Genomic DNA, 144,179 nt, shown 5'->3' with positions numbered 1-144,179 from the left:
CGACGTGTGTGCAGATCGGTGTGAATAAGCAGAAACATCTTTCACTTCCATTTATGCATTGTGCATAATGTTATTTAATATTGCAGCTGACTTGCTCTAGCTGGTTCCCTGAAGGAAGGGAAACGTGTTTGCCTTAATTGTATTCTTGGAGTTGTATAATTGGATGCAGCATGTAATATTGGAAACCTTCCACTGTCTTCTGTAAGCAAACCCGATGAACTCGCTAAAGTATCTACAGGGAATGAAATTGTTGAGGTTATCAGCCGGCATGAACCATAAATCCTGTAAAAAACATTCTTCATTTTTCGAGAGGAACTCCAAATCCAAAAGCGATATTATAGGATGAGCTCCTCATTGGCTGCATTTATAAATGATTCTGTAGGTACTGCTGGCTTCTACAACATGCCCACTAACACAGCTATTGTTACCAGGTGTTATTAGGCCAATCAGTCACTCAGAGGCACCAGGAGAAGTTACACAGGTCACTGGCTTTAAGTGCTAACCAGCTGGAGAAACACTTTTGCCCCGAAAGACACTTATGGGTTAAATCAGGGAAGAGACATGGATTTCAATGAGTTATTCTTTATGTCCCAGCAGTTTGTTGCCATTTTTACTGTATATTTGCTCAGCTCAGATAGACACCCTGGAGCTGTTCTATGCAAAGTGTCTGCTGCTGCTACCCGAGGACTTTGAAGGATTGTACCACTATGTTCATGTAGTTTGTCCCTCGCTGTTCTTATTATTGTTATTTGGTCACAAGGGGAATTTAATAATAATATCCCATAGTTGAGTGTTACACTACCCTCCCCAGGATTATAGAAACACAATATAACTAAATGTAAAATATTCAGCCTTAAACCTATTCTAATCGCAGCCTAACCCTAGCCGCAGCCTAGCCCTAATCACAACCTAACCTTAACTCTGACAGCAGCCTTATCCTAACTACAGCCTAACGTTAACTGCAACAATACCCTAACCACAGCCTAACCCTCACTGCAGCAAACAATAATCACAGCCTAACCCTAGCCGCAGCCTAGCCCTAATCACAACCTAACCTTAACTCTAACAGCAGCCTTATCCTAACTGCAGCCTAACCTTAACTGCAACCAAACCCTAACTGCAGCCTAACTCTAACTACAGCCTAACGTTAACTGCAACAATACCCTAACCACAGCCTAACCCTCACTGCAGCAAACAATAATCACAGCCTAACCCTAGCCGCAGCCTAGCCCTAATCACAACCTAAACTTAACTCTAACAGCAGCCTTACCCTAACTAAAGCCTAACGTTAACTGCAACAATACCCTAACCACAGCCTAACCCTCACTGCAGCAAACAATAATCACAGCCTAACCTTAGCCGCAGCCTAGCCCTAATCACAACCTAACCTTAACTCTAACAGCAGCCTTATCCTAACTGCAGCCTAACCTTAACTGCAACCAAACCCTAACTGCAGCCTAACTCTAACTACAGCCTAACCTTGACTGCAACAATACCCTAACCACAGCCTAACCCTAGTCGCAGCCTAACCTTAATCACTAACCCTAACTCTAACAGCAACCAAACCCTAACTGCAGCCTAACCTTAACCGCAACCAAACCCTAATCGCAGCCTAACCTTAATCACTATCTAACCCTAACTCTAACAGCAGCCTTACCCTAACTACAACCTAACCTTAACTGCAACCAAACCCTAACTGCAGCCTAACTTTAACTACAGCCTAACCTTAACCACAACCAAACCCTAATCGCAGCCTAACCCTAGTCGCAGCCTAACATTAATCACTATCTAACCCTAACTCTAACAGCAGCCTTACCCTAACTGCAACCTAACCTTAACTGCAACCAAACCCTAACTGCAGCCTAACTCTAACTACAGCCTAATCTTAACCACAATCAAACCATAATGGTAGACTAACCCTATTTGCAGCCGCGGAAATGGCGTTGTAACGCACAGACAAGTCTGCGATCGCACCACCGCACCCGTTACCATTGACCACCCGTCACCACCCACAAATTTCACATCCTGTCACTCATGCACGCGGAGCGTCTTTTTACTGGGCTGGACTGGTACGCGCATGTGCACTGCGTCTTATAAGCATGCGTAGATTGCAAACATCAGCAGGCTACATGCGAACGCAGCCTAGCGACCGGGTCTGAATCAGGACCCAAGAGCGATCTCAAACAACATATTGATGTTATCGGGCAGGATGCCAGGATAGGAGGTGTATCTCTGCTAAGTGCAATATACAGCCTAGCAGTATATTTCTGTATGGTACTTACCACCTACCGTATGGCCCATACACGTTTGCATAAATGACTCGGCGTGCCTTGGCCTCAGGCACAGGTTCAGACCTTTTTACAGAGTCTTGATAATCTTAAATTGGACCCTGCTTATATTTGTTTGTCTACATTGGATGCACAGAGCTTATTCACATATATACGCCGTGCAGATGTAATGACGTAGTTAGATCACTATATATCCACCTGTGGTTTCCTGTCTACCTGACTGTGTAGATGTGGCATTGGGTAAGGATTACAGTATATCAGATACGGTGATGCCTTTTACCTTCGGATACAAGGTCAGGTTACGGGATCAGCAATTGCATAATCGCTCACAAAAATGTTGATGTATTCCTGAGAGTGTAAGTTATTTGCATGGAATGAAGAGATACTTTGCACATATTAGGCTACATTTGTTTTAGTGGATGACATATATTATAGGGAAATGACCTATACATATTCTTACCAAGATGGTTCACGAACCTAATTTTCAAAACACCCTACTATTAAATCCATTAGTGAGGAATCCAGCTGTTAATTACCATTATGTCAGAGTTCCTTTATCTGAACTGTGTCAGTAACCAGCAGAACGTAATAATATTTGGAGCATAAATAATTTCCCCTGTACCCTGATTATCTGCTGTATGCTGACAGGTCAGTTTATGAGGGTCTGTAGAATCCTCAGGGGTCCATGTTCTATCAGTGCCTAAATGGTCAGGGTCAAATGTCAAATGTGTACATAGAAACAGGATTGCCGACATTCTGGCTGCCCATTCCGGGAGTGAGCAAACAGATCGGCATAGCAAGTGGGCATGGCCGGCATACAGCTTACCCAGCACTTGTGGGCGTGGTGAGATTACCGGCATTGTGAAGCAGAGTGCGTGGCCAAAATGACACGATTCAGCATGAATTGCGTAATCGCCCGCTGCAGGGGTTTCCATTGTAACCATGTGTGGGTGGGGGGGGGGGGCGGCGGACACCGGGAGGGGTCGGAAGTGGCACTCGATTTACGGGAGGCTCCTGGCCCCGAATCGGGAGGGTAGACAAGTATGCATAGAAAGCTATGTCTGACAATACACTTTTATACACTTTTATGCCATTATGCATTTTTACCTTGTGGAATACCTAACACCCCTTTGCTGAACTTTGGGGAGGGGGGCAGATTTAACATGTGCAGGGTGATTTATATCCTGGCTCAAATCTAAATTGCAGTGTAAGAATAAAGCTGTCCAGCTTTTGTGGGCTACATGCAGAATCAGCCAGTATTTACCCTGCATGCATAAAGAATCAATGCATTTTCCCCCCCTTTGTTTTTCAACATATAGTAATATGTCCAGGTGCAGAGTTACTTTTTTTTTTTTGCTATGCTCCCAACTCAGAAACAGACCCTAAGGCCACACATGCACTATTACAGATATGATTGGTTCTGTATTGTTGCCAATTTTGTTATTGTAACAATCAGTTGGTGATATTATAGCTCTATGTTGCTACATTCTGATCACTAGGTAGTTTTTTTGTAGCAGGTTTCAGTGATTTTGAAACAAAACGCACAATATTTGTTGCAGCTAATTAATATACAGTGCACCCAGAAAGTATTCACAACACTTCACTTTTTCCACATTTTGTTATGTTACAGCCTTATTCCAAAATGGAATAAATTCATTTTTGTCCTCAAAATTCTACACACAATACCCCATAATGACAATGTGTACAAAACTTTTTTGAGATTTTTGCAAATTTAATGAAAAAAAAACAACTAAGAAATCACATGTACATAAGTATTCACAAAATTTAGCTCAGTTAAATCCTGTTTCCACTGATCATCCTTGAGATGTTCCTACAGCTTAATTGGAGTCCACCTGTGCTAAATTCAGTTGATTGGACATGATGTTGAAAGGCATACACCTGTCTATAAACTCTATATAAGGTCCCACACTTGACAGTGCATGTCAGAGCACAAAACAAGCATGATGTCCAATGAATTGTCTGTAGACCTCCGAGACAGGATTGTCTCAAGGCACAAATCTGGGGAAGGGCACAGAAAAATATCTGCTGCTATGAAGGTCCCAATGAGCACAGTGGCCTCCATCATTCGTAAATGGAAGAAGTTTGGAACCACCAGGACTCTTCCTAGAGTTGGCTGGCTGTCTAAACTGAGCGATCGGGGGAGAAGGGCCCTAGTTAGGGAGGTGACCTAGAACACGATGGTCACTCTGTCAGAGCTACAGCATTCCTCTGTGGAGAGAGGAGAACCTTCCAGAAGGACAACCATCTCTGCAGCAATCCACCAATCAGGCCTGTATGGTAGAGTGGCCATAAGGAAGACTGGAGTTTGCCAAAATGCACCTGAAGAACTGTCAGACCATGAGAAACAAATTCTCTGGTCTGATGAGACAAAGATTGAACTCTTTGGCGTGAATGTCAGGCGTTATGTTTGGAGGAAACCAGGCACCGCTCATCACCAGGCCAATACCATCCCTACAGTGAAGCATGGTGGAGGCAGCATCATGCTGTGGGGATATTTTCAGCGGCAGGAACTGAGAGACTAGTCAGGATAGATGGAAAGATGAATGCAGCAATGTACAGAGACATCCTGGATAAAAACCTGCTCCAGAGTGCTCTTGACCTGAAGCTGGGGTGATGGTTCATCTTTCAGCAGGACAACAACCCTAAGCACACAGCCAAGATACCAAAGGAGTGGCTTCCGGACAACTCTGTGAAAGTCCATGAGTGGCCCAGCCAGAGCCCAGACTTGAATCCGATTGAACATCTCTGGAGAGATCTGAAAATGGCTGTGCACCGACGCTTCCCATCCAACCTGATGGAGCTTCAGAGGTGCTGCATAGAGGAATGGGCGAAACTGGCCAAAGATAGGCGTGCCAAGCTTGTGGCATCATATTTGAAAATACTTGAGGCTGTAATTGCTGCCAAAGGTGCATCAACAAAGTATTGAGCAAAGGCTGTGAATACTTATGTACGTGTGATATCTTTTTTTTTAAATTTGCAAAAATCTCAAAAAAAGTTTTTAAATGTTGTCATTATGGGGTATTGTGTGTAGAATATTGAGGACAAAAATTAATTTATTCCATTTTGGAATAAAGTGTGGAAAAAGTGAACCGCTGTGAATACTTTCCGGGTGCACTGTACATGTCTTGCAGCTTAATGATGACTCCTTGATCGACCTGGGCATGTTTTAGTTATAGGTGTAGCTAGGTTATCAATTCTGTGCACATATTTTATCCCTCAAAGTGCCTAATATAATATCCATAAACACGAAGCTTCTGTGGGCATCTGTAAATATTTAGCCACATCTGACTCCTTGCAAAATACAGAGACAAGGAAAATTACAAAAAAAACTGTACAAAAACAAAATATTAGGTGAAATAATAAATATAATACATTTCTGAATCATTATTTCTCCCAAACACACACAGAATTGCTTGAATTTTACAGCTTACAATATAAAACTTTAATTATGGTGATTACTTCTAAATAACAGAATCTACCTTTCTGATGTAATGAGCCACTTAGTTAACGAAAATAAAATGCTCATAAGCCTAATAACATTAGGCATCTTAAAGTATGTATCGCACATTCTGCTGTTTATAATGGGACTGACTGTGTGAATATGAAACTCGAGTGTTTCCCTTAGGCTAGGAGAGGACCGGCTATTATTCAGTTCCTGTGTCTTTATCTGAGGTTCATTTTCTTCTCGGTTCTCCAGTATTTTGGGTGATCTCCAAAGCATGTTTTCATCTTTTCTACAATCAGGGTGTAGAATCTTATAACACATCTGTAGTGAGAGAATAACTTCTATTTAATCTGAAAGATCTATTAAAAAAAGTAATAATAATAGCAACAACAACAATAGTAGGAGTAGTAAGAGTAATAGTAATAATAATAATAATAATAATAATAATAATAATAATAATAATAATAAATATATTATTGATAATAACAAAACCAATAATAGTATTATTATTATTATTATTATTAATAATAATAATAATAATAATAATAATAATAACAACAACAACAACTATAATATTGATAATAACAATACCAATAATAGAAGTAGTAGTAGTAATAATAATAATAATAACAATAATAATAGCAAAAATAATAAATGTAGTAGTAATAATAATATAATATTATTATTATTATTATTATTATTATTATTATTATTATTAACAATTGCTGAGTAGTATAGTATTATGTTTTTAGGATAAGGGTTTGCATTTGGAACATAAATCACTGCAGGTATCTCTTATATTTGCTATGCATTATAGTTTGAATTGTTAAACTAAGGTTTGCATTGTGCAACAGCAAACGCTGCTTTTATTGAGAATTGCTGTATATCATAGTAATGTAGTAGACTATGGGTCAGATTCAGGGCCTGATTCAGACCCGGACGCTATTTGCGGACGGTCATTCCAAAAAATGGGCCAGCTATTTAAATTGAGCGCTCGCTCATTGCGGTTTGTTGACGCCTCTATATCTGAGCAAGCGAACGAAAAATGCGCTCGCTATTTTGTAACGACGCCCTTTTCCCGTTCGCATCACACGTCATCTCCGGTATTTATTTGATTAATCGGGTGCATCGAAAGGCATCTGAACTGCTCGCAGTGCTTGTGGCAGGTTTATCCTACTGCTATCACTGCGAGCAGTTCAGGCTAAAAGACAACTAAGTGACGTGGTCGATGACGCTCCTTTACTAATTATGCACTCCCATTAAACGCCCTTTTGACCGTTTGGCACGCCTGCGTTCGGATCTCCACTCCCCCGTTTTCAAGCACCTTCCCCTGTTACCACCTACAAACGGTACATTCTGTCAATCATATTAGCAGCCCCTCACTGTTTTGCGAGTGCTCGATTTCCGACTGCAATGACTGGTTTGCGCATTCGCATTACGACCCATACGCATGCGCAGTTGTGCGAACATTGCTCATAGCGAAGGAGCGTCCGCTTACGTATATGATAAGGTACATGCAGGCATTGTTGTGAGCAGGTATATGGGTATAGGTGTGGCATATATATATATATATATATATATGTATGTTGTAGGTGTGGCATATGTAGGCATGTGTATATGTGTATGGAGGTATATATATATAATATGTATACATGTTGGATATGTTAATTTATACATAGAATTATGGGTCAAGGTATTTTGGAGTAGGGGCATATAAGTGTATGGGTATTTATTTACATGTTGAATGACATGTATGTGTAGGTAGGTACATTGTAATTGGATATATGAGTGTATATATACATTTATATATTAGTTAGATGGGAATATATATGTGTGTGTGCGTGGGCACATATGTCCGGATCTAGAGGTATGTAAGGTTATGCTTACGGATATATATATATATATGTTCATGTAAGAAGCTGTATGTACATAGATATAGAAATGTACACATACAGTATAGATAGATAGAAGTTAGGCATTTAGGTATGTGTATACATGGGTATACTTATATTATAGTTAGGTGTGGGTAAATACAATAGGTGTCAGTTTATGCAGGAAGACTGGTGCTCTCCAAACGCTAATCTTTCTGCCTCCTCAGGTGGGGTGCAGGACAATGTACAGGAGCAGCTTAGCCTCGGATGACTCAAGAACAGAGACCCGGAATCGGGGTAGTAGCCGGTCCTCAATCCTGGCAGCTCATGGAGGCACATGCACAGGCAGTGTATTTCCCATTCTAGATTGTGAGTACGATCATGTGCAAATTTTGGATTATTACGTATTGCCCGGGTATAAAAGCTCTGGTAACTCAACTCGGTCTACCAACTACCTACGAAAGCTCTTGCGCTTTGTGTTCCGCAGAGTGCAGAACGGGGGACAAAGCGCGCGTACAGTTTCGATGGTAGGGGGTAGATATTGGGGCAGAACGAAGAATGTCAGAGCAAGCAGACCTCATCCCTATATAGCACTTAATCTCACTTAGCTCCTCACCCCTCTGCTTTTCTTTGGTGGTCAATCTTCATATTTAGTTTAGCCACGGTGCTTATCCACTGACTCCCCACTTACAGGCCGCTGCAGGCTGGAGGATTATCCCCATCATTAAGTGGGGGCATTGTTCTCATTGGGTATGTTAAAACCCCCTCGCTAAATTATTGGGGGTAATTTGAGTCATCACGGGACCCATGAACTCCTCATATAGTCCCCAGCTAACATGTCACCCCCTGTTCTCATTCGAGCTCAGCCCTTCATTCTCGGTAATAAGATATGAATCAGGTTTTTCTATAATCTGATTCTCACAGCTTTGCTGACACTGACATTCTTACAAAGCATATTGCGGCACTCAGACAGAAGTGTAAAGTAGGTGGTACGGTCTGTCTGGTAGTGCCTATGCTCAAATATAATAGAATGGGGATTAACCATAGGTTACAGTATACCAAGCTAAAATAAAAGGCAGTCACAACAAAGGCAGTCACAACTGCGGTGATGTGTTTTATGGTAGAAATAATCTGACAATACCCTTTGCAGCCCACAGTTCAAACTGTGCAATCTGTGAGGCAGCAAATATGAGGCCTTTTTACTCTAATAATTAATGAAACATTCACTATATGTACAAGAAAACATACCAAGCGTCATGGGTATGTATTATGTTGGGTCAGATAGAGGACATGTTTGGAGATTTCAGTGGGAAAGTGTGGGTTCAGTTTCTGGAGGTGAATCTAGGTAAAACCAGAAGTCAGGTTATATTAGATTACATCTGGTAGAATTACATTTCAAGTCATTCAGATGTGTCATAGCAGATATCTCCGGTCCATGAACTTCAGAGGTAAGAAGAATGTTTCTAATCTCAAATGCACTAGAAGGTTAGGGGAGATGCTACCCCATAAAAAAGAGGATATAGTGACCTATTGACCCATAAATGTTAACAAACTTGGTGGGTTCGAGTAGCAGGGTTGCTAGAAACCCCATTGGGGTGCTTTTTTCCAGTGGCTCTATGTGGGTGGCTGTATCAAAAATGATCAGGAATGGGGAATGATTTCCACAGTTCACAGGTCTCAAACAGATCAGGGTATGGCACTGCCATAACATGAGAACAAGAAAATATGCTCACTCCGACCGGCATCCCATTACATAGCTCACACTCATCATTATTTCAGGTGAAGCGAGGGGATCTACCTCTGAGGGGGGTTTTGTTTTCACTCATGTCGCTATAAATTGTAACTTCTCCAATTGACTCTAGACATGAGGTTTTTGTTTTCACCCCCTTCAAGGGTCTTGAACCTCAAGTGAGCACGCATTAGTGGTAGTTAGATCAAAGGAAGAGGGGTTGAAAGTGTTGTGGATTACAATGTTACTGACATGTTTTTTCCAAATTTCAGAGTCGCACAGTGGGGTCAGCGACACCTGGATTGTGAGGCATTCTTTTATCTTCTGGGTAGAGAGATATGTAAGGCAGAATGATTTAGTGCAAACTGCAGAGAGATAGTGGGGTCGGATCAGGTGGTTGGGAAGGAGAGGAATGAAGTGGGAACAACTAGACTCAGTAATCGCTAGAGCAGCTAGGCAATACGGTTATCCAAGGAAGATAATATTACACTTGGGGGAAATGACTTGGGTAAGACAAGTTTCTGGAGCCTGATCAGGGCAATCAAAATAGACATAAGCAAGGTGCACTGATGTTGGCCAGACACACTTCTGGTTTGGTCAAACATAGTTCCTAGAAGGCAGCGGCAGGCAGCATCAGGGCCAGCTACACACAGGACAGGGCAGAAGGTGAATAGGATAATAGGCAAATAGGGTGATTAGGCACCCCCGAATAGTGGCTTCGCTGGAATCACTATACAGAGCGGATGGAGTACATCTGTCAGACTATGGAATGGCCTGGTTGATAGAGGATCTACTAGCAGAGGATGGGGAGTAGACGGTACGTTGGGGGTGGGCTATGCCTAAAGAGACCCTAGCTGTGGCGGGAAATGCAATTGCAAATGAAATCATAATAAAAGTACTATGATAATCATGTGGTGCAAGGATGATATGTCCCCTGGGGGCCGTGTAGTGATTTGGCTCGTCTGCCTAACAACGGGCAGCGGGCACCTATGATAATGTCACACCTATGCCAGTTTTGGCAGCGGTGCTGCAGTTATTGTCACTGCCCCCATTAATTTTGAAAATCGTGAAGGCTCCTCCAAAATCGAAGGATGCTGGTGCATGAGTCTAGATACAGACTTTACACTGCGTAGCGAGGGAGGAGTTTGCTGACTTCACGATCGGTGGGATTGGAAGAACCCATTCCGTGGGTAGGATTACCCCACTTGGTTGACCAAATTTTGAGTAGCACAGTTTGCAGTTGCTTTTCCTAGGCCACCAACTTTATGGAAATGATAAATAAAATTTGAACCTTCCTGCCAGCTATGGCGTGCAGCGTTTTTATTTTATTGGGTAATGATGAAGAAATCTATAGGTGGCTAACAAATTATGCAAACACACAGAGGCCATCATACTTAAGTGGCTTATAACTTATATTTAGTCTGAAAAATCAATTAAAAAAAGTAATAATAATAATAATAATAGCAACAACAACAATAGTAGTAGTAGGAGTAATTATAATAATAATAAATATATTATTGATAATAACAAGACCAATAATAGTATTATTATTATTATTATTATTATTATTATTATTAAAAATAATAATAATATTAATAATAATAATAAATAGAATATTGATAATAACAACACCAATAATAGCAGTAGTAGTAATAATAGCAACAACAATAAATGTAGTAGTAATAATAATAATAATAATTATTATTATTATTATTATTATTATTATTATTATTATTATTATTATAAAAATTGCAATTTTTTTATTTAGGGAGAAAATGAAAGACCCCAAATCCTTGTTTTTTAATTGTTTGTGTAGAGACACTGCACACCATATATAATCACTGAACAAAGCAGACACATCTAGGAAAATACGAAACATAATATATTACAGTGATTCATCACCAATACAAGCATTAAAGCTAGAAGCACAAATAACATGTAAATGCAAAAATAACAAAAAATAGTTCCTAATGTCTTTGATGATAATGAGAAAATTTATTAAAACTTGAGCAGAAATATTTATGCCGAGATATAGTTGAGATATTTCAAACCAATAATAAAAACATATGATACAAAAGATGGTTTTATATGAAGCAGCAATCGCTTTAACGGTGCATAATGACTAAAATTAGGGGAAGGGGGGGGAATAACTCGCCAATATTTGCCAACTGGTACTGAGTATATAAAATGAGTAAAACATGATAATCAAAAAAATAAAAAATTGACAAAATTATGCTGGGGCTCTAATTAAGTTAAATATATAAAATGCAATTATGTTTAACAAGCATGGGAAGTGTTAGTAGAGGAAGGGGATACACATTCAGTTATGTACATAGTAACCTGTGGATCACAGTGGGCCCCCCCTCACATCCACCGACAACACACACAGCCAACATACACATCAACATTTCTTCATCCATGGAAGTCTATCTTGCACTGTTGGTTTTCAGGAGGTCTCTCCCGAATGAACCAGTTATGCCAGTCTGTCTCCTGTACACTGGTCTCTCTAATCTCGTGCCTATTCTTATCATACCCGCCTGAGCCCAAATAGCAGGTTGAGACCTTTGGGCCTGTTAATACGTTACTGGTGCCATGGCACAGAAGAATAAAGAATCTGCTCCTATGCCTGTTTAGCCGGTGGGTGTCTGCTTGCGGGATCAGATGAGAAAGGATCTCTGAGGTGAGACAGTGTATATCCCATGTATCAGTCATGGATGACCATGCTAAAAAGCAACAACTTCAGTTGGCTTAATAATGGCTGCTATGAGCAAAAAGATAAATATTAAAGAACAATGTTAATTTTATTGTCTGGTGTCACCTCTATCGTAGCACAAATGCTGTCAGAAAAATTGGTGTCATTAATTTCAGACAATCATATAGCATTTAACTTGCACCAAGGAAAGACAATATCATTAAATCACCTTTTTGCAATTAATAATGTAATCAATGACAAAATCCAGGACTAGCATGTAAACAAAAATGATGATTTGTGTATAAAGCAATTCAAAGCTAAATTTATCTGCAATAAATGGCAAGTTTTGTTTTTTCTGATTTTGTCACACAATCTTACGCCTACAGAAATCTTTTTTTTTTACTTTGAATTACCATGTTACCGTGCTGGTGTGCTTATCTTTTATTTATTTATTTATTATCAGTTATTTATATAGCGCACACATATTCCGCAGCGCTTTACAGAGAATATTTGGCCATTCACATCAGTCCCTGCCCCAGTGGAGCTTACAATCTATGTTACCTATCACATGCTCACACACATACACACTGGGGTTAATTTGTGTCGGGAGCCAATTAACCTAGCAGTATATTTTTGGAGTGTGGTAGGAAACCCGACCACCCGGAGGAAACCCACGCAAGCACAGGGAGAATATACAAACTCCACACAGGTAGGGCCGTGGTGGGAATTGAACCCATGACCTCAGTGCTGTGAGGCAGTAACGCTAACCATTGCCATTTGCCCATCATTTGTGATGTCAGCTGATGAATACTTGCGGTAGCTTGATGTAAACAGTCAAAGATAGATGCCAAAACAAAGAACTAAAAATATAGAGCAAAGATTAATGAGCATAAGATTTATGGCTTTCCAATGGTCATATGTTTTTATTTCACCAAAAGTTAATTTACCTCTTTTAAATGGACAAACATATCAATCTAAAAAATAAAAAAGATTTGGGTCTATCAAGCTATACAAAGTGCTCTTGGTGACATTAGAGTTATAGGTATATAATTTGATTATAGAAACATTGCAAATAGAAAATGCCAGCTGTGCTTTAAAGGTTACAAAAGCCAGAATAAACCGGATCTATGTAACAGTTTTCCATGGTTGTAAAATATATTTTGGAAACGCAACAAGTAATCAGCAAACTTTGCCTAATATTACAATAAGTTGGTAGTGGAAACTGGTGCAGAGAAATTTCATAATCTGTAGCACACATTTTTCTGTCTCAAGAGCAAATAATAAAATATCTTACACCAGGCTGGACAATATTTCAAATGAGGTCCAGCTTGATTTTAACGGAACAAAGGAGGGCCATAGGAAAGACCGCCCCCTACCTAACTTTTTTATCTACTTATGGGAAATGATAAATAAAAAACTTACCTTGCTCTACTAGGATATTTACTAAAAAAAAAAAAAAAAACTTGACCTCACAAGTTTTTCCAGATATATCAGTCACTTTTCTGAAAAGGTTCAGTTGGCTTGTCACTATCTCATAGCTCCAGTGCATTAGTTGTACCTGCCAGCAGGGGCGGCTTGGGCCGCAGAGACACTGAGCTGGTTCCTGTTGGCCAGTGACCGCCCTCCACTCACCCACACATGCTGCCGCGATCTCAGCTTAGCTCTGATCGGGCAGCTCTACAACTGGAATCGGTATGATTTTCAGCCGTTCAAATCCCAACAGCGGAAGCACGGCAGTGAAGATCCTGACAGGTGAGTATTTTTCTATTTACTAACCTAACCTCTCCCTCTAACCCTCCCTTAGGGGTGCCTAACCCTAACCTCTCCTCCAAGTGCCTAACCCTTACCCCCCTCTAAGTGCCTAAACCTAACCCCCCTTTCTCGACATCCTAGACCCCTAAGTCTCCCGGGGGGTGCCTAACCCTAACCTCCCAGGGGGGTGCCTAGCCCTAAGTACCCCCTGGGAGCTCCTAACCTCCCCCACGTGGCCACGCCTGCCGGCCAGCTTCCCTTCGATCAGTAAGCCGGTTGTCGGGCTCCCGGTGTAGGTCTAATGACAGGCCTCGGGCAGTGCTTGCGGTGGGGTTGGGTCTACCACAAGGGCTGCGAGAGGATGTTACTGATTAATCATTCACTTCCTGAAGATGACGTGTGCTAAGAAAGAAAAGTGTGCATCATTACACTGGCGGCGATCACTCTGCCATCACTTCCTAAGACATAGAGGGTGTCCTTATGCCTGGCCATGCGATCACGGAACTTGCATATCCACCCCCTGATGGCTGCGAGAGAGAGCAGCATAGCGAGCGGGTCTGAATGAGCTCCAGAGTCTCCGTTAAACCCCGCTCCCTATCATGACTTGGCTGAAGTGTTCTCTAAGAAGAAGGCCGATGTTCTACCACCTCATCGGTCCTTCAATTTTGCCATTGATCTTTTACCGGGCACCAGACCCCCCCAAAGGCAGGCTCTACACTTATCTGTTGCTGAGAGTAAAGCTATGCAGGAGTATATCCAGGAGGCCCTGGAAAAGGATTTATTTGGCCATCCAAGTCCCCGGTAGGAGCAGGTTTCTTTTTCGTTCAAAAGAAAGATGGATCACTTTGACCTTGTGTTGACTTTAGGGGATTGAACAAAATAACGCTCAAGAATGCATATCCTCTGCCGCTCATTCCAGTCCTCTTCGATCAACTGCGGGAAGCTTCTATTTTTTTGAAGATTGAACTGCGGGGAGCATACAACCTTATCCGCATCCGGAAAGGAGATGAATGGAAGACAGCATTCAACACCCACCCGGGGCATTTTTTTAATATCTTGTTATGCCGTTCGGTCTCTCCAACACCCCAGCCATCTTCCAAGATTTTATTAATGAGGTATTAAAAGAGTTCCTTGGAGTCTTTGCTGTTGGCTATCTAGATGACATCCTCATCTACTCCAAAACCGCGAAACAGCATCGACAGCACGTGAGACTGGTGCTGCAGAGACTCCTTGATAATGATTTGTATGCCAAGTTGGAGAAATGCGAGTTCAAGGTGGAAGAGGTCTCCTTGGGTTACATTATCTCCTCTCGTGGCTTCTCCATGGATCCTAATAAGGTGAAGGCTATCCTGGATTGTGAACAACCCACATCACTAAAGGCCATTCCGCGGTTCCTTGGGTTTGCAAACTATTACCGCAGGTTCATCAGATCCTTCATTGACTAAGAAAGGGGCCAATGTTGCTAATTGGTCCACCAGCGCCATTCACACGTTTAACTCCCTCAAGATGGCTTTTGTTTTGGCTCCTGTTCTTCGACACCCTAAGCCAAATCTGAGATCAGAGTTGGAGCCATCCTTTCTCAGAAAGATATGGAGAATAACTACACCCGTGCGCCTTCTTCTTCCGGTTTTCCTTTCCTCCCCGATTTTCCTTGAGGCACCCAGTCAGGCCTTCACCGGTGCTCGTTCAAGGTTGACAGGAATTTGTTGTGGAAAAGATCCTTGACTCCAGAATTTCTCGAGGTTGTCTTCAATTCCTGGTCCATTGGTATATGGACTGGTGGAGAGCTCCTGGATTCATGAAAGTTCTTTACATGCTTCCACTCTAAAAAAGAGTTTTTTTGAGAATTTTCCAGGTTTAGGGGTTTCATAACCCCTCATCAAGGGGGGGGGGGTTACTGTCACTAGCTGCCGCAATGTGAAAACGGGCCGAGGCAGATGCCGGGTGGTCATTCATTGAACTCCACCCCATCCAGTGTCCATCATCCCTAGCTTGTTTTGGATTGGATCCTGTGGCTATTTCCTCCTGGTGCGAACACTGCTCCGATGCCGGTGATAGCGTTTCATGTGTTTCCTTTTCTGGCATTGTCTCCTGTAATCCATTCGAGTTCCCAGTGATCCAGTCAACGTTGTTATCTCTGCCGTTTGTGTCATCTAGGCGGCACGGTCCGCATCCCAGCTCTCTGCCGTTTGTGTCATCTTGGCGACATAGACCGCACTCAGTGTCCAGAGTGCGCAACTCAGTGTCCCGAGTACGCAAGCCTGTGTACTGCTGCTAGTGTCATCCTGGCAGCATTTAGCGCACCTCAGTGTCCAGAGTACGCAATCCTATGTACTGCCGCTAGTGTCATCCCGGCGGCACTTAGCGCACCTCTGCGTCCCGAGTACGCAATCCTATGTACTGCTGCTAGTGTCATCCCGGCGGCACTTAGCGCACCTCAGCGTCCAGAGTACGCAATCCTAAGTACTGCCGCTAGTGTCATCCCGGCGGTACTTAGCGCACCTCTGCGTCCCGAGTACGCAATCCTATGTACTGCCGCTAGTGTCATCCCAGCGGTACTTAGCGCACCTCAGCGTCCAGAGTACGCAATCCTATGTACTTGCGCTAGTGTCATCCCGGCGGCACTTAGCGCACCTCAGCGTCCAGAGTACGCAATCCTAAGTACTGCCGCTAGTGTCATCCCGGCGGCACTTAGCGCACCTCTGCGTCCCGAGTACGCAAACCTATGTGCTGCCGCTAGTGTCATCCCGGTGGTACTTAAACAGGAAGTGGCCTTGTCAGATGTCGATTACCTGCTCCTTTATTCTGCCTACCTCCATCAATCGTATCATGCCAATCAATGTATCAATTAGCTTAATTGTTTGTTTTTTTTCAACACAATGCAAGAAACTTTACTCTTGTCCGTGTTTGTGTTTACCCGCAGAATACGTACGGATGAAACATTCGCTTTTATTGTTCAAAAAACATGTGAACCACAATTAAACAATTGTTCTATTGCTGTGGATCCCCGCATATTTCCCTGGGTTCATTTCTTTATTTAAATTTGCTTACGCATGTCACTGCATCAAGCCTATCATAACTCTCCAGAGATTTCTGGCCCTGTCGAACACATGACTCATACACTAACCAATAAAATTGCTCCTGTTAATTTCCAAAATACATTAGCCAATCAGAAAATTTTTACACACTTTATCAAAAATGATTTTTAAGAAAAACACCATTGCCATCATGAGAGCCTCCGCATTCACCAGGCGCGAGCTGCTGGTGCTTACGGAGGTCATGGATCGCCGGATCACCAGCCAGCCTCCACCCATCACCAACCGGCAGAAGCGCTCCGCGTATGCGGAGGCACGGTACCGCCTGCGGTCCTTCGGCTCACGCCGCAACATCGGGCAGCTGGAGCGCAGGTGGTCCGACCTGCAACGGCGAACGCCCCGCTTGCTGGCATGCTTTCGCATGCAGATCGAGGAAAGTAAGTGTTATGTATTGTGGTTTTAATGTTTGTGTTTGTGGGGCAAACTGCGTGTGCATGTTTTCCTGTCTGTCCTATTTATTATTTGTACTCATATCTGCGTGTGCATGTTTTCCCTCTATTTCTGATTTATTCATTCTACTCCTATTTGGCTTATTTTTTGGGTTGTGTTTTTTTTTTAGTTTTGGTCCCCGGATTTGTCCATAAACTAACCGCAATTTCTTTGACATATTTTAGGGGGACAGCCAAGACTCCGCCGTCACCGTCCGTCCAGACGGCGTTCCCGGCCACTATCCCCAACCCCCAGCCAACACTCCACCCCAAATCTTTCCCCTATTCCCCACTCCTCCCCATCCTTCCCAGACCCTCTCCCGGAAATGTCGGGCCTCCTTCCCCTCCGTCCCACTTCCCCCTCTCCTCCACCCACCCCTCTTCCAATTACCCCCTCCCCGGAGTCCATCATAACTCCTCCCCATTCTTTGGGGAATGACGGATCCTCCGAGGAGGATCATGGAGGCATTTCCGGAGCTCCCGTTTTGGCTCCCGGTATGTTTTTATTTTGTTTTTTTTTAAAGCACAAACTGTTTGTATGTAATCATGTGTCGTGCCTTTCTTCGTGTTTTTGTGGCTTGACTTTTGGTGATTTCGCAGTTTGCCTTTACCTCTTCCTGGTGATTTCAACATTCACATATCACACCTGTGGGAATTTGTACATAGGCCTTGTATTTTTGGCAGCACCCCCTTTTTTTATTTTTTTTTAGGTTTAGGAGTGATTTCGTTGTGTTTTTGTTTTTTTAATGTGGATTCCCTATTGTTGTATTAACCCACACACTTTTCTCACCCACAGAGGAACAGAGGCGTCGGCAAGAGGTGGCGGATTGTGTTGGCCAGATGCGCCAACATGTAATTGGCATTCTTGTGGCCCTCGACCTGCTGTCTGGCCTCCTTCGCCAGTAGTTTTTTTTATTTTTGTTAACTTTTCAAAATAAATTTTTTCATACAAATATACGTTCTGGCTCATTTTTTAAATCCAAAACCAAGATAGTTTAGCCTGACATAAGTAGACTGTTCCTGCAAGGATTTCCCTTTTTTAAAAGTTAGATTGTGTTTTGTCTTTGTATGTCAAACAGACACAAGAAACACATAACAGTAACAATGTCATTTCCCTTTTTGGGTGTAGTGTCAATTACATATTTCTACATTTTACAGGTTCCTAGTTGGTGCGCAAGCTGCTTAGGCCAATCTTACAAATCCCAAGGTTGGGCCAGGCTTCCTTTTGGTGTGGGTTGGGAAGCTGAAAACATATTTCAGTTTAGCTCAACTGGCGTCAGTACTGGATTACCCCTTAGTCAAATGTAACTTGTGTTAACCTGGTTACACTTGCTGTTAACGTCCCAAAAAAGGAAGACCATTTCACTCTCCAAACATTTATTCACAACATAACAGAGAAAACAAAGTGGTCACTCCCAAAAAAAGAACACAGTGATAAATTCAAATACAACACATACCAAGAAATAATTAAATAAAAACAAAAAATCAAGAACTGGTTGACAAAGGACCATGCCAACATGATTCCACAAACATGGCGTTGCGATATGGGTTCCAGAATATATGCCCAAAAGGACCAGATCCAGGTTTGGTAAGGGTAGCAGGAAGTAGTGAGCGTTGGAGTGCCAAAGATTATGTGAACAAACAGAAGATGGTGAGAAAAAAAACACAAAATTAGATGTTCGCAAACAAACACAAACACATTAGGTATAAACACTGTAGTTTTGTTACAACTTACCTAAAAAATCTGGCCACAACATCATTGCGTATGGCCCCCCCACATACTGACCTCCGACCAACCTCGGGGGGGCCATCCTCAGGTAAGGCATCCTCTGGCTGCATTGGGACACCACTCCTTATGGCAATGTTGTGAAATATCCCACACAGGACCACAATTTTAGACACCATATCCGGCACATACATGAGCTCGCCACCAGAGCGGTGGAGGCATCTGAATCGGCCTTTTAAAAGGCCGATACAGCGCTCCACCACTTGCCTGGTGGCTCTAAGTGCGGAATTATACGCACTTTGTGGCCCTGGTGTGGGAGCCAAATAAGGAGTGAGCAGCCAGGACATGCAAGGGTATCCACTGTCTCCTGTGAAAAAAAATAGACAACATCAGGAACACTGTGTATCAAGCTTAACATTGTTATGTACTAAAGGTCTCCACTTACCCAGAAGCCACGCATCACCAGCTTGTAGGTTGGTTAATTTCTGCCATATCCCTGATTGCCGGATGACGAAGGAGTCATGAGCACTTCCTGGTAATTTAGCATTCAGGGACAGGATCTGGAGGGAGGCATCACATACCACCATTACATTCAGGGAGTGATAGTGTTTACGGTTTCTAAATATTGCCTCCAGCCGTGCTGGAGGCTGAAGTGGTATGTGAGTACCATCCACAACCCCTATGATGTGTGGGAAGCCAGCTATTTGGTAAAAATTGGCCTTGGCCACACTAAGGGCACCCATATCCAAAGGCATTTTAATAAAATGATGGAGGTGCTTGAAAAGTGCCTCCATCACTGCCCTCAGGATCCGGGAAAAGGAGGATTGGGAGATGCCCGCCACTATTCCCACCGTTGTTTGAAACGATCCTGAGGCACAGAAATGTAACACCGCCATAAATTGCGTCAGTGGTGGTATTGCTGTTGGACTGTCAATTTGCCGCTCAAGATCACTTTCTATTAATGAGAGAGTGTCTATGATGATTTTGGGAGGTAGACGGTAGCGTCTTAAAACCTCATCATCGGGCATTCCAAAAAGGGTGACACGTGTTCGAAATATCTGGGGCCTTGCATGCCTACGATGCCTACGCCTGGGACGAGTTTGAGGTTGGTCGTCTTCCGGGAGCAGGGCCAGAACAATTCGCCCCAGATCTACCTGAAATTCAAAGTTTACAATGTAAGGCTTTTGAGCCACCCCAAAAGTAACATAAAACAACTTAGCTTTATGATACCATCCATAGCTGCTTACATGCCGGGGTATTGTCATGATACGTATAAACTGTAAAAAAGCCAAAAATGAGACATCAAAAATTTAGAGGGTGATTTTATGTTTGTCAAATTGGTGCAAGCCAACACATAAAATAGGCGAAACACACATTTGGCCATCGATGAAAACGACATTGCACACCGTACGTCAAATAGGGGTCAAATGGACCCCAAAAATGGAAAAGGGAAAAGCAAAACTGGTTTACATGATGAATAAGCCTCGAAAAATGCGTTAATTATTTCGCAAATGCAAGTCACTGCACCAACAGTCAAAAATGCGTTAATTAGTTCGCAAATGCAAGTCACTACACCAACAGTCAAAAATGCGTTAATTATTTCGCAAATGCAAGTCACTACACCAACAGTCAAAAATGCGTTAATTATTTCGCAAATGCAAGTCACTACACCAACAGTCAAAAATGCGTTAATTAGTTCGCAAATGCAAGAAAAATAATGGACTTACCAAAATCGAATATATAAGATTTCCCTCAAAAAGGTCTTTGGGTCCGAAAGCCAAAACAAACTAAAATAGATGAAATTAGTGTTAAAAAAAAAATATCAAACAAAAAACCAGAAGTAGACACCAATTGGCCACAAATTAGACTGCACAAAACTTACCAAATCAGGAAACGATGGCAAAAAATAAACCAAAAAAATGCGAACGGAAAACCAAAACAACTGTAGCAAACCAAAAAAAATACAAACACCGCCAAATCCTCCAACCGCAAACAACAAAATCCAACCAACTTAACCGCCAACAATCCAACAACGCAACCTCGACTCCACACACACCAAGCCATAAATAGTGTTTATTTTCCCGCACAAATTAAGGATGAATCATAGGGACGCACAATCAATGATGCGGCCGCAAACTAAGGACGCATGTATAAATACGTCACGAAATCACATTTAATTTCTGGTTGATTTCATTCTGGAAGCAGAGACATGGCTTCAGACCAGGGAAACAATGGCCAAAATTCCGGCGGTAAGGCCTTCATGCATTTTGTCTCAATGATTCTTTTAAAACATAATATTGTGCAAGTTGTGAAGTGGCTAAATCTGCATATTTACCCAAATAGATGAGGAGGATGACATGGAAGAGACTGCTGGCCCCAGTCAACCCGCCAAAGCTGCCAAAAAAAAAAGGCAGCCACATTTCACAAGCAAGGAGATGGAGGTTTTGATCCAGAAGTGCGTTGACATCCTGCCCCAGGCAGCCAGGAATATGAGCCAAAGCCAGAAGTGGAGAATGTGGGAGGAGGTCGCCGTTGCTGTCAATAGGGTGGGTGATTATGTCCGTCTAGCCCGGGATGTCAAACGGCGGTAAGTAAACACTTTCCCATCCTATAAACAAACCCCATTGTAAAAAAAAGGATAATGGTTCCAATTTCATTCCACAGATGGGCAGACTTCAAATATCGTCTCAAGCAAAAACTTGCCGACAGGGCTAGGCATGCAAGGGGGACAGGTGGGGGTCCCACCCCTGTGTCATTGGAGTTGACAGACTTAGAAGAGCTGGCACAGGGGTGTGTGCAGGCTGTGGAGGTGTTTGGCGTGTCCAACATGGATACGGACATGCCAGACTTTGCGGCTCCTCATGTTGGCCAAGGTAAGTCTTGTGATGTCACCAACTCTGAAATGCTATTGTGCCAATATGTAGATTCTAATGTGAGTCTTTTCGCATTTTTCCTAACAGAGACAGAGGCGGATGAGTCTGCTCCAGAGGGGAGCCTTGGCCGCAGAATTTCTGCTGGCTCTGCAGGGGAGGAACCAGTACATCCGGCTGAGGACCCTGCAGAAGCCAGTCCAGGGCGTGCCCCCTCGCAGGCAGTGGGCCTCCTCACAGAACTCAATTTTAAATCGGATTTCCATACGGAGATTCTGCAGAGGATGGACGCCAGTCTGATACGGGTGGCTGAGGCCCTGGAGCAAAATGCTGCGGCCAACGTGACCATTGCTCAGGCCCTGGCGGAAAATACCAGGGCCAACTTCCGCATCGCCGATGCCCTGGAGCAGCTCGTTCGCCAGCACATGGTGGAGCCGACCTCCCTTCCTGCCGGAACATCCGGATCCTCCACCTCTGGCACAACATCAGCCAATCCTCCAAATGTGCCTAGCCCTGTGCCTAGTCCAGAGGCCACAACATCTGCCTCTGGACAGGCCAGCCCGATGGCATCCCGGACCCGGTCTGGCGCCCACCCTCACCCAGCCAAACGGGCGAGAAAACGGTGACAGCAATGGCGACTTTTCCCACACTCCTTCTGTGCTTGGCTCATATTCCTTTCTGGTCAAAACTTCCCTCTCCTTTCTTGTGAAATGTTTTTAATTTTGGTATTTACGTTGATGTTAGCAGTTATGGCTTTTTTTTTTTTTTTTAACAAATATCTTTGCCACAAAAAAAAGGCAACAAAATATTAGGCCAATTTGTTTGTGTTTAAACAATTAATTTAAAACAAAAAACTGACATTGTATTGTGACATTATTGTCCAAATGGGTTACATTTAATCCTGGCCCTAAAGGCAAAAACTGACCCTCTTAAAAAAAAAAAAAGGCCTCTTTAAGGAACGTTTAAAAAATCACATAGCGATGCAAATTCCACAGTAAACCAAAAAAAAGGGGAGCTAATTAAAACATGATGACATTATTGTTACAATAGGCCATAACCAACAAATTGTGGCCAAAATAAAACACCAAAAATGTACGCTAATTGATTGTGTAATCATGACATTAGCAGCTCTGATTTCCACCTGCGTACGCTTTTGTGCTATCCCAATAAACTGCTTTCCAAACACATACCAAGCCGGTTTTCAATCCAACACTAATTACTTTACTGACCAGCCGCGATTAATCGCAGCACCATCGTTGAGTCCCGGGACGGAGGAGAAGGCCATCGCCAATGTGGTCGAGTAATCCTGACCCTAAGCTGTGCGAGCATTTTGAAGGGAAAGCGGATGTTCCAGTGACGTATGAGACGGTCCGAACACATTTGACGTTCGCATCTGCTAATGTATGTACGCCCCAAAAACGCCTCGCCACGCCTGCGTTTTTTCATCTCCACCCCCGTCAACACCCAAAAACGCCCTGTTCTGTCAATCACATTTGACATGTCACTTCCTGTACGCTATTTTAGGAACGAGAGAAAAAAAGCTCGCAATCTGCCGTACGCACATGCGCAGTGTAACACCGACGCATGCGCGGTTAGTCAACATCGGAACGCAACGAGCGTACTGTTGTTAACGTGCGGCTCTGAATGAGGGCCTATATTTGCACATATAATACCCCCCCCCCCAAGCAAAGGCCATAAATTAAATTGGCAAAGTGGAGGGCGAATACTAGACACTGTGATGAAATATTCTAGTTACAGTCCATCATTTCAATTCACAAATAATCATGGACAAATATTGCAAACATAAATTTAGAATATTGACTACATATCTAAAGCACATGACTATAATATATTTTTCCATGATGTGCTGAGCTGACCCCAACATTTTCCTTTTCAATTCCAATAACACAGAATTAAATGTGATATTAGATAAGCAAAAGAAGAGCAAAGTATTCCTATAACGGGACACACTCGGACTAATCAAATTGAAGAAACGGTAATAAATGACCCCAAAAAAAAAAGGAATTGTATGAATAAATTAAAATATAACTTTTATTAATTGCTTATAAAATATTTAGGCGAAAAATAATCTATGTATAAAATTACAAAACATATATTGTTTACCACTAAACCTTAATGTGTCAGAATTATTGGCGTTAGATTACACACTCGTCACTATCCCTTATTATATGTGAGTCGACCTACATTCTATCCACTGTGATACTGGATTGTACTAGTGTGGCTTACGTAAAATAACCTGGTAATCAATCAAGTGCGAACCACCTTATAGTGCATCATATCATGGTATCATTAATACAAGTTAATAGATATATGTACCATGTCCTATGACTAAGCCGATGGGCGAAACGCGAGTTAGGATGTACAGACACGCGATGCATAGCGTGCTCTGTTAATTTTAATCCAATATATATGTTTCCACGTTAAGCTAAAACAGAATCAATGCGAAAATTAAGTGTGATACTAACCGCCGATGTGTTGTGCTAATTGCGGGGCGCATAGCTAAAAGAGTGAATGCATAATAGAGGAATGCCGGTCCCAGCAGAGCAACTTCGGCTGGTATAACAGCAGAGATTAGCAGGGTGATCACATCTCGCTACATAGAACAGTGATACAAGAGAGATTACTCTCATCAGAATAGTGCATTGTTTGGGCAGAGTTACACTGCACATAAGAATAGATGTGGTAATCATGTATGGGGTTTGTTAACCACATAAGAGAGGGCAGACTAATACCATTCATTAACACAGCGGCCCCCGTACTAATCCACTGAGAGTAATAAATCTGTGTGAACATCATGTAACAAATGTGAATCATGGATAAGATTTTTTGGCTGAGGTGACAGAGGTGACTGCTTATTAAAGAGATATTGAACCAGGCAGACTAATGCTGTGAATACTAGTAGGAGAGACTAATGAGGAAGTCGTAATTGATTGCAAGGGTAGTGGAATGAGAGAGAATATCCCTTGACAATAAATGAGCTGTCTTGGCAGAGTTACACTGCCTATGTAGCAACATTGCAGGTGATTTAACAACCATAGAGGGATGAGATAATCACTAACTATTGCATGTGTTACAATATGAGAGATACTTGTATGTCTCTCAATAAGAGTAGGGGATTGCACAATTATATATGTCATTATACACTCTAAGCGCTGTTTGACGTTAGAGTTTTAATAGCAACATTGTCAGCTACTTACATATATAGCTATAATATTTACTTTGAGCGCTGTGCGGCGTCAAAGTGTCAAATGTGACATTGTTTGCTAACTATTTATACAGCTTTAATATTTACGCTGAGCGCTACCTGGCAGCAGAGTATTATTTGTGACATTGCAAACCAGCTATTTTTATAGCCTCAATAACTACTCTGAGCGCTATTTGGCGTCAGATTGCTAATTGTGACATTATAAATTAGTTAATTACATACCTTAATACCTACCCTTTTAAATATGTGGATAATCTATCTAGTTCAATCCTGATGTGGCTCAGTGGTAATCTGTATCCGGATGTATAACATATGAAATGCATATAGTGACATGGTACATATATCTATTAACTTGTATTAATGATACCATGATATGATGAACTATAAGGTGGTTCGCACTTGATTGATTACCAGGTTATTTTACGTAAACCACACTAGTACAATCCAGTATCACAGTGGATAGAATGTAGGTCGACTCACATATAATAAGGGATAGTGACGAGTGTGTAATCTAACGCCAATAATTCTGACACATTAAGGTTTAGTGGTAAACAATATATGTATTGTAATTTTATACATAGATTATTTTTCACCTAAATATTTTATAAGCAATTAATAAAAGTTATATTTTAATTTATTCATACAATTCCTTTTTTTTGGGGGGTCATTTATTACTGTTTCTTCAATTTGATTAGTCCGAGTGTGCTCCGTTATAGGAATACTTTGCTCTTCTTTTGTTTATCTATTGTGATGTTTTATTCCTGGGAGCACCTCCCAATAAATATAAAGATAAGAATGTTAGATATTTAATTTATGATTTGGGAAGGACAATTAAAACAATTAGTCTGTGCGGCTATTTCTCTATTAACATTAAATGTGATATTCCAAGACTTAAGGTTGGTTTCCCACGAGCTATAAACCACAGCATTTAATCTCTGCATTTCATCTCTGAGTCGATCCTTGGTTCCGGCCACTCGCGCTGTATGTCTCAGGCTGACAATATGAGGACATAAGCGGTGAGCAATTCGGAAGTCGTTCTTTATTTGGAAGTACAAAAACACACTGACACATTTGTTCCGATTGATCAAGCACAACAAATAATCTCTGTCGTTTATCTCACAAAATTACACTCTGCAACGAATGACTGGTTTGTTATTCTGCAAATGATGGAAATGTCACAGAGTTCACACAGACAGACAGAGGACACGTACTGTATTATCAATACTGTATACAACTGATATAATACATTACATTTTGATTTTCCAGCTTTTAAAATTCACCAAAGAGAATCATCCATATTTTTTCATTTATTACAGTGTCATCAGAATTCACATCATCATCAACTTGTTATTGTAATATTCATATATTTTGGTCTAAACATCTTATAAATATAAGGGAAATTGTAATGTAATATTTGTCCTCGTACACTATTGCTGCAGTCGTGAAAACTCTTGGTGCCAGTGACGTGCGGTGAGGTTAATGGCTGGGGGCACACATTGAGATGGGTCTGAGTGCTGGGAGCCTACCTACTCACTATAACTCTCAACTCACTGCACTAAGTTTCAGTGTCCATTGGTTCTCCTACCTGCATTACTGTGTCTTTTCTTGCTGCACACTGAGCTCTGATCTCTAAACCCTGCAATGCACTTCCTGGTCCATCAGTGCTCAAGGCACACACCCCCATACTCAGAGGCATGCCTCTATTAGCTATCTTTCTGTGCAGCTTACTGCCCGTGGTATGGCCCCACCCCCAGCCCTGCAAGCAGTGTCTGACTATAAAGAAGCGAGGCAGAGCAGTCCCAGGGAGCTCCAGAAAGCTGGTGAGTGTTAACTATAAAAATTATTACAATAAACATAGAAGATGTTTATAAATTATAAATATCTTCTTTGCAATATTCTAATCATTTTTACAGTATATCAAATCTCAGGAGTATGACAGGGGAGGCAGAGCCTAACTGCACTTCCCTGCTTTGCGCCAGGTCCTATGCAACTGTACTAGCGCTGAGCATCTTTTTTTGTGTCTCTTTCACCCAAAAATGCATCTTAATTGAAAAGCAATGTGACTAGGATGCACCTAGTATATCTGTGTATAGTATACAGTATCTGTAAAAAGAGGCCGGGAAATCTCCAATAACCGACAAAGATCCTGGCCTCATCACTCCACCACAACGGCGGCGTCATACCTTTGTTTTGGGAAACGGATTCATCGCCACCCGCTCCCCTCCTGAAACGGCAGCAGAATGTCAATCTCCTGCAAGTTTTCCTTTTCCCAATAGTCTTCTTAATCACATTTGTGCCAACATGCCCAAACTGTTGTTTGACCATGCTTACATACCCCTCCATCACCCAAGCCTTTTTAAATGCGAGGAGCCAGTTGAAACTGACAGCACATATTTTCACAACAATAAGTAATGCTTTGTACTCATGCGCAGAAGTAAAATAGCTATTGTCGCAGAAAACTGCAATTCTAACTAAACATGATCCCCTTAAATAAAGCATTTTTTGCAACTGCCAAAACACATAGCAGTGGTTAATTTTTACTTATAGTTTAAATAAATACAGTGAGCCACGGAAAAATACCAAAAACTTTCATCCCAGTTACAGTGATATGACTCACACAAGAATGAAATGTAAGTGAATGACTGGTAGAAAACTAATCATAGTTCTAGCTCAGTGTACTGTAATAGTATGATTAATAAAATTGTAAACATGACAGAAGATATTATGAGCGGAAATCACACATTTTTTACATCTTTAAATGCACGTTTGTAACAATTTTTTATTTATCAAATCATTCAGAAATAAATAATTGTCGTCACAGTATGAATATCTGTTAATAAATACATATTGTATGTAGGTGTTTGCAATCAATTTATTAAAATATTCTATATTTATATCTATAATAAACAAAATTTGTATCCAACCTTTTATTAGTCATTAAACGTTTTTATTTTAAAATGACAATATGGATATGCTGTGTTCTGCCCTTATGAATATTAATAAGCCTCTGAAATAAGGTTTTCTTAATCAAGCAATGAATTCACTAAATTCGATAATAATAGAAAAAAAACAATTTTCTCTTTTCTTTTTTTAGCATTAAAATTTAAATATTGGATAGTCCACAAAACAAAATAAATAACTTGGTAAGTTAAAAATATTTTAAGAAGACATTTTTTATTTTTGTTTTCAGAAAACAACATAAGTAAAACAGATATTCCAAATATTAAAAAAATAAACATAAATAAAGGGATATATTTTTAATAAATAGGATGTATTTTTGCTTATAATAGCCCAAGATTGGAAAAGTTATCTTTACTCACAGCAACTGAATTTTATTGTAACTGTCTCCTGTAAAGTAGTTTACTGTTTTGTTTGTTTTGGGGCTTTTATATATAAATGAAGTCTACGAGGGTATAAAACTTTTATGTGTTGAGATTAGAATTTTTATATTAGGTACTGTAAAGACATTTCCATTTTCCAATTCAGTGTTAACTGAGTCTCTGCAAATTTTATAGTGCAATCAGCTGAAAAGTAAACCACATACAACTATTTCCGTATTATTCAGCAAAGTTAACTGATTCTTGAAATGTAAGGTTTTTTTTTTAACAAAATTAACATCTCACTTTTTGTCAACAAATTAAAAAGCATGACAAATAAATGACTATTTTAGTTTTTCTTTTACCCGTACACAAATTGTCCCAAAACAGAACTACAGAAGTATTGCATATCTTGTTATGTCTGTTTCTATGAACTAATAATCTTCTATTCTGTCAAGGTATGGAAAGTTTTATTTATCTGTGAAAAGTATATGATGCCTATTGATATTGGCTGAATAATAAACTTGTATTTTAGGTTGCGTAGTGTTAGGTTTATGAAAGTAAAATGTTGGCAGGCTTATTTCAGTTATCACTGCACATTTTGCAAGGTGGAACTAACTAATTAATCCTGTGTGCTCAGTATAAAGCATGGCTCATAGTTTACTTACTGTACTTTATATTTTGATGTTTATTTATTTATTAACAGTTTATTATATAGCGCAATATGGTGCGTGTTGGGCATGCGTATGCAGCGCAATGCACGTGCGCAGGATAGCATTGTGATCCCACTATGATTATGCACATTACGCACATAGAAGGCCATCGCAGAGTGAGTGAAGTGCCGTCAGCATTTGGGGGTGGTGACGGGGGAGTGGTCGGAGAAACGCAGTCGTGCCAGTCCGTTTGAACGCCATTACATGGCCGTGCATAAATTAACCACTGCGATTGCATACGCAGCTTGTGTACTCACTGCGTGCGACGAGACATAATTTCTGAGACCAGTCAGGGCTGCTGTAATTGTGCGAGAGGGTCCGATGTTAGTCGATGTTCCCGATGTGTACGCAGGACTGCTAGGTATTACGGATGTGAGAAAGCGGTAGTGGGCATCTCTATGCTGGCTGAGCGGTAGCAAACATTAGCGTATTTTCGCAGCAGACTTGAATGCGGTTACGCAGTAATCACAATAGCGATCCGTGCTAAATCAGGCTCATAAGTTACAATCTACAGGGACATAGGCCTTGATACACAAGGATAGGTGCTACATATTGTGAATTAGTCCAGCCTGATTGCAGAGGTTCTTGGTGGGCTGTATGACCCAGTCACACAGGAATGTTGGCCTAGGGTCAGGAGGATGTGAAAGTGAAGAAAGAAAATGTGTGAGGTTATGTGTGAACTATGAGAGGTGATGTGATTAGATTAGATGTTTAGTATGTTTTATATCTGAGTTAATTTTACCCCTTTGGGTTGGGTATGATATACCGACGTGTAGAATGCCGGCTGTCAATACACTGACAGTAGCATCCCGATGGCCACAATCCTGACAGGGGAACAGTAAGTAGTGTTTTCCTGTCCTACTTACCCCCTAACTCTAACCCTCATTTCCGGCACCCTAACACTAACCCTACCTACCCCACACCTTAACCCTCCCGGTAAGTGCCTAAACCTAACCCTCCCGCCTTAGTGCCTAACCCTAACCGATCCCCGGTGGTGCCTAACCCTAACCCTTCCTATCTGGGTAATCCTAACCTCCCCCTACCCACAGCTTAAGCCTAAATCCCACTGGGGCGCCTAAACCTAACCATCCTCCCCAGGGCCGGCGCTTCCATTAGGCAGCTGCCTAAGGGCGCCAGGACCTGAGGGGCGGCTGCTGACGCTGAAAAAAAGAAGGATGTCTGAAAGAGACATCTTTCCTTCAGACGATACATAGTTGCCTACCCTCCGAGTGGGACGGGGGCAGGGGCTATCTCAGAATAACAGTCAGCAGGGAGAGGAAGTGTGGAGAAGAGTGTCCCAGTCAGAAGTACTAGTCACATGCTTGTATGCACACAGTTAAAATTCCTCCCCCGGGTTCCAGTGTGCAGTAAGTCCAGTGCACCTGACACTGCAGAGCTGCTGCTCCCCTCTCAGACCATCCGGCAGCCCCGCCCCCAGCCTCACATGCATGATGCACCTCCAGCTCCAAGCCTTCAACATAAAAGCTGAGAGAACTGGAGCCTGGCAGACCCGTCCGTTTGCTGCACTACACTATCAGGGGAGAGGTAGAGATATGACTGGGGCCAGACACAGGGCTGTGGTGTATGTGTGACAGGAAGGTGGCTGGGGTATAAATGTGTAAGAGGTAGGTGAATGGGGCAGGGCTAGGGTATATAAGTGAGAATAAAGTGGCTGGGGCAGGAGCATATGTACAGTATGTGTGGGATAGGTGGTTGGGGCAGGGCTGGGGTTAATGGGTGAGAGCAGGAGGTGGCTGGGCCAGGGCTGGGGTATATATGGGTGTGAGAGGGAGATGGCTGGGGCAGGGCTGGGGTATATGTGTTAGAGGGAGATAGCTGGGACAGGGCTGGGGTATATATGTGAGAGTGAGGTGACTGGGGCAGGGCAGGGGTATATGTGTGAGAGAAAGGTGGATGGGACAGGGCTGGGGCATATGTGTGAGGTGGCTGGGGCAGGGCTGGGGTATATATGTGAGAGTGAGGTGGCTGGGGCAGGGCTGGGGTATATATGTGAGAGTGAGGTGGCTGGGGCAGGGCTGGGGTATATATATGTGAGAGTGAGGTGGCTGGGGTATATATATGTGAGAGTGAGGTGGCTGGGGCAGGGCTTGGGTAAATATGTGAGAGTGAGGGGGCTGGGGCAGGGCTGGGGTATATATGTGAGAGTGAGGTGGCTGGGGCAGGGCTGGGGTATATATATGTGAGAGTGAGGTTGCAGGGGTATATATGTGAGAGTGAGGTGGCTGGGGTATATATGTGAGAGTGAGGTGGCTGGGGTATATATATGTGAGAGTGAGGTGGCTGGGGCAGGGCTGGGGTAAATATGTGAGTGAGGGGGCAGGGCTGGGTTATATATGTGAAAGTGAGGTGGCTGGGGTATATATATGTGAGAGTGAGGTGGCTGGGGTATACATATGTGAGAGTGAGGAGGCGGGGTATATATATATGTGAGAGTGAGGTTGCTGGGGTATATATGTGAGAGTGAGGTGGCTGGGGCAGGGCTGGGGTATATATGTGAGAGTGGGGGGGCTGGGGTATATATGTGAGAGTGAGGTGGCTGGGGCAGGGCTGGGGTATATATACGTGAGAGTGAGGTTGCTGGAGTTTATATGTGAGAGTGAGGTGGCTGGGGTATATATGTGAGTGAGGTGGCTGGGGCAGGGCTGGGGTATATATGTGAGAGTGGGGTGGCTGGGGTATATATGTGAGAGTGAGGTGGCTGGGGTATATATCTGAGAGTGGGGTGGCTGGGGTATATATGTGAGAGTGAGGTTGCTGGGGTATATATGTGAGAGTGGGGTGGCTGGGGTATATATTTGAGAGTGAGGTTGCTGGGGTATATATATGTGAGAGTGAGGTGGCTGGGGTATATATATATGTGAAAGTGAGGTTGCTGGGGTATATATTTGAGAGTGAGGTTGCTGGGGTATATATGCAAGAGTGAGGTGGCTGGGGTATATATGCGAGAGTGAGGTGGCTGGGGTATATATGTGAGAGTGAGGTGGCTGGGGTATATATGCGAGAGTGAGGTGGCTGGGGTATATATGTGAGAGTGAGGTGGCTGGGGTATATATGCGAGAGTGAGGTGGCTGGGGTATATATGTGAGAGTGAGGTGGCTGGGGTATATATGTGAATGGGAAGTGGCTGGAGCAGGAGCATATATGTGTGAGAGGTAGTTGAATGAGGCTGGGCTGGGGTTAATGTGTGTGAGAGGGAGTTGGCTGGGTGGGTGGGACCCAGACATGACTGTGATCGAGGCCAAGCAGTTGGAGCCGCAAGTCAGGCAGCAGATGTCCGGACTGGTGGAACTGCTTGCCTGGTGCGGAGAGTATGGGCTGCCAGGGCCCTGCACGTGGAACTGGACCAGCTAGCGAGCAGTTCCATGGCACGGCTGTGGGCGGCTTTCGCTTGGATGTTACAGAGAACAGCTGTGCCCGGTCTCAGGGTGAGTGCTGGCACTGCCTCCTGTGGGTATAGGCTGGAATTGTCCCCTCCGTGTATAGGCTGGCACTGTCCCCTGCGTGTATAGGCTGGCACTGCCCTCTTTTTGCCCAAACAGGGAAGATTTTAAAAATATTTTGTCGGAAGACTCATTTTGGTTGAGTCAATCAGTTTCACATACTGGGATTGATTCTGACTTGTACACAGTGTCAGTGATCATGTAATTTAGCAACATTTTGTGACTGCACATGCCCATGCCGTGCCATTACCCACTCCCAGTGTCCCTACAGGTGTGGGGGGGGATTTGGGGCGAAGTAGGCTGAAGTTTTGCCTAGGGTGCTGAGAAACCTTGCACCGGCCCTGCTCCTCCCCCGCGGCTAACAGCTACCCGTCCCCGCTGTATTTATGATCGGGATGTTGACTGTCGGGATTCAAGAGTCGGCATCTCCAGCCATGTCGGGATTCCGTCGCCAGCCTTCCCAAACTGATCGGGATTGCAGCAACGGGATTCCGGCAGTCGGCATCCCGGCCATTGGTCAATTGACCGCATTCCCCCATTCAATACCGGGACTTTATGTTTTGTAATCTGCCAATTTCACTGCAAATAACTTTTTATTCTTTAGTCTAAACAATTGAGCAGTATATAGTATATTGAGCTGTATATAGTGATTTCATATATATATATATATATATATATATTATATATACTTATAAAAAATATTTAAAAACATATACAAGTACATCACATACCTTAAATATCTGTTGGTTCATCCCTCCAGACGCCTCCCACATCGCATGCAGGATTTCCAGAACCTCCCAGTGTAAACCCATATGACCGCTGACGCGATGGTAACCATGGCGACCCGGCATCTGTAGGAGACCAATGACAAAAGACATAAATAAACACCAAGTGAATAAATAAAAACAAACAGTGATTAAGCATCCCTGGTAAACAAAATATGGCGATACAGAAGAAATATATATTTAAATAGAAGATAGACAAGTGATAGTATACCAAAAGTATGAGTGTAGCAATCATGGAGCAATATTCAGAGCTATGTGCCGGAAATATAGCAAATCAAGTATAAAAAAATCAAAGAAAAACACCCAGATTGAGTTGGTAATGTAGTCCCTTGGGTTTGATGGTGTTGGTACAAGGACATAGTTGTTAGGCCCACAGACAAGGGGGGAGATATAGTGGTTTTGGATGTAGGGAACTACTGCAAAGAAATTTATTAGCAATTGTCCAATGAATGTGTTTACCTCACACTTGATGGAGATCCAATAGATTGCTACAAGGTGGAGATAGACAACTTGCTCACTGCACCCTTGAATGGTGGTACCTTAGATAAAGAACTATAGAAAAAAACTGAATACACACATTCAAGAGAACTCACCACGTTCTCAAAATCGATCTAAACTTCAAAATAAATTGAATACCGCACTGGGATTGGCGCTAGACATATACAAAAAAAAGGGAAAATTATATATATAATATATTCAGATCACATGGATTAATTTCAATATCAGTGAGTCTTATATACGAATAAATGAATACAGAGGATAATTTCCTCAACAGCAATATATAGCATATACTTAGTCCTTTGTCAGTCTAATATAAGCAAGTTTTCACAGACTAGATATCTAGTGAAATTCCTCCATTTTTTATTCTTCTGAGTCGTGTTCCTCAAAAATGGATGACCGAAAAAGAAAAGCCAGAAAAAATATTCATAGTGTAGTATGTTCTCCACTTGTTAAAATATAGATTTTCTCTTATCAACACACAGTGAAGAGCGTACCCCAACTCACAGGAATAATCACCACTGAAATCATGTAAAGGTTTCTTTAATCTCCACCTTAAGTTGTGTACCCCTCAAATGGTATACACAGACCTACCACACTTACGAATTAGAGGTACTGGAAACTCCTATAAAGGTATCTTTTTAAAGGGATCTCTGTCGTTCACTTCTTATCCATTCATTCATCACCCAGGGAAAAAACCATGAACCTCAACCAAATATGGAGAAAAATTCTTCTCCTTCCAAAAGGAATTTTTGTTTTTTTGGTAAAAACAGGTTTATTTATGATGAAAGATACACAAACTACATATATAAAAAAATCAGGACTCCAAACAGTGGCGAGTGAAAATACCTGACCTGTGCAAAGATGTTAATGTAGTCCGGACTTCCAGGTCAAGAAACCACTACAGCCACCATAAAAAAGTCCAAAGTAACAGAATAAGTCCTCTCCCACAGACGCATTTCGATACTGCTGTATCTTCCTCAAAGTACCAAAAAAACTAAAATTCCTTTTGGAAGGAGAAGAATTTTGTTCTCTGATACAAGATTTCTCCATATTTGGTTGAGGTTCACGTTTTTTTCCCTGGGTGATGAATGAATCAATGAGTTTCCACGGCACATACCCTGAGTTTATCACTATTGTGATGGCTATGTCCATGTTATAATTCTGAGCAATAGAGTAGGGACTTGCAGTAAAGTGGGGTCCCGTGACGATGGGCTGCAAGCTTAAATGCATTGATCAATTCATAAACCAAAACCACACTGTTTATTGTCATTATTATTAGTTATCATGGTGAGTGCAGAGCCCCTGTGATTTCTATTTAAACAATGTGGTCACATACCATGTTGCACCCCAAAACTAGGAATGGTGAGTGCCATGGATTAGTGCTTTTTGTTTATTATGATTAATTTTTATAATTAATCATTTTTGTGATCACATTTTCTCATGCACCCCTTTTAACTAGTTATCTAACTTGTGTCAGCTGTTTTCCTAGGTGCTTTGCAACAGGTGAGCTTGGTCACATAACTAGTCACATAACATGTTGTACCCCAAAACTAGGAATGGTGAGCGCCGTGGATTAGTGCTATATATATATATATATATATATATATATATATATATATTAGGGGTGTGCACCGGCCACTTTTCGTGTTTTGGTTTTGGATCTGGATCTTTCTTCGTGTTTTGGATCTGGATTGGTTTTGCCAAAACTACCCTTCCGTGTTTTGGGTTCAGGGTTTTGTGTTTTGGATCTGTATTTTTTTTTAAAAAAGCATAAAAACAGCTAAAATCACAGAATTTGTGTGTTTTTCTGCTCCTATGCTATTATTAACCTCAATAACCTTAATTTCCACTCATTTCCAGTCTATTCTGAACACCTCAGACCTCACAATAGTGTTTTTATGTCCAAAAGGTTGCACCGAGGTAGCTGGATGACTATGCTAAGCGACACGAGTGGGCGGCACAAACACATGGCCCATCTAGGAGTGACACTGCAGTGGCAGACAGGATGGCAGTTTGAAAAACTAGGCCCCAAACAGTACATAATGCAAAGAAAAAAAAGAGGTGCAAGATGGAATTGTCCTCCCACCCACCCTTATGTTGTATAAACAGGACATGCACACTTTAACAAACCAAACATTTCAGCGCCAGGGTCTGCCACACGACTGTGGCTGAAATGATTGGTTCGTTTGGGCCCGCACAAAACAAGCTGGCAATTAATCTGTCCCAGCACAAACTGGCTCTACGGAGGCAAGATTTCGTCCTCATCCTCCGATTCCTCACCCTCTTCAGTGTTGTGTACATCCTCATCCTCAGAGTATTAATTCGTCCCCGCTGGAATCCACAACCACAGGTCCCTCTGTATGTTCTGGAGGCTGGTCTCCCTGGAAGAGTTGATAATTCATTTTATGAACATCATCTCCACATTTTGTGGAAGCAACCTCCTACGCCTTTTGCTGACAAGGTTCCCGGCTGCACTAAACACTCTTTCGGAATACACACTGGAGGGGGGGCAACTCAGGTAAAATAGAGCCAGTTTGTACAGGGACCTCCAAATTGCTTCTTTTGCCTGCCAGTATAGGTACGGACTGTCTGACATGCCTACTTGGATGCTGTCACCGATGTAATTTAACAGACAGACGCACGCTTGTCGCTGCTGCTTTAAGGATGCAGGTGCGGCTACAGCCCACACATTTCACAAAGACAGAAAACAAAAGAAGAATATTTTTATTGTTTGTGGAGCGCACTTTGAGGGTATCACCACCCTTTAACAGACAGAAGCACGCTTGTCGCTGCTGCTTTAAGGATGCAGGTGCGGCTACAGCCCACACATTTCACAAAGTCAGAAAAAAAAAAAATAATTTTTTATTGTTTGTGGAGCCCACTTTGAGGGTTACACCACCCTTTAACAGACAGATGCACGCTTGTCGCTGCTGCTTTAAGGATGCAGGTGCGCTACAGCCCACACATTTCACAAAGACAGAAAAAAAAATAAGAATTTTTTAATTGTTTGTGGAGCGCACTTTGAGGGTTACACCACCCTTTAACAGACAGACGCACGCTTGTCACTGCTGCTTTAAGGATGCAGGTGCGGCTACAGCCCACACATTTCACAAAGACAGAAAAAAAAAGAAGAATTTTTTAATTGTTTGTGGAGCGCACTTTGAGGGTTACACCACCCTTTAACAGACAGACGCATGCTTGTCGCTGCTGCTTTGAGGATGCAAGTGCGGCTACAGCCCACACAATTCACAAAGACAGAAAAAAAAATAATATTTTTATTGTTTGTGGAGCGCACTTTGAGGGTTACACCACCCTTTAACAGACAGACGCACGCTTGTAGCTGCTGCTTTAAGGATGCAGGTGCGGCTACAGCCCACACATTTCACAAAGACAGAAAAAAAAAGAAGAATATTTTTATTGTTTGTGGAGCGCACTTTGAGGGTTACACCACCCTTTAACAGACAGACACACGCTTGTCGCTGCTGCTTTAAGGATGCGGGTGCGACTACCCCCCACACATTTCACAAAGACAGAAAAAAAAAGAAGAATATTTTTATTGTTTGTGGAGCACATTTTGAGGGTTACACCACCCTTTAACAGACAGATGCATGCTTGTCGCTGCTGCTTTGAGGATGCAAGTGCGGCTACAGCCCACACAATTCACAAAGACAGAAAAAAAAGAATATTTTTATTGTTTGTGGAGCGCACTTTCAGGGTTACACCACCCTTTAACAGACATACGTATGCTTGTCGCTGCTGCTTTAAGGATGCAGGTGCGGCTACAGCCCACACATTTCACAAAGACAGAAAAAAAAATAAGAATTTTTTAATTGTTTGAGAAACGCACTTTGAGGGTTACACCACCCTTTAACAGACAGACGCACGCTTGTCGCTGCTGCTTTGAGGACAGTATCATATGCAGTGACAGTAGACTTGTCAGAAATTGTTGGCACGTCTTTCAGTCCGGACCAGATGTCCAAACCGGCCCTTGACTTATGACACAGGCGCACGCTTGGCACTGCTACTGTGTTGCTGCACGTGCGGCTACATCGCACACAAGTCACAAACACATTAAAAAAATATTTTTTAATTTTTGGAGAACTTTGAGGGTTACACCACCCTTTAACAGACAGACGCACGCTTGTCGCTGCTGCTTTGAGGATGCAAGTGCGGCTACTACCCACACAATTCACAAAGACAGAAAAAAAAGGAAGAATATTTTTATTGTTTGTGGAGCGCACTTTGAGGGTTACACCACCCTTTAACAGACAGATGCACGCTTGTCGCTGCTGCTTTAAGGATGCAGGTGCGGCTACAGCCCACACATTTCATAAAGACAGAAAAAAAAAGAAGAATATTGTTATTGTTTGTGGAGCACACTTTGAGGGTTACACCACCCTTTAACAGACAGACGCACGCTTGTTGCTGCTGCTTTGAGGATGCAAGTGCGGCTACAGCCCACACAATTCACAAAGACAGAAAAAAAAAGAATATTTTTATTGTTTGTGGAGCGCACTTTGAGGGTTACACCACCCTTTAACAGACAGACGCACGCTTGTCGCTGCTGCTTTAAGGATGCAGGTGCGCCTACAGCCCACACATTTCACAAAGACAGAAAAAAAAGAAGAATATTTTTATTGTTTGTGGACCACACTTTGAGGGTTACACCACCCTTTAACAGACAGACGCACGCTTGTAGCTGCTGCTTTAAGGATGCAGGTGCGGCTACAGCCCACACATTTCACAAAGACAGAAAAAAAAAGAAGAATATTTTTATTGCTTGTGGAGCGCACTTTGAGGGTTACACCACCCGTTAACAGACAGACACACGCTTGTCGCTGCTGCTTTAAGGATGCGGGTGCGACTACCCCCCACACATTTCACAAAGACAGAAAAAAAAAGAAGAATATTTTTATTGTTTGTGGAGCACACTTTGAGGGTTACACCACCCTTTAACAGACAGACGCACGCTTGTCGCTGCTGCTTTGAGGATGCAAGTGCGGCTACAGCCCACACAATTCACAAAGACAGAAAAAAAAGAATATTTTTATTGTTTGTGGAGCGCACTTTCAGGGTTACACCACCCTTTAACAGACATACGTATGCTTGTCGCTGCTGCTTTAAGGATGCAGGTGCGGCTACAGCCCACACATTTCACAAAGACAGAAAAAAAATAAGAATTTTTTAATTGTTTGAGAAACGCACTTTGAGGGTTACACCACCCTTTAACAGACAGACGCACGCTTGTCGCTGCTGCTTCAAGGATGCGGGTGCGGCTACAGCCCACACATTTCACAAAGACAGAAAAAAAAGAAGAATATTTTTATTGTTTGTGGAGCACACTTTGAGGGTTACACCACCCTGTAACAGACAGACGCACGCTTGTCGCTGCTGCTTTGAGGATGCAAGTGCGGCTACAGCCCACACAATTCACAAAGACAGAAAAAAATATATATTTTTATTGTTTGTGGAGCGCACTTTGAGGGTTACACCACCCTTTAACAGACAGACGTATGCTTGTCGCTGCTGCTTTAAGGATGCAGGTGCGGCTACAGCCCACACATTTCACAAAGAAAATAAAAAAAATATGAATTTTTTAATTGTTTGTGGAGCGCACTTTGAGGGTTACACCACCCTTTAACAGACAGACGCACGCTTGTCGCTGCTGCTTTGAGGACAGTATCATATGCAGTGACAGTAGACTTGTCAGAAATTGTTGGCACGTCTTTCAGTCCGGACCAGATGTCCAAACCGGCCCTTGACTTATGACACAGGCGCACGCTTGGCACTGCTACTGTGTTGCTGCACGTGCGGCTACATCGCACACAAGTCACAAACACATAAAAAAAATATTTTTTAATTTTTGGAGAACTTTGAGGGTTACACCACCCTTTAACAGACAGACGCACGCTTGTCGCTGCTGCTTTGAGGACGCAAGTGCGGCTACTACCCACACAATTCACAAAGACAGAAAAAAAAGGAAGAATATTTTTATTGTTTGTGGAGCGCACTTTGAGGGTTACACCACCCTTTAACAGACAGATGCACGCTTGTCGCTGCTGCTTTAAGGATGCAGGTGCGGCTACAGCCCACACATTTCACAAAGACAGAAAAAAAAAGAAGAATATTTTTATTGTTTGTGGAGCACACTTTGAGGGTTACACCACCCTTTAACAGACAGACGCACGCTTGTTGCTGCTGCTTTGAGGATGCAAGTGCGGCTACAGCCCACACAATTCACAAAGACAGAAAAAAAAAGAATATTTTTATTGTTTGTGGAGCGCACTTTGAGGGTTACACCACCCTTTAACAGACAGACGCACGCTTGTCGCTGCTGCTTTAAGGATGCAGGTGCGCCTACAGCCCACACATTTCACAAAGACAGAAAAAAAAGAAGAATATTTTTATTGTTTGTGGACCACACTTTGAGGGTTACACCACCCTTTAACAGACAGACGCACGCTTGTCGCTGCTGCTTTGAGGATGCAAGTGCGGCTACAGCCCACACAATTCACAAAGACAGAGAAAAAATTTTTTTTTTATTGTTTGTGGAGCGCACTTTGAGGGTTACACCACCCATTAACAGACAGACGTATGCTTGTCGATGCTGCTTTAAGGATGCAGGTGCGGCTACAGCCCACACATTTCACAAAGACAGAAAAAAAAATAAGAATTTTTTAATTGTTTGTGGAGCGCACTTTGAGGGTTACACCACCCTTTAACAGACAGACGCACGCTTGTCGCTGCTGCTTTGAGGACAGTATCATATGCAGTGACAGTAGACTTGTCAGAAATTGTTGGCATGTCCTTCAGTCCGGACCAGATGTTCAAACCGGCCCTGGACTTATGACACAGGCGCACGCTTGGCACTGCTACTGTGTTGCTGCACGTGCGGCTACATCGCACACAAGTCACAAACACAAAAAAAAAAATTTTAAATTTTTGGAGCACTTTGAGGGTTACACCACCCTTTAACAGACAGACGCACGCTTGTCGCTACTGCTTTGAGGATGCAAGTGCGGCTACAGCCCACACAATTCACAAAGACAGAAAAAAAATTATATTTTTATTGTTTGTGGAGCGCACTTTGAGGGTTACACCACCCTTTAACAGACAGACGCACGCTTGTCACTGCTGCTTTAAGGATGCAGGTGCGGCTACCAGCCCACACATTTCACAAAGACAGAAAATAAAATAATATTTTTATTGTTTGTGGAGCGCACTTTGAGGGTTACACCACCCTTTAACAGACAGACACACGCTTGTCGCTGCTGCTTTAAGGATGCGGGTGCGACTACCCCCCACACATTTCACAAAGACAGAAAAAAAAAGAAGAATATTTTTATTGTTTGTGGAGCACACTTTGAGGGTTACACCACCCTTTAACAGACAGACGCACGCTTGTCACTGCTGCTTTGAGGATGCAAGTGCGGCTACAGCCCACACAATTCACAAAGACAGAAAAAAAAATAATATTTTTATTGTTTGAGGAGCGCACTTTGAGGGTTACACCACCTTTTAACAGACAGACGTATGCTTGTCGCTGCTGCTTTAAGGATGCAGGTGCGGCTACAGCCCACACATTTCACAAAGACAGAAAAAAAAATAAGAATTTTTTAATTGTTTGTGATAGGCACTTTGAGGGTTACACCACCCTTTACCAGACAGACGCACGCTTGTCGCTGCTGCTTCAAGGATGCATTTGCGGCTACAGCCCACACATTTCACAAAGACAGAAAAAAAAGAAGAATATTTTTATTGTTTGTGGAGCACACTTTGAGGGTTACACCACCCTTTAACAGACAGACGCACGCTTGTCGCTGCTGCTTTGAGGATGCAAGTGCGGCTACAGCCCACACAATTCACAAAGACAGAAAAAAAATATATATTTTTATTGTTTGTGGAGCGCACTTTGAGGGTTACACCACCCTTTAACAGACAGACGTATGCTTGTCGCTGCTGCTTTAAGGATGCAGGTGCGGCTACAGCCCACACATTTCTCAAAGAAAAAAAAAAATAAGAATTTTTTAATTGTTTGAGGAGCGCACTTTGAGGGTTACACCACCCTTTAACAGACAGACGCACGTTTGTCGCTGCTGCTTTGAGGACAGTATCATATGCAGTGACAGTAGACTTGTCAGAAATTGTTGGCACGTCTTTCAGTCTGGACCAGATGTCCAAACCGGCCCTTGACTTATGACACAGGCGCATGCTTGGCACTGCTACTGTGTTGCTGCACATGCGGCTACATCGCACACAAGTCACAAACACATAAAAAATATATTTTTTAATTTTTGGAGCACTTTGACGGTTACACCACCCTTTAACAGACAGACGCACGCTTGTCGCTGCTGCTTTGAGGATGCAAGTGCGGCTACTACCCACACAATTCACAAAGACAGAAAAAAAAGGAAGAATATTTTTATTGTTTGTGGAGCACACTTTGAGGGTTACACCACCCTTTAACAGACAGATGCACGCTTGTCTCTGCTGCTTTAAGGATGCAGGTGCGGCTACAGCCCACACATTTCACAAAGACAGAAAAAAAAAGAATATTATTATTGTTTGTGGAGCGCACTTTGAGGGTTACACCACCCTTTAACAGACAGACGCACACTTGTCGCTGCTGCTTTAAGGATGCAGGTGCGGCTACAGCCCACACGTTTCACAAAGACAGAAAAAAGATAAGAATTTTTTAATTGTTTGTGGAGCGCACTTTGAGGGTTACACCACCCTTTAACAGACAGACGCACGTTTGTCGCTGCTGCTTTGAGGACAGTATCATATGCAGTGACAGTAGACTTGTCAGAAATTGTTCGCACGTCCTTCAGTCCGGACCAGATGTCCAAACCGGCCCTTGACTTATGACACAGGCGCACGCTTGGCACTGCTACTGTGTTGCTGCACGTGCGGCTACATCGCACACAAGTCACAAACACATAAAAAAAATATTTTTTATTTTTTGGAGCACTTTGAGAGTTACACCACAGTTTAACAGACAGACGCATGCTTGTCGCTGCTGCTTTGAGGATGCAAGTGCGGCTAAAGCCCACACAATTCACAAAGACAGAAAAAAAAAGAATATTTTTATTGTTTGTGGAGCGCACTTTGAGGGTTACACCACCCTTTAACAGACAGACGCATGCTTGTCGCTGCTGCTTTAAGGATGCAGGTGCGCCTACAGCCCACACATTTCACAAAGACAGAAAAAAAAGAAGAATATTTTTATTGTTTGTGGACCACACTTTGAGGGTTACACCACCCTTTAACAGACAGACGCACGCTTGTCGCTGCTGCTTTGAGGATGCAAGTGCGGCTACAGCCCACACAATTCACAAAGACAGAGAAAAAAAAATTTTTTTATTGTTTGTGGAGCGCACTTTGAGGGTTACACCACCCTTTAACAGACAGACGTACGCTTGTCGATGCTGCTTTAAGGATGCAGGTGCGGCTACAACCCACACATTTCACAAAGACAGAAAAAAAAATAAGAATTTTTTAATTGTTTGTGGAGCGCACTTTGAGGGTTACACCACCCTTTAACAGACAGACGCACGCTTGTCGCTGCTGCTTTGAGGACAGTATCATATGCAGTGACAGTAGACTTGTCAGAAATTGTTGGCATGTCCTTCAGTCCGGACCAGATGTTCAAACCGGCCCTGGACTTATGACACAGGCGCACGCTTGGCACTGCTACTGTGTTGCTGCACATGCGGCTACATCGCACACAAGTCACAAACACAAAAAAAATTTTTTTTAATTTTTGGAGCACTTTGAGGGTTACACCACCCTTTAACAGACAGACGCACGCTTGTCGCTACTGCTTTGAGGATGCAAGTGCGGCTACAGCCCACACAATTCACAAAGACAGAAAAAAAATAATATTTTTATTGTTTGTGGAGCGCACTTTGAGGGTTACACCACCCTTTAACAGACAGATGCATGCTTGTCACTGCTGCTTTAAGGATGCAGGTGCGGCTACCAGCCCACACATTTCACAAAGACAGAAAAAAAAATAATATTTTTATTGTTTGTGGAGCGCACTTTGAGGGTTACACCACCCTTTAACAGACAGACACACGCTTGTCGCTGCTGCTTTAAGGATGCGGGTGCGACTACCCCCCACACATTTCACAAAGACAGAAAAAAAAAGAAGAATATTTTTATTGTTTGTGGAGCACACTTTGAGGGTTACACCACCCTTTAACAGACAGACGCACGCTTGTCGCTGCTGCTTTGAGGATGCAAGTGCGGCTACAGCCCACACAATTCACAAAGACAGAAAAAAAAAAAATATTTTTATTGTTTGAGGAGCGCACTTTGAGGGTTACACCACCTTTTAACAGACAGACGTATGCTTGTCGCTGCTGCTTTAAGGATGCAGGTGCGGCTACAGCACACACACATTTCACAAAGACAGAAAAAAAAATAAGAATTTTTTAATTGTTTGTGATAGGCACTTTGAGGGTTACACCACCCTTTAACAGACAGATGCACGCTTGTCGCTGCTGCTTCAAGGATGCATTTGCGGCTACAGCCCACACATTTCACAAAGACAGAAAAAAAAGAAGAATATTTTTATTGTTTGTGGAGCACACTTTGAGGGTTACACCACCCTTTAACAGACAGACGCACGCTTGTCGCTGCTGCTTTGAGGATGCAAGTGCGGCTACAGCCCACACAATTCACAAAGACAGAAAAAAAATATATATTTTTATTGTTTGTGGAGTGCACTTTGAGGGTTACACCACCCTTTAACAGACAGACGTATGCTTGTCGCTGCTGCTTTAAGGATGCAGGTGCGGCTACAGCCCACACATTTCTCAAAGAAAAAAAAAATAAGAATTTTTTAATTGTTTGAGGAGCGCACTTTGAGGGTTACACCACCCTTTAACAGACAGACGCACGCTTGTCGCTGCTGCTTTGAGGACAGTATCATATGCAGTGACAGTAGACTTGTCAGAAATTGTTGGCACGTCTTTCAGTCTGGACCAGATGTCCAAACCGGCCCTTGACTTATGACACAGGCGCATGCTTGGCACTGCTACTGTGTTGCTGCACGTGCGGCTACATCGCACACAAGTCACAAACACATAAAAAATATATTTTTTAATTTTTGGAGCACTTTGACGGTTACACCACCCTTTAACAGACAGACGCACGCTAGTCGCTGCTGCTTTGATGATGCAAGTGCGGCTACTACCCACACAATTCACAAAGACAGAAAAAAAAAGAAGAATATTTTTATTGTTTGTGGAGCACACTTTGAGGGTTACACCACCCTTTAACAGACAGACGCACACTTGTCGCTGATGCTTTAAGGATGCAGGTGCGGCTACAGCCCACACATTTCACAAAGACAGAAAAAAAAAGAAGAATATTTTTATTGTTTGTGGAGCACACTTTGAGGGTTACACCACCCTTTAACAGACAGACGCACACTTGTCGCTGATGCTTTGAGGATGCAGGTGCGGCTACAGCCCACACATTTCACAAAGACAGAAAAAAAAAGAATATTTTTATTGTTTGTGGAGCGCACTTTGAGGGTTACACCACCCTTTAACAGACAGACGCACGCTTGTCGCTGCTGCTTTAAGGATGCAGGTGCGGCTACAGCCCACACATTTCACAAAGACAGAAAAAAAAGAAGAATTTTTTAATTGTTTGTGGAGCGCACTTTGAGGGTTACACCACCCTTTAACAGACAGACGCACGCTTGTCACTGCTGCTGCTTTAAGGATGCAGGTGCGGCTACCCCCCACACATTTCACAAAGACAGAAAAAAAAGAAGAATATTTTTATTGTTTGTGGAGCACACTTTGAGGGTTACACCACCCTTTAACATACAGACGCACGCTTGTCGCTGCTGCTTTGAGGATGCAAGTGCGGCTACAGCCCACACAATTCACAAAGACAGAAAAAAAAAGAAGAATATTTTTATTGTTTGTGGAGCGCACTTTGAGGGTTACACCACCCTTTAACAGACAGACGCATGCTTGTCGCTGCTGCTTTAAGGATGCAGGTGCGGCTACAGCCCACACATTTCACAAAGACAGAAAAAAAAAGAAGAATTTTTTAATTGTTTGTGGAGCGCACTTTGAGGGTTACACCACCCTTTAACAGACAGACGCACGCTTGTCGCTGCTGCTTCAAGGAAGCAGGTGCGGCTACAGCCCACACATTTCACAAAGACAGAAAAAAAAGAAGAATATTTTTATTGTTTGTGGAGCACACTTTGAGGGTTACACCACCCTTTAACAGACAGACGCACGCTTGTCGCTGCTGCTTTGAGGATGCAAGTGCGGCTACAGCCCACACAATTCACAAAGACAGAGAAAAAAAATTTTTTTTATTGATTGTGGAGCGCAATTTGAGGGTTACACCACCCTTTAACAGACAGACGTACGCTTGTCGCTGCTGCTTTAAGGATGCAGGTGCGGCTACAGCCCACACATTTCTCAAAGACAGGAAAAAAAATAAGAATTTTTTAATTTTTTGTGGAGCGCACTTTGAGGGTTACACCACCCTTTAACAGACAGACGCACGCTTGTCGCTGCTGCTTTGAGGACAGTATCATATGCAGTGACAGTAGACTTGTCAGAAATTGTTGGCACGTCCTTCAGTCCGGACCAGATGTCCAAACCGGCCCTTGACTTATGACACAGGCGTACGCTTGGCACTGCTACTGTGTTGCTGCACATGCGGCTACATCGCACACAAGTCACAAACACATAAAAAAAATATTTTTTATTTTTTGGAGCACTTTGAGGGTTACTCCACCCTTTAACAGACAGACGCATGCTTGTCGCTGCTGCTTTGAGGATGCAAGTGCGGCTAAAGCCCACACAATTCACAAAGACAGAAAAAAAAAATAATATTTTTATTGTTTATGGAGCGCACTTTGAGGGTTACACCACCCTTTAACAGACAGACGCACGCTTGTTGCTGCTGCTTTGAGGATGCAAGTGCGGCTACAGCCCACACAATTCACAAAGACAGAAAAAAAAAGCAGAATATTTTTATTGTTTGTGGAGTGCACTTTGAGGGTTACACCACCCTTTAACAGACAGACGCACGCTTGTCGCTGCTGCTTTAAGGATGCAGGTGCGGCTACAGCCCACACATTTCTCAAAGACAGGAAAAAAAATAAGAATTTTTTAATTTTTTGTGGAGCGCACTTTGAGGGTTACACCACCCTTTAACAGACAGACGCACGCTTGTCGCTGCTGCTTTGAGGACAGTATCATATGCAGTGACAGTAGACTTGTCAGAAATTGTTGGCACGTCCTTCAGTCCGGACCAGATGTCCAAACCGGCCCTTGACTTATGACACAGGCGTACGCTTGGCACTGCTACTGTGTTGCTGCACATGCGGCTACATCGCACACAAGTCACAAACACATAAAAAAAATATTTTTTATTTTTTGGAGCACTTTGAGGGTTACACCACCCTTTAACAGACAGACGCATGCTTGTCGCTGCTGCTTTGAGGATGCAAGTGCGGCTAAAGCCCACACAATTCACAAAGACAGAAAAAAAAAATAATATTTTTATTGTTTGTGGAGCGCACTTTGAGGGTTACACCACCCTTTAACAGACAGACGCACGCTTGTTGCTGCTGCTTTGAGGATGCAAGTGCGGCTACAGCCCACACAATTCACAAAGACAGAAAAAAAAAGCAGAATATTTTTATTGTTTGTGGAGTGCACTTTGAGGGTTACACCACCCTTTAACAGACAGACGCACGCTTGTCGCTGCTGCTTTAAGGATGCAGGTGCGGCTACAGCCCACACATTTCACAAAGACAGAAAAAAAATATATATTTTTATTGTTTGTGGAGTGCACTTTGAGGGTTACACCACCCTTTAACAGACAGATGCACGCTTGTCGCTGCTGCTTTAAGGATGCAGGTGCGGCTACAGCCCACACATTTCACAAAGACAGAAAAAAAAGAAGAATATTTTTATTGTTTGTGGAGCACACTTTGAGGGTTACACCACCCTTTAACAGACAAACGCACGCTTGCTGCCGCTGCTTTGAGGATGCAAGTGCGGCTACAGCCCACACAATTCACAAAGACAGAAAAAAAAAGAAGAATATTTTTATTGTTTGTGGAGTGCACTTTGAGGGTTACACCACCCTTTAACAGACAGATGCATGCTTGTCGCTGCTGCTTTAAGTATGCAGGTGCGGCTACAGCCCACACATTTCACAAAGACAGAAAAAAAAGAAGAATATTTTTATTGTTTGTGGAGCACACTTTGAGGGTTACACCACCCTTTAACAGACAGACGCACGCTTGTTGCTGCTGCTTTGAGGATGCAAGTGCGGCTACAGCCCACACAATTCACAAAGACAGAAAAAAAAAGAAGAATATTTTTATTGTTTGTGGAGCGCACTTTGAGGGTTACACCACCCTTTAACAGACAGACGCACGCTTGTCGCTGCTGCTTTAAGGATGCAGGTGCGGCTACAGCCCACACAATTCACAAAGACAGAAAAAAAAATAATATTTTTATTGTTTGTGGAGCGCACTTTGAGGGTTACACCACCCTTTAACAGACAGATGCACACTTGTTGCTGCTGCTTTAAGGATGCAGGTGTGGCTACAGCCCACACATTTCACAAAGACAGAAAAAAAAAGAAGATTTTTTTTATTGTTTGTGGAGCGCACTTTGAGGGTTACACCACCCTTTAACAGACAGACGCACGCTTGTCGCTGCTGCTTTAAGGATACAGGTGCGGCTACAGCCCACACATTTCACAAAGACAGAAAAAAAAAGAACAATATTTTTATTGTTTGTGTAGCACACTTTGAGGGTGTCACCACCCTTTAACAGACAGACGCACGCTTGTCGCTGCTGCTTTGAGGATGCAGGTTGAATCTAGACGGGATTTGGAACCGGGGACACACTACCTCCATCAATTGTCTAAATCCCACTGCACTAATGGCGGATACCGGACCCACGTCTAACACCAACATAGCAGTCAAGGCCTCAGTTATACGTTTTGCTTAAGGATGACTGCTTTCGTACTTCATCCTCATCGCTAGGGACTGTTGGAGGGTCAATTGTTTAGTAAAAGTGGTGGTGTTCCTACTTCCTCTCTGGGATGATGAACAACTCCCAGCAGCAGCAACAGCACTAGGAGGAAGTGGTTCTTGATCTTTCCCTATTTTATTTTTATCGGAGAAAGTTTGGTCCTCCATTTATGTTATATTGATTTATACGTGCTGCTAAAGCGCACACAAACACAGAAAATATTTTTTTATTTTTGCTGGAGAGTAGTGCACTTTGTGGGTTACACCACCCTTTAAGAAATGAGCCAGCCGGCTCTTTACTTATGGGACACAGGCGCACGCTTGGCGCTGCTCCTTTGTTGATGCACGTGCAGCCACAGTGCACACAATTCACAAACACAGAAAAAAAATTTTTTTTTGGTTTGGACTGGAGTGTACTTTGGGGGTTACAGCACCCTTTAATGGTCAAGCCAGCCGGCCCTTTACTTATGACACAGGCGCACGCTTGGCACTACTTTGATGATGCACGTGCGGCTACTGCGCACACAATTCACAAACACAGAAAATATTTTTTTATTTGGTTTGGAGTGTACTTTGGGGGTTACAGCACCCTTTAACGGTCAAGCTAGCCGGCCCTTTACTTATGACACAGGCGCACACTTGGCACTACTTTGTTGATGCCCGTGCGGCTACTGCGCACACAATTCACAAACACAGAAAATATTTTGTTATTTGGTTTAGAGTGTACTTTGGGGATACAGCACCCTTTAACGGTCAAGCCTGCCGGCCCTTTACTTATGACACAGGCGCACGCTTGGCTCTACTTTGTTGATGCACGTGCGGCTACTGCGCACACAATTCACAAACACAGAAAATATTTTTTTATTTGGTTTGGACTGGAGTGTACTTTGGGGGTATGCAGCACCCTTTATTGGTCAAGCGAGCCAGCCCTTTACTTATGACACAGGCGCACGCTTAGCACTACTTTGTTGATGCACGTGCGGCTACTGCGCTCACAATTCACAAACACAGAAAATATTTTGTTATTTGGTTTAGAGTGCACTTTGGTGTTTACAGCACCCTTTAATGGTCAAGCCAGCCGGCCCTTTACTTATGACACAGGCGCACGCTTGGCACTACTTTGTTGATGCACGTGCGGCTACTGCGCACACAATTCACAAACACAGAAAAAATATTTTGTTATTTGGTTTGGAGTGTACTTTGGGGGTTACAGCACCCTTTAAGGGTCAAGCCAGCCGGCCCTTTACTTATGACACAGGCGCACGCTTGGCACTACTTTGTTGATGCACGTGCGGCTACTGCGCACACAATTCACAAACACACAAAAAATATTATTTTTTTAGCACTTGGGGGGGAGCACCCCTGATGGACAGAGCACCCCCTGGACAACACTACAGCACCCCTTTAGGACTGGGACACTGCACAGGACTTTGGAGTGGACACAGCCCACACAATTCACAAAGACAGAAAAAAAAAGAAGAATATTTTTATTGTTTGTGGAGCGCACTTTGAGGGTTACACCACCCTTTAACAGACAGACGCACGCTTGTCGCTGCTGCTTTAAGGATGCAGGTGCGGCTACAGCCCACACATTTCACAAAGACAGAAAAAATATATATATTTTTATTGTTTGTGGAGCGCACTTTGAGGGTTACACCACCCTTTAACAGACAGACGCACACTTGTCGCTGATGCTTTGAGGATGCAGGTGCGGCTACAGCCCACACAATTCACAAAGACAGAAAAAATATATATATTTTTATTGTTTGTGGAGCGCACTTTGAGGGTTACACCACCCTTTAACAGACAGGCGCACGCTTGTCGCTGCTGCTTTAAGGATGCAGGTGCGGCTACAGCCCACACGTTTCACAAAGACAGAAAAAAAATAAGAATTTTTTAATTGTTTGTGGAGCGCACTTTGAGGGTTACACCACCCTTTAACAGACAGACGCACGCTTGTCACTGCTGCTGCTTTAAGGATGCAGGTGCGGCTACCCCCCACACATTTCACAAAGACAGAAAAAAAAGAAGAATATTTTTATTGTTTGTGGAGCACACTTTGAGGGTTACACCACCCTTTAACATACAGACGCACGCTTGTCGCTGCTGCTTTGAGGATGCAAGTGCGGCTTCAGCCCACACAATTCACAAAGACAGAAAAAAAAAGAAGAATATTTTTATTGTTTGTGGAGCGCACTTTGAGGGTTACACCACCCTTTAACAGACAGACGCATGCTTGTCGCTGCTGCTTTAAGGATGCAGGTGCGGCTACAGCCCACACATTTCACAAAGACAGAAAAAAAAGAAGAATTTTTTAATTGTTTGTGGAGCGCACTTTGAGGGTTACACCACCCTTTAACAGACAGACGCACGCTTGTCGCTGCTGCTTCAAGGAAGCGGGTGCGGCTACAGCCCACACATTTCACAAAGACAGAAAAAAAAGAAGAATATTTTTATTGTTTGTGGAGCACACTTTGAGGGTTACACCACCCTTTAACAGACAGACGCACGCTTGTCGCTGCTGCTTTGAGGATGCAAGTGCGGCTACAGCCCACACAATTCACAAAGACAGAGAAAAAATTTTTTTTTTATTGATTGTGGAGCGCACTTTGAGGGTTACACCACCCTTTAACAGACAGACGTACGCTTGTCGATGCTGCTTTAAGGATGCAGGTGCGGCTACAGCCCACACATTTCTCAAAGACAGGAAAAAAAATAAGAATTTTTTAATTTTTTGTGGAGCGCACTTTGAGGGTTACACCACCCTTTAACAGACAGACGCACGCTTGTCGCTGCTGCTTTGAGGACAGTATCATATGCAGTGACAGTAGACTTGTCAGAAATTGTTGGCACGTCCTTCAGTCCGGACCAGATGTCCAAACCGGCCCTTGACTTATGACACAGGCGTACGCTTGGCACTGCTACTGTGTTGCTGCACATGCGGCTACATCGCACACAAGTCACAAACACATAAAAAAAATATTTTTTATTTTTTGGAGCACTTTGAGGGTTACACCACCCTTTAACAGACAGACGCATGCTTGTCGCTGCTGCTTTGAGGATGCAAGTGCGGCTAAAGCCCACACAATTCACAAAGACAGAAAAAAAAAAATATATTTTTATTGTTTGTGGAGCGCACTTTGAGGGTTACACCACCCTTTAACAGACAGACGCACGCTTGTTGCTGCTGCTTTGAGGATGCAAGTGCAGCTACAGCCCACACAATTCACAAAGACAGAAAAAAAAAGCAGAATATTTTTATTGTTTGTGGAGTGCACTTTGAGGGTTACACCACCCTTTAACAGACAGACGCACGCTTGTCGCTGCTGCTTTAAGGATGCAGGTGCGGCTACAGCCCACACATTTCAAAAAGACAGAAAAAAAATATATATTTTTATTGTTTGTGGAGCGCACTTTGAGGGTTACACCACCCTTTAACAGACAGATGCACGCTTGTCGCTGCTGCTTTAAGGATGCAGGTGCGGCTACAGCCCACACATTTCACAAAGACAGAAAAAAAAGAAGAATATTTTTATTGTTTGTGGAGCACACTTTGAGGGTTACACCACCCTTTAACAGACAAACGCACGCTTGCTGCCGCTGCTTTGAGGATGCAAGTGCGGCTACAGCCCACACAATTCACAAAGACAGAAAAAAAAAGAAGAATATTTTTATTGTTTGTGGAGTGCACTTTGAGGGTTACACCACCCTTTAACAGACAGATGCATGCTTGTCGCTGCTGCTTTAAGTATGCAGGTGCGGCTACAGCCCACACATTTCACAAAGACAGAAAAAAAGAAGAATATTTTTATTGTTTGTGGAGCACACTTTGAGGGTTACACCACCCTTTAACAGACAGACGCACGCTTGTTGCTGCTGCTTTGAGGATGCAAGTGCGGCTACAGCCCACACAATTCACAAAGACAGGAAAAAAAAGAAGAATATTTTTATTGTTTGTGGAGCGCACTTTGAGGGTTACACCACCCTTTAACAGACAGACGCACGCTTGTCGCTGCTGCTTTAAGGATGCAGGTGCGGCTACAGCCCACACAATTCACAAAGACAGAAAAAAAAATAATATTTTTATTGTTTGTGGAGCGCACTTTGAGGGTTACACCACCCTTTAACAGACAGATGCACACTTGTTGCTGCTGCTTTAAGGATGCAGGTGTGGCTACAGCCCACACATTTCACAAAGACAGAAAAAAAAAGAAGATTTTTTTTATTGTTTGTGGAGCGCACTTTGAGGGTTACACCACCCTTTAACAGACAGACGCACGCTTGTCGCTGCTGCTTTAAGGATACAGGTGCGGCTACAGCCCACACATTTCACAAAGACAGAAAAAAAAAGAACAATATTTTTATTGTTTGTGTAGCACACTTTGAGTGTGTCACCACCCTTTAACAGACAGACGCACGCTTGTCGCTGCTGCTTTGAGGATGCAGGTTGAATCTAGACGGGATTTGGAACCGGGGACACACTACCTCCATCAATTGTCTAAATCCCACTGCACTAATGGCGGATACCGGACCCACGTCTAACACCAACATAGCAGTCAAGGCCTCAGTTATACGTTTTGCTTAAGGATGACTGCTTTCATACTTCATCCTCATCGCTAGGGACTGTTGGAGGGTCAATTGTTTAGTAAAAGTGGTGGTGTTCCTACTTCCTCTCTGGGATGATGAACAACTCCCAGCAGCAGCAACAGCACTAGGAGGAAGTGGTTCTTGATCTTTCCCTATTTTATTTTTATCGGAGAAAGTTTGGTCCTCCATTTATGTTATATTGATTTATACGTGCTGCTAAAGCGCACACAAACACAGAAAATATTTTTTTATTTTTGCTGGAGAGTAGTGCACTTTGTGGGTTACACCACCCTTTAAGAAATGAGCCAGCCGGCTCTTTACTTATGGGACACAGGCGCACGCTTGGCGCTGCTCCTTTGTTGATGCACGTGCAGCCACAGTGCACACAATTCACAAACACAGAAAAAAAAATTTTTTTTGGTTTGGACTGGAGTGTACTTTGGGGGTTACAGCACCCTTTAATGGTCAAGCCAGCCGGCCCTTTACTTATGACACAGGCGCACGCTTGGCACTACTTTGATGATGCACGTGCGGCTACTGCGCACACAATTCACAAACACAGAAAATATTTTTTTATTTGGTTTGGAGTGTACTTTGGGGGTTACAGCACCCTTTAACGGTCAAGCTAGCCGGCCCTTTACTTATGACACAGGCGCACACTTGGCACTACTTTGTTGATGCCCGTGCGGCTACTGCGCACACAATTCACAAACACAGAAAATATTTTGTTATTTGGTTTAGAGTGTACTTTGGGGATACAGCACCCTTTAACGGTCAAGCCTGCCGGCCCTTTACTTATGACACAGGCGCACGCTTGGCTCTACTTTGTTGATGCACGTGCGGCTACTGCGCACACAATTCACAAACACAGAAAATATTTTTTTATTTGGTTTGGACTGGAGTGTACTTTGGGGGTATGCAGCACCCTTTATTGGTCAAGCGAGCCAGCCCTTTACTTATGACACAGGCGCACGCTTAGCACTACTTTGTTGATGCACGTGCGGCTACTGCGCACACAATTCACAAACACAGAAAATATTTTGTTATTTGGTTTAGAGTGCACTTTGGTGTTTACAGCACCCTTTAATGGTCAAGCCAGCCGGCCCTTTACTTATGACACAGGCGCACGCTTGGCACTACTTTGTTGATGCACGTGCGGCTACTGCGCACACAATTCACAAACACAGAAAAAATATTTTGTTATTTGGTTTGGAGTGTACTTTGGGGGTTACAGCACCCTTTAAGGGTCAAGCCAGCCGGCCCTTTACTTATGACACAGGCGCACGCTTGGCACTACTTTGTTGATGCACGTGCGGCTACTGCGCACACAATTCACAAACACACAAAAAATATTATTTTTTTAGCACTTGGGGGGGAGCACCCCTGATGGACAGAGCACCCCCTGGACAACACTACAGCACCCCTTTAGGACTGGGACACTGCACAGGACTTTGGAGTGGACACAGCCCACACAATTCACAAAGACAGAAAAAAAAAGAAGAATATTTTTATTGTTTGTGGAGCGCACTTTGAGGGTTACACCACCCTTTAACAGACAGACGCACGCTTGTCGCTGCTGCTTTAAGGATGCAGGTGCGGCTACAGCCCACACATTTCACAAAGACAGAAAAAATATATATATTTTTATTGTTTGTGGAGCGCACTTTGAGGGTTACACCACCCTTTAACAGACAGACGCACACTTGTCGCTGATGCTTTGAGGATGCAGGTGCGGCTACAGCCCACACAATTCACAAAGACAGAAAAAATATATATATTTTTATTGTTTGTGGAGCGCACTTTGAGGGTTACACCACCCTTTAACAGACAGAGGCACGCTTGTCGCTGCTGCTTTAAGGATACAGGTGTGGCTACAGCCCACACATTTCACAAAGACAGAAAAAAAAAGAAGATTTTTTTATTGTTTGTGGAGCGCACTTTGAGGGTTACACCACCCTGTTTTTATGTCCAAAAGGTTGCACCGAGGTAGCTGGATTACTATGCTAAGCATCACGAGTGGGCGGCACAAACACGTGACCCATCTAGGAGTGACACTGCAGTGGCAGACAGGATGGCAGTTTGAAAAGCTAGGCCCCAAACTGTACATAATGCAAAGAAAAAAAAGAGGTGCAAGATGGAATTGTCCTTGGGGCCTCCCACCCACCCTTATGTTGTATAAACAGGACATGCACACTTTAACAAGGCAATCATTTTAGCGCCAGGGTCTGCCACACGACTGTGGCTGAAATGATTGGTTCGTTTGGGCCCCCACAAAACAAGCTGGCAATTAATCTAGCCCTGCACAAACTGGCTCTACGGAGGCAAGATGTCGTCCTCATCCTCCTCATCCACCGATTCCTCACCCTCTTCAGTGTTGTGTACATCCTCATCCTCACAGAGTATTAACTCGTCCCCACTGGAATCCACCACCACAGGTCCCTCTGTATGTTCTGGAGGCTGGTCTCCCTGGAAGAGCTGATAATTCATTTTGATGAACATCATCTTCTCCACATTTTGTGGAAGCAACCTCCTACACCTTTCGCTGACAAGGTTCCCGGCTGCACTAAACACTCTTTCGGAGTACACACTGGAGGGGGGGCAACTCAGGTAAAATAGACCCAGTTTGTACAGGGGCCTCCAAATTGCCTCTTTTTCCTGCCAGTACAGGTACGGACTGTCTGACATGCCTACTTGGATGCTGTCACCGATGTAATCCTCCACCATTCTGTCAATGGTGACAGTATCATATGCAGTGACAGTAGACATGTCAGAAATTGTTGCCAGGTCCTTCAGTCCGGACCAGATGTCCAAACTTGGTCCTGCCTGCCCTGCATCACCGCCAGCGGGTTGCTTAGGATACCTAAGTTTTTTCCTGGCAGCCCCAGTTGCGGGAGAAAATGAAGAAGGAGCTGTTGACATGTCACGTTCTGCTTCAGCTGACAGTGTTTTCACCAGCAGGTCTTTGCACCTCTGCAGGCTTGTGTCGGCCAGAAAGAGAGACACCACATAGGCTTTAAACCTAGGATCAAGCACGGTGGCCAAAATGTAGTGGTCTGATTTCAACAGATTGACCACCCTGGAATCCTGGCAAAGCGAATGAAGGGCTTCATCCACAAGTCCCACATGCCGAGCGGAATCGCTCAGTCTTAGCTCCTCCTTCACTTTCTCCAGCTGCTTCTGCAAAAGTCAGGTGCATACCCCCTCCTTTGCCTATGTCATAGGTGGATGTATAGGCTTGTATGGCCTTTTGCTGCTCCTCCATCCTCTGAAGCATATAGAGGGTTGAGTTCCACCGCGTCACAACCTCTTGCTTCAGGTGATGGCGGGGCAGGTTCAAGAGTGTTTGCTGGCGCTCCAGTCTTCGGCACGCAGTCGCTGAATGGCGAAAGTGGCCAGAAATTATTCGGGCCACCCAAAGCGTCTCCTGCACGCCCCTGTCGCTTTTCAGAAAATTCTGCACCACCAAGTTTATTGTGTGAGCAAAACATGGGATGTGCTGGAATTTGCCCAGATGTAATGCCCGCACAATATTGGTGGTGTTGTCAGATATCACAAATCCCCAGGAGAGTCTAAGTGGGGTAAGCCACTGGGCGATGATTTCCCTCAGTTTCTCTAAGAGGTTGTCGGCGGTGTGCCTCTTTCTCAAACCGGTGATACACAGCGTAGCCTGCCTAGGAACGAGCTGGCGTTTCTGAGATGCTGCTACTGGTGATGCTGCTGCTGTTGCTGCGTAAGGTGATACATCTACCCAGTGGGCTGTCACAGTCATATAGTCCTTAGTCTGCCCTGTTCCACTTGTCCACATGTCCGTGGTTAAGTGGACATTGGGTACAACGGCATTTTTCAGGACACTGAGGACACTTTTTCTGACGTTTCTGTACAGTCTCGGTATCGCCTGCCTAGTGAAGTGGAATCTAGACGGGATTTGGAACCGGGGACACACTACCTCCATCAATTGTCTAAATCCCACTGCACTAATGGCGGAGACCGGATGCACGTCTAACACCAACAAAGCAGTCAAGGCCTCAGTTATACGTTTTGCTTCAGGATGACTGCTGTCGTAGTTCATCCTCCTCGCTAAGGACTGTTGGAGGGTCAATTGTTTAGTAAAAGTAGTGGTGTTCCTACTTCCTCTCTGGGATTATGAACGACTCCCAGCAGCAGCAACAGCAGCAGCGGCAGCAGGAGGCGTAGCAATGCAGGATCCTCCGGAGGAATCCCAGATAGGAGAGTCAGTCATGCCAGTGACATGGCCTGCAGGACTACTTCCGATCCTGACTAAGGAGGAAATTGACGAGGAGGGAGTTGACGGTGTGGTTTGCAGGCGCTTGGATACAACAGGACAACGGGATTTAGGTGTCCCTGGACTGCTTACGGTCTTAGCCAAAGTTTCTGAACTTGACAGTAACTTATTATGAACACGCTGCAGGTGCCGTATAAGGGAGGATGTTCCTAGGTGGTTAACGTCCCTACCACTACTTATTCCACATTTACATATGGTACATATGGCAAGACAGTTGTTGTCCGGATTTGGATAGAAATATTGCCAGACCAAAGAGGTGGAATGTTTGGTCTTCTGCCCAGGCGTCAGCTACACCAGTATCCTCATCCTGTTGTACTTCAACAGTGACATCTTCAATTTGCATATCAGCAAGTGGACTGTGGGTGCTCCTTTCAGCACTTGCAGGGGGTGTGCAAATGGTGGAAAGAGCCACCTCTTCCCGTCCAGTGCTGGGAAGGTCAGGCATCGCAACCACCACCACACTTGGACTCTCCTTGGGGATTTGTGATATCTTCTTAGAAAGCACAGTTCTTCGCTGTGCTTTTGCCAGCTTAAATCTTTTGATTTTTTTAGTGGGAGGAGGGCTTCCATCGTCATGTGAAGCTGAACCACTAGTCATGAACATACTAGGGATAGACCTTAGCCGTTCCTTGCCACTCCGTGTCGTAAATGGCATATTGGCAAGTTTACGTTTCTCTTCAGATGATTTAAATGTTTTTTTCAAGGTCATTTTCCTGAACTTTGTCATATGGGATTGTATGTGCCCTCTACTATGACATTGGGCATCGGCCTTGGCCGACGACGTTGATGGCATGTTATCGTCTATGTCATGACTAGTGGCAGCAGCTTCAGCACTAGGAGGAAGTGGTTCTTGATCTTTCTCTATTTTATTTTTATCGGAGAAAGTTTGGTCCTCCATTTATGTTATATCAATTTGATATATAAGTGCGGCTAAACACAGAAAATATTTTTTTATTTTTGCTGGAGAGTAGTGCACTTTGTGGGTTACACCACCCTTTAAGAAATGAGCCAGCCGGCTCTTTACTTATGGGACACAGACGCACGCTTGGCGCTGCTCCTTTGTTGATGCACGTATGGATACTGCGCACTCAAAGTAGTGGACAACAGCAGCACAGCGCAGCACAGCACAGCACAACACTACTCTCCACTACACTACACTACACTACACAGCCCAGCCAGCCCTAACTCCCACCCTCCCTCTTCACTGTCCACAGCCGAGTGAGAAAATGGCGCCAACGCGGGTACCTTATATAGGATCCAAAACCCGCGAGACCCGGAAGGCGGGATGATGACGTTTTGCCTCGATTTCAGATCCGAGTCAGGCGGGAAAAGTCGAGCCTTTCTCGGATCTGCCTCGGATCGGGGGGGCTCGGGGGGGTTCGGATTTCAGATATCCGAACCCGCTCACCCCTATACAGAACCACGCCACGGTAGCCAAGACGACGCAAAACACAGACAATAAAGAAAAAGAATAACACAGATAGACAAAAGACAATGTTATAAACATTATATCCACCAAATTACATGATACCGTAATTATTCTAATCCACCAAACTAACGAAATCACCGTAGGTGAATAGAGGGAATGGCACATATATACCGCAAAATCTTGACCTCGTATCGCATAAGGCTTTGACTGTATATATAAACCACAATAGCCACATGTCACCTATAAAACTAGCCCTCAATCTACTAGGTAACAACCAGAGCTGATAATTAATTTTACATAGAGAGAACATGTAAACTCATAACACATGTGTGATAATAATCGTCAACATTATGCATCCTGTAACAGATAACAACTGAATCAATTTATAATATACAGTGTAATCCCAGATTCTCATTAAGTCCTCTCTGTGTCAAGGCATCTAATCTAAAAATCCACTTAGATTCACATTGCAAACGTATGCGAGATCTATCACCACCACGGGGTGGGGGAGGAATATGGTCTATGATCATGTATCTTAATGTGGACAGGCCGTGACCACTAGTGTAAAAATGGCGAGCCACCGGCTGTTCGCTACTGCCTGTCGAGATGGCAGCCCGTATAGCTGAACGATGTAATGCCATACATTCGCGTAGAGTTCTATCCGTCTTGCCCACATATATAAGCCCCACATGGGAATGTTATCATGTATACTATATACCTCGTAGTGCAAGTAACTCTGTGGCGTATAGTAAATCTTTTACTAAGGGTGACAGAAAGTCTGACCCATCGTACAAAGAGCGACATGTTAGACAATTCAGGCATTTAAAACATCCTAATTTGGGTTGTAAAAAACCTTCACGACTGTCTAACTCTAATCTACTGATGTCTGATTTGACTACCCAATTACGTATATTACGGCCTCTGGTGTAACAAGGCATAAGGCGTGCATCATGTAGCTTCAAATCCGGGTCAGAACCCACGATTGGCCACAGTCTCCTTACCGTACTGCTGACATCTTTACTATAAGGATGATAATGGTTCACCCATGGAAATCTAAACTCACAACTTTCAGTAGTAGCTTTAGATTTCAACAAATCACCCCTTGGTAGTGCAAGGGCCTTGTCCTTAGCTTGAATCAATAAATCACTGGGATACCCATGTTCCCTGAACTTATTAAACATCAACTAAATATACTTTATAGCTGTTGTCTCCTCACTACAAATTCTGCGGGCCCATAGAAACTGTGAGTATGGCAACACGTACTTCAATAAAACAGGGTGAAAACTGCCATAATGTAAGATCGTGTTTCTGTCAGTGCCTTTACTAAAAAGTTGAGTGATCAATCTACCCTTCTCTAATCTCAAATGTACATCCAAATAATTAACATTTAATACATCAATGTTGAACGTAAACTTAATAGGACTCCTGGACAGGTTATGCTTCTCAATAAAACACACAAACTCCTATTCAGATCTTGTCCATATGAGAAAAATGTCATCTATGTACCTGGTGTAGAAAAAGATCCTGCCAGATACATAGTTGTCATGGAAAAATATTTCTTCCTCAGCCAGAAACATATATGCATTGGCGTAGGATGGGGCCACATTCAACCCCATCGCTATGCCAATGAGCTGTAAATACAATTTGTTATTATGCAGAAATTTTTTTTTAGTGAGAATCATCTCTAATAGATCAAGTTTTAGACCCCCATCCGGGCCTGTGTACACAGCACTTTCCATAATAAGCTTTTTCATGGCCACTAGGCCCTCTGTATTGGGAATCACTGTGTACAAGCTAGTTATATCTATACTGCACAAAAAGCTGCCTTCTGGAATGATAGGTAGATTGTATACTTTTTTCCAAAAAGAAGTAGTGTCTAACAGATATCTAGGATGTTCTTTTATACACGGCTGTAGGAGACCATCTAAATACACAGAAACTGCCTGGAACAGTGACCCCCTGGCCGATATGATGGGTCGACCAGAGGGGTTGTCCAGACATTTGTGTATTTTTGGCAGCGTATAAAGAAGAGCCTTAACAGGACATTTAGGAACCAAAGCATCCTTCAGTTGACTCGTAATGTGACCATCTAAAACTGCCAGATCTAATCTATCAGACAGTTGTTTAGAAAACGTCGCAGTGGGATCACTCAATAATGGTTTATAGATTGATGTATCAGACAGTTGCCTATCAATCTCCCGTAAATAATCAGTGGTGTCCTGGATGACAATTGCCCCGCCCTTGTCAATGGGGTGAAATACCACGTCATTATATCCAGATAACGCGCGTAGAGCCTTCCATTCTCCCCTAGATAGATTACTATGTCCCTGTAACTTGGAACGGGTATGTGCAAGTTCCTTCACACCTTGATCAAGCAATCTTGAAAAAGTTTTTATCGCAGCATTATTCGATAATGGATCAAAATTGGACTTAGGTTGGAGTTTTTTAATAGATTTAGGGATATCACTCTTTGTTTCCTGAGGCAATTGTGGTGGTGCCTTAACACCATTAAAACACTCGTGTAATTTCAACTGCCTGTTGAGCCTACAATATATCTCTCTATTTCCCATTGCATGGGATCAAAAGAAGTAGTTGGAACATATGATAAACCAGGGTTTAACACTTTGGTCTCAGTTTCAGACAGTGTCCGCGATGAGATATTGATTATCGACGATTCCGATATAACGGGGGTCTCCCCACTTTTCTTCGTTCGCGACCACGTCCACTGTTTGCCCCTCCGGGTGAATTTCCGCCACCTCTTGGGGGCACTGGATGCTGGATACCCCTCCCTAAAGGGCCCACCGAGTTGGATCTAGCATTTTGCTGGTATTTTGCTGGGATGAATCTGAATTCCCCTAAGTATAACGGAATCCACGTCTCCGCTGCTGGCGTTGTGTACTCTGCCCATTGTTGATCCAATTGTAAACACTATTTTGTTCATAATCCAAGGCGACTTTCGCCATTTTTGTCTTTTTAAATTGGATAAGTTCATGCTTATAAGCTGTTATTTGGGTATTCAACTTCTCGAGCCATGATACACTAGTGTCAAGTTCAAATACTGTTTTATGTTCTGCTTCAAAGTTGGATAGCTTTTCTCTCACAACTGTGAGCTCACGGGTAGCCTCCTCAATAATGAGCAGAATCAAATCGTAACTGCATTTGTTCAATATTGCTATCCATCTTTTGCAAAAATTGGTGCTATGTCTGTCAATGGTAGGGCAATTCCTAACACGGAACCCCCTGGGAATACGTTTTTGTTTAAAATAATCACTCAGTGTTAGGCCGTGGTAATGAAAGTCCAGCTCCTTTTGTTTAAATTTTAACCAATCGCGGTATAGATGTTGAAGCGACCTCGTGGCTTCATCCTCACAGAACTGTTCCTTAAATAGAATAGCCTCTGCTTCCAAGTCAGAAAAAATTAAAGTATTTCCTTGTGTCAATAGTGCATTATATTAATGGCTTGGTACGTATCATCACCCTCCTCATCACCCCCCTCTGCCATACTAACATATCAGATAATCACCTACTCCAGTAGGGATTAAAAGTTGAGGAGCTAGATGATTAATATAGAATTAATTAAATGGGTGCCCAAATCCAGTATTGGCAGCTCCTGTAATGCTGCAAATACCAATGTAATGCTCCACGGATGGCACTCCCAATATATAAATCACGAAGCAGGTGCCTTCCAATACGGTCAAGCCACAGTCTGACCAAACATTGTATACCAATCTGGCGGCACTCTGACAAAAATTCAATGGACACAGGAATACATTTCCGACGTTTCTAGGATGTTCTTTTCCACACGGCTGTAGGAGACCATCTAAATACACAGAAACTGCCTGGAACAGTGACCCCCTGGCTGATATGATGGGTCGACCAGGGGGGTTGTCCAGACATTTGTGTATTTTTTAAATGCATCAATTGCCTAACATGTCGCTCTTTGACGACGGGTCAGACTTTCTGTCACCCTCACAGTGATAAAAGATTTACTGTACGCCACAGAGTTACTTGCACTACGAGGTATATAGTATACATGATAACATGCCCATGTGGGCTTATATATGTGGGCAAGACGGATAGAACACTACGCGAACGTATGGCATTACATCGTTCAGCTATACGGGCTGCCATCTCGACAGGCAGTAGCGAACAGCCGGTGGCTCGCCATTTTTATACTAGTGGTCACGGCCTGTCCACATTAAGAGACATGATCATAGACCATATTACTCCCCCACCCCGTGGTGGTGATAGATCTCGCATACTTAACAATGTGAATCTAAGTGGATTTTTAGATTGGATGCCTTGACACCGAGGGGACTTAATGAGAATCTGGGATTACACTGTTTCTTATAAATTGATTCAGTTGTTATCTGTTACAGGATGCATAATGTTGATGATTATTATCACACATGTGTTATGAGTTTACATGTTCTTTCTATGGAAAATTAATTATCAGCTCTGGTTGTTACCTAGTAGATTGAGGGCTAGTTTTATAGGTGACATGTGGCTATTGTGGTATATATATATACAGTCAAAGCCTTATGCGATACGAGGTCAAGATTTTGCGGTATATATGGGCCATTCCCTCTATTCACCTATGGTGATTTCGTTAGTTTGGTGGATTAGAATAATTATGATATCATGTAATTTGGTGGATATAATGTTTATAACATTGTCTTTTGTCTATCTGTGTTTTTCTTTTTCTTTAGTGTCTGTGTTGTGCGTCGCCTTGGCTACCGGGGCGTGATCCTGTAGCGTCTATTCTCCGCCCCCGGGGGGGCGCGTCATTGTCATGCGCCATCTCTGTGTAGGTGGAGGGTGATGTCATTGGAGCGAGCCCCGGCACCGGGTGCCGGACAACGCTGGACACACGTGGGGGCTATTTGAGTATATGTACATGTGGTATGTGCTCATTATCTTTTGTACCTTAAGGGCGGGGTATTAAAGAGAGCTCCGAAACATCAGAAATGTATTCCTGTGTCCATTGAATTTTTGTCAGAGTGCCGCCAGATTGGTATATATATATATATATATATATATCAAGAAAGAAGAGGAAGGGCGCTCTAATGTACAAAATATAAAATATATTAAAATACAAAATGTGTAAATAACACAAACTGAAAAAATTTAAAAATCAACAAATAATGCAGCAATGAAGCTACTTCAATGATCAGTCCTAGATGTCGACACAAAGGATGAATCTCCCTTTCGTTTCACAGAGAGTACATTTATTGAGTCCTTTGTTGGTCTTTAAATGATTTTGTAGAGGTCATAAATCCTGTTTTCAGGGTTTAGCAATGATTCCTTGTAATGTTGCTGAAAAATACCATCAAACACTAGTCAAAATATGATGGAGACCCAACGCGTTTCATCCCCACATGGGACTTCATCAGGGGTACATCATCAAATGACTGTATTATCAGTCCTATTAATAGTCAGGAAAATGTGAACACTGATTAAATGATCCTAAGATCTGTTTGCGGAGAATAAACTGGAGTAGACGCACTTTATATAGTGGATGGATTTATACTCCCAGGTAAGGATTGCTCATAAGCAATAATCCTATTCCACTCCTGCAAAATACTGCTGACAAGTGTTTCAGTCTGCTGCAAAAGTCCGAAACACTTGTCAGCAGTATACTAGGACTGATCATTGAAGTAGCTTCATTGCTGCATTAATTGTTGATTTTTTAATTTTGCAGTTTGTGTTATTTACACATTTTGTATTTTAATATATTTTATATTTTGTACATTAGAGCGCACTTTCTCTTCTTTCTTGGTTTCCATTTCCCTTCATATCTGTCTAACAGAGATATTAGGTGAAAGGTGCAGCCATCCACTCCATTAGATTTAAGTGTTGGTTACATATCAGTATCATCAATAATTTTAGCGCAAATAATAGGGTATCTTTGTGTATATATATATATATATATATATATGTATAATTGGTTCAAGCAACTGGCGTGTTTCTGTGTATGACCGTATGTAATTGTATAGATACCTTCTGTGCATGTAATAAAGTGCAACAGTGAAAAATTGTGTACAATATTATATAGTGTCAACAAATTGTAGTAGCAATACCTATGTTCAAGTGTAAAACAAATATGTTAATAAAGTTAATTACCACCAATAATTTAAGATAAAACTAAGTCACAATTTATTCTCAAATATTATAGATTAAAACACACAACTAAAATAATATATTAAACTAAGACATGTGTTGCAGTACAATTCAATCCCCTCTTAACAGGTAACCACTTAATCTGCATAGGAATGTACAAAGAAGTTTAAAAAAAAAGTGCAAAGGTCTGTGCAAAATATGCATGTAGTTAACACGCCACCCAATATATCTTTAAGGTGACCAATACACTTAGATAGGCAACATTTAATGCATGTTTTTTAATTCCCGATAGCTATGCCTCCCCTGGCTCCTTCCTCATTACTGTGTCCGCATCAGTGCATGTTAATGGGCCCATTGGAGGCTGTCTGTTACTCTCTGTCTGCCTCAGACGTGACTGCTCAGTCCCTGACTCCATTCCCTCTCTAGGATGCTGTTAAGCAACAGGGCACATTGGTATCTCCGTTTCAGATGCTCTCTTGCTGTTTCAGCACCCTGACCAGCTCCTATAAAGCAGGGAATTATTTAATTGCAATTTCTGGTGCCAAGAAGGATTTTTTTTCCTCCCATGAATCTAAATTGCCAATCGTCACATTTAGGGTTTTATTTGACATTCTCTGGATCAAGGCAGTTACAATTTTTGAAAGGTTGAATTAGATGGATCCTGCGCTGATGAGAGATCTGGTGGGCACCAATGTTGGGGGAGAGCTGTGGACAGGGGGGAATGACTACATCCCATAGGGTTCTTTCTGCAATTACATTGTGTGCCTAATGGGATTTTTCTTGTAGGGCATGGTTATGCCACACTGAAAAGCCTGGATCCCCAGGCATCCCTTACTGGCACCCAAGGATGGATCCATTATTGTTTTCAGGCTTACTATATATCCATTTAACTAAGTGCAATAAGCAAATCCAAGAATGTATTTCATGAAATTAAAAATCTCACAAATTGCTCCTGTTTGGGAACCATTCGGGTCACATCTAATCTCAACCCCCTCACTTCTAAATGTCACCAATGTCGGTTAGAAGGGTTGATCTGTAGAGGCTGTACGAGGTCTTTGGGTTTGCACAAACTCATAGTTGGGTAAGGTCTTCTGGTAATGACTGATCTCAGTTATACTGTATCTGTCCACCTATCATTTGTCTGAATTGTTTATTAATAGATGCCTGTGACCTCTTGGAACAGGTATGGGAGGCAGCTTGGAAAGTAGTTATGGCATTTCTTGATGCAATAATTAGATTTGATTAGTATATTAATTATAGCGGAGCAAATAAAATGAATGGTATGCTGTCCTGTCCCACCCTGTTTTCAGAGTGACAGAACGGTTTATGCCATACTGTATAGTTTATTTTCATTCTTGATAACTTGTTGACTTTAAATGCACAGACATGTAGACCTCAGTAAAGGTCCCTGGACATCAGTGGAAGGGGACATGGAACAGAGCACAGGTTCTCAAACTCGGTCCTCAGGACCCCAAACAGTGCATGTTTTCCAGGCCTCCTCACTGATCACAAGTGAAATAATTCTCTCCATCTGTGGATCTTTTAAAATGTGTCAGTGAGTAATGAGTACACCTGTGCACCTGCTGGGTGACCTGGAAAACGTGACCTGTGTGGGGTCCTGAGGACCGAGTTTATGAACCATTGTAACAGAGGGAAGGGGGCAACAGCAGTTGTTCTGCTGATACCTGCATTGAACACCATGGGGTAAATTTACTAAGATGGGAGTTCTATTTAAGAAGTGATGTTGCCCATAGCAACCAATCACATTCTACTTCTCATTTATCTGGCACACTTATCTACCTTCTAGGCTGTGTAGGGGCGTCTAAGTCCACACACACACACAAAAAATGATGTAACTTTCAGTCCTGGCCGGGACTACTGGTGACCAAGGCTGACACAGGAACTCCCCCAGTACTGCACTCTCACTTGTTAGTGCATTACAGTCTGTAGCAGTGGTGACTGCCCCATCCCTCTCCACCAGTCCTCTCCTTTCCTCCTGGTGCCAGCCTGTCTGTCCCATAAGAAGCTCTGCCCCCCCTAGACAACACGAGGAGCTGCTGCTGCAGAATGGAGCCCATAAAGAATATTATGACCTTTTGGTGAGGAGAAATTATTAATGGATGAGTGAGTGTGTGTAGGGGTGGGGGTCTTGTGTGTGTGTACGAGTGCAGACAGTCTTATGGGTACATTTACGAAGATGAGAGTTCTATTAAGAAGTGATGTTGCCCATAGCAACTATAGATTCCAGGTATTATCTTCTAGAAGGTGCTAGATAAATGAGAAGTAGACTCTGATTGGTTGCTATGGGCAACATCACTTCTTAATAGAACTCCCATCTTAGTAAATTTACCCCCATCTGTCAGAAAGCTTTCTTAGAAATTCAGATACAAACACGCGGGAGGACTCAATTGCCAGCCCCCCTCCCAAATTTAGCTAAGGGTGCCAGTGATCATCACTTCTTCTAGTTACCAACACTAAATTTACAGGCCAGACCTACAGCTTCTATCCATATCATAATGCAGTATATCGGGGCACAGTATAGCAAAAGGCGGCATATTGTATATAATGTCATGCAGCTTGGTATAAAGAATGATTTAAATATTGAGCCAATACACCACAAATCGCACCATTCCAGCACTGGCCAGCTACTCAATGCCTTGATTTGTGTTATTGTGTTATTTGAGGGGGGGGAGGCGAGGCAATGGTGACATCACAAATAATGTCATCAAAGTCCTCGGACCGCCCACCTCACTGGGAAAATCATGCCGATGGTTAATATAATCATTAACTTAATACATGAAGCTAGAGCAAGCAGTATTTCAGGAGACAGAGGGCGGGATATACTTTGCGTAGCATGGATGCTGTACACCCACCAATTATCCGGTAGATACTGGCGTTAATAATTGTCATTTGTGGTGATTGGACTCCCGGGTGTATGACACGGAAGTCCTTCTGCACGTGTGTCATGTGTCTCGTGCGCCAAGGAGGATGCTGGGAGGGGTCCCATTGGATCTCTCTTGGTGCCACAATGCGAAAAGAAGCCCGTAGGCTTCTACAGGGCAACGCCATCTATAGAATCATTCGTTTTCTGATTTTTGGTTGCATTTACCTTTTTATACATCCCGGGCAAACAGTCTAAATGAATGAGCATGAAATAGTAGAATGCATTAAAAACAAAAACTATTTTATGTTGCACAAATAATTGTGTGGCTGCAATTGCAGGGTGATTTGTTTTTTTATTATGTTTTGTGCTATTATACGAACAAAATTAATTTTGTTGAAAGAATTCATGATTATGACATCCTTACTATACTGTATATATTACTTTATTTATCAGGGTATTTCCTGACACATTTGACTAAGCTGCAACTTACATAAGAATGAAATAATATATAACTTCCTTATAGCGCAAAAATATATAACTTCCTTATAGAGTAAAAGACAGGCTGTAACAAGTGATTGTATAATATTACACGTTCCCGGATGATGCAAAAGGTCCATGTGTAACTGTCCCTGGGCCTGATTCAGAGGCGCAAGCTATTTGCGTGCGCTCGCTCTGAATCAGGGCGTCCCTATTTTTTTTTTTGACTGGCCTCCAGGCCGCTCGCACAGCTGTGAATGACCACCAACAGTATGTGCGTGCGGCCTGGCGATGGTCACGATTATCGTGACCATCGGGCTTGCGAGGAGACCCTGTGGTAGGGTCTCAGGTCTCGCAATCCCGAGTGGACTTCCGTGCTCTAATAGAGCAGGAAGTCCACTTCTGACATCATTAGTGATGTCAGTAGGGCCGCCCACAAACGGCAGGTGTTCCTTCGGGAATGCCTCCGTTTGTGCAACCACCCCCCCCTCCCCGCCTACAAAACGGGGCGAGCTGTCCATCAACATCAACAGCCGCCCCATCTTGTAGCGAGCCCCGGAGCGAGTGATTTCGCAATGGTCCAACATCGACCCACTTGCGAGCGCTATGCGCACGCGAGCGGGTCTGAATCAGGCCCTAATTTATGATTAATAAGTTGTGTTATTGGCACCTTATCTTATTCCATACACAAATACTGCTTGTCCATTATGTTCTGAGTCATGTCTTGGTGAGGAAAGGGCTGCATGTGACAGGGACAGTGACATGATGTGAGGAGCAGGGCAAGCTCCAGGCACACCCTGTGCGTGTGGCGCTCAGGGGCGCTGGGGTCCGGCTGCAGGAGATCCCCACCCTCCACCCACTCACCCACTGTTATAATTTTATGCCCTGGGGGAGAACGCTGGGTGCCGAGACACCTAGCACTGGCCCTGGTGAGGAGGGGAATGGAGACAGCAGGAAGCCAGAGACTGAGTGGCCTATTCATCAACACTAAAATAACGTATTTAAGGACATTTTCCTTAAATAACGTTATTTTAGTATTCATGAACACACTCAGCACAGGAGATATCACTGATATCTCCTTGCTAAGTCCCCCTGCGTTAATTTCCACACTCCCCATACATTAGTACATTAGTATGGGGATATGGAAATTATGGTATTCATCAAATTCCAAAAATTATGTATTTTCGGAATTTGATGGAGTTACTATCCGCCACTGTGAGGTGGTGTATAGCAGGTGACACTTACCTGCTTCCAGCTGGTGAGGTCCCCCGGCGTCTTCCTCCGGTGCTCTGGTCTCTCCTCTGGCTCCTGGGGCTGTGCTGTCGTGTGTTCTCCCAGCAGAACACAATAAAGTTTAGAAAAAAAAAGGTTTTTTTTCTAAACTGTACTGTGGGCTGCTGGGAGAACACGTGACAGCACAGCCACCGGAGCCGGAGGCGCCGCAGTGGGCAGATAAGTGCGGGGACGGAGGGGAGGTGAGCGGGGGGAGGGGGTTGGGGGGGCCACAAACTTACCGCCACTGTAGGCAGTGCTGCGCATGCGCTTGCTTTACAAATGTAACAGCGCATGCGCAGAACGGATTCCAGCTGCGGTAAGTTAGTGCAGATAAGAGATAACTATCTATTTCCCAAAAAGCTGTCATCGCAAAAATGGCAGCTTTTCGAAATAGATAGTTATGGGGAGGAGGAATGATGCATTCCTCCGGTAATTAGGTAGAACTCCATGCGAGTTCTAAACCTAATTACCTCCAGAAAGTTTTAAGGTATGATGAATAGGCCCCTGAGAGTTATATGGTGGGGAGAGCAGGGCCCCCAGCAGCACAGAGTATATCAGTAGATGGGTGATGTATTAGCGAGGACAGGGCTGCATGTGACAGGGGCAGTGACATGACGTGAGGAGGGGAATGGAGGCAGCAGAAAACCATTTTCGGATTTTTGGTTGCATTTACCTTTTTATACATCCCGGACAAACAGCCTAAATGAATAAGAGCATGAAATAGTAGAATGCATTAAAAAACTTTTTTAAGTTGCACAAATAGTTGTGTGGCTGCAATTAGAGTGTGATTTGTTTTTTTATTATGCTTTGTTCTATTATACGAACAAAATTAATTTTGGTGAAAGAATTCATGATTATGACATCCTTACTGTACTGTATATATTACTTTATTTATCAGGCTATTACCTGATACATTTGACTAAGCTGCACCTTACATGAGAATGAAATAAGAAAAGTTCCACCTTGAAAGTGTTATATTATATATATAAAACTTCCCTATAGAGTAAAAAACAGACTGTAACAATTGATTGTATAATATTACACATGGGCCTGATTCAGAGGCACACGCTATTTGCGGGCGCTCGCACTGAATCAGGGCGTCCCTATTTTTTTTTTTTTGACCGGCCCTCCAGGCCGCTCACACAGCTGTGCCTTTAGGCATGATTAATGGGTTTTTCTCATTTGATGTTAAATCTGCTTCTTGAAGACGACCTCCTACTCTCAATAAATCATTTTCATCGAGAAATGGGTCTAACCTTTTTAAGACGCTGTCTCTGGGAATAGGACTTTTATTGCTAATGCAGTCGATCTCTCTTGCATAGGTTTGTTGCTGCACAACACGGATAATGAGGCTCTTAGATTGTTGTGTTTCTTCTGCTGTGTAAATATTTTGACAGTGATGCCAACCTTTACATTCAGTCACTCTTGGAGATGTGGCACGTTTAAATGAACGGGCTATATGACTTAGGCAGGTAATTGCTCTAAGAAGTGATTTCCAAGTTGAGAATCTTTGGATCTTTGTGGCTCAAGTTGACAATGTGAGATCATGGTATGGATCGTAGTCACTTGTGGATGGATTTCCACATCTGTGTCTGCATCTACTAGCTCAAACATGTCACCTACAGGATTGTTCCCATCTGTTTCGCACAAGAACTCCGGTCCTCTGAGCCATGAAGTGTCTTTAAGGAGACTGGCTGAGACGGCTCTTGGAGCATGATCTGCAGGATTGTGAGCAGTGGATACATAGTGCCACTGTTTTGGATTGGTGGACCTCCTGATCCGTAGCACGCGGTTGCTGATGTAAACATGGAATCACCTTGTCTCATTGCAGATGTATCCTAACACTACTTTACTGTCTGTGTAGAATTCTGCTCCCGAGAGTCCAATTGGCAACTCAGATGAAATGAGCTCAGCTAATTCTACAGCTAGCACTGCAGCACAAAGTTCTAGCCTGGGTATGGTATGCTCTGGAAGTGGTGCTAACTTCGCTTTGCCTATGACAAACCCAATATGACACTGGCCTCTAATATCCACAATTTTTTAGATATGCAACAGCGGCAATTGCTTGGATTGAAGCATCAGAAAATAGACATAGTCTCTGGTTTTGTACTTCTGTAGAAGGCACAGGAGCATATGAACGTGTAATATAAAGGTTGGTTAAGGTGGACAGAGAACTTTTCCACTCCTCCCACAAATCTCTTTTCTGAGGAGGCAGTGGCGCGTCCCAGTCAGATGACTCACGGGTTAGAGATCTGTGCAAGGCTTTACCTTGGATAGTGACAGCAGCAGCAAATCCTAAGGGGTCATACAAGCTGTTTATAACAGACAAGACACCTCTGCGGGTGTAGGGTCTTTCCTCACTGTTCACTTGGTAGGTAAAGGAGTTGGATTTTAAGTCCCATAAGCATCCAAGGCTACGTTGAGCTGGTGGAGAATCAGGGCCTGATTCAGAGCCGCTCCGAGCGATGTTCGCACATCTGCGCATGCGTATGGGTCATAATGCGCATGCGCCAACCAGTCATTGCGGTTGGAAATCATGTGTTCGCAAAATTGCGAGTGCCTGCTAATTTGAGTGACAGGATGAGGCTTTTGTGGGTGGTAACAGGGGAATGGGCTTGAAAACGGGGAGTGGAGATCTGAACGCAGGGGTGCCAAACGGTCAAAACGGGCGTTTTAAGGGTGTGCATAATTAACAAAGCAGCGTCATCGGCCACGTCACTTGGTTGTCTCTTAGCCTGAACTGTGCGCATGATTGCGGTAGAAAAATTCTACCACAAGCACTGCGAGCAGTTCAGACGCCTTTCGATGTACTCGATTAATCTAATAAATAGCGGAGATGACGTATGATGCAAACGGCCAGGGGGCGTTTTTACAAAATAGCGAGCGCATATTTCGTTCGCTCACTCAGACATAGAGGCGTCAACAGACCGCAAAGAGCGAGCACTCTATTTAAATATCCGGACCCTTTTTCTGAACGAGCGAGCGCAAATAGCGTCCAGCTCTGAATCAGGCCCACAGTATGAATGCTGGACAGGTAAGGGGGAAAAGTTTGCGGCGCTGCGCATCTTGGTCTCGATTTATTTTTTTTGGGTGGAGGGGGGGGTGTCACCATGCATTACAGCACCAGGTGACACGAACCCTAGTGACGCCTCTGAGATTATACCTTATAGTATAAGTGCATTTATAACCAACTTTGCATAACTCAAAGAAACATTTATCAAGAAGCTGAATGTTCCCATAAATTGAGTCCAGTTGTATTAAGATGTCTCTTGAATCTTCAGTGATCATACAAAAAACAAAGGAAGTTGAGGATCCATTAATAAGCGTTTATAATGAAAGTGAATTGCACTTTCCAGAACACTATGGATTCCAATATATATATTATTCTTGTATTTGGTCAGTCACTACTGTAGTATTAAGCTGCATACACACACAACGATTTAGTTAATGAACGATTTTGAGTAAACGATTTTCTACCTTGAAAAAATGAACTAAAATCATTTACTAAAGTTGTTCATTTACTATGTTCATTTAAATGTAATGAGCGATTTCTATGAACTACAAATGATTTTTGCATAATGAAAATCGTTGAGTTGACAAGTCTGACTAAACAACAAACTGCAAACGTGAACGCGCATTGAACAATAATCGTTCATCGTTTGACTCAGAAAGTGAACGATTTTTTCAAACGATTATCGTTAAACTATATCGTTTAATGATAATCATTCAAACAATCGTTGTGTGTGTTAGCACCTTTACAAATAGAACTAGATACCTTGCTGTAATATTTAATCAGAGTCACTACTGCAGTAATGGAATACTAGCCTTTAATCCTGTGTAAGGTTGCTTGGCAATTATCAGGCTGTAATGTAAGGTCACTGCTGCTTCTCCCAGCCCAGTGTTTTACAACTATGGGGGATGTCCCTTGGCAACAGGGGTGATTGTATTACCTGAGTCCACAGACGGTCACTGTATGGCTCCTGTTTGCAGCTTCACGGAACGGGCGGATGCCGGTCTTCCCAGCAGTTGTCTGGACCACCGCTACCCAGCGAGTGCTGCTGTGCTGTTGTTCCGGGTGCAAGTGGCTGACGCTCTGTCTCCCGAGTCCTTGGTTGGGCTGCGTACACGTCACTCACTGCTAATGCGGACAGTACAGGCTTCACGCTGAGCTGCTGCCGTGGCTGCACACGCCGGCCAATGCTTCACACAAAGGGCCTGATTCAGACCCGCTCACAAGCGAGTCGATGGCAGGGCAGTGCACACGCGCAAGCCCCAGAATGAGTGAGAAATCACTTGCTCCGGGGCTCGCAGCAAAACGGGGCGGCTGTCGATGTTGATCGACAGCTCACCCCGTTTTGTAGGCGGGGTAGGGGGGGTGGCTGGACAAACGGAGGCATTCCTGAAGGGACACCTGCCATTTGTGGGAGGCGCTACTGCAGTGGCGTAACTAGGGCAGGGCGAGCGGGGTGCGTGCCCTGGGCGCCGTTGGACCGGCGGCGCGGGGGGGCGCCGCCGGCCACGGTACCGGCCCGCCCACCCTAGTTAGCCAGTGTAGCACCGACCGCAATGAGTGCGGTCAGCGCTACACATTTACACAGGACCGGCGCAGGCTTCCAGTGCCAGTCCTGTGCTGCACGCCTGAGCCCGTTCCCTCCCCCTGAGCGCTTGCCCAATAGCGCCAGGAGGCGGGCTCAGGCGTTCAGAGCGTCCGGCTCTGAATCAGGCCCCAAGAACATTGATCTGTGATATATGCCACCATTGCTTTATTCATCCTGCTGGTCATCTGGCATGGCACTGTCTCTGTGCCTGATACACTACGGATCGCTATTCTGCTTATACGTATTCAACGCAGTTGCTAATATCAGCAGTGACATGTAAATGTTTGCATTCGCATTGCGATAGCAGCCTGACATAAAGATGCCCACTTCCCCCTACTCACATCCGTATACTTGGCCAACATAATGAAACAATCGGTAACATCGAGTAACAGTTAATGATGGCCAGACCTTACTCAGGAATTGCTTACTTCAGCGTATGCTATGATGCCTCAGGCCAGAGCTGGATTAAGGGGAGGGCACAGGGGGTAAGTGCCCCCGGGCCTTCCTTTCTTAGGGGACCCTTGGCCTTCCTCTGTTTGGGCCCCCTCTCTCAAAGCCCCCCCCCTTCCCCCTCAGCCTTTGATCGCAGCTACAGTGTTTGGTAAAGAGCTGCAATCTGAAAATAATTGAGGAGAGGAATGATGGAGGCGGAGTCCAAGTAATAGGCGGGGCTACATGGCACTGCCTACTGCGGTTTCTGGTATTGCAGTGGATAATTTATGCATGCCCCTGCAATGGCGTTGAAATGCACTGGCCCACCTGCGTTCGCCCGACCACCCCCTCGTCACCACCCACAAACGGCACTTTCTGTCAATTACTCTGCCATGGGTCTGCATATCCTCTGCGATTGCTGTCCCGATCACATCATCTGGTTCACGCGATGCGCACTCATGCGTAGTGCGAATTAATCATCCGATTGCGTGCGTATAAGCAAGTGCGTTCCTTGCTGAATCAGCACTTAAACACCCAGCCTAGTATTGTGTAGGTCTCCTTGTTCTGTCAAAACAGCCCTGACACATCGAGGAGTGGACTTCACAAGACCTCTAACGGTGTCCTGTGGTATCTGACACCAAGACGTTATCAGCAGATCCTGTAAGTCTTATAAATTGCTAGGTTTGGGCCTCCATGGCTCGGACTTGTTTTTCCGGCACATCCCCCAGATGCTCGATCAGATCGGAGACCTGGGGAATTTGGAGGCCAAGTCAACACCTTGAGCTCTTTGTCATGTTCTTCAAATCATTGCTGTGCTTGAGGTGTGGCAGGGCACATTATCCTGCAGAAGGAGGCCACTGCCATCAGGGAATACCATTGCCCTGAAGGGATGTACTTGGTCTGCAACAATGTTTAGGTAGGTGGTATGTGTCACAGGGGCCTATTCATCAACACTAATACAATGTTTTTAAGGACATTTTCCTTAATTACCATTATTTTAGTATTCATGAAGATACTTAGCACAGGAGATATCACTGATATCTTCTGGTTAAGTCACCCTGCATTAATTTCCACACTCCCCGTACATTAGTACATTAGTATGGGGATATGGAAATTACGCTATTCATCAAATTCCGATAATTATGTATTTGTAGAATTTGATGGAGTTACTATACGCCACTGTGAGGTGGCGTATAGCAGGTGACACTTACCTGTGTCTGCGTGGGCAGGTCCTCCTCCGCTCCCACCGGTGCTTCCTGGTCACTCCTCTGGCTCTGGTGGCTGTTCTGACACTGTGCTCTCCAGAAAGAACACAGTAAAGTTTAGAAAAAAAAAAAATAGCTGCCGGGAGAACACAGTGTCAGAACAGCAGACGGAGCTGGAGGCGGCTGCAGCGGGCAGGTAAGACGGGGAGCAGGGGGAAAGTGAGCGGAGGGAGGGGGGGTACACAGAATCACCGCAGCTGCAGGCAGTGCTGCTCATGCGCTGGTTTTTTACGGATGTAACGGTGCATGCGCAGCACTTATTACAGCTGCGGTAAGTTAGTGTAGACAGGGAAAACTATCTATTTCCAGAAAAGCTGTCATCGCAAAAATGTAGAATTTGATGGAGTTACTATACGCCACTGTGAGGTGGCGTATAGCAGGTGACACTTACCTGTGTCTGCGTGGGCAGGTCCTCCTCTGCTCCCACCGGTGCTTCCTGGTCACTCCTCTGGCTCTGGTGGCTGTTCTGACACTGTGCTCTCCAGAAAGAACACAGTAAAGTTTAGAAAAAAAAAAAAAATAGCTGCCGGGAGAACACAGTGTCAGAACAGCAGACGGAGCTGGAGGCGGCTGCAGCGGGCAGGTAAGTCGGGGAGCAGGGGGAAAGTGAGCGGAGGGAGGGGGGGTACACAGAATCACCGCAGCTGCAGGCAGTGCTGCTCATGCGCTGGTTTTTTACGGATGTAACGGCGCATGCGCAGCACTTATTACAGCTGCGGTAAGTTAGTGTAGACAGGGAAAACTATCTATTTCCAGAAAAGCTGTCATCGCAAAAATGACAGCTTTTCGGAATAGATAGTTATGGAGAGGAGGAATGATAAATTCCTCTGGTAATTAGGTAGAACTCCATGCCAATTCTCAACCTAATTACCTACTGAGAAAGTTTAGTTATGATGAATAGGCCCCACAGTAACATCCACATGAATGGCAAGACCCAATAACAGTGGGAATGAGCAGCTGCCTAAATGTGACTAGTACTACCCTAAAATGAATATCAAACAGGATAAGAAGAAGTAGCAGCACTGATTTACCAACTGAGAAAAGGGCTTGTAAAAGTACATTTTTATTCATTCAATCATACAGTATTATGAATCACCTGCAATGTATCAGAATAAATCCATACACATAAATATAATGTAAAAAAAGGACAGGTTTAAAATAAATGTGGTGTAACGTTCTGCGGCTACACAGCAAGCTGCGATGCTCTGTGTGTTCTGACATCTTTCTATCATAGTCAGTTTTAAATTTTTCAGAAACTTGTGCTAGAGTAGCTCTTTTGTGGCATAGGACCAGACAGGCCAGCCTCCTCTCCCCACACACATCCATGAATCTTGGGCACCCATGACCCTGTCCCCAGTTCACCGGTTGTCCTTCTTTGCACCACTTTTGGTAGGTACTAACCACTGCATACCGGGAACACCCCACAATGCCTGTCCCAGTCGTCTAGCCATCACAATATGGCCCTTGTGAAGTCTCTTAGGTTCCTTATGCTCACCCATCTTCCTGCTTCCAACACATCACCTTCAAGAATTGACTGTTCAGTTGCTGCCAAATATATCCCATCCATGACAGGTGCCATTTTAATGAGATAATCAATGTAATTCGCTTCATCTGTCAGTGCATTTAATGTTATGGCTGATGGGTATATAAGGTGTTGTGTTGATTTTAGTGTTGCATTAATAAATATTCTTGTATTTAAATGTGCTGATCAGATGGGGATAATGTGGTAAAACATGTGACATGCCATTTCAGACACAGCCACTGACAGGAGAGGATTAATTGCAGAAAAACACAGAAACTGATAGGAGATGATTGATTGCAGGAAAACACAGACACTGACAGGAGAGGATCGATTGCAGGAAAACACAGACACTGACAGGAGAGGATCGATTGCAGAAAAACACGGACACTGACAGGAGAGGATCGATTGTAGGAAAACACGGACACTGACAGGAGAGGATCAATTGCAGGAAAACACAGAATCTGAAAGAAGAGGATCGATTGCAGGAAAACACAGACACTAACAGGAGAGGATCGATTGCGGATCGATTGCAGGAAAACATAGACACTAACAGGAGAGGATCAATTGCAGGAAAAAATAGACAATGACAGGAGATGATCAATTGCAGGAAAATACAGACACTGACAGGAGAGGATCAACTGCAGGAAAACACAGACACTAACAGGAGAGCATCAATTGCAGGAAAACACAACCACTGATAGGAGAGGATCAATCGCGGATCGATTGCAAGAATACATAGACACTAACAGGAGAGGATCAATTGCAGGAAAACACAGACACTAATGGGAGGGTCAATTGCAGGAGCACACAGACACTAACAAGAGAGGATCGATTGCAGGAAAACACAGACACTAACAGGAGAGGATTAATTGCAGGAAAACACAGACACTGGCAGGAGAGGATCAAATGCAGGAGAACACAGAATCTGAAAGAAGAGGATCAATTGCAGGAAAACACTGACAGGAGAGGATCAATTACAGGAAAACACAGTCACTGACAGGAGAGGATCGATTGCAGGAAAACACAGACACTAACAAGAGAGCATCAATTGCAGGAAAACACAGAATCTGAAAGAGGAGGATCGATTGCGGGAAAACACAGACACTAATAGGAGAGGATCAATTGCAGGAAAACACAGACAGGAGAGGATTGATTACAGGAAAACACAGTCACTGACAGGAGAGGATCGATTGCAGGAAAACACAGAATCTGAAAGAAGAGGATCGATTGCAGGAAAACATAGGGCCTGATTCAGACCCACTCGCGAGCGGCTGTACGCTCGCAAGTGGGTCGATGGTCTGCACTGAGCATGCGCACGACGGAGGGAGCTCCGTCGTGCGCATGCGCCAGACACGACGAGCGAAGGACTTTCCTTCGCTCGTTGTGTCCGATCAAAGGGGGCGTGCTGTCAATGTTGATTGACAGCACGCCCCCTTTGGTGGGCGTGCCGGGGGCGTGCCTCCCTGACGGGGGCGTTCCCACGGGAACGCCTCCCGTCAGAAGCCGGCCCACTGACATCACTAGTGATGTCAGTGGGAGTGATTTTGGCTCTGATAGAGCCAAAATCACTCCGGAGCTTGCGGTTGAAAACCTCAACCGCAGGCTCCGGCTCGCAATTTCGATGGTCGCGATGGTCACGACCATCGCGGCCATCAAAATGCACGCTCGTATAGCCTGTGGGTGGTGACCCACAGCTATACGAGCGTCCAGGAGGACGCTCCATGAAAAAGGAGCCCGGCCCTCATGCAGAGCGTGCGCTCTGCTCAGAGCGTACGGCTCTGAATGAGGGCCATAGACACTGACAGGAGAGGATCGATTGCAGGAAAACACAGACACTAACAGGAGAGGATCGATTGCCGGAAAACACAGACACAAACAGGAGAGGATCGATTGCGGATCGATTGCAGGAAAACACATACACTGACAGGAGAGGATCAATTGCAGAAAAACACAGCCACTGACAGGAGAGGATCGATTGCCGGAAAACACAGACACAAACAGGAGAGGATCGATTGCGGATCGATTGCAGGAAAACATAGACACTAATAGGAGAGGATCAATTGCAGGAAAACACAGACACTGACAGGAGAGGATCAATTGCAGGAAAACACAGACACTGACAGGAGAGGATCGAATACTGGAAAACACAGACACTGACAGGAGAGGATCGATTGCAGGAAAACGCAGCCACTGATAGGAAAGGATCAATTGCGGATCGATTGCAGGAAAACATAGACACTAACAGGAGAGGATCAATTGCAGGAAAACACAGACACTAATGGCAGGGTCAATTGCAGAAGAACACAGACACTAACAAGAGAGGATCGATTGCAGGAAAACACAGACACTAAGAGAAGAGGATCAATTGCAGGAAAACACAGACACTAATGGGAGGGTCAATTGCAGGAAAACACAGACACTAACAGAAGAGGATCAATTGCAGGAAAACACAGACACTAATGGGAGGGTCAATTGCAGGAGAAAACAGACACTGACAGGAGAGGATTGATTGCAGGAAAACACAGAATCTGAAAGAAGAGGATCGATTGCAGGAAAACACAGACACTAACAGGATAGGATCAATTGCAGGAAAACACAGACACTGACAGGAGAGGATCGATTCCAGGAAAACACGGACACTGTTTTCCTGTAATCGATCCTCTCCTGTCAGTGTCCGTGTTTTCCTGCAATCGATCCTCTCCTGTCAGTGACTGTGTTTTCCTGTAATCGATCCTCTCCTGTCACAGTCACTGACAGGAGAGGATCGATTGCAGGAAAACACGGACACTAACAGGAGAGCATCAATTGCAGGAAAACACATTCACTGACAGGAGAGGATCGATTGCAGGAAAACACAGACACTAACAGGAGAGCATCAATTGCAGGAAAACACAGAATCTGAAAGAAGAGGATCGATTGCAGGAAAACACAGACACTAACAGGAGAGGATCGATTGCGGGAAAACACAGACACAAACAGGAGAGGATCGATTGCGCGAAAACACAGACACAAACAGGAGAGGATCGATTGCTGATCGATTGCAGGAAAACACAGACACGAACAGGAGAGGATCAATTGCAGGAAAACACAGCCACTGACAGGAGAGGATCGATTGCTGGAAAACAGAGACACAAACAGGAGAGATCGATTGCAGATCGATTGCAGGAAAACATAGACACTAACAGGAGAGGATCAATTGCAGGAAAACACAGACACTGACAGGAGAGGATCAATTGCAGGAAAACACAGACACTGACAGGAGAGGATCAAATACAGGAAAACACAGACACTGACAGGAGAGGATCAATTGCAGGAAAACACAGACACTGACAGGAGAGGATCAATTGCAGGAAAACACATACACTGACAGGAGAGGATGAATTGCAGGAAAACACATACACTGACTGGAGAGGATCAATTCCAGGAAAACACATACACTGACAGGAGAGGATCAATTGCAGGAAAACACAGACACTGACAGGAGAGGATCAACTGCAGGAAAAAACAGACACTAACAGGAGAGCATCAATTGCAGGAAAACACAACCACTGATAGGAGAGAATCAATTGCGGATCGATTGAAGGAAAACATAGACACTGACAGGAGAGGATCAATTGCAGGAAAACAGACACTGACAGGAGAGGATCAATTGCAGGAAAACACAGACACTAATGGGAGGGTCAATTGCAGGAGAACACAGACACTAACAAGAGAGGATTGATTGCAGGAAAACACAGACACTGACAGGAGAGGATCAAATGCAGAAGAAAACAGACACTGACAGGAGAGGATTGATTGCAGGAAAACACAGACACTGACAGGAGAGGATCAAATGCAGAAGAAAACAGACACTGACAGGAGAGGATTGATTGCAGGAAAACACAGACACTGACAGGAGAGGATCAAATGCAGGAGAAAACAGCCACTGACAGGAGAGGATCAATTCCAGGAAAACACAGACTGACAGGAGAGGATTGATTGCAGGAAAACACATACACTGACAGGAGATTTATGTACTACTTCTAGGAAAAATGCAATTTCGACCCAGTTAATATAAAAATACCATCCAGGGATAGATAATGTCCCCCAAAGTTCCAATTTTCTTTAGTTAATTATCTTCAGTGATCAAATACAATCCCCTTCTCCACACTCCCTTGAGATACCTCTGTTGGTGTAGACCTCTAAAAGAACACAAAGGGTACTCCACATAGCATAGCATCATTTAATCACCATATATACAAAGCAAATGAACATGTGCAATATTAATGGTGAGTAATCCTGTGTACCAGAACAAAGTAAAACATATGTATGTCACAAGTAGGTATATTCTCTGATATTCCCTCCAGGCCTGGATACCTTAACTTGAGTCTGTCCTTATTGTAACTCCCTTCCGGCCAAGCAGTGATTCCACACCCTCACCAACGCGTTTCAATCCTATAAGTCTTCCTCAAGGTGATATTACCCCTGTCTCCCGAACCCCTTTTTTATACCCTTTACAAACAGGAAATGAGGGGGGAGGGTGGTAAACAAAATAACACATGTTCTCAAAATCACTGTAAAAGACATCAAATCATAACTTATATCATTTATATTAAACATTGGTAGTATAAAATCCACTGATTCCTTAAAAGTAATAAAACCATAAAAAACTTTAATAGCAACCTTTAAAATCTTCTACTTCCGGTTGGGAGTTAAATGCATTACTTCCGGTTCCCGTTTTTCACACCTATAGCCTTAAATCCTATAAATCTGAAGGAATACACATATTTCCCCTTTCAGACTCCTTAAAATGATCACATCCTCCTTGTCTTCCTACCCTTTAATGAGGTTCAAATTCTAGTCTTTTGCGAGTCCCGGAGTGTCCGTCACTTCCGGCTCACCCCATGCGTCTCACGTAGAACGCAGGAGCCAGATAACGCTCTCACCTCTACTGGTCTCCCATATGCTCCATCCGGAACATTCTTCATTTCCGGCTTGCCCCGTGTGCTCCTTGTGGAACACGGGAGCCGGATAGAGCACTCCCCTCTTCCGGTCTCCCATGCGCTCCATCTGGAACCTACGTCACTTCCGGCTTTCCCCGTGTGCCTCATGTGGAACACATGAGCCGGATAGAGCGCTCACATCTTCCTGTCTCCTCTACGTTCCACTCGGAATGCACACCGGATGTGGATTTTGCCCGCTGACTGTCTTATTCATTTATGGGGTACACATGATGAATATTATAAAATATAAAGTATAATATATAAAATATGAGAGCATTAATCACTTTTTTCACCGTATCAACGAATAAATATGTATCAACTACCATAAGACTCTAAATAAAGGAACTTTGTTAAAAAAATTTTGTTAAAAGAATTTCATAAAAACCATTTGATCTCAAAGTAGCTCTTCAACCCTGCTGGCATCAGAGTTTCCATTGCATAAATGTATTTAATTTCTTCCTTCGTCAGATCTGATTCTTGACACTTCTTTATCCAATTTTCTTCCACTTTTTTGAGACCTACCATCAACTTAATACCATTCACAAGACATTTTTGTTTTTCCTTAAAGTGTTGAGAAACTGAAAGTTTTTCGAACCCTTTCTTTATATTGTGAAGGTGTTCAGACCATCTATCTTTCAACATTCTTGTGGTCCTTCCTACGTATTGAAGGCCACATTTACACTCCGCTAGGTAAATACAATTGGTGGTACTACATGTGATAAAATTGTCAATTTTAAAAGATTTTTTTGTAGATCTTGATATTGCTTCTTCAATTTTACTTTTTTGACCTGTATGTGACCTACATACAAGACACATGCCACACCTATGAAATCCTTTAGTTGTAATTCTATTAGGTCTTTTTTCCGGTATGGCACTTTTGACAATACAATTCTTTAAATTATTGGGACTCCTATACACAAATTCTGGTTTCACTGATATAATTTCTTTCAATACAACATCTTCCCTGAAAATATGCCAATGCTTTCTTATTATATGTTCCACCTTCTTATGTTGTAGGTTGAATCTGGAAATAAATGGTAATTTAAAATCTTTTCCTTTAACAATATTTTCTTTTGGAAGAATTAAATCATTCCTATCCAACTCTGCCATTTCTCTTACAGTACAGTTTATCTCTTCTGTACAATATCCTTTACATATAAATTGACCTTTCATTTCTTCAGCCTGCTCTCTGAATATTCCTAGACCTGAACAATTTCTCCATATCCTTCTTATTTCCCCTTTCGGTACATTCCGTAACCAATTTGGGTGATAATTACTCTTACAGCTAATATAGGAGTTGCTGTCAGTAGGTTTTCTGTAATTTCTAGTACAGATTTCATCATTTTTAACGTAAATCCTCAGATCTAAAAAATGTACCTCTATTGGGCTAATAGAAAAAGTGAGCTCAATATTATAGTAATTAAGATTTAAATATTCACAAAAAGTCTTTAGCTCTATTTCAGAGCCCTGCCATATGAAGAAAATGTCATCAATAAAACGAATCCATAAAATGATCTTATCTAAAATTTCTTGCTTACACCATATATGTTCCTCCTCCCATAAGCCCATATACATGTTCGCATATGCAGCGGACAAACAGGTCCCCATTGCTGTTCCCTGTTTTTGAATAAAAATGTACCTTTATACCAAAAGTAATTATTTTCCAGTATAAATTTGATACCATCATTTATAAAATCTTTTTTAGATGGATTCTTTTCACTCTTTGTGAGAAAATAGGAGAGGATCGATTGCAGGAAAATACAGACACTGACAGGAGATGATCAATTGCAGGAAAACAGACACTGATAGGAGAGGATCGATAGCAGGAAAATACAGACACTGACAGGAGATGATCAATTGCAGGAAAACACAGACACTGACAGGAGAGGATCAATTGCAGGAAAACAGACACTGACAGGAGAAGATCAATTGCAGCAAAACACAGACACTGACAGGAGATGATCAATTGCAGGAAAACAGACACTAACAGGAGAGGATCAATTGCAGGAAAACACAGACACTGACAGGAGAGGATCAATTGCAGGAAAACACAGACACTGACAGGAGAGGATCAATTGCAGGAAAACACAGACACTGACAGGAGAGGATCAATTGCAGGAAAGCACAGACACTGACAGGAGATGCTCAATTGCAGGAAAACACAGACACTGACAGGAGAGGATCAATTGCAGGAAAACACAGACACTGACAGGAGAGGATCAATTGCAGGAAAGCACAGACACTGACAGGAGATGCTCAATTGCAGGAAAACACAGACACTGACAGGAGAGGATTAATTGCAGCAAAACACAGACACTGACAGGAGAGGATTAATTGCAGCAAAACACAGACACTGACAGGAGAGGATCAATTGCTGGAAAACACAGACACTGACAGGAGATGATCAATTGCAGGAAAACAGACACTGACAGGAGAGGATTGATTGCAGGAAAACAAAGACACTGACAGGAGAGGATTAATTGCAGCAAAACAAAGACACTGACAGGAGATGATCAATTGCAGGAAAACATAGAAACTGACAGGAGAGGATTGTTTGCAGGAAAACACAGACACTGACAGGAGAGGATCAATTGCATAAAATTGCAGAAAAGAGTACCAGCCGGAACTTATCAGTATAACAACTCAGCTTTTCAGAAACAGGACAGGTGGGCAAAATTAGCAGCCCCTGTTCTCTCAAGTTGTAATTGACCGGCTGGATAATCCTTATAGAACACACACTGTCCCACCAACGTGTTTCGACCTTATATCAGTCTTTTTCAAGACCTGGAAAAAGACTGATATAAGGTCAAAACGCGTTGGTGGGACAGTGCCGGCTGGTACATATTCAATTCTATTTGTTTTTTATGATTTATTGCCCTTTTGGATATTTGGAAAAATGTTTTTGTCTTTTTTATGTGCGTTTTAATAAATATCTGCTCAATCAAATTGCTTCTTTGAGTGGAAGTATATGCATTATATCTATATCTATGTATCTACAGTATCTCATATCTATCTATCTACTGTATCTATCTCATATCTATCTATCTATCTCATCTATCTATCTATCTCATATGTATCTATCTATCTCATATGTATCTATCTAAGTATCTATCTCATATCTATCTATCTATCTATCTCATATGTATCTATCTATCTATCTCAAATCTATCTATCTCATAACTATCTATCTATCTCATATATATCTTTCTATCTATCTATCTATCTATTTCATATCTATCTATCTATCTATCTATCTATCTATATATCCATCTATCTCATATCTATCTATCTATCTCATATCTATCTATCTATCTCATATCTATCTATCTATTTATCTATCTCATATCTATCTATCTCATATCTATCTATTTATCTACAGTATCTCATATCTATCTATCTCATATCTATCTATCTATCTCATATCTATATATCTCATATCTATGTATGTATCTACAGTATCTCATATCTATCTACCTCATATCTATCTATCTATCTCATATCTATCTCATATCTATCTATGTATCTACAGTATCTCATATCTATCTATTTATCTATCTCATATCTAACTATCTAATATCTATATATCTATCTATCTTTCTATCTATCTATCTATCTCATATGCATCTATCTATCTCATATCTATCTATCTCATATATATCTATGTATCTACAGTATCTCATATCTATCTCTCTATCATATATCTATCTATCTATCTCTTTATCTCATATCTATCTATCTCATATCTATCTATCTCATATCTATCTATTTATCTATCTCATATCTATCTATATCATATCTATCTATGTATCTACAGTATCTCATATCTATATATCTAATATCTATCTATCTGTCTCATATCTAATATCTATCTCTTATCTATCTATCTCATATCTATATATGTATCTACAGTATCTCATATCTATCTCATATCTATGTATCTACGGTATCTTATATCTATCTATCTATCTATCTATCTCATATCTATCTATCTCATATCTAACTATCGATCTATCTATCTATCTCATATCTATCTATCTCATATCTATCTATGTATCTACAGTATCTCATATCTATCTATCTCATATCTATCTATCTCATATCTATCTCATATCGATCTATGTATCTACAGTATCTCATATCTATCTATCTAACTCATATCTATCTATCTATCTCATATCTATCTATGTATCTATCTATCTCATATGTATCTATCTATCTATCTATCTATCTATCTATCTATCTATCTCATATCTATCTATCTATCTATCTCATATGTATCTATCTATCTATCTATCTATCTATCTATCTCATATCTCTATCTATCCATCTCATATCTCTATCTATCTATCTATCTATCTATCTATCTCAAATCTATCTATCTCATATCTATCTATCTCATATCTATCTATCTATCTATTTCATATCTATCTACAGTATCTATCTCATATCTATCTATCTATCTATCTATCTATCCATCTATCTCATATCTATCTATCTCATATCTATCTATCTATCTCATATCTATCTATCTCATATCTATCTATCTATTTATCTATCTCATATCTATCTATGGGGCCTATTCATCAACACTAAAATAACGTTTTTAAGGACATTTTCCTTAAATAACATTATTTTGGTATTCATGTAGCCACTTAGCACAGGAGATATCACAGATATCTCCTTGCTAAGTTCCCCTGCGTTAATTTTCAGATGTGGAAATTGTGGTATTCATCAAATTCCGAAAATTATCAATTTTCAGAATTTGATGCAGTTACTATTCGCCACTGTGAGGTGACGAATAGCAGGTGAAACTTATCTGTATCCGCGTGTGCAGGTCCCCCGACGAGTCCCTCCGGCGTTCTGCTCCGTCCTCAGGCTCCGGAGGCTGGTCGGACATGTGTGCTCCCCAGCAGAGCACAAGAAAGTTTAGACCAAAAAAAAAAGTTTTTTTTTTTTTCTAATCTGTCATGTGGTCTGCTGGGAAACCACATGACAGACCAGCAGGACGGAGCCGGAGGCTGCTTCGCGGACAGGTAAGTCGGGGGAGGGGGGGGGGTACTCAAACTTAACGCATCTGTAGGCAGTGCTACGCATGCGCTGGTTTTACAGATGTAACAGCGCATGCGCAGCACTGTTTCCAGATGCGATAAGGTAGTGTAGGCAGGGAAAAGTATCTATTTCCTGAAAAGCTGTCATCGCAAAAATGACAGCTTTTCGGAATAGATACTTATGGAGATGTGGAATGATGAATTCCACCTATAATTAGCTAGAACTCCATGAGAGTTCTAAAGCTAATTATCTCCAGAGAATTTTTAGGTTTAATGAATAGGCCCCTATGTATCTACAGTATCTCATATCTATCTATCTGTCTAATATCTATCTATCTATCTCATATCTATCTATCTCATATCTATCTATCTATTTATCTCATATCTATCTATGTATCTACAGTATCTCATATCTATCTATTTATCTATCTCATATGTATCTATCTATCTAATATTTATCTATCTATCTCATATCTATCTATCTCATATCTATCTATGTATCTACAGTATCTCATATCTATCTATCTATCTATCTATCTATCTATCTCATATCTATCTATCTCATATCTATCTATGTATCTACAGTATCTCATATCTATCTATCTATCTCATATCTATCTATCTATCTAACTATCTATCTATCTGTCTATCTCATATCTATCTATCTATCGATCTCATATCTATCTATCTATCTATCCCATATCTATCTATCTCATATCTATCTATTTATCTATCTCATATCTATCTATCTCATATCTATCTATCTCATATCTATCTATGTATCTACGGTATCTTATATCTATCTATCTATCTAATATCTATCTATCTCATATCTATCTATCGATCTATCTCATATCTATCTATCTCATATCTATCTATCTCATATCTATCTATGTATCTACAGTATCTCATATCTATCTATCTATCTCATATCTATCTATCTCATATCTATCTATGTATCTACAGTATCTCATATCTATCTATCTATCTATCTATCTCATATCTATCTATCTAGCTCATATCTATCTATCTCATTTCTATCTATCTTTTTCATATCTATATATCTCATATCTATCTATGTATCTACAGTATCTCATATCTATCTATCTACCTCATATCTATCTATCTCATATGTATCTATCTATCTATCTATCTATCTATCTCATATCTATCTATCTATCTATCTATCTATTTCATATCTATCTACAGTATCTATCTCATATCTATCTATCTATCTATCTATCCATCCATCTATCTCATATCTATCTATCTCATATCTATCTATCTAGCTATCTATCTCATATCTATCTATCTATCTATCTATCTATCTCATATCTATCTATCTCTCTATCTATCTCATATTTATCTATCTATCTCATATCTATCTATCTATCTATCTCATATCTATTAATCTATCTATCTATCTCTCATATCTATCTATCTCATATCTATCTATCTCTCATATCTATCTATCTCTCTATCTATCTATCTCTCTATCTATCTCATATCTCTATCTATCCATCTCATATCTCTATCTATCTATCTATTTATCTATCTATCTATCTCAAATCTATCTATCTCATATCTATCTATCTCATATCTATCTATCTATCTATCTATTTCATATCTATCTACAGTATCTATCTCATATCTATCTTTCTATCTATCTATCTATCTATCTATCTATCTATCTATCTATCCATCTATCTCATATCTATCTATCTTATATCTATCTATCTATCTCATATCTATCTATCTATCTATCTATCTAGCTATCCATCTCATATCTATCTATCTATCTCATATCTATCTATCTATTTATCTATCTCATATCTATCTATGGGGCCTGTTCAACAACACTAAACGTTTTTAATGACATTTTCCTTAAATAACATTATTTTGGTATTCATATAGCCACTTAGCACAGGAGATATCACAGATATCTCCTTGCTAAGTTCCCCTGCGTTAATTTCCACACTCCCCATACATTAGTATGGGGATGTGGAATTGTGGTATTCATCAAATTCCGAAAATTATAAATTTTCGGAATTTGATGCAGTTACTATTCGCCACTGTGAGGTGGCGAATAGCAGGTGAAACTTACCTGTATCCGCGTGTGCAGGTCCCCCGACGAGTCCCTCCGGCGTTCTGCTCCGTCCTCAGGCTCCGGAGGCTGGTCGGACATGTGTGCTCCCCAGCAGAGCACAAGAAAGTTCAGACCAAAAAAAAAAGTTTGTTTTTTTTTCTAATCTGTCATGTGGTCTGCTGGGAAACCACATGACAGACCAGCAGGACGGAGCCGGAGGCTGCTGCGCGGACAGGTAATTCAGTGGGGGGAAATGAGCGGAGGGGGGAGGGGGGTGGGGGGGTACACAAACTTAACGCATCTGTAGGCAGTGCTGCGCATAGGCTGGTTTTACAGATGTAGCAGCACATGCGCAGCACTGTTTCCAGATGCGATAAGGTAGTGTAGGCAGGGAAAAGTATCTACAGTATCTCATATCTATCTATCTGTCTAATATCTATCTATCTATCTCATATCTATGTATGTATCTACATTATCTCATATCTATCTATCTCATATCTATCTATGTATGTACAGTATCTCATATCTATCTATTTATCTATCTCATATGTATGTATCTATCTATCTATTTATCTATCTATCTATCTATCTATCTATCTATCTATCTATCTATCTATGTATCTACAGTATCTCATATCTATCTATCTATCTAATATCTATCTCATATCTATGTATGTATCTACATTATCTCATATCTATCTCATATCTATCTATCTCATATCTATCTATGTATCTACAGTATCTCATATCTATCTATTTATCTATCTCATATGTATGTATCTATCTATCTATCTAATATTTATCTATCTATCTCATATGTATCTATCTATCTCATATCTATCTCATATCTATCTATGTATCTACAGTATCTCATATCTATCTATCTATCTATCTCATATCTATCTATATATCTATCTCATATCTATCTATCTATCTCATATCTATCTATCTCATATCTATCTATCTATCTATTTAATTATATTTGTGTTTTTTAACTACTGGATAGTATATTTATGTAGAGCTTGTAATTTATATTTATTGATATATGTATCTATCTCATATCTATCTATGTATCTACGGTATCTTATATCTATCTATCTATCTATCTATCTCTTATCTATCTATCGATCTATCGATCTATCGATCTATCTCATATCTATCTTTCTCATATCTATCTATCTCATATCTATCTATCTCATATCTATCTATGTATCTACAGTATCTCATATCTATCTATCTATCTATCTCATATCTATCTATCTCATATCTATCTCATATCTATCTATGTATCTACAGTATCTCATATCTATCTATCTCATATCTATCTATCTAGCTCATATCTATCTCATTTCTATCTATCTTTTTCATATCTATATATCTCATATCTATCTATGTATCTACAGTATCTCATATCTATCTATCTACCTCATATCTATCTATCTATCTATCTCATATGTATCTATCTATCTATCTATCTCATATCTCTATCTATCTATCTATCTCATATCTATCTATCTCAGATCTATCTATCTATCTCATATCTATCTATCCAGTGGCGGGCTGGGCCGGGGGGCAGGACGCCATGTGCCCCCCAGGCCACAGCGTCATGCGGGCCGCAGGCAGTCTGTGTCACTGTGACACAGACTGCACCGCGTGTGTAGCGCTGACCGGACTGAGTTCGGTCAGCGCTACACAAGTGACAAACACACAGCCGCCGGCTCCGGCAGCTGTGTGTTTGTTTTGATCAGCAGCCAATGAGAGTCTGTCAGACTCTCATTAGCTGCTGCTGCGCCCTCTGCAGGAGCCGCTCCATCTTCCAGCTCCCGCAGTGGGCAATGGGAGAGACGTCATGATGTCATATGACTTCTCTCCCATAATGCAGAGCGGCCCGGGAGGATAGACGGAGGAGCAGATGGCAGCGGCGGGAGCTGGGATTCAGGTAAGTGTTTTTTTTTATTTTGTTTTTTATATTACGTGTATCTACTGGGGGACTACTACTACTGGGGGCACTACAAGGGGGTGGGGGACTACTACTACTGGGGGCACTACAAGGGGGGCTACTACTGGGGGCACTACAAGGGGGGGACTACTACTACTGGGGGCACTACAAGGGGGGGACTACTACTACTGGGGGCACTACAAGTGGGGGACTACTACTACTGGGGGCACTACAGGGGGGGACTACTACTACTGGGGGCACTACAAGGGAGGTACTACTACTACTGGGGGCACTACAAGGGGGGTACTACTACTACTGGGGGCACTACAAGGGGAGGGGACTACTACTGGGGGCACTGCATGGGGGGGAGGGGACTACTACTAGGAGCACTGCATAGGGGGAGGGGACTACTACTAGGGGCACTGCATAGGGGGGAGGGGACTACTACTAGGGGCACTGCATCGAGGGACCACTTCTGGGGGCTCTATATAAAGGGCAATACTGGGGGTACTGCATAGGGGGGAGACTACAACTGGGGCCACTATTTAAGGGGCATTGCATAAGGGTTACCACTATTGGGGGCACTGCATGGGGGGTGGAATGCTACTGGGGGCACTATATAAGGGGCACTGCATAGGGGGGATCACTACTGGGGGCACTACTGGAGGCCTGCATAAGGGTGTTCTCTCCTGTGGCACGCGGGGCACTGCATATGGGCACTACGACAGGGGGCTGCCCCTAATCTTTATTTTTACCTTACATTAATCCCATATGGACCCGTCCCCTCCCTGGAACACTTGAGGGGGGGGCGGCGCCGTAGCACGCACGTTTTTTGGGCACCCTGGCTACACGCTACTCCTCTGCCAGGGCCGCCTGCATGCATTTGCCCCCAAGGCTAAAAGTTGCCAGCCAGCCCCTGTATCTATCTATCTCATATGTATCTATCTATCTATCTCATATCTATCTATGTATCTACAGTATCTTATATCTATCTATCTATCTCATATCTATCTATCTCATATCTATCTAACTCATATGAATCTATCTATCTATCTATCTGATATCTCTATCTATCTATCTCATATCTATCTATGTATCTACAGTATCTCATATCTATCTATCTATCTATCTATCTCATATCTATCTATCTCATATCTATCTATCTATCTATCTATCTATCTCATATGTATCTATCTATCTCATATGTATCTATCTATCTATCACATATCTATCTATCTATCTATCTCATATCTATCTATGTATCTACAGTATCTTATATCTATCTATCTATCTATCTCATATCTATCTATCTCATATCTACTGTATCTATCTCATATGTATCTATCTATCTCATATTTATCTATCTATCTCATATCTATCTATCTATCTATCTATCTATATCATATCTATCTATCTCATATCTATCTTTCTCATATCTATGTATCTACAGTATCTCATATCTATCTATCTATCTATCTATCTATCTATCTAATATCTATCTATCTCATATCTATCTATCTATCTATCTCATATCTATCTATCTCATATCTATCTATCTATCTATCTATCTCATATGTATCTATCTATCTCATATGTATCTATCTATCTATCACATATCTATCTATCTATCTATCTCATATCTATCTATGTATCTACAGTATCTTATATCTATCTATCTATCTATCTCATATCTATCTATCTCATATCTACTGTATCTATCTCATATGTATCTATCTATCTCATATTTATCTATCTATCTCATATCTATCTATCTATCTATCTATCTATATCATATCTATCTATCTCATATCTATCTTTCTCATATCTATGTATCTACAGTATCTCATATCTATCTATCTATCTATCTATCTAATATCTATCTATCTCATATCTATCTATCTATCTATCTCATATCTATCTATCTCATATCTATCTATCTATCTATCTATTTATCTCATATCTATCTCATATCTATCTATCTATATATCTCATATTTATCTATCTATCTCATATCTATCTATCTCATATCTTTCTATGTATCTACAGTATCTCATATCTATCTATCTATCTATCTCATATGTATCTATCTATCTATCTATCTATCTATCTATCTATCTCATATCTCTATCTATCTCATATCTCTATCTATCTATCTCATATCTATCTATCTCATATCTTTCTATGTATCAACAGTATCTCATATCTATCTATCTATCTATCTATCTCATATCTATCTCATATCTATCTATCTATATATCTCATATTTATCTATCTATCTCATATCTATCTATCTATCTATCTCATATCTATCTATCTATCTCATATCTATCTATCTATCTGTATCATATCTATCTATCTCTTATCTATCTTTCTCATTTCCATGTATCTACAGTATCTCCTATCTATCTATCTATCTATCTATCTAATATCTATCTATCTATTTCATATCTATCTATCTCATATCTATCTATCTCATATCTATCTATCTATCTCTCATATCTATCTATCTATCTATCTCTCTATCTATCTACCTCATATCTATATATCTATCTATCTCATATCTATCTATCTCATATCTATCTGTCTCATATCTATCTATCTATATCATATCTATCTATCTAATATCTATCTTTCTCATATCTATGTATCTACAGTATGTCATATCTATCTAATATCTATCTATCTCATATCTATCTATCTATCTCATATCTATCTATCTATCTCATATCTATCTTTCTCATATCTATGTATCTACAGGATCTCATATCTATCTATCTATCTATCTAATATCTATCTATCTCATATCTATCTATCTATCTCATACCTATCTCATATCTATCTCATATCTATCTATCTATCTATCTAACTATCTCATATCTATCTATCTATCTCATATCTATCTATCTCATATCTATATATCTATCTATCTCATATCTATCTACAGTATGTCATATCTATCTATCTATCTATCTCATATCTATCTCATATCTATCTATCTCATATCTATCTATCTAATATCTATCTATCTCATATCTATCTTTCTCATATCTATCTATCTATCTATCTATCTATCTCATGTCTGTCTATCTATCGATCTATCGATCTATCTCATATCTATCTATCTATCTATCTCATATCTATCTCATATCTATCTATCTATCTCATATCTATCTATCTCATATCTATCTATCTATCTATCTATCTAATTATATTTGTGTTTTTTAACTACTGGATAGTATATTTATGTAGAGCTTGTAATTTATATTTATTGATATATGTATATTACCTGGTTATTATTTCCACAAGTACAAAGTATCTGTTTAATTAGAGGTTGCACTGTAAGGTTTCCGGGTTCATGTATGTTTTGCATGTATTTAAATGACATACAGTCTGCAAATAATAACATTATGCAGTGCACATTCCAAAGTAATTATCTGCAATTCCGCAGATAGCTCAGACAGTGGACTGCTGGCTAAGTTTATTATTTATGTAATTTAAATTTTTTCTTATTATATTAACACTTAGTGAAGTGTAAAGTATAGATGTGTCAAGATAATCGCTATCACCTTTCTTCCATTTTTCGTGTGATGCCCTGGGAGTAGTCCTTGGGCCTTTTTCAGGGCATCACCCCTTAATTCACATAGATATTTTTTCATCACCTTTCCATTTGTTTGTTTATTATTTATGAAATTTGAATTCTTTCTTATTATATTAACACTTATTGATTATCTTGACACATCTATACGTTACACTTCACTATCACCTTTCTTCCATTTTTCGTGTGATGCCCTGGGAGTGGTCCTTGGCTGGATTCTTTTGGGCTGCTCTGCGCCCCGGACGTGAACCCCATAATGTTAGAGACGCCGGTATAGAGGAGCCTTGACATTGGCCCGGCGCTTAATTATATATTTGCAAATGTATGCAACCAATACCTCTGAATTTCTATTATCATGTAGGATTCAATTATTTTTGCTAATATTGCTGCAGTGTGCTGGAGGGAATCTCTTTTTTTTTCTGTGGTTCAGTGTAAACCCTGCACTTTACAAGCACCTGAGCAATGTCATTAAGCTGATGTGAGCGACCACCATACTTTCTATTTTCAATTCCGCAGATAGCTCAGACAGGGGACTGCTGGCTAAGTCATTATCACATGGATTCTTTCCAGTTTTTATCAAGTTGTGTTTACGAGTTGAAATAATCCTAAATATATTATTGATTACTTTTATTACATTGTCGTAATGTAAAAGGTGAATTGGCCCATTTGGGTGCAGCACAACACGTTTCTGTTCTGGGATAAAATGAGCTTTTTGGGAATAATTCATGGGGTCACGCTGTTGCTGCTGCAAGAAATATCCTCTATTTTTATAGGGCACTAATTTCAAGTGCGACATACAGCAACCACCGAGTTTTAAATTGTCAACTTTGTGGCATACAGAATAATATCTGCCACTTTTGGTGCGATGAGGAGCGCAGGGCACTCGGCCGGCACAGGGCGCAATTAGCCCTGGAGCCGGCCCTGGCTCAGTGAACAGAAGGTAAGAAGTGCAGTTGCCATATAGGCTTCATAATAACTATGGTCAACGCACTGAAGGTGAGAAGTGGTACTGTTCTGCTACTATATAGGCTTAATAATAACTGTGATCAGTGAACTGTAATTCTGTATAGGCTTAATAATAACTGTGCTCAATGAACTGAAGGTGAGAAGTGGTACTGTGCAGTTGCCATTACTGTATAGGCTTAATAATAACTGTGCTCAATGAACTGAAAGTGAGAAGTGGTACTGTGCAGTTGCCATATAGGCTTAATAATAACGGTGCTCAATGAACTGAAGGTGAGAAGTTGTACTGTTCAGTTGCCATATACTGTAGGCTTAATAATAACTGTGCTCAATGAACTGAAGGTGACAAGTGGTACTGTGCATTTGTCATATAAGCTTAATAATCACTGTGCTCAATGAACTGAAGGTGAGAAGTGGTACTGTGCAGTTGCCATTACTGTATAGGCTTAATAATAACTGTGCTCAATGAACTGAAGATGAGAAGTGGTACTGTGCAGTTGCCACATAGGCATAATAATCACTGTGCTCAATGAACTGAAGGTGAGAAGTGGTACTGTGCAGTTGCCATTACTGTATAGGCTTAATAATAACTGTGCTCAATGAACTGAAGATGAGAAGTGGTACTGTGCAGTTGCCATTACTGTATAGGCTTAATAATAACTGTGCTCAATGAACTGAAGATGAGAAGTGGTACTGTGCAGTTGCCACATAGGCATAATAATAACTGTGCTCAATGAACTGAAGGTGAGAAGCGGTACTGTGCATTTGCCATATAGGCTTAATAATAAATTTGCTCAGTGAACTGAAGGTGAGAAGTGGCACTGTGCAGCTGCTATAATAAGCTTAATAATAATTCTGCTCAGTGAACTGAAGGTGAGAAGTGGCACTGTGCAGTTGCCTGCACATAGATTTATGCCCTAATAATGAGAATTACTGTACATCCAGCATTCCAAAAAGTTAAATGCACTGTCATATTGTCTGACCATGCAGAATAAACACGTATAATTACGTATGGGAATTACACACATCAGGGCACTGTAGTTTCCCATACATACTGTTATAGAATAAGCATAAGAGAATAAAGCACAGGTACCAGGATTTACAAGAGAAGTGGAACTGAGCAGTTGTCCATACATATAGAATGAGTATTACATAGCTCACATGGAACATGAGAATTGCCATCAGTATAAGATAAATACAGCAATTGCAATAAAAATTATCTGGGCGATTAAATTCAACGCGAATTGAATAGCGCCGGAAGCGAGCTCCCGGAGCTATTCAAGTCAGTGCGCTGTGTGGTCGGAGAATGCCGGTTATCGCGCTTATCGCGCCTTAACAAGGGTGTTAAGGCGGGTTAACCGGCATTCTTTGTCAAAGTGCTGGGTGTGCGGCGTTTAGCGCCGCGCTATGCAGAAAAACAGCTGCGCACCCGGCACTTTGGTCGGATTTCCTCTCGCATCCACAGGGGGGTGCGAGAAAAAATCCTTAGCGCGCCCAAACAGCAGGGTGTATGGAATAGCTTCGGGAGCTCCCTCCCGCGGCTATTCAACATCGCGTTGAATTGAATCGCCCCCTTTCTTTGAAAAATATATATTTAGCAGATACATTTGGCATTTTCAACAAATTTGCATGAATTAAATATTATAAGTAAATCACGATGGTCGTATCCTAAATTTAACTGTGATCCGATCTTGAGTTTGAAACTTTTGTAACAACTAAATGTATTTTTTTATTATTGTCATTTCAGGTAGTAAATTTGGTTCATAATGGCACAATTATAGATAAATCCTGGACCAACTGTAGAGGAAAGTTGATCATGTTAACAGTCGCCTTTTAAATCACAATCTTACACAATATCAATATAAAATGGTTTTCTGTCATGCAAACAGAATAAAACACCCCACCCAGTGAGCTGCATGGTCTACCGGAGACACATGCCTGGCACTGACCACGCTGGCGCAAAGCATTTATAAGCTACAAAAGATTAGGCAGATTAAATTTAACAACATTACAGCTCGCTGTCTCTTAAGAGTTTCTTCAGGATATTTACTGTTAAACAATCTTGTCATGGCAACAGCCCAATTCATGTACTAAATCATTTGCCAAAGGCTTCTGTGCTTGGTCTTGATGGAGATAAGTGACATCTAGTGGTGAGTGACAGATAACGCATCTCTGAAATGTTTATTTGAAATACAACAAAATGGGCCTGATTCCATACTTGCCGACAATCAACTCCAGCCTTCCGGGAGGGAGCTGATTGTCGGCTAACAGCGGGGGGCGGTCATTGGGGGCGGAGCCGGGGGCGGGCCAGCCAGTTGGTGGTACATTGGGGGTGGAGCCAGGGGCGGAGCCACACAAACGCATCATCGTGGCTCCGCCCCTCTTCACAATGCCTTTATTTTCAGCAGTGTGAAGCAGGGGGCGAGGCCGCGATGACGCGATTCAGCGCGAATCGCGTCACCGGCTCCCCCGCTGCGGGGGTTTCTAATCTTTTCAGGGGGGAGGACGGGAGGGTCGGAGGCTTCTGGGAGGCTTGCCTGCCTTTCTGGGGGGCCGGGAGCGGCACCTGAAAATCGGGAGGCTCGGTAGTCCATCACCCGGTGGAGGAGGAAATGCTGAAATGGCACCCCCTGTTCTGGCTTCTGCGCACGCCTCTGCACACAATTACAAAAGTGGCCGCTCATTGATGGGGGCTGCACGTGCGGATTGTACTGCGAACGCCATCATCCGTATTGTAGGGGAATGTCATAGTAATGTTATTGACGTGTATGAAGTCATTGGGCCACATTCAATTAGCTGCGGGAGTTCACCCGCAACTAATTGCCGGCCCGAAGTCCTGCGGCGTGGGGATTAGCTATTCAATTAAATAGTTTTTTCCCCGCGTCGTAAAATCGGGTCTCATGCGCGTAATCACTCTGATTCCGCGAATGTCAACACCAGAGTATCGACATGGTCTGAATGAATGTTGAAATGTCGACAGTACAGGTTTAGGTTTATGGGCAGGCTTCTTTTAGGGCTTAGGTAGGATTAGGGTTCTAAAAATATAGAAAAACAGTATGTCGGCATGCGTGACTATTGACATGGACAATGTCAGCATTATGACCGTATTGCTCACCTGTGACCCAGGACACTGTTGTCAGCCTTTCCGCTATACACACTATGCTTATACGTTGGACAGTTGGATCCCAGCTTTGTGTGTAGTGTTTCCCCTGAGATGCCACAGAAATTCTACCGGCCGGTCAGATCCTGAGAGCAAGCTCTTGTGGTGGTGAAGGTAAGTCTGAGGCTGCTTCGTAATTGGCTAAGGTTAGACCGGTAAGGTCCAGTACAGTCCTCATCATACATGTGAAAAATTGCCAGTTTTCTAGGAGTTTCTTTATCAGGGTTTGACTAGTGAATTGAAAGATTGCTCTTTAATGGACATTTGTCCAGCACACATTATGGCCAGTAACAATGTGATGGATGGATCTCCAGCGCCAGGCCTTCACATAAAAATAGGCCCACTATCAGCCTGATGACCAGCCGCCCAGCTGGGCAAATCATTGGTATTAAAATTGTATTTCTATTTTCCTCACAAAATGATGACATTTCTCTACAGTTTCATATTAAGTAAGACATTGGGGGAGAGATGTTTCAAAGCTTGGAGAGTGATAGAGTGGAGAGAGATAACAGGGGAGATGTATCAAACCTTGGAGAGAGATAAAGGGGGTGATTAATTAAATCTTGGAGAGAGATAACGTGGAGAGAGATAAAGGGGGTAGATGTACTAAGTCTTGGGGGTAAATTTATCAACATTTGTGTTGGTCCAGATTTGCATTTTCGGGTGATAATATCACTTTTTTGCAAATCGGGAATTTACTATCATTAAAGTCGGGTGATTTGTGTCCATTTTGGTGTTTAAATCAGGTGGTTTAATGTCGCTAATTCAGCCGTTTTGAACAATAGAAATGATATCGCCATTGGCTCTATTTGGAAGTACTTTTCACTCATTTATGCCTAAATTGGGAATTTACCATTATTAGTTTTGCTCAATTCGGCCGTTTTACACTCAAATCGGGGACTCAATAGAGTCAGCCCAGGCCAGGGATTGCTAGGGAGTTGGGGACCCCTCCAATAAAGGGGTCCCACTCCCCAGGGCACCCCTGGCCTAGGCTGATAGCCCAGGGCTATCCCCGCCACCCTTGGGCGGTGGATGGCGATTTGATAGTGTATGTAGCGTGTAAAAAATAGAATGAACAACATTGTCTTTACAGTGGAACTACAGGTCCCAGCAAGCCTCCCCGCAAGCTGGTACTTGGAGAACCACAAGTACCAGCATGCAAGGAATTAAGGGCCCGCAGGTACGTTTTGTTCACCTGTAAAGAAATGTGTAAAAAAACATAAGACACACAGGGCTCTATTTACTACAATCCGCATATTGAATGCGGATTGTAGTGTGATATTACCGAGTGAATTTGCATTGCGAATTCAGGCAATATCACAAGGATTTACTACAAATCCCTTACAGGGACAGAGCTTGCGATAAAGCTCTGTCCCTGCGAATCCCCTTCGGAGCCTTATCACGGTATTTTCGCAAAAAATACCGTGATTAAGTGCCCGCGCATGCGCTGACTGGTCACCACTGCTACCCCCCGGCGCTAAGCCCCGCCCCCAGCGCTAAGCTCTGCCCCCACGATCACGGACCCCCCCGTGACCCCCCCCTCCCTTAATAGCACTTACCTGCATGCTCCGGGCCTCCGGTGATGTTCTCCATTCCTCCGGTCAGGTGATCTCCCATACTGCACTGGGGCCTGATCACCTGATGACCCGGCAGCAGTGCACTATGGGAGACCAGCTGACCGGAGGGGAGTCATCACCGGAGGCCCGATCACCGGTCCCTGGAGTCAGGTAAGTACATTTTTTTTTTTACTATTTTTTTTACTATTTTTTTTACAGTAATCAGCTTGCGGTCTGTTTAGACCACACAGCTGATCACTGGGACTGGCTCCGGGCTCTGCTCTCCCCGTTAGAGCAGGGCAGGAGGCCGGTAACCGGGGGAGACCCTGGATGACGCCACCTCCAGGTGGCGTTATTATCACAGGACTTCCCCCGGTATTTTTTCACATTTTATTTTTAGTAACTCTGGTCAGATCACATTTCCCATTACAGTTATGGGAAATGCGATCTGCTTTACTAAAAATAAGTGATACTTAGGGGTTGGAGTAGAATTTTACGAATTCTACTCCAATTGCCCTGAATAACTATAGGTGATACTAAAATAATGTGAAAAGGAGAGAGATAAAGTGGACGAAGATAAAGTACCAACCAATCAGCTCCTAGCTGTCATTTTGCAGACTGTGTTTAAAAAAAATTACAATTAGGAGCTGATTGGTTGGTACTTTATCACTCTCCACATTATTGCTCTCCAAGGTTTGATACATTTTCCCCTGGGCCTGATATTGTAAAGGTGTTCACACCCACACGGCACTGGTCACACCCACACGGCACTGGTCACACCCACACAACACTGGTCACACCCATATAGCACTGGTCACAGCTCCTCCCCTTCTCATAAGATGCCCTTGAACATGTTTAGTATCAGGCCCATGTGGCCCTTAATCCCGCCCTGAATATGGCAGCCTCCACTCTGTGTAGACCACAGCTGCTCTATAAAGGGAAATGTGACATTATCACAGATCAGCAGTTTTGCACTTTCTGTGCGTTCATCTGGGCGTCAGTGTGATGAGCTCAGACGAGCCGCGTGGAGAGTAAGGAGATATACCTCCTCTATATAGTATTTTGCTGTGGGGTCTCTGCATATGTGATCCGGTCCCAGGGGCCTGAATACAGGGCCTGATTCACTACGGATCGCATCTGCAAACGCAGCTGCAATTACGCATGCAGTCTGACTGCGAGGATATGCTAGTCCATTGCGATCGCTATGCTGCCGTAGCACTACACAAGGATGCCCACCTTACCTTACACACATCCGTAATGTTTAAAAAGACTGCGAAACCATCGGTAACATGGAGTACCATCGCAGCCTCACGCACACTTGCACAAGCTCTGACCTTACTCAGGAATTACTATGAGTACTCAGGCTGCGTATGGCTTTGCAGTGGATAGTTTATGCACGTCCCTGCAACAACATTCAAACGCCCTGGCACGCCCGCATTTTTCCGATCACTCCCCCTGTCACCTCCCACAAACGGCACTTCCTGTCAATCACCCTGCCATGGTCTGCATAGTCAATGCGATCGCAGTCCCGTTCGCAGTGGCCGGTTCGTGCACGTGCACTGCGGTGCTTGCGCAGAACGCAACAATCGACCGATTGCATGTGTAACCGCAGTTGCGATCCGTAGTGGATCAGTCCCAGAGCTAGCTCCTGTTCTCCACTCAGTCGCGTGTCCTTCAAGAAAGGAGGAGGCCTGTGAGGCAGAGGTCGGGTGAGGATATCGGATGTGATGGAATGTAAGACACAGTAAAGCCGCAGTGCGTGAAGACATTAGAAAAAATTCCACATTATGTAGAATACACTTTTATGTTATTTCACTTGATATTATCAGGAATACACAAGTCCCTGAGGGCTTCTCAGATTATGGCGATGTGATACCTTCATTTCCTCGTGAATTGCAGATTAGACCGAGATAAGCTGGACAAAAAGCCATTAATAAGCAGAGGAAGTTATAAGTGTTCTGTTCTAGATTTAATGGTATCCGATGTTACCACAGGTGCCTCATAACAGATCATGGTTAGCAATGAAGAACAGATGGAAAGAGAAGAGACAAGCGAAAGCAATCATTTAAAAATAAAATAAAAAGAAATCGATGAACACTTCAAATAATTCATTGCCATATATTTGATGAGACGCATTCATTAGTATGTTCTATGTTGTTGCTCGCTTATGATTACGTAAATTTTAGAATTCTGTAAGGGCTTTAATAAAAATGTACGGACTTCGGTCATCTTGCATAGAGAGCTGTATTTGTCTGCAAATTTTATTTCATATACCAATAGTTTTAAGCTGGGTACACAGTACACTAGATGATATGTCGCCTGAGCCGGCAGATCGGGCCGACATATTGTCCATGTCGCAAGTGTGTATGCACTATGACCGACCATTCGCGATCCCGTTGGGTCGTTCATCGAATATACAGATCGAGCCTATATGCTTCTCAATCGTTCAATCTTTCAGTTTGATGAACAACCCATGCTTGTGGAGGCGGCTGGTAAACAACATATCATGCGGTTGTTCACCAGATCGTGTGATGTCAAACAACGTCAGGATATGTCGGCCGGGTACTCCTGCCATTAGTCTGGTAATGCAAGCTAGGCCATAGTTCCACTACAGGCACCTGAATCCTGTACAGTGCTGGCGTCCCTCGTGGTCTTGTTCCCGCCGGGCCAGCAACATTGACGGCGCCATCTGGCCCAGCATCAGGTGATCGAGTCCAAGCCAATCCTGTCCAGCAAGGTGCTCAGCTGACACTCCCAGCCAATCCGGTTCTACCCATTGGTGTAAAGCTTCCAGGTCAGCAGGGCCTTGGTTGTCAGTTCCATAAGTCACACATCTCTGCGTGTGATTTTTGCAGCTGTATTTCTCTGTATTCACAGACAGTTCCAGTGGATCCTGGCTGCTGCTCTGTATCTGTTAGTGATTCCTCTGGTGTTAACGCTGACTTGGGCCCTCATTCAGAGCCGTACGCTCTGAGCAGAGCGCACGCTCTGAATGAGGGCCGCCCTCCATGAAAATGGAGCGTCCTCCTGGACGCTCGTATAGCTGTGGGTCACCACCCACAGGCTATACGAGCGTGCATTTTGATGGCCGCGATGGTCGTGACCATCGCGACCATCGAATCTGCGTGCCGGAGCCTGCGGTTGAGGTTTTCAACCGCAAGCTCCGGAGTGATTTTGGCTCTATCAGAGCCAAAATCACTCCCACTGACATCACTAGTGATGTCAGTGGGCCGGCTTCTGACGGGAGGCGTTCCCGTGGGAACGCCCCCATCAGGGAGGCACGCCCCCGGCACGCCTACCAAAGGGGGCGTCCTGTCAATCAACATCGACAGCATGCCCCCTTTGATCAGACACAACGAGCGAAGGACTTTCCTTCGCTCGTCGCGTCTGGCACATGCGCACGACGGAGCTCCCTCCGTCGTGCGCATGCTCAGTCCAGAACATCGACCCACTTGCGAGCGGACAGCCGCTCACGAGTGGGTCTGAATCAGGCCCTTGGCTCCTTAGCCAGCCATTGGTGCAAGTCTGATATTCCTCAACCATCGGTGCAAGTCCGATATTCCTCAATCATTGGTGCAAGTCCGATATTCCTCAGTCATTGGTGCAAGTCCGATATTCCTCAGTCATCGGTGCAAGTCCGATATTCCTCAGTCATCGGTGCAAGTCCGATACTCCTTAGCCATTGGTGCAAGTCCGATATTCCCCAGCCATCGGTGCAAGTCCGATATTCCCCAGCCATCAGTGCAAATCCGATATTCCTCAGTTATCGGTGCAAGTCTGATATCTTCCAGTCATCGGTGCAAGTACAATATCCTTCAGTCTTCGGTGCAAGTCCAAAATCCTTCAGGTATCGGTGTAAGTCCAATATTCTTCAGTCATCGGTTCAAGGCCGATATTCCACAATCATCAGTTATCCCTCTAGTGCTAGCCCAGGTGACCCAGTCACGGTGCGGCGACCGGCCCGTCGGGCACAGCTGAGCCCATATTCCCTTGCTGGATTCCCTACTCCGGGTCTTCGTCAACCCCTTGGAGCTAGTTTTAGTTTCCCCATTGTATCCTCTCATCATTCTCCTCCGTGGTTGCAGCTGAGAGCATTCTAATCAATGTCAACCCATCCAGCTTCTCACACTCATCCAGTCCAAAGCCACACAACCCAAGCACAGGGTCGGAGACACAATCACAGCAAATCCTGACAGATATAGAATATATTATTCATAAGGCTGTATTTACAAAGTACAAATCCCTTTTTGGCGGATCGCAACTCTCATTTTCCGCTGAGGCACATGGGTTTGCAGAGCACAGTTGTGGCATTTGTGTAAGACAGCAGATTTGTACAGTACCAGCTGATGGGAAGTGTTGTTTGGAATTAAAGGATTCCTTGCAAGTGTGTAATAGCACATCATCATTCCATGTTTGTGGCATTACAAATCCCAGCAATCCCTGGAGCCATTAACTGGTTGGGCATTCCCACGGCTGCCAGAGAATACTAATTCTTGTAGGACCAAGGGTCAGTATGGCCTAACAGCCAAGCCCCATTGGAGTTTGCCGTTCCATATTCTTAAGTAACATTAAATAATCAGAAATACCCCATTGTATAAATAACCGCTCACACAATCCCTCATTCCATCTGCATTGTACTTGTAAATCTGTGGGAATCTGTTGTTCTAATGTCTCGTGATAATTAAAAGTAATATAATTGAGATATAATAAATAAAAAAGAAATATGTTAAACACCACACGGGGCCCGATTATCAGTCATACGCAAGTTTCATGTTGTACGCGGTTGAGCTTTTTCTTTTACTGCATAAGTACCTAATTCGCACTCGCATGCATCCGGATTTTGTGCGCAGTTGCGATCGAGATGCGCGATCTCAGATACGGTCAATGAAAATGTACTGGGCTTTCCCAGGTGGTGACTGGGAGGTGTCACTGGCATGATACGAAGTGATTGCGAACTCAGGCGCATAACTGCTCCCATGGGTGGCCATACTCTGACGGAGAATCTACACATAGCATGTGGCTGGTGCACATATCAATGGTGCGATGGACGGTTGCGTCTAAAGCGGCATTTCAGCATCTAAAGACGCTCAAAGAGGATATCTCTGTCCTTGCGCGGTCAGACGCACGGCTGTACACCGGGGAAGAGCTTGTAGCGGTATTTGTATAAAGTCGCAAAAGTGTAAGACACACACACGGGCGCTGCAGAATCAGGACTACAGTCTGCTCCTGGCAAAGTCTCTGACCGGCTACAAAGGGAGAAAGATTCTAAATGCACACATGGGCCCCCAGTGAGCTATGTATTAATTAAAGTACAATGTATCAATGAAGTTCATTGATATAATGATAGAAAATTAATTGATACAATGAAGTTCATTCACAGCCCTTATGAGATCTATAGCCGGCTAGCCAATCAGAGCGTTTTATTCTCTTTTATTTCATTCTCTAGCCCAGAGGTTCCCAAACTCCGCCATTACAGTCCAGGTTTTAAGGCACTCCTATATCTATGCTTGATCACAGATGACTGAATTAGTACTCTCAGTCAATTTGATTTAATCTTCTGGTCTCAGGCATGGTTATCCTTAAAACCTGGGGGTATATTTACAAAGGTTCGTTTTTGTTTTCTGTTCACTTTGCCATTCGATTTTGGTTGTATTTTCTTAGAGGGGATTTACTAATGCTCAAATCGAATGTCAAATCGAACAGAGGGCCTGATTCAGAGCCGGACGCTATTTGCGCTCGCTCGTTCAGAAAAAGGGGCCGGCTATTTAAATTGAGCGCTCGCTCTTTGTGGTCTGTTGACGCCTCTATGTCTGAGCGAGCGAACGAAACATACGCTCGCTATTTTGTAAAAACGCCCCCTGGCCGCTTGCATCCTACGTCATCTCCGCTATTTATTAGATTAATCCAGTACATCGAAAAGCGTCTGAACTGCTCACAGTGCTTGTGGTTGGATTTTCCTACCGCAATCATGCGAACAGTTCAGGCTAAGAAACAACCAAGTGACGTGGTCGATGATGCTGCTTTGTTAATTATGCACACCCTTAAAACGCCCGTTTTGACCTTTTGGCACGCCTGCGTTCGGATCTCCACTCCCCGTTTTCAAGCACCTTCCCCTGTTACCACCCACAAACGCCTCATCCTGTCACTCAAATTAGCAGGCATTCGCTATTTTGCGAGCACACGATTTTCGACTGCACTGACTGGTTCGCGCATGCGTACTAAAACCCATACGCATGCGCAGATGAGCGAACATCGCTCGGAGCGAACGAGCGGCCGCTTACGAGCGGCTCTGAATCAGGCCCAATGATTGCTATTGTAACATTAATTTCCATACATTTTCCCAACTAAAAAAAATACAAGTAAATGTAAAAATAACTGTGGTTTTATGGCCTTAACCTGGTGACGTTTCTCTCTAATGTTTTGGCAGATCTTTTACACTAGTGAAACAGTTAAAGTTGAGCCAATCATAAAAGCAAAACATGACAAATTAGTACAACTGATGTCTGTAAGTGGTTCCCATTCACCTTGGACAGGAAACATATTATATATTGTGTTACAGACAGCGATCATTTTTACTGTGGTCATGCATGATTTAAAACATCAACGCAACCCCTGGCACATGTTCCTCTATTGTTATTAGATAATAAAACACTGACATAATATTTTTTTTTAGGGATGGCCAACTATAAGAACCATAAGGCTTAACCATCGATGGAGCCATTGGTGCTCACCATGAATGGCATGAAACCATTGACGGGAAACCATTGATGGTGTCACCCATCTCTGCTCTGTGACATCCTCAGGTAGTGGGCCAATCAGGGAAGGGGCATATCCTCACATTTGTGACTGAGCAAGAAACAACCAAGTGACGTGGCCGATGACGCTGCTTTGTTAATTATGCACACCCTTAAAACGCCCGTTTTGACCGTTTGGCACGCCTGCGTTCGGATCTCCCCTCCCCGTTTTCAAGCACCTTCCACCCACAAACGCCTCATCCTGTCACTCAAATTAGCAGGCACTCGCTATTTTGCGAACACACGATTTCCGACCGCACTGACTGGTTGGCGCATGCGCATTATGACCCATACGCATGCGCAGATGTGCGAACATCGCTCGGAGAGAACGAGCGGCCGCTTACGAGCGGCTCTGAATCAGGCTCTAAATCAAGGCGGGCCAGTTTTTTTTTCACCGGCCTCCAGGCCACTCGCTAAGCTGTGGGTGACCAGGACCAGCACCAGGACTGGCTCAGAGCCTGGTGCTGGTTGCGCTAAGTACAGGGAAACCCTATGCATTTTTTCCCCTGTATTTATATTTACACAACCAGGACTGGCTAGGCAAAGTCCGGGGCTGGTTGTACTTTTAGGGGGGGACCCCACGTCATTTTTAATTAGAAATGAACACTTATCAAGCTTTTTACACTAAGATACATGCATGCATCTCACTGATGTATGTATGTATCTGTGTCAAATAGAACTGCTCATGTAAAGCATGAAGCAATTCTATTCATTTGAGGATTTGAAGTTAATTTTGGAGTGGTTTTTGGTGTTCGATTTGTACATGAACATGCAAAATCGAACATCAAATCCCTTCTTAAAATGAAACAAGATCGAATTCGATTTGAAGATCGAATGCAAAATAGAAACTTAGCAAATTTGAGATTTGCTAAGGGATTTTGCTGTTCGATTTCAGTAGATTTAAGAGATTCATAAAAATTCATCTCAAATCAAACTGTAGTAAATTTACCCCCTGATTCGCTGTCAGTTTGGAATTCGGATGTAAAAAACAAACTTAGGTATTGGATTGCATGTAAACAGGCCCAATTACGTGCTTTTAGCTGTTCTTATCAATGTTTTTATCGATTTGAAAGGAATCCAAAACCGTACCAAAACCGAATTCGAACCAAAACACTTGAGGGTGGTTTTGCCAAAACCAAAACATAATGATGAATTAGAACCAAAAACAAAACATCTATATTAGTAACAATAATGCAGCATTTTGTACACTGCATCCATTGAAGTCAGGCTTTAGCACCAGTTACGTACCGTGTGTATAAGGCGGCTATTGGTGGGATTTTATCACCTATCGCTTCCTGTCCAGTCCCGTTACTGCCTACAGAGGTAATTCAATTAAGATAAACAACAGGATAAGAGTTGAGAGACATTAACTTCCAAATCAGAAAGAGATGATGAGATAGCACCATAAGGGAGACAGACAGGTGCTCACATTAACCTATACAGCCTCTCCAATCTCAGAGAGGATCTGTGGTGGAAAATGAGAATATTCATCTATTAACTTGGATTTCTCAATCTCTTCTTACTGCAAACCTATTTTTGCAAGTAATTTATTTTCCCAAGTACCAGTGCGTACATTTATACTAAGTAATATTGAATGGCTGTACATTTATACTAAGTAATATTGAATGGCTGTACATTTTTAGCCCTTTTGGTTTATTATTTTGATTATTTTTTTTTTACCTGATAAATAATAAATAAACGCGTATTGGTTAGCTTCAATAGTTCAGTGCTATTTATCAAACCTTGCTTCCTGGGACTAGGATGTACCGGCCAGCAGCAGATCAGCGCTCACAGCCGCCCTCTGCTTCTAACGAGTGAAAGTAGAGTGCTGCTTTTTTAATGCTCTGAGCAGCACTTCAGTAGTTCCAGGCACTCTGCTAGCCAGATGCAGGGGCCACGGGGCAGTGAAGACCCTGGCTGATGGCACCGCTCACACGCCCCTCCCTATGGCTTTGGCACTAATGTAAGTGATTTCCCCATTGTGAAGCCTTTGGACCCTAACTTGATGCTCATTTGCATAACTGTAGCAAAAAACATACATAAGACATTACATTCAGGTGCACTATGTCGCAGCGCAGCTAAAACACAGTACACCACAAAACATAAATCATTCATACATTATAGTACATTACTAGTAGGGGTGTGCACTGGCCACTTTTCGTGTTTTGTGTTTTGGTTTTGGATCTGGATCTTTCTTCGTGTTTTGGATCTGGATTGGTTTTGCCAAAACCACCCTTCCGTGTTTTGGGTTCTGGGTTTTGTGTTTTGGATCTGTATTTTTTTTTAAAAAAGCGTAAAAACAGCTAAAATCACAGAATTTGTGGGTTTTTCTGCTCCTATGCTATTATTAACCTCAATAACCTTAATTTCCACTCATTTCCAGTCTATTCTGAACACCTCACACCTCACAATAGTGTTTTTATATCCAAAAGGTTGCACCGAGGTAGCTGGATGACTATGCTAAGAGATACGAGTGGGCGGCACAAACACGTGGTCCATCTAGGAGTGACACTGCAGTGGCAGACAGGATGGCAGTTTGAAAAACTAGGTCCCAAACAGTACATAATGCAAAGAAAGAAAAGAGGTGCAAGATGGAATTGTCCTTGGTCCCTCCCACCCACCCTTATGTTGTATAAACAGGACATGCACACTTTAACAAACCAAACATTTCAGCGCCAGGGTCTGCCACACGACTGTGGCTGAAATGATTGGTTCCTTTGGGCCCCCACAAAACAAGCTGGCAATTAATCTGTCCCTGCACAAACTGGCTCTACGGAGGCAAGATGTCGTCCTCATCCTCCTCATTCACCGATTCCTCACCCTCTTCAGTGTTGTGTACATCCTCATCCTCACAGAGTATTAATTCGTCCCCGCTGGAATCCACAACCACAGGTCCCTCTGTACGTTCTGGAGACTGGTCTCCCTGGAAGAGTTGATAATTCATTTTATGAACATCATCGTCTCCACATTTTGTGGAAGCAACCTCCTACGCCTTTCGCTGACAAGGTTCCCGGCTGCACTAAACATTCTTTTGGAGTACACAATGGAGGGGGGCAACTCAGGTAAAATAGAGCCAGTTTGTACAGGGACCTCCAAATTGCTTCTTTTTCCTGCCAGTACAGGTACGGACTGTCTGACATGCCTACTTGGATGCTGTCACCGATATAATCCTTTAACAGACAGACGCACGCTTGTCGCTGCTGCTTTGAGGATGCAAGTGCAACTACAGCCCACACAATTCACAAAGACAGAAAAAAGAAGAAGAATATTTTTATTGTTTGTGTAGCACACTTTGAGGGTGTCACCACCCTTTAACAGACAGACGCACGCTTGTCGCTGCTGCTTTGAGGATGCAAGTGCGGCTACAGCCCACACAATTCACAAAGACAGAAAAAAGAAGAAGAATATTTTTATTGTTTGTGTAGCACACTTTGAGGATGTCACCACCCTTTAACAGACAGACGCACGCTTGTCGCTGCTGCTTTGAGGACAGTATCATATGCAGTGACAGTAGACTTGTCAGAAATTGTTGGCACGTCCTTCAGTCCGGACCAGATGTCCAAACCAGCCCTTGACTTATGACACAGGCGCACGCTTAGCGCTGCTACTATGTTGATGCACGTGCGGCTACATCGCACACAAGTCACAAACACATTAAAAAAATAGTTTTTTATTTTTTGGAGCACTTTGAGAGTTACACCACCCTTTAACAGACAGACGCACGCTTGTCGCTGCTGCTTTGAGGATGCAAGTGCGGCTACAGCCCACACAATTCACAAAGACAGAAAAAAAAGAACAATATTTTTATTGTTTGTGTAGCACACTTTGAGGGTGTCACCACCCTTTAACAGACAGACGCACGCTTGTCGCTGCTGCTTTGAGGACAGTATCATATGCAGTGACAGTAGACTTGTCAGAAATTGTTGGCACGTCCTTCAGTCCGGACCAGATGTCCAAACCAGCCCTTGACTTATGACACAGGCGCACGCTTGGCGCTGCTACTATGTTGATGCACGTGCGGCTACATCGCACACAAGTCACAAACACATTAAAAAAATAGTTTTTTATTTTTTGGAGCACTTTGAGGGTTACACCACCCTTTAACAGACAGACGCACGCTTGTCGCTGCTGCTTTGAGGATGCAAGTGCGGATACAGCCCACACAATTCACAAAGACAGAAAAAAGAAGAATATTTTTATTGTTTGTGTAGCACACTTTGAGGGTGTCACCACCCTTTAACAGACAGACGCACGCTTGTCGCTGCTGCTTTGAGGATGCAAGTGCGGCTACAGCCCACACAATTCACAAAGACAGAAAAAAATAGAAGAATATTTTTATTGTTTGTGTAGCACACTTTGAGGGTGTCACCACCCTTTAACAGACAGACGCACGCTTGTCGCTGCTGCTTTAAGGATGCAGGTGCGGCTACAGCCCACACATTTCACAAAGACCGAAAAAAAAATAACAATATTTTTATTGTTTGTGTAGCACACTTTGAGGGTGTCACCACCCTTTAACAGACAGATGCACGCTTGTCGCTGCTGCTTTGAGTATGCAGGTGGAATCTAGACGGGATTTGGAACCGGGGACACACTACCTCCATCAATTGTCTAAATCCCACTGCACTAATGGCGGATACCGGACGCACGTCTAACACCAACATAGCAGTCAAGGCCTCAGTTATACGTTTTGCTTCAGGATGACTGCTGTCGTACTTCGTCCTCTTCGCTAGGGACTGTTGGAGGGTCAATTGTTTAGTAAAAGTAGTGATGTTCCTACTTCCTCTCTGGGATGATGAACAACTCCCAGCAGCAGCAACAGCACTAGGAGGAAGTGGTTCTTGATCTTTCCCTATTTTATTTTTATCGGAGAAAGTTTGGTCCTCCATTTATGTTATATTGATATATACGTGCGGCTAAAGCGCACACAAACACAGAAAATATTTTTTTATTTTTGCTGGAGAGTAGTGCACTTTGTGGGTTACACCACCCTTTAAGAAATGAGCCAGCCGGCTCTTTACTTATGGGACACAGGCGCACGCTTGGCGCTGCTCCTTTGTTGATGCACGTGCAGCCACAGTGCACACAAGTCACAAACACAGAAAATATTTTTTTTTTGGTTTGGACTGGAGTGTACTTTGGGGGTTACAGCACCCTTTAACGGTCAAGCCAGCCGGCCCTTTACTTATGACACAGGCGCACGCTTGGCACTACTTTGTTGATGCACGTGCGGCTACTGCGCACACAATTCACAAACACAGAAAATATATATTTTTTTGGTTTGGAGTGTACTTTGGGGGTTACACCACCCTTTAACGGTCAAGCCAGCCGGCCCTTTACTTATGACACAGGCGCACGCTTGGCACTACTTTGTTGATGCACGTGCGGCTAATGCGCACACAATTGACAAACACAGAAAATAATTTTTTTTTTGGTTTGGACTGGAGTGTACTTTGGGGGTTACAGCACCCTTTAACGGTCAAGCCAGCCGGCCCTTTACTTATGACACAGGCGCACGCTTGGCACTACTTTGTTGATGCACGTGCGGCTACTGCGCACACAATTCACAAACACAGAAAATAATTTTTTTGGTTTGGAGTGTACTTTGGGGGTTACAGCACCCTTTAACGGTCAAGCCAGCCGGCCCTTTACTTATGAAACAGGCGCACGCTTGGCACTACTTTGTTGATGCACGTGCGGCTACTGCGCACACAATTCACAAACACAGAAAATAATTTTTTTTTTGGTTTGGACTGGAGTGTACTTTGGGGGTTACACCACCCTTTAACGGTCAAGCCAGCCGGCCCTTTACTTATGACACAGCCGCACGCTTGGCACTACTTTGTTGATGCACGTGAGACTACTGCGCACACAATTCACAAACACAGAAAATATATTATTTTTTGGTTTGGAGTGTACTTTGGGGGTTACAGCACCCTTTAACGGTCAAGCCAGCCGGCCCTTTACTTATGACACAGGCGCACGCTTGGCACTACTTTGTTGATGCATGTGCGGCTATTGCGCACACAATTCACAAACACAGAAAATCATTTTTTTGGTTTGGAGTGTACTTTGGGGGTTACAGCACCATTTAACGGTCAAGCCAGCTGGCCTTTTACTTATGACACAGGCGCACGCTTTGCACTACTTTGTTGATGCACGTGCGGCTACTGCGCACACAATTCACAAACACAGAAAATATATTTTTTTGGGTTTGGACTGGAGTGTACTTTGGGGGTTACAGCACCCTTTAACGGTCAAGCCAGCCGGCCCTTTACTTATGACACAGGCGCACGCTTGGCACTACTTTGTTGATGCACGTGCGGCTACTGCGCACACAATTCACAAACACAAAAAATATTATTTTTTTTGTTTGGAGTGTACTTTGGGGGTTACAGCACCCTTTACCGGTCAAGCCAGCCGGCCCTTTACTTATGACACAGGCGCACGCTTGGCACTACTTTGTTGATGCACGTGCGGCTACTGCGCACACAATTCACAAACACAGAAAATAATTTTTTTTTTGGTTTGGACTGGAGTGTACTTTGGGGATTACAGCACCCTTTAACGGTCAAGCCAGCCGGCCCTTTACTTATGACACAGGCGCACGCTTGGCACTACTTTGTTGATGCACGTGCGGCTACTGCGCACACAATTCACAAACACAGAAAATATATATTTTTTGGGTTTGGAGTGTACTTTGGGGGTTACAGCACCCTTTAACGGTCAAGCCAGCCGGCCCTTTACTTATGACACAGGCGCACGCTTGGCACTACTTTGTTGATGCACGTGCGACTACTGCGCACACAATTCACAAACACAGAAAATATATATTTTTTTGGTTTGGAGTGTACTTTGGGGGTTACAGCACCCTTTAACGGTCAAGCCAGCCGGCCCTTTACTTATGACACAGGCGCACGCTTGGCACTACTTTGTTGATGCATGTGCGGCTACTGCGCACACAATTCACAAACACAGAAAATAATTTTTTTGGTTTGGAGTGTACTTTGGGGGTTACAGCACCTTTTAACGGTCAAGCCAGGCGGCCCTTTACTTATGACACAGGCGCACGCTTGGCACTACTTTGTTGATGCACGTGCGGCTACTGCGCACACAATTCACAAACACAGAAAATAATTTTTTTTTTGGTTTGGACTGGAGTGTACTTTGGGGGTTACACCACCCTTTAACGGTCAAGCCAGCTGGCCCTTTACTTATGACACAGGCGTACGCTTGGCACTACTTTGTTGATGCACGTGCGGCTACTGCGCACACAATTCACAAACACAGAAAATATTATTTTTTTGGTTTGGAGTGTACTTTGCGGGTTACAGCATCCTTTAATGGTCAAGCCAGCCGGCCCTTTACTTATGACACAGGCGCACGCTTGGCACTACTTTGTTGATGCACGTGCGGCTACTGCGCACACAATTCACAAACACAGAAAACAATTTTTTTTTGGTTTGGACTGGAGTGTACTTTGGGGGTTACAGCACCCTTTAACGGTCAAGCCAGCCGGCCCTTTACTTATGACACAGGCGCACGCTTGGCACTACTTTGTTGATGCACGTGCGGCTACTGCGCACACAATTCACAAACACAGAAAATAATTTTTTTGGTTTGGAGTGTACTTTGGGGGTTACAGCACCCTTTATCGGTCAAGCCAGCCGGCCCTTTACTTATGACACAGGCGCACGCTTGGCACTACTTTGTTGATGCACGTGCGGCTACTGCGCACACAATTCACAAACACAGAAAATATTATTTTTTTGGTTTGGAGTGTACTTTGGGGGTTACAGCATCCTTTAACGGTCAAGCCAGCCGGCCCTTTACTTATGACACAGGCGCACGCTTGGCACTACTTTGTTGATGCACGTGCGGCTACTGCGCACACAATTCACAAACACAGAAAATAATTTTTTTTTGGTTTGGACTGGAGTGTACTTTGGGGGTTACAGCACCCTTTAACGGTCAAGCCAGCCGGCCCTTTACTTATGACACAGGCGCACGCTTGGCACTACTTTGTTGATGCACGTGCGTCTACTGCGCACACAATTCACAAACACACAAAAAATATTATTTTTTTAGCACTTGGGGGGAGCACCCCTGATGGACAGAGCACCCCCTGGACAACACTACAGCACCCCTTTAGGACTGGGACACTGCACAGGACTTTGGAGTGGACACAGCCTCTATGGAGAACTGACTGCACAACACAGTCCAGCCAGCCCCTATGGACTTTGAAGTAGTGGACACAGCCCCTATTAACAACTGCAGCACAGCACAACACAGCCAGCCCCTATGGACTTTGAAGTAGTGGACAACAGCAGCACAGCGCAGCACAGCACAACACTACTCTGCACTACACTACACTATACTACACAGCCCAGCCAGCCCTAACTCCCACCCTCCCTCTTCACTGTCCACAGCCGAGTGAGAAAATGGCGCCGACGCGGGTACCTTATATAGGATCCAAAACCCGCGAGACTCGGAAGGCGGGATGATGACGTTTTGCCTCGATTTCAGATCCGAGTCAGGCGGGAAAAGTCGAGCCTGACTCGGATCTGCCTCGGATCGGGGGGGCTCGGGGGGGTTTGGATTTCAGAAATCCGAACCCGCTCACCCCTAATTACTAGACATATAATCCTACACTATTTGCTCATTACTTAAACAATGGTTTCATGCCATTGATGGAGCCCATCCACGGAGACCCTCTAAATGGTCATCCCCAGGGTCCATCAACAATACTAGCATAATGTTTGTGTACCTGAAAAAAGGATCCCATTAACTTTATATTGGGTTACAAAGATCAAAATAATATCAGGCCCCTGTTACTGAGTTTTTATGTCCTTATACTTAGTTTGAACAATCAGCGTTACTGCAAAGAATCAGCAAGAATAGCGTAAAGCAGGGATGGGGAACCTCAGGCCTGGGGGCCGTATAAAGCCCACGGAATGATTTGGTCTGGCACTATGAGCTTTTTTCTGCTAGCCTCATCTAGAATGGCACCCTAAAGCCAGAATCTCTGCAGCAGTGCCGCCTGGAGGGTCCTTAGGACGCTTCAGACGGTCATACCGCTGCCCTTACAGCTCCCCGGAGCATCCTCAGGATACTCCGGGCATTGCTGTAATCACCTGTGATTGTGCCCCCCGCCCTCAGTGTGACATCACACTGAAAGGGCGTGGCCTGCACCGGGCCCATGAACAATGTTAAATATATCAAAATGGCCCTCGGCTGAAAAAAGGTTCCCCACCTCTGGCGTAAAGCCTCACACTGAGAATTCTGGGCAGAGATATGCAGCACATAGGTTTTAGAAACATGTTTGTGACGTCTGAATGCAACATAAAGAAAACGTGATCACTGAGATTCGGAGTGACCCGCTCCGGGGACAGTGGCAGGTGGGGAGTTTGACTGGGGCGGTACACCTGTCAAACCGTAACGCAGGTGTCCTAAGGCGAGCTCAGGGAGGACAGAAACCTCCCGTGGAGCAGAAGGGCAAAATGACTGGCGAAACCTCCACCTCTGCCAGGTGCTGCAGGTATGTATGGGCAGACATCCCATAGGTGGTTCCAGGGGTCTCTACACCGTTAGGTGATTGGCTGTTGGAAAGACCACCGCCATCAGTGGTCTAAGAGACAGAAACTGTGGAGATAGTATAAATGGTTCAACGGTGAGGGGGCGAGTGTGTCTACCAGAGCTGGTGTTGGCTTCACCTGTAGATAGGCACCTGTAGATAGGCACCATTGCGACCTACCCAGTGACGATGGACCTCTATGTGGCATACATGCCTACCCTCCCAGTTTTCGCGGGAGACTCCCGATTTTTCGGGTAACCCCCCGCACCCCCGGAAGGGTAGGCATTTCTCCCGCATTCTGCCCACTTCCTAGTGAAGTGGGCAGAATGAGCAGAATACCCGCGGCGACCGCGGGTCTCCGTGAAGGGGGCGGGGCTTAAGATGTGATTCTGCATGAATCACAGCATTTGGCCCCGTCCCCTATGTAAATTTTACCCAATCGCGGCAGTTTTGCCACGAGGGGGGTGGGGCTTAATGATGCGAATCGGCCCCCTGCTGCTTCTCTTACCCGGGCTTCTCCCGGGAAGAGATGATTAAAGGTAGGTAAGTATGCTATGTGGTGAGCAGAGCAATAAAACGTTTGAGCTTTAGGCATGTACAAGAATGTGGGTTGGCTGTGTATTGAAGGGTCTATGTACAGACAATACTAAGTGAGAGATCAAGTTGAAGGAGATAAAGTACAAACCAATCAGCTCCTGACTGTCAGCTTACGGGCTGTGTTTGAAAAATGACAGTTAGGAACTAATTGGCTGGTACTTTGTCTCTGTCCACTTGAACCATCTCCAAGGCTTAGTACATAGACCCCTTGCAGATATTCCTTTCATGTGACATCACAATGCTAGAATGAGCCCCACTGTGACATCATTTTCTGAGGCAGCACAGCAGAGAACCAGACTGCAGGAAGTTACACAGAGAAGAAGAACATTGTTGTGAATGTAGAAGGTCCTCACAAAAGGCAAACAGGCCAGCAAGCGAGTCGCCATGGTGACGGTGACAGTGCTGCTCCTCATGTTAGTCAGCCTGCCCTCATATCCAGCCACACTGTTCTCTGCTGAAGTACGGGAAGGGAGAATGGATGATGACGACATCGAGCCAGGTCAATAATATCATATTTTATCTGCCTGTGGGACCTATTTGCTACACTACCAGATATTGCGACAACTGATTTTATTCTGCATTGATTTACTATTATGTCATTGCTGACCAATACTCAGCTGTCACTGCAACAAATACCAAGAACAATAAGAATTATTTATATCGCTCTGGAGGCGCCATTCTGTGCTACTGAGCATGTGTGAGGCGTCTGGAGCACCAGCGGGAACTGAAGCTTGCTTTTGTTTGAAAATACAAAACAAACTTTTATATATGAAATACTAGCGACCTGCTCTGTCTTCACACGGGAGCAATCTCATCTCACCACATCCCCCTGCTTCTCACTCCTGCCCCCTGCTGCTCACTCCTGCCCCCTGCATCTCACCACAACCCTCTGCTTCTCACTCCTGCCCCCTGCATCTCACCACAACCCTCTGCTTCTCACTCCTGCCCTGTGCATCTCACCACTACCCTCTGCTTCTCACTCCTGCCCTCTGCATCTCACCACAACCCTCTGCTTCTCACTCCTGTCCCCTGCATCTCACCACTACCCTCTGCTTCTCACTCCTGCCCCCTGCATCTCACCACAACCCTCTGCTTCTCACTCCTGCCCCCTGCATCTCACCACAACCCCCTGTTTCTCACTCCTGCCCCCTGCATCTCACCACAACCCTCTGCTTCTCACTTCTGCCCCCTGCATCTCACCACAACCCTCTGCTTCTCACTCCTGCCCCCTGCATCTCACCACTACCCTCTGCTTCTCACTCCTGCCCCCTGCATCTCACCACAACCCTCTGCTTCTCACTCCTGCCCCCTGCATCTCACCACTACCCTCTGCTTCTCACTCCTGCCCCCTGCATCTCACCACAACCCTCTGCTTCTCACTCCTGCCCCCTGCATCTCACCACAACCCCCTGTTTCTCACTCCTGCCCCCTGCATCTCACCACAACCCTCTGCTTCTCACTTCTGCCCCCTGCATCTCACCACAACCCTCTGCTTCTCACTCCTGCCCCCTGCATCTCACCACTACCCTCTGCTTCTCACTCCTGCCCCCTGGATCTCACCACAACCCTCTGCTTCTCACTCCTGCCCCCTGCATCTCACCACAACCCCCTGTTTCTCACTCCTGCCCCCTGCATCTCACCACAACCCCCTGCTTCTCACTCCTGCCCCCTGAATCTCACCACAACCCCCTGCTTCTCACTCCTGCCCCCTGCATCTCACCACAACCCTCTGCTGCTCACTCCTGCCCCCTGCTGCTCACTCCTGCCCCCTGCATCTCACCACACCCCTCTGCTTCTCACTCCTGCCCCCTGCTGCTCACTCCTGCCCTCTGCATCTCACCACTACCCTCTGCTTCTCACTCCTGCCCCCTGCATCTCACCACTACCCTCTGCTTCTCACTGCTGCCCCCTGCATCTCACCACAACCCTCTGCTTCTCACTCCTGCCCTCTGCATCTCACCACAACCCTCTGCTTCTCACTCCTGCCCTCTGCATCTCACCACAACCCTCTGCTTCTCACTCCTGCCCTCTGCATCTCACCACAACCACCTGCTTCTCACTCCTGCCCCCTGCATCTCACCACAACCCCCTGCTTCTCACTCCTGCCCCCTGCATCTCACCACAACCCTCTGCTTCTCACTCCTGCCCTCTGCATCTCACCACAACCCCCTGCTTCTCACTTCTGCTCCCTGCATCTCACCACAACCCTCTGCTTCTCACTCCTGCCCCCTGCATCTCACCACAACCCTCTGCTTCTCACTCCTGCCCTCTGCATCTCACCACAACCCTCTGCATCTCACTCCTGCCCCCTGCATCTCACCACAACCCTCTGCTTCTCACTCCTGCCCCCTGCATCTCACCACAACCCTCTGCTTCTCACTACTGCCCCCTGCATCTCACCACAGCCCCCTGTTTCTCACTCCTGCCCCCTGCATCTCACCACAACCCTCTGCTTCTCACATCTGCCCCCTGCATCTCACCACAACCCTCTGCTTCTCACTCCTGCCCCCTGCATCTCACCACTACCCTCTGCTTCTCACTCCTGCCCCCTGCATCTCACCACAACCCTCTGCTTCTCACTCCTGCCCCCTGCATCTCACCACAACCCCCTGCTTCTCACTCCTGCCCCCTGCATCTCACCACAACCCTCTGCTGCTCACTCCTGCCCCCTGCTGCTCACTCCTGCCCCCTGCATCTCACCACACCCCTCTGCTTCTCACTCCTGCCCCCTGCTGCTCACTCCTGCCCTCTGCATCTCACCACTACCCTCTGCTTCTCACTCCTGCCCCCTGCATCTCACCACTACCCTCTGCTTCTCACTCCTGCCCCCTGCATCTCACCACAACCCTCTGCTTCTCACTCCTGCCCTCTGCATCTCACCACAACCCCCTGCTTCTCACTCCTGCCCTCTGCATCTCACCACAACCCCCTGCTTCTCACTCCTGCCCTCTGCATCTCACCACAACCCTCTGCTTCTCACTCCTACCCTCTGCATCTCACCACAACCCCCTGCTTCTCACTTCTGCCCCCTGCATCTCACCACAACCCTCTGCTTCTCACTCCTGCCCCCTGCATCTCACCACAACCCCCTGTTTCTCACTCCTGCCCCCTGCATCTCACCACAACCCCCTGCTTCTCACTCCTGCCCCCTGCATCTCACCACAACCCCCTGCTTCTCACCCCTGCCCCCTGCATCTCACCACAACCCTCTGCTTCTCACTCCTGCCCTCTGCATCTCACCACAACCCCCTGCTTCTCACTTCTGCCCCCTGCATCTCACCACAACCCTCTGCTTCTCACTCCTGCCCCCTGCATCTCACCACAACCCCCTGTTTCTCACTCCTGCCCCCTGCATCTCACCACAACCCTCTGCTTCTCACTCCTGCCCCCTGCATCTCACCACAACCCTCTTCTTCTCACTCCTGCCCCCTGCATCACACCACAACCCTCTGCTTCTCACTCCTGCCCCCTGCATCTCACCACAACCCTCTGCTTCTCACTCCTGCCCCCTGCATCTCACCACAACCCTCTGCTTCTCACTCCTGCCCCCTGCATCTCACCACAACCTCTGCTTCTCACTCCTGCCCCCTGCATCTAACCACAACCCTCTGCTTCTGACTCCTGCCCCATCATCTCACCACAACCCTCTGCTTCTCACTTCTGCCCCCAGCATTTCACCACAACCCTCTGCTTCTCACTCCTGCCCCTGCATCTCACTACAACCCTCTGCTTCTCACTCCTGCCCTCTGCATCTCACCACAACCCCCTGCTTCTCACTTCTGCCCCCTGCATCTAACCACAACCCTCTGCTTCTGACTCCTGCCCCTATCATCTCACCACAACCCTCTGCTTCTCACTTCTGCCCCCAGCATTTCACTACAACCCTCTGCTTCTCACTCCTGCCCTCTGCATCTCACCACAACCCCCTGCTTCTCACTTCTGCCCCCTGCATCTCACCACAACCCTCTGCTGCTCACTCCTGCCCTCTGCATCTTACCACAACCCCCTGCTTCTCACTCCTGCCCCCTGCATCTCACCACAACCCTCTGCTTCTCACTCCTGCCCCCTGCATCTCACCACAACCTCTGCTTCTCACTCCTGCCCCCTGCATCTAACCACAACCCTCTGCTTCTGACTCCTGCCCCCATCATCTCACCACAACCCTTTGCTTCTCACTTCTGCCCCCAGCATTTCTCTACAACCCTCTGCTTCTCACTCCTGCCCTCTGCATCTCACCACAACCCCCTGCTTCTCACTTCTGCCCCCTGCATCTCACCACAACCCTCTGCTGCTCACTCCTGCCCCCTGCATCTCACCACAACCCCCTGCTTCTCACTCCTGCCCCCTGCATCTCACCACAACCCTCTGCTTCTCACTCCTGCCCCCTGCATCTCACCACAACTCCCTGCTTCTCACTCCTGCCCCCTGCATCTCACCACAACCCTCTGCTGCTCACTCCTGCCCCCTGCTGCTCACTCCTACCCCCTGCATCTCACCACTCCCCTCTGCTTCTCACTCCTGCCCCCTGAATCTCACCACAACCCCCTGCTTCTCACTCCTGCCCCCTGCATCTCACCACAACCCTCTGCTGCTCACTCCTGCCCCCTGCTGCTCACTCCTGCCCCCTGCATCTCACCACAACCCTCTGCTGCTCACTCCTGCCCCCTGCTGCTCACTCCTGCCCCCTGCATCTCACCACACCCCTCTGCTTCTCACTCCTGCCCCCTGCTGCTCACTCCTGCCCTCTGCATCTCACCACTACCCTCTGCTTCTCACTCCTGCCCCCTGCATCTCACCACTACCCTCTGCTTCTCACTCCTGCCCCCTGCATCTCACCACAACCCTCTGCTTCTCACTCCTGCCCTCTGCATCTCACCACAACCCCCTGCTTCTCACTCCTGCCCTCTGCATCTCACCACAACCCCCTGCTTCTCACTCCTGCCCTCTGCATCTCACCACAACCCTCTGCTTCTCACTCCTACCCTCTGCATCTCACCACAACCCCCTGCTTCTCACTTCTGCCCCCTGCATCTCACCACAACCCTCTGCTTCTCACTCCTGCCCCCTGCATCTCACCACAACCCCCTGTTTCTCACTCCTGCCCCCTGCATCTCACCACAACCCCCTGCTTCTCACTCCTGCCCCCTGCATCTCACCACAACCCCCTGCTTCTCACCCCTGCCCCCTGCATCTCACCACAACCCTCTGCTTCTCACTCCTGCCCTCTGCATCTCACCACAACCCCCTGCTTCTCACTTCTGCCCCCTGCATCTCACCACAACCCTCTGCTTCTCACTCCTGCCCCCTGCATCTCACCACAACCCCCTGTTTCTCACTCCTGCCCCCTGCATCTCACCACAACCCTCTGCTTCTCACTCCTGCCCCCTGCATCTCACCACAACCCTCTTCTTCTCACTCCTGCCCCCTGCATCACACCACAACCCTCTGCTTCTCACTCCTGCCCCCTGCATCTCACCACAACCCTCTGCTTCTCACTCCTGCCCCCTGCATCTCACCACAACCCTCTGCTTCTCACTCCTGCCCCCTGCATCTCACCACAACCTCTGCTTCTCACTCCTGCCCCCTGCATCTAACCACAACCCTCTGCTTCTGACTCCTGCCCCCATCATCTCACCACAACCCTCTGCTTCTCACTTCTGCCCCCAGCATTTCACCACAACCCTCTGCATCTCACTCCTGCCCCTGCATCTCACTACAACCCTCTGCTTCTCACTCCTGCCCTCTGCATCTCACCACAACTCCCTGCTTCTCACTTCTGCCCCCTGCATCTAACCACAACCCTCTGCTTCTGACTCCTGCCCCTATCATCTCACCACAACCCTCTGCTTCTCACTTCTGCCCCCAGCATTTCACTACAACCCTCTGCTTCTCACTCCTGCCCTCTGCATCTCACCACAACCCCCTGCTTCTCACTTCTGCCCCCTGCATCTCACCACAACCCTCTGCTGCTCACTCCTGCCCTCTGCATCTTACCACAACCCCCTGCTTCTCACTCCTGCCCCCTGCATCTCACCACAACCCTCTGCTTCTCACTCCTGCCCCCTGCATCTCACCACAACCTCTGCTTCTCACTCCTGCCCCCTGCATCTAACCACAACCCTCTGCTTCTGACTCCTGCCCCCATCATCTCACCACAACCCTTTGCTTCTCACTTCTGCCCCCAGCATTTCTCTACAACCCTCTGCTTCTCACTCCTGCCCTCTGCATCTCACCACAACCCCCTGCTTCTCACTTCTGCCCCCTGCATCTCACCACAACCCTCTGCTGCTCACTCCTGCCCCCTGCATCTCACCACAACCCCCTGCTTCTCACTCCTGCCCCCTGCATCTCACCACAACCCTCTGCTTCTCACTCCTGCCCCCTGCATCTCACCACAACTCCCTGCTTCTCACTCCTGCCCCCTGCATCTCACCACAACCCTCTGCTGCTCACTCCTGCCCCCTGCTGCTCACTCCTACCCCCTGCATCTCACCACTCCCCTCTGCTTCTCACTCCTGCCCCCTGAATCTCACCACAACCCCCTGCTTCTCACTCCTGCCCCCTGCATCTCACCACAACCCTCTGCTGCTCACTCCTGCCCCCTGCTGCTCACTCCTGCCCCCTGCATCTCACCACACCCCTCTGCTTCTCACTCCTGCCCCCTGCTGCTCACTCCTGCCCTCTGCATCTCACCACTACCCTCTGCTTCTCACTCCTGCCCCCTGCATCTCACCACTACCCTCTGCTTCTCACTGCTGCCCCCTGCATCTCACCACAACCCTCTGCTTCTCACTCCTGCCCTCTGCATCTCACCACAACCCTCTGCTTCTCACTCCTGCCCTCTGCATCTCACCACAACCCTCTGCTTCTCACTCCTGCCCTCTGCATCTCACCACAACCACCTGCTTCTCACTCCTGCCCCCTGCATCTCACCACAACCCCCTGCTTCTCACTCCTGCCCCCTGCATCTCACCACAACCCTCTGCTTCTCACTCCTGCCCTCTGCATCTCACCACAACCCCCTGCTTCTCACTTCTGCTCCCTGCATCTCACCACAACCCTCTGCTTCTCACTCCTGCCCCCTGCATCTCACCACAACCCTCTGCTTCTCACTCCTGCCCTCTGCATCTCACCACAACCCTCTGCATCTCACTCCTGCCCCCTGCATCTCACCACAACCCTCTGCTTCTCACTCCTGCCCCCTGCATCTCACCACAACCCTCTGCTTCTCACTCCTGCCCCCTGCATCTCACCACAGCCCCCTGTTTCTCACTCCTGCCCCCTGCATCTCACCACAACCCTCTGCTTCTCACTTCTGCCCCCTGCATCTCACCACAACCCTCTGCTTCTCACTCCTGCCCCCTGCATCTCACCACTACCCTCTGATTCTCACTCCTGCCCCCTGCATCTCACCACAACCCTCTGCTTCTCACTCCTGCCCCCTGCATCTCACCACAACCCCCTGCTTCTCACTCCTGCCCCCTGCATCTCACCACAACCCTCTGCTGCTCACTCCTGCCCCCTGCTGCTCACTCCTGCCCCCTGCATCTCACCACACCCCTCTGCTTCTCACTCCTGCCCCCTGCTGCTCACTCCTGCCCTCTGCATCTCACCACTACCCTCTGCTTCTCACTCCTGCCCCCTGCATCTCACCACTACCCTCTGCTTCTCACTCCTGCCCCCTGCATCTCACCACAACCCTCTGCTTCTCACTCCTGCCCTCTGCATCTCACCACAACCCCCTGCTTCTCACTCCTGCCCTCTGCATCTCACCACAACCCCCTGCTTCTCACTCCTGCCCTCTGCATCTCACCACAACCCTCTGCTTCTCACTCCTACCCTCTGCATCTCACCACAACCCCCTGCTTCTCACTTCTGCCCCGTGCATCTCACCACAACCCTCTGCTTCTCACTCCTGCCCCCTGCATCTCACCACAACCCCCTGTTTCTCACTCCTGCCCCCTGCATCTCACCACAACCCCCTGCTTCTCACTCCTGCCCCCTGCATCTCACCACAACCCCCTGCTTCTCACCCCTGCCCCCTGCATCTCACCACAACCCTCTGCTTCTCACTCCTGCCCTCTGCATCTCACCACAACCCCCTGCTTCTCACTTCTGCCCCCTGCATCTCACCACAACCCTCTGCTTCTCACTCCTGCCCCCTGCATCTCACCACAACCCCCTGTTTCTCACTCCTGCCCCCTGCATCTCACCACAACCCTCTGCTTCTCACTCCTGCCCCCTGCATCTCACCACAACCCTCTTCTTCTCACTCCTGCCCCCTGCATCACACCACAACCCTCTGCTTCTCACTCCTGCCCCCTGCATCTCACCACAACCCTCTGCTTCTCACTCCTGCCCCCTGCATCTCACCACAACCCTCTGCTTCTCACTCCTGCCCCCTGCATCTCACCACAACCTCTGCTTCTCACTCCTGCCCCCTGCATCTAACCACAACCCTCTGCTTCTGACTCCTGCCCCCATCATCTCACCACAACCCTCTGCTTCTCACTTCTGCCCCCAGCATTTCACCACAACCCTCTGCTTCTCACTCCTGCCCCTGCATCTCACTACAACCCTCTGCTTCTCACTCCTGCCCTCTGCATCTCACCACAACCCCCTGCTTCTCACTTCTGCCCCCTGCATCTAACCACAACCCTCTGCTTCTGACTCCTGCCCCTATCATCTCACCACAACCCTCTGCTTCTCACTTCTGCCCCCAGCATTTCACTACAACCCTCTGCTTCTCACTCCTGCCCTCTGCATCTCACCACAACCCCCTGCTTCTCACTTCTGCCCCCTGCATCTCACCACAACCCTCTGCTGCTCACTCCTGCCCTCTGCATCTTACCACAACCCCCTGCTTCTCACTCCTGCCCCCTGCATCTCACCACAACCCTCTGCTTCTCACTCCTGCCCCCTGCATCTCACCACAACCTCTGCTTCTCACTCCTGCCCCCTGCATCTAACCACAACCCTCTGCTTCTGACTCCTGCCCCCATCATCTCACCACAACCCTTTGCTTCTCACTTCTGCCCCCAGCATTTCTCTACAACCCTCTGCTTCTCACTCCTGCCCTCTGCATCTCACCACAACCCCCTGCTTCTCACTTCTGCCCCCTGCATCTCACCACAACCCTCTGCTGCTCACTCCTGCCCCCTGCATCTCACCACAACCCCCTGCTTCTCACTCCTGCCCCCTGCATCTCACCACAACCCTCTGCTTCTCACTCCTGCCCCCTGCATCTCACCACAACTCCCTGCTTCTCACTCCTGCCCCCTGCATCTCACCACAACCCTCTGCTGCTCACTCCTGCCCCCTGCTGCTCACTCCTACCCCCTGCATCTCACCACTCCCCTCTGCTTCTCACTCCTGCCCCCTGCTGCTCACTCCTGCCCCCTGCATCTCACCACTACCCTCTGCTTCTCACTCCTGCCCCCTGCATCTCACCACTACCCTCTGCTTCTCACTCCTGCCCCCTGCATCTCACCACAACCCTCTGCTTCTCACTCCTTCCCTCTGCATCTCACCACAACCCCCTGCTTCTCACTCCTGCCCCCTGCATCTCACCACAACCCCCTGCTTCTCACTCCTGCCCCCTGCATCTCACCACAACCCTCTGCTTCTCACTCCTGCCCCCTGCATCTCACCACAACCCCCTGCTTCTCACTCCTGCCCCCTGCATCTCACCACAGCCCCTGCTTCTCACTCCTGCCCCTTGCATCTCACCACAACCCTCTGCTTCTCACTCCTGCCCCTTGCATCTCACCACAACCCTCTGCTTCTCACTCCTGCCCCCTGCAACTCACCACAACCCCCTGCTTCTCATTCCTGCCCCCTGAATCTCACCAGGGTCACCGCTACTCTGCAGCTAGCTGGTCTTCCATGAGAGGTGCCTCCTGTTCACCAAGGGCATGTGACTGAGCGGGAATATCATGCTAGAGAGGGATCACTTCATGGTGGAGGAGTGGTGGCTGGAGTCTCCCTGCAGGTTCACCCTAGGGATAGTCATTAGAATCCAATAGTTACTAACCATCAATGTTTTTGTTCAGATACTAGTATTTTTACCATTTGATGGTGGTGGCCCGATCTTTGCCACCATCAAATGGAAATCATTCAAGGGTGTTCCGATGGTTGTTTGTCTTTTTTTTAATTCCTGAAAGCTATGCCTCCCCTTGCTCCTGTCTGACTACTGTGTCTGCATCAAGGCATCTTCATAGGTTCATTGGAGGCTGTCTCTCACTCTCTGTCTACCTCAGACATGACCATGCTTAGTCCCTTACTCCCCCCCTCTCTAGGCTGCTGCTATGCAACAGGGCACATTGCTATCTTTGATTGGCTCTCACTTTCTCACAGAGCCAATCAGAGGTTGCCTTCTAATAAATTGTGTTTTGATAAATCTGCACCTACGTCCTATAATTTTCTATTCTAGTCCTCTGTTAATTATACTAAAATAAGCCCACTCTAAATAATGTGCACAATAATCTAAGTGCAAAGACACCAATTTTTTGCTCTATTTGAACCCAAATGTTGAGGGTAATTTACTAAGATTGCCTCAACCAATAAAGCTTCAGTTTCTCTAGTTCCCAGGTTCTCAATCTCGGTCCTCAGGACCCCAAACAGTGCATGTTTTCCAGGTCTCCTCACAGAATCGCAAGCGAAATAATTAGCTCCACCTGTGAATCTTTTAAAATGTGTCAGTGAGTAATGAGTACACCTGTGCACCTGCTGGGTGATCTGGAAAACATGCCCTGTTCTGGGACCTTATGATCAGTCCCATGCAGTCGCATTGTCACTGCCCATATACCGAATGGAAACAAACATTTCTCGCAATGTGAGATCCGGCAAAGATCCATTCGACTCAGAATGGGATGAAGGATACACAAAAATCAAAAACAGCCCCATTGTTGGATAGATGGTGCTGCTGGCAACAGAAATGGGGTAAGGGGGCACTGCACTCAGCTCCTCCTCTTAAAACTCCCCTGTGCAAACGTATCACATATGCAAGTGGTGTTGGAAGCAGCTTGAGGTGCCCCCTGGGCATACTGTACACAAATAAACGTGCATGGTCATTGCTATGTCTTACTTATGTGCATGGTATAAATGCTCCCGACAACTGTACATGAGCCTCACAATAAGCCCCACAGATTGCTGTCTGCACAACCATTTAGTCATTCAAAGAAAGAAGAAAAATGTTTTCAGTGTAGTTCTCCCCATTTATCTCAGAACCCCTGATGATCTGTGTAAGCCGTCACACAATACATGAGGATGTCACCGTGACCGGTCTGTATTGTCTCTTTGCAGGGAAGGAGTGGATGCAAGATGTGTTTTTTGTAGAATCAGCGGGGGACAGTGTAAGTCTGAACATGGTGGTGACGCCAGAGAATTGTGGTTACGGGAATCGGGGATCATTCTTCTACATTGGGATCTGCAGCTGTGTTACTTGTATGTTGGCTCTTTTATGAGGGATTCCGTAGTGGACCTGCTGGAGGAGAACGTGTCATTGTTGCTCTCTTTCCTATTTCTTATTAAACACTCTGGATGTTGTGTGTTTCTGTCACTGCGTGCGGCACTTTATGTGATCGGTCACCCTAAGACCTCCCTGATGCGCTGTGTGCGGGGAGCTTGGGTAGAATGAGGCCATCTCTACATACAGATGTTCACCTGCACCGAACCTCTAATCACACCAAATAGCCCAGTTAGGAGCAGTGCGACCTTGCGGCTAAGCCATGTCATGTGTCTGCCGCACAGTAATGTAGCCCATTTCCATCACTAATGCGACTAAAGTGGAATGCACGAGTACCCAGGAGACTGGCGCTTGCATTGCATGCAGCTGCTGTGTGCGACTCGGATGCCAAACTGGGCAAAATGGCAAAAGTCTGAAGACTGATATGAGCAGGGCCGGCTCGAGGCACATTCGACTAGTGCACCCCTCCCAACCATCCCGATTTTCAACGAGATGGTGTTTACAGGGAGAGGGCTGGGGGCAGCCCATCTACTGAAGGAGTGGTCGGCTCGCCCCCAGCTTGACATTAAATAGGAGGCATACCCCACGGGCACGCCCCCAATTAGTGTCATTTAGGGGCGTGGTCTATGGTAATTAGGCCACTCCTCTTTTCGGCCACACGCAGGGTAAGAGGGTGTCGGAATCCCTCTCTTCACAGGGCGCGGCTCCTCCTCAAGCCAGCCCTGGATATAAGTGCCCCACGCCATGCAGCATTGTGCTCAATCCGTGACCAATTCCTTTGCGGCAAAAATACGAAGTTCCCAGTACACTATGGGCCTGATTCAAATCCGCATTCAAATGGCAATATTTACCCAGAGTGAGCGATTGTTAGCCATTGCACATGCATGAAAGCCGCACTGCGTCTGCGCAGCGATTTATTTGTGATTATGCTCACACAGAGGACCCATTCGCAAAGGGAGTCACAGGTAGTCAGCATTTGGAGGAGGTACAGGGGAGTGGTTAGGGAAATGCAGGCGTATCGGAACCCCATTTAAACTCTGTTTCATGGTCGTGAATAAATCAGCCATTGTGATCTCCTTCGCGGATCTATGAGAGCTCTCAGCATGTCAGGATAGCTGTAGTGTTTGAGACAGGTCAGACTTAGGCTGCGTACACAGTAATATATCTACAGTATGAACAATAATGATATCGTTCAACGATATATCGTTCATATCGTTCATTTTTATGCAGTGAATGACCCGTTGGTCATTCACTGCATAAAATGAACGATATGAACGATATCATTATCGTTCATACTGTAGATATATTACTGTGTGGCCAAATTACCATAGACCACGCCCCTAAATTACACTAATTGGGGGCGTGCCCCTGTGGTATGCCTCCTATTTAATATCAGGCTGGGAGCGAGCCGAGCACTCCTTCCCTCTCCCCCAGCTCTTCCTGTCCCCAGCCCCCTCCCTGCAAAAACCATCTCGCTGAAAAACTATGCGCATTCCCACATGAACGATAACGATATCTATGATCATCCGTACATACAGGCCAGCTTGCATGATATGGTCAACTTTGCCTGTGCAGAGATGTGGCAGGGTGACTTCACTGAAAGATATCTTTCAAGTCGTTGGTGGTACAGATTGTACCGCGTGTATGCAGCATTACTCAGAAGCTGCGCTGCTGCCAGATCAGCGTTGATGTTTCCGATGGTCAGGCTGTTGCGCGTAATCGGAAGGATATGAGAAAGCAGCAGTGGGCGTCCCTATGCTCGGGTGAGCTTTGGAGACATTAGCATGTTTTAGCTATTGCGATCCATGAGAAACAGCAGGTCCGATGGCATTTGTGTCCACATCTAAATCAGGACCTATAAGCGACTTTGGAAGCAGTTACGATACGATGCAAATAAGACACTAAGGGCCCGATTCAGACCAGTTCGCTAAGCTGCGGACGCAGGCTATGGGTGATTATCGCACGTTTGCATATGCATCAAAGTACGCATGCGTGAACCAGTCACTGCGTCCGGGAATCATGCGCTTGTAGTACACAGACTGGACACTATTTTGAGTGACAGAATGTGCCATTTGTGGGTGGTGACAGAGGAAGGTGCTTGTGAACGGGGGAGTGGTTCGCAGGCGTGTCTGGCCGTCAAAACTGAGTTTTATGGGTGTCCATAATTAGCATGGAGGAGTCATTGTACACGTCACTTGGTTGTATTTCAGCCTCCAGTCATCGCAGTGCTTGTGGGGGGGTAAGGTCTACCTCAAGCGATGCTTGCCGCTCCGATGCCTCTCGATGGTTCTGATTGTTCATACACTTCCTGGAGATGACGTGTGTTAAGAGAGAAAAGTGGGCGTCTTTATACCGGCGTGCTTTCGCTCTGCTGTCGCTCGCTAAGACATAGAGGGCGTCCTTACAAAAGACACTGCGATCGCGGAATTTGCATAACATGCGAGAGAGCGCAGCTTAGCGTCCGGGTCTGAATGAGTTCCTAAATTCAGAAATAAGTACGATAGTCGGGGAATCATTACCCGTGATGGAGCGTCTAATCCTGGGTACTCATTAGACGATCCTGGATCGTGGTCGGCGGGACGCATGCGCAGTGCGGAAACATCGGCCGAGTGCGTGCGTTCTCTCCTTTGCGTTTCTTTGCTGAATCAGGCCCTGAGCCTGTTAGTGGCCTGGTCCATAATCTATGGGCAGACACTATGGTGCTAGGTGGCAACGGTGTGCAAATGGAGGTTAGTCCACATGGCAGATGGCTTAACCATAGGGTGAACTAGGTAGAAAACAGGAACAGGTAACACAGGGTTAATAGCAGGTACAGGTAGATGAGATTGTCCAGTTCAGCCAGGGGCTTTAGGGCATACTTGCCGACAATCTGGCTGCTCCTTCCGGGAGGGAGCAGCCAGATTGGCAGAACAGGGGGCGTGGCTGGCAAAAGGGGGCGGTCCAAACGAGCTGAGGTCGGTTATCGGACGTGACAGGGGTGGGGCCACACGATCGCGTCATTTTAGCCCCGCCCCCGCTACACAATGCAGAAAAAAAAGGCATTGCGAAGCAGGGGGCGGGGCCAAAATGACGCGAATCGCATCAGCGCCCCCCCCCGCTGTGCGGGTTTATCAGGTAATGGGGAGGGGGGGTCGGGGGATCGGCAGCAGGCGGGAGGCTTGCCTGCCTTTTTGGGGGGGCAGGAGCTGCACCCGTTTATCAGGAGGCTCCCGCCCGAATCGGGAGCGTAGGCAACCCTGCTTTAGGGTTATGCTGGGCATTGTGGTGTGCTAGTGTAGTACATAGTACACACACTGTAAGGTTTAAGCACAGTGGTGACAGCGGGGTGCTATAGTGTTGATGGGGTCTCAGTGGGGCCTACCTTTGTACGGAATTTTAAGGGGCACATCCATATGTATAGACACCAAGGAAGAAAGGCCATGTGTGAGGCTGCGCATGAACAAAAAGCGCAGTTTGGATGTGGCGCCACTGTGAAGAGCCATGCCAGGTCTTAGTGCCTGCCAGCTACTGTGGTAAACAAAAGCAGCGTGGAGTATACCTCTAACAATTTGTGCAGTGCTGCCCCTGCCAACACGGGACTCCAGTGAGACAAGTATTGAAATACGTGGGTGCAGGGTGTGTGGTCTGAGCCTCCTCGGATAAGGGGGCCCATGTGCACGGCACCCCCAGCGCCCATTATAGATACGCCACTGGAGCACTTAGGGCCTGAGTTGCTCGCAAGCGGGGTCGATGTTTGGCCACTGCACATGCGCACGCCGGAGCCGGGGGGGGTGGCTGGCCAAATGGTGGCGTTCCCGATGGAACGCCTGCCGTTTGGGGGCTGCCCCACTGACATCACCAGTGATGAGCTTCCGGCTCTATTAAGAGCCAGAAGCTCACTGGAGCTTGCGGAAACGAGACCCTACCGCAAGGGTCTCGTCGCAAGCCTCGATGGTCGCGATGGTCAAGACCATCACGACCATCACCTGGCCGCTCGCAATAGCTGTGGGTGGTCACCCACAGCTTTGCGAGCGGCCAGGAGGCCGCACAAAAAAAATAAAAAAATTCCCTGATTCAGAGCAAGCGCTCTTTCAGAGTGTCCGACTCTGAATCAGGCCCTTAGTACATGGCTAAGGTGGGATAATAATAATAATAACCTGTATATTCCGTAAAATGATGGGATGGTTACTCTATTACTAGTGAGGTGGTGCACTATGATACCATTAATGTTACTAAACATTCTTTTCAACTTTTTAAAACTATGGCCCTCATTCAGAGCCGTACGCTCTGAGCAGAGCGCACGCTCTGAATGAGGGCCGTCCTCCATAACTATGGAGCGTCCTCCTTGACGCTCGTATAGCTGTGGGTCACCACCCACAGCCTATACGAGCGTGCAGTTTGATGGCCGCGATGGTCTTGACCATCGCGACCATCGAAACTGCGAGCCGGAGCCTGCGGTTGAGGTTTTCAACCGCAAGGCCCGGAGTGATTTTGGCTCTATCAGAGCCAAAATCACTCCCACTGACATCACTTGTGATGTCAGTGGGCCGGCTTCTGACGGTAGGCGTTCCTTTGGGAACGCCCCCGTCAGGGAGGCACGCCCACCAAAGGGGGCGTGCTGTCAATCAACATCGACAGCACGCCCCCTTTGATCAGACACAACGAGCGAAGGAAAGTCCTTCGCTCGTCGCGTCTGGCGCATGCGCATGACGGAGCTCCCGCCGTCGTGCGCATGCGCAGTGCACAACATCGACCCACTTGCGAGTGGACAGCCACTTGCGAGTGGGTCTGAATCAGGCCCTATGCTCCAATAAAAATTAACATATCAAGAAACATAAATATGAATAGTGTGACTCCAGACACTGGAGTACCAGAATAAATCTCCAGAACCTGGCTAGCCATGGCCTTAGACTATATCAGCCCTTATATTGGGTAGGCTTATAGTAGTCAATTGCCCTCAAGTCTTGAACTTTTGCGGAGGCATTAGAGGCTTGTTCTCAGATAGACCTCAGTACCAAATATACATATTATGTATTGTATTAGAAACTCCAATCAAAACAATATAGAGGATTACATACAGGAGAAAAACAGATACTCATGAAAATAATGGATCTAGTATGCGAGCCGAGGTCAGAGCAAGTGGTAATCCAAGAATGGTCAAGTCAAATGGTCAGGACAAGTGGTAATCAAGGGAATGTGCACGGTCCAGCTAAAAGGTCAGGGTAGGCGATAATCCAGAGGACAGTCAGTATATGTTATATATAAGTTAGGTTAAAACCTGAACATAGAATTAATCAGGCAGCAATGCTGGCCCACTGGCAGTGAGAAATTGAGCTGACAGCATTATAAAGTACAGACAACTAATTAAAACTCCCCTAGTGACCCATGACTCCACGGTTTGCTTGCCACACTTTTGTGCCTGCACTGCAATTCCCTGCTCACTTTGCCTCTTTTCTGTGATAATAAAAAATTCAATATATGCCAGCTTCTAATAGGCCGATCTCTTTATTAGACTAAAAAAGTCTTACAAACATTTTAGCGGAGAGATTGAAAAATATATTTTCTAAGGGTCTATTCAGCATTTTTTGATTTCTTCAAAAGTAGGTAAAATTTATCATTTTCGCCTACTTTTGTAGGAATTAAGGTCCCGATACAAACCCGCTCGCTAGGATGCGTTCAGATGTCTGTGTATAAGATGCAGTGCGTGAAGCGATCGCCCCTTGTAGCTATATGCCCCGCTAGAATGAGTGACAGGACATGCCGTTTGTGGGTGGTGACAGGGGGTGGTCGATGGAAATGGGGGTGTGGTGGTGTGAACGCAGATGTGTCTGTGCGTCTTAACGCCATTTCAGGGGCGTGCATAATTAAGACGCAGCGTCAAAATACACGTCACATGGTTGAATTACACAATGAAGCTCTCGCAGTGCTTGCGGTAGGTTATGGTCAACCACAAGTGCGGCGTATGGGTCCGATGGTACTCGATGTTACCGATTGTTGCATACACTTCCAGGAGATGACGTGTGTTACAAAGGGAAAGTGGGCGTCTTATGACAGACTGGTGGGCATCTAAATACACACCGCGATCGCACGGCAAGACATAGCGCGTGTGCTAATGTCTTGCTGTGCGATCACAGGATTTGCATATTTTGGCAGCTGACGGCTGCGAGCGAACGCATCTAGCGAGCGGGTCTGAATCAGGCCCTAAGTTACAGACCCATTGATCATTCATGTGACGCGGGGGATATCACTGATGTCTCCTGGTTAAATTCTCCCACGATAATTTCCACAATCCCCATACTTTAGTAGAATTTAAACTAGGGGTGAGCGGGTTCGGATTTCTGAAATCCGAACCCCCCCGAGCCCCCCCGATCCGAGTCCGATCCGAGTCAGGCTCGACTTTTCCCGCCTGACTCGGATCTGAAATCGAGGCAAAACATCATCATCCCGCCTTCCGAGTCTCGCGGGTTTTGGATCCTATATAAGGTACCCGCGTCGGCGCCATTTTCTCACTCGGCTGTGGACAGTGAAGAGGGAGGGTGGGAGTTAGGGCTGGCTGGGCTGTGTAGTGTAGTGTAGTGTAGTGCTGCTGTTGTCCACTACTTCAAAGTCCATAGGGGCTGGCTGTGTTGTGCTGTGCTGCTGTTGTTAATAGGGGCTGTGTCCACTACTTCAAAGTCCATAGGGGCTGGCTGGACTGTGTTGTGCAGTCAGTTCTCCATAGGGGCTGTGTCCACTCAAAAGTCCTGTGCAGTGTCCCAGTCCAAAAGGGGTGCTGTAGTGTTGTCCAGGGGGTGCTCTGTCCATCAGGGGTGCTCTCCCCAAGTGCTAAAAAAATAATATATTTTCTGTGTTTGTGAATTGTGTGCGCAGTAGCCACACGTGCATCAACAAAGTAGTGCCAAGCGTGCACCTGTGTCATAAGTAAAGGGCCGGCTGGCTTGACCATTAAAGGGTGCTGTAACCCCCAAAGTACACTCCAGTCCAAACCAAAAAAAAAAATATTTTCTGTGTTTGTGAATTGTGTGCGCAGTAGCCGCACGTGCATCAACAAAGTAGTGCCAAGCGTGCGCCTGTGTCATAAGTAAAGGGCCGGCTGGCTTGACCGTTAAAGGGTGCTGTAACCCCCAAAGTACACTCCAGTCCAAACCAAAAAAAAAATTATTTTCTGTGTTTGTGAATTGTGTGCGCAGTAGCCGCACGTGCATCAACAAAGTAGTGCCAAGCGTGCGCCTGTGTCATAAGTAAAGGGCCGGCTGGCTTGACCGTTAAAGGGTGCTGTAACCCCCAAAGTACACTCCAGTCCAAACCAAAAAAAAATAATTTTCTGTGTTTGTGAATTGTGTGCGCAGTAGCCGCACGTGCATCAACAAAGTAGTGCCAAGCGTGCGCCTGTGTCATAAGTAAAGGGCCGGCTGGCTTGACCGTTAAAGGGTGCTGTAACTCCCAAAGTACACTCCAGTCCAAACCAAATAAATATATATTTTCTGTGTTTGTGAATTGTGTGCGCAGTAGCCGCACGTGCATCAACAAAGTAGTGCCAAGCGTGCGCCTGTGTCATAAGTAAAGGGCCGGCTGGCTTGACGGTTAAAGGGTGCTGTAACCCCCAAAGTACACTCGAGTCCAAACCAAAAAAATATATATTTTCTGTGTTTGTGAATTGTGTGCGCAGTAGCCGCACGTGCATCAACAAAGTAGTGCCAAGCGTGCGCCTGTGTCATAAGTAAAGGGCCGGCTGGCTTGACCATTAAAGGGTGCTGTAACCCCCAAAGTACACTCCAGTCCAAACCCAAAAAATATATATTTTCTGTGTTTGTGAATTGTGTGCGCAGTAGCCGCACGTGCATCAACAAAGTAGTGCCAAGTGTGCGCCTGTGTCCCATAAGTAAAGAGCCGGCTGGCTCACTTCTTAAAGGCTGGTGTAACCAACAAAGTGCACTACTCTCCAGCAAAAATAAAAAAATATTTTCTGTGTTTAGCCGCACGTATATATCAATTCGATATAACATAAATGGAGGACCAAACTTTCTCCGATAAAAATAAAATAGAGAAAGATCAAGAACCACTTCCTCCTAGTGCTGAAGCTGCTGCCACTAGTCATGACATAGACGATAACATGCCATCAACGTCGTCTGCTAAGGCCGATGCCCAATGTCATAATAGAGGGCACATACAATCCCAAATGACAAAGTTCAGGAAAATGACCTTGAAAAAAACATTTAAATCAGCTGAAGAGAAATGTAAACTTGAAAATATGCCATTTACGACACGGAGTGGCAAGGAACGGCTAAGGTCGATCCCTAGTATGTTCATGACTAGTGGTTCAGCTTCACATGACGATGGAAGCCCTCCTCCCACAAAAAAAATCAAAAGAGTTAAGCTGGCAAAAGCACAGCGAAGAACTGTGCTTTCTAAGAAGATATCACAAATCCCCAAGGAGAGTCCAAGTGTGGTGGTGGTTGCGATGCCTGACCTTCCCAGCACTGGACGGGAAGAGGTGGCTCTTTCCACCATTTGCACGCCCCCTGCAAGTGCTGAAAGGAGCACCCACAGTCCACTTGCTGATATGCAAATTGAAGATGTCACTGTTGAAGTACAACAGGATGAGGATACTGGTGTAGCTGGCGCTGAGGAGGAAGTTGGCGAGGAGGATTCTGATGGTGATGTGGTTTGTTTAAATCAGGCTCCGGGGGAGACAGTTGTTGTCCGTGGGATGAAAAAGCCCATCACCGTCATGCCTGGGCAGAAGACCAAACATTCCACCTCTTTGGTCTGGCAATATTTCTATCCAAATCCAGACAACAACTGTCTTGCCATATGTACCTTATGTAAAGGTGGAATAAGTAGGGGTAGGGACGTTAACCACCTAGGAACATCCTCCCTTATACGGCACCTGCAGCGCGTTCATAATAAGTTACTGTCAAGTTCAGAAACTTTGGCTAAGACCGTAAGCAGTCCAGGGACACCTAAATCCCGTTGTCCTGTTATATCCAAGCGCCTGCAAACCACACCGTCAACTCCCTCCTCGTCAATTTCCTCCTTAGTCAGGATCGGAAGTAGTCCTGCGGGCCATGTCACTGGCATGACTGACTCTCCTATCCGGGATTCCTCCGGAGGATCCTGCATTGCTACACCTCCTGCTGCCGCTGCTGCTGTTGCTGCTGCTGGGAGTCGTTCATCATCCCAGAGAGGAAGTAGGAACACCACTACTTTTACTAAACAATTGACCCTCCAACAGTCCTTAGCGAGGAGGATGAAGTACGACAGCAGTCATCCTGAAGCAAAACGTATAACTGAGGCCTTGACTGCTATGTTGGTGTTAGACGTGCGTCCAGTATCCGCCATTAGTGCAGTGGGATTTAGACAATTGCTGGAGGTAGTGTGTCCCCGGTTCAAAATCCCGTCTAGATTCCACTTCACTAGGCAGGCGATACCGAGACTGTACAGAAACGTCAGAAAAAGTGTCCTCAGTGTCCTGAAAAATGCCGTTGTACCCAATGTCCACTTAACCACGGACATGTGGACAAGTGGAACAGGGCAGACTAAGGACTATATGACTGTGACAGCCCACTGGGTAGATGTATCACCTTACGCAGCAACAGCAGCAGCGTCACCAGTCGCAGCATCTCAGAAACGCCAGCTCGTTCCAAGGCAGGCTACGCTGTGTATCACCGGTTTCAGTAAGAGGCACACCGCCGACAACCTCTTAGAGAAACTGAGGGAAATCATCGCCCAGTGGCTTACCCCACTTAGACTCTCCTGGGGATTTGTGATATCTGACAACGCCACCAATATTGTGCGGCATTACATCTGGGCAAATTCCAGCATGTCCCATGTTTTGCTCACACAATAAACTTGGTGGTGCAGAATTTTCTGAAAAGCGACAGGGGCGTGCAGGAGACGCTTTGGGTGGCCCGAAAAGTTTCTGGCCACTTTCGCCATTCAGCGACTGCGTGCCGAAGACTGGAGCGCCAGCAAACACTCTTGAACCTGCCCCGCCTTCACCTGAAGCAAGAGGTTGTGACGCGGTGGAACTCAACCCTCTATATGCTTCAGAGGATGGAGGAGCAGCAAAAGGCCATTCAAGCCTATACATCCACCTATGACATAGGCAAAGGAGGGGGTATGCACCTGACTCAAGTGCAGTGGAGAATGATTTCCGTGTTGTGCAAGGTTCTCCAGCCCTTCGAACTTGCCACACGTGAAGTCAGTTCAGACACTGCCAGCTTGAGTCAGGTCATTCCCCTCATCAGGCTTTTGCAGAAGCAGCTGGAGAAAGTGAAGGAGGAGCTAAGACGGAGCGATTCCGCTCGGCATGTGGGACTTGTGGATGAAGCCCTTCATTCGCTTTGCCAGGATTCCAGGGTGGTCAATCTGTTGAAATCTGACCACTACATTTTGGCCACCGTGCTCGATCCTAGGTTTAAAGCCTATGTGGTGTCTCTCTTTCCGGCTGACACAAGCCTGCAGAGGTGCAAAGACCTGCTGGTGAACACACTGTCAGCTGAAGCGGAACGTGACACGTCAACAGCTCCTTCTTCATTTTCTCCCGCAACTGGGGCTGCCAGGAAAAAACTTAGGTATCCTAAGCAACCCGCTGGCGGTGATGCAGGGCAGGCAGGACCAAGTTTGGACATCTGGTCCGGACTGAAGGACCTGGCAACAATTTCTGACATGTCTACTGTCACTGCATATGATACTGTCACCATTGACAGAATGGTGGAGGATTACATCAGTGACAGCATCCAAGTAGGCATGTCAGACAGTCCATACCTGTACTGGCAGGAAAAAGAGGCAATTTGGAGGCCCCTGTACAAACTGGCTCTATTTTACCTGAGTTGCCCCCCCTCCAGTGTGTACTCCGAAAGAGTGTTTAGTGCAGCCGGGAACCTTGTCAGCGAAAGGCGTAGGAGGTTGCTTCCACAGAATGTGGAGAAGATGATGTTCATCAAAATGAATTATCAGCTCTTCCAGGGAGACCAGCCTCCAGAACGTACAGAGGGACCTGTGGTGGTGGATTCAAGTGGGGACGAGTTAATACTTTGTGAGGATGAGGATGTACACACTGAAGAGGGTGAGGAATCGGTGGATGAGGAGGATGAGGATGACATCTTGCCTCCGTAGAGCCAGTTTGTGCAGGGACACATTAATTGCCAGCTTGTTTTGTGGGGGCCCAAACGAACCAATCATTTCAGCCACAGTTGTGTGGCAGACCCTGGCGCTGAAATGATTGGTTTGTTAAAGCGTGCATGTCCTGTTTATACAACATAAGGGTGGGTGGGAGGGCCCAAGAACAATTCCATCTTGCACCTCTTTTTTTTCTTTGCATTATGTACAGTTTGGGGCCTAGTTTTTCAAACTGCCATCCTGTCTGCCACTGCAGTATCACGCCTAGATGGGTCACGTGTTTGTGCCGCCCACTCGTGTCGCTTAGCATAGACATCCAGCTACCTCGGTGCAACCTTTTGGACATAAAAACACTATTGTGAGGTGTGAGGTGTTCAGAATAGACTGGAAATGAGTGGAAATTAAGGTTATTGAAGTTAATAATAGCATAGGAGCAGAAAAACCTACAAATTCTGTGATTTTAGCTGTTTTTATGCTTTTTTTAAAAAAAATACAGATCCAAAACACAAAACCCAGAACCCAAAACACGGATGGGTGGTTTTGGCAAAACCAATCCAGATCCAAAACACGAAGAAAGATCCAGATCCAAAACCAAAACACAAAACACGAAAAGTGGCCGGTGCACACCCCTAATTTAAACCATTCATCAAGTTCTGAAAAAGCATCTTTTTCTAAACTTGGTAGTGAAACTGTATGCCATTACAGGTACACACAAATTCTTAGAAATACTTATTTGTCTCCTTCCTTTGATATACAGTGGGGCAGCAGATAGGGATGTCCTTTGTCTCCCTTGTTATTTGGCCTAGCACTGAAACCTTTAGCAATGGTGTTATGTGATTGCCAGACTATACAGGTTTGCGATTGGGTGCTCAGGAATGTAAATTGGCCCTATCCGTGGACAATCTGCTATTGCTGATTTCTCGTCCAGATGTAATGCTCCAGGTCACTCTCCACCTCATTAACCTATTTAGCAATTTTCCTGGATACAAAATAAATGTCGATAAATTGCAAACTTTCCCACTAGGTGGACTGAATCCCGCTGCCTCTTCTGCCCCTTCTATCTTCTATCTTCTATCTCGCGTCTGTGTGTTTTCTGATAGACTGAAATACCTTGGAGTCTTTCTCACGTGTTCCTTAATTAATCTATACAAGATAAATTACACTCTGATAATTGATAGAATTGAGCGATTGGGGTCTAGTTGGAAACACTTGTGCCTATATATATTAGAAACGCATTTAACGAATCAGTGCTTTTCCTGAAATGGACCTAAGTCATGCGATTGGCCCTCATTAAATTGGTTAAATCAGATCTACCCAAATACACTAAATTGTTTTTGACATTTCTATGGCAAAGGAAGGGAAGGAACCCCAGACCCCTTTGGATCCCTGTTTGCTAGTCACCCCATAGCCATGGGCAGTCCAATGGCGGTTCATGTGCATTACAACTGGCGGATTGGAATTCTGCAAGTAACTACATCACCAGGACAGTTGGATATCGGGGTGTTGTCAAGTTTTGAACGATGTATCTCAGTGTATTAAAATGCCGGTGAGGCCGCAATGACTGGGGGAAATTACCTCCATTTTATTGTGACCATTGATACATCTACCCCACAGTCACATTGAACACATTATCTGAAGATGAATCAACAAATAGGACAATGAGGTCATTGTATTCCGATGGCCACCACAGTCTTCAGATCTCAGTATATCAGGGCACCTTTGGGATATGGTGGAATGGGGGATTCTTGGCATGAATGTGCAGCTGTGTGTTGCCATCCTGTCACCATGGGCCAGAGTCAGTAAAGAAGATTTCCAGCATCTTGTTGAATCCATGCCAGGCTGTCCTGGGGCAGTACTAGAAAGGTGTATCTAATACTGTGGCCACTGAGTACATATGATCACAAAGTTCTATAATCCTAATAATATCCTGAGAATTTGCAGGAGAGGGTGCAATATCCCAGATATAAACCATATTCTCCACTTATATGTAGGTTATTGAGTCCTAGGTTTCCGTGAGGTATTTTTGTTATAATTGTGAAACCTATTTCCTTACTAGTTGCTCAGATTTCAGTAAGTGAGAATGCAATGATTTTGTAACCTCAACCTATCAGTTGGGTGGATTTCATGTATTATTTAATGATGAAATGATCAGTTCAGTGACTGAGGGGTCTAGTTACTAAGCCTTGGATGGTGATAAAGTGGACGGAGATAAAGTGCCAGCCAACAGATGCTAACTGTCCTTTTTCAAACACAACCTGTTACATGGCGGTTAGGAACTGATTAACTGGTACTTTATATCCATTCACTTTATCTACATGACTCTAGCATCGTTTTCGTGTGTGACAACCTGGGGGTTGTCCCAGGGCCATCTCTTCCATTGGGCTTGTTGGGCAGTTGCCCAAGGGCCCGAAGCTTGTAGGGGCCCGCCAACCCGCCCCCCTGCTACCGCAGCCAGTTGGTAAATTTGTGATATTTTTATAAGCTGGCTGCCAGTGCACTGTATTCTGATCTAACCTCACCCCCCGGTGACGAGTAATCACCTCAGTCCCAGTTTCACTTCATCTGCCGGCTTCAGACCAGTCAGACCAATCTCTCTGCATGTGTGGGAGGTCTTATGGACATGCAGAAGGGTTTAATTTTATTGACCATTTATTTTTTTTTCTCATGAATGGGTGGGTAGGGGCCCCAGTGCATTGCTTTGCCCAGGGCCCACACTGCTGTTAAGACGACCCTGGGTTGTCCAAGTGATTAATCCCGTTAGCATGCAGCATCATTATTGGTGGTGCACTTGTTGTCTGGCCTAGTTTGGCATTGCTTGCACTGGAATATCCCCTTTTGGGCTAGACATGTCCTTGGGGTGGATAACGCAATTGCGGATGTGCTTTCTAGATTTTTAAATGGATTAAACTTAGGGAGTTGGCTCCTCAGCATGGAGGAACTAGCATTCCAAGGAGTGGCTGACGAGGAGGGAGACTCGCTCCCAGGGGCGTTTCTATAGAGGAGGGGGCCCGTGTGCAGTCTCCGACAAAGGCCCCCTCCTTTCTATCCGGCCAGCACCGGAGTTATAGACTCTGGGCACTAGAGTGCACCCAGAGTCTATAGAGTATGCACAGGTCACCGTGAAAATGGCCATGGTGGCCATTTTCCCTGTAATGCGCATGCGCAAACGACAGGAAAATGGCTGCGGCGTCCATTTTCCAGTCATTTTTAGAGCACAGAACGCCCGCTCTGACGTGGGACTCCGGAGAGGTAAGTATGCTATGAGTGCAGGGTGTGCAGTGCGGGGCCCCCCTGGACCCTGGGGTCTGTGTTCCCCGCACACCCTGGACCCATTATAGATACGCCCCTGCTCGCTCCCATATGCCTCTGCTGACGGAGCTTAGGGAGAATAACCCGGACGACTATCACAACTTCCTGCGTATGGATAACGCCACATTCCTGGAGTTGTTGTGTCTGGTGACTC

Source organism: Taudactylus pleione, unplaced genomic scaffold (genome assembly GCF_031769625.1).
Source record: "Taudactylus pleione unplaced genomic scaffold, aTauple2 ptg000685l, whole genome shotgun sequence".
Lineage (NCBI taxonomy): Eukaryota > Metazoa > Chordata > Amphibia > Anura > Myobatrachidae > Taudactylus > Taudactylus pleione.
This window is presented reverse-complemented; position numbering follows the sequence as displayed.